Below are 144,179 nucleotides of genomic sequence, written 5' to 3'. Positions count from 1 at the left end.
TTCCAGTCAAAATGCAAAAGAGGAACTTCTTGCCTCGGAAGTAAATGTCGTATCGACAGATAAAGGCAAAGAAAACAAGCAACCAGGGGGCAAGAAGAAAGGCAAAGGGAAGAAGAAGAAACATGAAGAATCGTCGCCTGAAAAATCTTCTGCGAACCCTTCTGGAAATAAGAAACCAAATCATCCATGCTTTATATGCGATAAGGATCATTGGACATCTAATTGTCCATATAAAGCTGAGCTTAAAAAATTCTTCAAGAATACAAAGACCTCAACAGTATTAACTGATCTGTTTCCAAATCCAGGAACAAATCTGGTTGACAATGGAAATGATTCCCTGTCTCAAGTGCTGATGTTGTCGGTTTCCAAATAGCAAAATGATGCTTTGATATCGACAAGGAACAAAGATTATGGGAATCCACAGCTATCGAACAACAAGGATAAAGATCAACCTAGTAGTTCGACAACAACTTAAACAGAAGTTGCGCCACCCATCATCCCTGAACTGACAATAAAACCGCCAAAGGGAGCAGTACACAAGTCGACATTTAATCCTCACGCTAGAACAGAACAACATTATAATATAGTGGAAGATTTTGCCCAATCGCCATCCGCTATGTCGACGCTTGAGGTACTACAAAATTTCCCATCCCAAAAGCAAGCTTTATTATCTGCCATCGGTGGAATAGACCCAAAGGATTCCAATCTTGTATCCTTTGATCATAAAGGATACGATCCTCAGTTACCAGCTCAACTAGCTTTACTCATTCAAGTGAAACCCTCAACAAAACTATTCATCGAACAATTATTGATGTGGGGGCATCTACATGTATTATGTCGATGAGTTGCTAGAAAACTTTAGGATCTCCAAAATTGTCAAGATCTTCGACGACATTAAAAGCATTTGACGGACGAGCATATACCCCATATGGTATTCTAAGTAACTTGAAGGTTGAACTAGGAGGGAAAACAGTAGCAATACATGTTGAGGTAATCGACGGAAATCTCGATTACAACATCCTACTGGGAAGACCATGGATATATGCTATGGCTACTGTTGTGTCAACCTATTTTAGGAAGATTGCATTTCCCTTTCAAGGAGGGATTACAATCGTCGATCAACAAAACTTCCTCCCCAATGGTTCTCAAGTTACAGGAAGCATTCCAATGATACATGGAAGTCCCCATTCGCTTCAAAATATCGGAGTAGGCCTACTAAAAGACCCTATATTAATGGGAACTTTTTCCCTTCCACCTCCAATCAATTTGGCGGAAGTAGTGTCGGTAGGAACCTGCAATATGATATATTCAAAAAGATCTCAGGAAACGATATCGACATGGATCATGCGCAGGTTTTGCCTCCAAGCCCAACAGAAATATTGTAGCAATCAATGTTCCTAGCATGGGAGGCAAACCCAAATCAATTCTCATCAAGCGTTTGGATAGATAGGTCTAAGGAATATGGCACCCCTTCAGATCCTTGGTCAAGAGTGCATGTCACTGACGAAGGAATTGTTCAATCAATGGTAATTGAAGGGGCACCATGGGAAGATTACCACCGTCGTTCCCTTCTTCCGGATTGTGAATAAAAAACTCCTGATGACCTTTATCATCCTTCAGTTTTTGATTTTCTATCAAATACTGTAAACACGGTGGGTTCAGAGTGAAACTTGTCCAACATTGAAGAGACTATCGCCATAAATATCTCGAACAAAATAGATGTTGTAGAGAATATTTATGTTGGCAAATGTTGTTCTCCTTCAGAACTGGAAATATATAGCGCTCTTTTTCACGAGTTCAGAAGATGTCTTTGCTTGGTCATATAATGAAATGCCAGGCATTGACTCGAGTATCATTGAACACGAAATCAAGATGTATCCAGATGTCAAACCAGTATGACAACGACTACGGTAGGTGCACCCCAAGAAAGCCGCTACCATTAAGGTAGAAGTTGAAAAACTTCTCCATGCTAGTTTCATTTACCCGGTTCCTCTAACTGATTGGGTATCGAATATTGTCCCTGTTATGAAAAAACAAGGAACGATTAGAGTGTGTGTCGATTATAGGGATGTAAATCAAGCTTGTCCAAAAGACAACTACCCTACACCCTTCATCGACGAGATTATTGATGAATGCACTGGATATGAAATCTTTTCATTTATGGATCGATTTTCCGGGTATAATCAAATAAATATCTGCCCACAGGACCAATCCAAGACTGCATTTATTTGTCCGTGGGGCACATTCGCATATCGAAAATTACCCTTTTGTTTAAAGAACGCAGGGGAAACACTCAGAGGGCAATGAATTACGCCTTCCATGACATCAAAAACATCGTTCAACCATACCTCGACGACCTTCCGGCTCATTCGCGAAAGCGGACTGATCATCCGCAGCATTTAAGAGCGATATTTCTACGTTGCCGACACTACAAGATACGACTCAATCCACACAAATGTGTATTTTGTGTTAGTTTTGGTCGTTTACTTGGCTTTGTAGTCTCGAAAGACGGGATTCATCTCAACCCATGTAAGGTTCAGGCAATCATAAATTTTCCTCCACCTTCGAATTTGCTTCAGATTCAGAAACTCCAAGGGAAAGCAAACTTTCTGAGGAGATTCATTCTGAATTACGCCGAACTTGCTAAAGGTTATACGCATCTTTTGAAAAAGGAAGTACCCTTTGTCTGGGATTAGGTTGCACAAGCTTCCTTTGATGCTTTAAAAGAATCCCTAATGAAAGCATCATTAATGTATGCTCCTGATTATCAAAAAGGCTTTAACCTGTATCTGGCTGCAGCGGATACAACCATCGCAATGGTTTTAGTTCAAGAAGACAATGGAATTGAACATCCTATATATTATTTAAGTAAGAACTTAAATGACACAGAAAACAAATATTCTTATGTTGAAAAGCTAGCGCTCGCAGCTGTTCAAGCGATACAGAGATTTTGACACTATGTCCTCTTTCGAAAAACTACCATTCTGTCATATTGCAACCCCATGACTTATATATTGTCGCGACAGTTGCTGGGAGGGAAATATTCAAAATGGATAGCAATTCTACAATATTTTGATCTGGAATTTGTAAAATCCAAGTCAAAAAAAGCTCTGGTTTTCGCAGAATTATTATGCGATCTCCCATCATCGTCCAACGATGAAACATCAGAAGAAACTATCGTGGATGAAAATTTGTTTCTGATATCTTCAAGCAATCTGTGGTATGGGGATATAATCATTTATCTCCAAACCCAAAAATATAGGCCAAATACCTCTCGCTCCGAGCAAAAACGTATTCAATACCAATCAAAAGACTACATGATCGTCGGTGATACACTTTACCATCATGGTGTCAATACAGTTCTAAGGAGGTGCCTCACCCATGAGGAGGCCGAAAAAGTCCTGAACGATTGCCATTCAGGCACGTGTGGGGGGCATCAATCCGGTTATGCTACAACACAAAAAAATTTACGAGCAGGATACTACTGGTCAACAATCTTCAAAGATTGCATAACCGCAGTGAGAAGTTGCCATGCTTGTCAAATTTTCGATAGCAAAACCAGAAGACCACCCGCACCTCTGCAGCCAATAGTTGTTGTTGGGCCATTCGACAAATGGGGAATCGATTTCATGACATGTAACCCCACCTCGACCCGGGGGCATGGGTATATCATAGTCGCAGTTGACTATTTTCCCAAATGGGCCGAGGCAATGCCTACATTAGATAATACTGGTGAAACAGCTGCCCTCTTCTTTTTCAATCATGTAGTCGCCAGATTCGGTGTCCCATAGGCTATAGTCACAGATCATGGATCGCATTTTCCCAATCCTATGATGGTCGAATTAGCTGCCAAATTAGGGTTGTTTCACGACAACTCTACTCCATATTACCCGCAAGCCAACGGACAAGTTGAAGCAATCAAAAAAGTCCTGAAGCGCATGCTGCAAAGGATGATTGGAGTTAAAAAAAGAAGTTGGCACCTAATCCTGTACTGTTATGAAATCAGCTCAAGAAAAGATAGAAAAGATAGATCAACTCCTTAGAATTCAGCCTCTTCGAGGGGGCAACCTCCTTTACATTACATAAATGAATAATTCTTGGATGATACAAATGAAAAAACCTCCTTTCTATATATAGGAGTCTATGGAGTCACAATATAATCCAGCCGACCTAACAATGATAATATAAAGCCACAAAAATAACAATAGAGGGATTCTATGGGCACATTAATAACAATATGGGGGTAATGGGGGCACAACAATATAAATAAGGGGTATAACTACAATAGTAATGGGGTAATCACTAGTATTATAGGGACCCAATATGCCCCTCTCCTTCGAAAAAGTGTTGTCCTCAATGCTTGAGTAGTTTTGGATACTTCTGCATAAAATTCTCATCCTCCCATGTGGAATCTTCAGCGGATAAGTTCTTCCACTTGATAAGGTACTCTGAAATTGATCGATTTCGTAGCTTTCGAGTTCTTGTTTCTCTAACTGCTTCTGGTTCCAATATAATTTTTCCTTGCTCGTCAAGTTCTGGAAATATTGTTTGAACTGGGAGCTTGTCGCCTATAACCTTCTTTAAGCATGAAACATGGAAAACTGGGTGCAATCGAGAAGCTGCAGGAAGCTCTAATTTGTATGCCATAGTACCAATCTTTTGCAACACCTTGTATGGACCATAATACTTTGGTGATAATTTATTATCCTTCTTAGCTTGCTTGAGGGACATTTGCTTATATGGTCATAGCCGTAGGAATACCCAATCACCTACATCAAAACTTCTTTCACTGAGATGTTGATCTGCCTGTTGTTTCATTCTATTCTATGACAACACGAGGTTATCTTTTAAGAGTTGGAGGACTTATTGTTGATGTTCGATGTGATGTTTCATTGCCTGAACCTTAGAATTTTCTCTTAAATATGATGTGATGGATGGTGGTTGATACCCATAAAGTGCCATAAATGGGGTCATTTTTGTTGTTGTATGAAAGGAAGTGTTATACCACCATTCAGCCAGAGGCAACCATTTGACCCATTGTGCCTGTTTATCAGATACAAAGCAACGAAGATATCCTTCCAAACATTTGTTTACTATCTCAGTTTGCCCATCAGATTGAGGATGATAAGATGAGCTATGAGCTAACTGAGTACCAAGACAAGAAAATAATTGTGTCCAAAAATTTCCAGTGAAAATGGGATCTCTGTCACTTACAATAATCTTTTGGTTTCCATGTAGCTTTTGAATTGTTTCCATAAATGCAGTAGAAACTGTACTGGCTTTAAATGGATGTGATAATGCAAAAAAGTGTGCATACTTGGTAAGTCTGCCAACTACCACCATGATGACACTCTTTCCCTCAGACTTGGGTAAACCTGTGATAAAATCCATTGATACCTCCTCCCAACGTTGGCTTGGAATGCATAAAGGTTGTAATAGACCTGGTGTCTTAATTGTTTCAACTTTATTTTGTTGGCAAACCAAACATTCTGCCACAAACTTTTGAATATCTGATTTAAGGCCATCCCAAAAAAATTCCTTCTTAACCCTGTGGTAAGTTTTTAAAAATCCTGAGTGCCCTCCTAAGGGAGAAGTGTGCAATTCCATAAGAATCTTTTGTTTTAGCTGGGAATTCTTACAGAGGTATAAGCGATCTTTGTACCATAACGAATCATTTTTCCAGCTAAATGTATCAGACGTACTAGAATCTTGTTGTAGCTTTCGAATAAGTGCCCACACTTCTTCGTCATTCTTCCATTCCTCCCTTGCTTCATTTATCCAATCTGGTTGGATGACAGAAATAGCGCACAACAATGCTTCCACATCCTCATCCTTCCTTGAGAGTGCATCTGCCACCACATTTTGCTTCCCTTTTTTGTAGATGATTTCAAAGTCATAACCCAACATCTTTGTGACCCACTTTTGTTGCTCTTCAGAGGATAATCTTTGTTCTAAAAAGTATTTAAGGCTATCATGATCTGTTTTTACCTTGAAGTGTCTTCCCATTAGGTAGAGTCGCCATTTCTTAAGTGCATGGAGTATTGCCAACATTTCCTTCTCATAAATAGCTTCGCTTAGAAACTTTCCCTTGATTGGACGACTTTCAAAAGCAATGGGTCTTTCATCTTGCATTAGAACAACACCAATTCCATTTCCTGAAGCATCACACTCCACAATAAAGGTTTTTGTGAAGTCCGGTGTAGCTAAGACCGGTGCTTGGCACATTTCCTCTTTAAGATGTTCAAAGGCCTTTGTTGCTTCCGGAGTCCATGAAAATGCATCTTTCTTCAATAATGTCGTTAGAGGTGCCGCTATTCTCCCATAATTCTTAACAAACTTGCAATAATACCCTGTCAACCCAAGAAATCCGCGCAAATGCTTTATGGATGTGGGGATTTTCCATTCCTTAATGGCTTTAATTTTGGTAGGGTCTACCTTAACTCCTTCATGAGATACAATATGACCCAAATATTCCACCTCCTGGACTCCAAAGAAACATTTGGATCTTTTGGCTTATAATTGTTTCTCTTCCAATAGTTGTAACACCCTGTCAACATGTTCAACATGATCCTTCCAAGACTTGTTGTAGATAAGTATATCATCAAAAAATACTAACACAAATTTTCTAAGGAATGGTTTGAAAATTGAATTCATCAAACCTTGAAATGTTGAAGGTGCATTGGTAAGGCCAAAAGGCATGACCAAAAATTCATAATGACCCTCATGAGTTCTAAATGTCGTTTTCGGAATGTCTTCAATCTTCATTCTGATTTGATGATATCCTGAACGAAGATCCAACTTGGTGAAGTAAATTGATCCATGCAATTCATCCAGTAATTCATCAATGACAGGAATGGGGAACTTATCTTTAATAGTGAGCTTGTTGAGCTCCCTATAATCCGGACACATGCGCCATGATCCATCCTTCTTGTGCACCAATACTACTGGAGCAGAGAAAGAACTTTGACTCGGTTGAATTATACCAACCTCTAGCATTTCTGCAACCATACGTTCAATTTCACTTTTTTGGACATAGGGATATCTGTACGGCCTGATGTTTGGAGGAACACTTCCTGGAATCAGATGAATAGCATGATCATGATCACGCATAGGTGGGAGACCTTTGGGAGTCTCAAATACCTTGGAATGATTGTCCAAGACTTTTTGGAGATCTGGAGAAATAGATGATTCTAATGTGGAAACATCTAGCGAACATAATTGTGCAATTACACCCCTTTGCTCCTTTTTTAGAAGCTTTGTCATACCATTAGAGCTGATTATCTTTCCTGGTTTCCCTGCAATACCCCTTAATTCAACTTCCTTTCCTTCCACAAAAAATTTTATGAAAAGTTCTTGAAAATTAAAAGCTATTGTACCCAAGGATTGTAGCCATTGGACTCCTAGTACAACATCAGCACCTCCCATTGGAATGGAAAGCATTGGGCTAGTCAATACATATTCTCCCATGGATAGCTTGATATTATGGCACTTTCCAGAGCAATTTATTGTTCCTCCATTTGCAATCATCACTTGACACTTTGGTGCTGGATATAGGAAGCAATTCAATTCTTTTGCTACCTTACAATGAATAAAATTGTGGGTGCTTCCTGAATCAATCAACACTATTACCTTTTTCTTCTTGATTTGTCCTTCTATCTTGATGGTTTGAGGAGTGGTAATTCCCTCCAATGCATTACAAGATATGGTCAGATTTATTTGTTCTTCATATAGGCTTTGTTCCTGGAACATATCCTGTTCTTTTGACCTTTCTTGCTCCTTTTCTTCTTCCTCTTCACAATCTATGTAGAATAATTTCTTCTCAGCACACTTATGACCTTTAGTGTATTTTCTATCACAAATATAACAAAGCCCTTTTGCTCTTTTTTCTTCCAATTGTTGTGGTGTCAACCTTCTAGGTTGTGGAAGACTAGGGGCAACAACACTTCCGTCTTTATAGTTGTGAGTGGTATGCTTCCTGGTTGCCATAATTTTGCTTTCCATTTTTCTTGCTAACCTGAATGCCTTCTCTAATGAATCAGGTTCCCAAAGTCGAACATCATGTTGGATATTATCCTTTAAAGACCCTATGAACACATCAATCCTATGCTGCTCTGGAATATCTTTTACCCTTATGTTCAATTTTTGGAACTCCTCAATGTGCTCCATTATTGAACCCTTTTGTTTGAGACTTATCAATTGGCTAAAAAAAGTGTTGCTTTTTGTATCCTCATAATGTGCTATCAATTCTTCCGTAAAAATTGCCCAAGTGATAAATTGTTTATGAGAGCAAAGCCATTGATACCATACAAATTGATTTGGTTCCAAATATAAAGTTGCCATACGTACCTTTTGTGTGTTTTGCACATTATTGAGATCGAAGAACTGCTCCATCTGTAATATCCATGTGGCAGGATCCTTGCCATCAAAATTCCTCATATCGATTTTTGGAATATGGTGGGTCTTCGATCCAACATTAGAGTCTATGGAATCATGATTAACATTTCTTTTGTTCACATCATGAGTTTCCTTTACAACCTTTTCACCATTAGTAAGTATTTCTTGTAGAAAATTTGTCAAATCTGTCTTCAAATCTGCCATGTCTGTCTTCAAATCTGTCCTCAAATCTATCTTCAGATCATCCATCTTAGCTTCCATGCCCTCTATCTTAGATTCCACGCCATTTATCTTAGCATATGTTAGCTTTTGTGAGTGTGACATTTGTTGCACTTGTTCTTGTAATTTTGATATATCATGTAGCATTTCTTCCTCTTCTTCATGAGTCATGCTAGAGCTTTCAGGTTCCTTACTAGGTGTTTGCATTTTCTTTCCTCGGGGCATTAGTTACTGATAATAATGCTTTACTATGCCCTTTGAATTCCTTCAAACCAAGCTTATGCAAAAATAAAAAAATAAAAACTACACACCTTTTTTTACTTTGTAGAAGCCTGATATTGAATCTGATGTATCTCTGTAATTTCGAATCATCCAGTTCTGAAATTGTGATCTGTAGTATCCCTCTATGTCCTCTTTCCAATGCCACTAGTTTGAACAAAATTGGATTCTCCAAGAAAGAGTTATGCCCAATCTCCCGCAGTGACCGGATTATAGACTAGTTCAGTAGAGCGAATTTGTATGAAGTGCCACGTGTCATTGTTTCAACCTTTGACTCTGAAAAATATATAAACGAAAACTACAGTCCATCCTCTTTCTGTACCTTCTTACGAAATTTCAATCCGATGCTCAGAAAGAAAGTTATGACGATTTTCCCCAGGTCACCTGTTTTGAGTGTAATTCAGGAGTCTGCAAAAAGACCAACCTCCTAAGATCATATCTCCAAAAATATCACGCGAAAAGCTCTGAAATTCAGACCCAAGGTTCAGCGCGACTTATTCTCAAATGGGGTTTTTTTGCGACTTCTGAAACGTCACAGAAAAAACGTTATAGCGACAATGCCACGATGACCTGTTTGGAGCAGCAAAACCCTAGAATCCAAAGCTCTGATACCAAATGTTATGAAACCAGCTCAAGAAAAGATAGAAAAGATAGATCAATGCCTTAGAATTCAGCCTCTTCGAGGGGGAAACCTCCTTTACATTACATAAATGAACAATTCTTGGATGATACAAATGACAAAACCTCCTTTCTATATATAGGAGTCTATGGAGTCACAATATAATCTAGCCAACCTAACAATAATAATATAAAGCCACAAAAATAACAATAGAGGGATTCTATGGGCACATTAATAACAATATGGGGGTAATGGGGGCACAACAATATAAATAAGGGGTATAACTACAATAGTAATCGGGTAATCACTAGTATTATAGGGACCCAACATGTACTTAGCCTTGTGGGCTTACCGAACATCGGTAAGGAATGCAATCGGGTTTATGTCTTTCCAACTAGTATATGGCCTGGAAGTAGTCTTACCAATCTAGTGTGAAATCTCATCCCTCAAACTCGCAATTGACCTTCTCCCTGGGACTTCAAAAGAGGAGGCTAGTTTCGTGGAACTAATCCAATTGGATGAAACCCATCATGATGCCGCTTTGGCCAACGAAGCCCATAAGAAACGAGTCAAGGCACAGTTTGACAAGAATGTCAAACCCCGTGTCTTCTCAGAAGGTGACTTGGTCTTGCTTTATGACCAAGAATCTGATAGATTGGGGGAAGGTAAATTCAAGTCTTTATGGATGGGCCCCTATGTTGTTAAGCGAGTGTTAGCAAAAGGAGCCTACGAGTTAATGGATTATGACGGGATTCCACTGGCACAACCTCGTAATGGGTTGTACCTCAAGCGTTACTATGCGTGATTCAATATAGTAACCTATATGATTTTGTTATGTTTTTGTTTTCGCTAAAGTATTTGATTTGGTCAAGTAATCCACTTTTTACATTTATTGAAGATGTCAAACCTATTGGAGTCATGTGTTGGATATGCCGACGAAGCGAGTCGTAGTTTGCGGAACCTATCTTCCGCGACTTGGGCCATTTTTGATCCAAGCGACGAGTTAGTAACTTTCAGAGGGGTATGTATTGGTCGATCAACGAATAACATCACTGAATATAGCGCGTTGATAGAACTTCTCTCTGATGCCATCACACATAATATACGCCGACTGATTATCAGGCTAGACTCACAACTCTTCATACTACAACTCACTAGTATCTACTCTGTCCGAAATCCAGCTATTTATCGGATGTTCCTAAGGGTTAAGATTTTGGAAAGGCAATTTGATTTTATTCAATATCAACATATTTCTAGAACCTTAAACACATTAACTGACTCATTGGAAAATTATGTGTTAGATAGACATTTGCAACATTTATAAAAAGAAGCATACCATGAATATTTGCATTTGGATCATGTAACTTAACGAAAATAAAACTTCGAAAATAAAAAACATATATATAACTGTTTATGGTTTACACATAATGTTCTGTAACCAAGACAAAATTGGTCAAATGACCCAAAACTCAAAATGCTAGGGGGCACCCTAGTCTAATGGTGCTCGTGATAGCAAGTCACAGCCTGTGATCATGAGTAAGAGCTGAGTCCATCGTCTTGGCACACCAGTAGTATGTCGCTGTAACCTCAACGGCAGCTTGTCAGTCCTCACATCTGGAATACCGAGACTGAGGCCCTAGACCTGGTCCTGTAATGCTGTGAGAGTCTCAGCCACATTGAGGTCGTGAAGGATAGCCCTTCCAACAACCTCTCCTGCTGGGGTGGCAGCTGGCACTCTTAGGCGTACTACTGGCCGAACGGGACCGACATCTGCGTGAACACATGATTTTGATTAGTCTTGATAGAATAAAGCACAAGGACATTATAAAAGAAAAAACGATAAACAGGAATATGGTCAAAGAATTTACCAATGGCACCCCACTGTTCGCCAGCTGGCAGTACTAAATCTGGCTCACCCGGGAAGTCCATACCAGCATATGGATACTCAAAATAAACCATTTCCTGACGATCGAACCACCCGAAGAAGGTATCAGAAAAGGAAATCTGAGACTGACCAGCATCCCTAGACATATGGTCGACCCATCTCTGTATATGTGGTTCAGTCGGTGAAGGTAAATCGAGTTCAATATACTGCGGTTGCATCAGTGGTATCTTTTCTAAGGCAAAGGCTATCAAGATAGAACCATACCCAAAGTTCTTCAACCTCCCACTCTTCACCTTCGTCAACTGTTCTTTCATCACAAGAAGTACTGTGTCGCACCAGTTGAACACCTTCGGTTGGAGACATTCCAAGGAATAATGCATATAAGATCGGTTGGCTACATGAAGAGCCGTACCACCAGCCATCCTACCAAAAGTAAATAGAATAGTCATGAGGGACCTGTCAGTGACATCACGGATGATGATCTGCCGTCTTTACTCGGCTGAGATCCCTCTCTGCAATACCAGCGAATGATTATGGATATCAAGGAGGTTGCACAGATTCCTACAGTGGATAATTTTGCACCAAAGTATCTAGATAAGCTGCCCTAAGATATCATACTCGACAGGAGGACCAGAACTTCACAACAGGGAGATGTGGAGTATATCTCTCTTGGCTTCAAAGGAATGTATCTAGGCAAATCTCAATGGATGGAGAAGGAAAAAGTGAGGGAGCAATTTTCTCACTTTCCAATTGAATCAAAAGTATTTTGGTTGTCCAAAAGCTCTTAGTGGGGAGGATTGATCCAGGTGGATATTTAGAAAAGTACCAGTGGCATGGTAAAAGGCTGAAAACTCAAAGTGGAAGAATTTGGATAAACTTAGCATCGGATTGAAGTGCTCACCATCCTTATTCCAACAGTGCGAACGTCACTCAAAACTGAGTACAAATGACAAAGTTAGAGCAAGTCAAAGTTGTGTTTGACTTGTCCAGGTAGTAGGGAGAACATGTCATGGAAAAGTTTCAGCAAATGAGGGAGTGCCAAATGGCAGGTTTCCACTTGGCCCCTCATATTTCATATCGGTGAAAAGGAGGAGTGGCTTAAGGAGAATCGACCCCTGGCATTGTCGGTTCCGACTATGATATCACATATTGCAGGATGGAGGAGGAACAAAGAGGTTAAGAATCGGCCCTGGTGAAGACCCATTTGTGATGCAATATTATTGCACATCGCAATCACAGAACATAGAATGCACCGATTGTGATTTCTCGATAGGTGCCGATGCTGATATTTTGATGGGGGTTGGACCCAAAATTCTATATATTGTGATTTATAAATCTCGGCAGGTCTACCATATTCCTGAGCACTGGAGCTGGGTTGATACGTCAATGGATTCCATGTCGACTACAATTTTCGAGGAGGATCCAGACGCGATATTTTGTATGGTGTGTTCTATAAATCCAACGGGTCTGTATATCACAGGATGCTGGTGTCTTGGCTTGGACTATCCGTTGATAAGTTGGTGTTGGACACCTAATCCTAAAGGGTTAGCGTGGAAGTTGAATGGACAAAGTAGTCCAAGAGACCTTGGGATCTGAATCCCAAGAGTCACCTATTGTACTATAAATGTACATCTATTGTTAATAAAAATTGTACTCAATGATTTATCTTTCCATCTGTCTCGCTGTCCATGTGAGTTTAACATGGTATCAGAGCCACTTGTTTTTCTGTGGCCTGTTATGTGCATGTCAGTCCTGGCCCTCTGCCATATTCTTTTCCAGCACTCCTGACATGCTGCCGCTGCCTTATAACGCCTCTGTCATCAACGCCTCTGTCCTGACACTGCGCCCTCTGCCCTGTCTGAATGTGCGTTTTGGAAATCTGAATATGCGTTTTGGAATGTGCGTTTTTATTGAATGCACCTGAGCGTTGATACGTTTTTTATATTGCATGCACCATCCTTCTGCTCAACAGGTTCACCAGCAAAAGCACAAGCTTCTGTATAACTTCCAAGTCTTTGCCTCTGTAATCTTTAAGTTTCTTTACTAGAATTCTCCCATGGCTTCACCCATATTTTGGCCGCACAGAGCCTGGTTTCACTGCCGTCCATTGTCTCTACTCTGAGGTAGTACAGCAGGCCTGAGACGACCTGCTCCTGGGCTTTCACCACCTTGGAAAACGAAATACTGGCATTCTGTTGCCTGTTGTATTCATCGACAGCAAAGCGTCCGAGGTCTTGAATCTCTTTCTTGTGTTCAAACCCGGAATGTCGAAGATCTTTTTAGTCCTTGCCTGACCGCCGGCTAAGCCTTGCGGAGAGCCATTCTTATTGAGTACCCTAGGCCCTGAGCCACCCTGCTGCTGTTCGCTTCGTGGCACTGCTATATTCGCTTCGACCGCTCTTCCTGCGATGACATGTTTCTCCAACAAGACTCTGTCGGCAACATTGGGATCCGCGAAGACCACAAAGCCGAAGCCGCGAGCAGTCCCTGTGTTTCGATCCCGCATTATCACGCTGTCAACGACCTCGCCGTAGTGCTTGAAGTAGTCTCTCTTCGCCATTGTCATCGACGAAGCAGTGTCGCTGTGGGAGAGGTATAGAACATGTTTGACAAGGTTCAAATGCCTCCGTCGGTGCTCATTTAATACACGCGGAACTGGAAGCCTGAGCTATGTTTAATGGTCGAATTCTTAGGGTGACTCTGCAACATGAATTTAATTGCCGTCACGATCACAGTTTTCCTTTGTTCAAACCTTGAAGTCGAAGAGTTGAAACAATGGTTTGCAAATTTGAATCTTTGTGTTCAAATACTGGTGCGTTGGTTCATATATATCTGATGTGAATGTATTCTTGATTGTTGGTGTATTGACAATTTTGATTGTATCACTGTGTTGCATAATACTGCGTTACCGTAACTGTTGCTTGGTTAACGCCTCTCCTTCCACGCAATTAATACTCCCGAATCCTGACGTTTGTCTGTCATACCATCAACTCTCCGCCTTCCCATACCACTGGTCCTCTCCATTGGTTGCTGCATCCTGAATACTCGTGGATCCCTATTGCGTTCATACATCATACCGATTCATCTGTACACTCGACTCTGGTCCTCCCGTTTGGTGGTGCCACCATACCTCCCTCCGTTGCATATGTTAAACGCTGGTATACAAAATATACAACATCGGTCCATAATATAAACTATATAACGCGGTCTACCATCATACCACGTTGCCTTTCGAACACTGTTGACAAAGTAAATTGAACAGGCTGGTCTGGCACATTACATATCGGAACAGGTCGTTTCTGTACAGAACCGATCACGGAACCAGTCCAAGGGTCAATGCGCCCCTTTTTAGTGTCAAACCGTCGGCCTAACCAGGTGGTTCTGGTTTCTTCATTTCTAAAACACTGGTATTAAGAGAGGCAGCGGTATTAAGAGGCACGTTGGTGCAGTTTTTTGAGTCATTGTTTGGTGAAGTTTTTGAACGCTGTCCATATTTATTTCCGAGTTGTCTATGCACTGTTCAGCACCAATAACTTTGCGGGAATAGAAACGCCGGAATCTACTTTAGTCAAATAGAAAGCGCCAGGCCGCAGCAAACTGAGCTGTGAAGTTGAAACGAAGTCCTTTGCTTCGTACAGAGTTTCCATCCGCTTCAAGTTTTCCACGAAATCTTCAGAAAGAAACTCGTTACCAGAATCAAGTTTGTCTATGCATTGTTCAAATTTTATGTGTTCAAATTTTATATGTGCTTAACATTTGAATCGCCTCAAATCATAGCTGTTTAAAGCCTGAAGCCGTTGAAGTTGTGGAGACCCACATAAAACCATATAATGATAACGAGACAATTACTCTATTGGGTACTGCTCTCTGTCTCAGTCTTGAGACTATAAAAGGCGGAACTTCCAAGTTTTTACAGGATTTCAAGGAAAATAAGTCTGGTCCTGACAACAATTTGATTGGTCAATTTGGTGTAGGATTCAATACTACTTCTGTCGTTGCTGACAAGATTGCTGTCTCAACAAAAAGCCCGAAGTCTGATAAGCAGCGTGTGTGGGAAGGAAACCATCAACTGGCTCGTGTTTGGGTTTTGAAATTCATACACTGTTCACCGCACCACATTTTTGACAAGATATGTATTTCCTCCATTAGAAAGGCCGAGTGCATACTTTGGTGGTTGATAAATTATTGTTGGAAAGTCGAATGCTTTGTATTTTGCACAAGTCCATATTATCTTTGCTGTAGCAGACTCTTTTAGAGATGCCAAGTTGAATTGGTTAAAATGATTTTGGTGATTGAAGTCGAAGAGTTCTTGCCTGTTTATTTTCAGAAACTTTGTTTCAGTTCTGTGGCTTTAATTTGAGAAGACAGTTGGTTCCAGACCTAAAGCAATCTTTCTAAAGTTGGTTCATGACCTGCATAGGCCAACTTTGTATTTTCTACAGCGACTTCCATAAAGAATGATCTAGCCCCAAGGCTACAAACTTGTATTTTCTGTGGTTACACTTATCTACAGCCACTGTTCTTCCTAACATTTGCTGAATTTAAAGAACAGAATCTCTGAAAGTCTGGTGATATTTGTATAATTTTGACAGTTTCAAGATATCTCTGGTTGATTTTTCCCTTTAAGCTATACGGCTCTCTTGTGCAACTTGAAGATATTTAGCAGCTTACATTTTTCTGTGGGATTTGGAGATTTTTAAGGTGTAGAAAAATGGCTAAGCTTGAAAGAATATTAGAATTATTGAGAACTCTAATCATGTCCACTACTAATAGCACAGTCAAAATTAACAAAGCCTCTCTTTCAGACATTCAAACATGTCTGCAATATGCACAAGAAAAGATAGAGTTTTTGCAGCTTGAGACAAAGCTACAGCAGGAAGAATTACACAAATGGAGTCATCATTCTGAACCTGTTTCTGTTCAGAACAATGAAGCAGACTCCCATAAACAACAAGTTAATATTGTTCAAGTTCATTCAGTGCCCAATAAAGCAGCAGCTGTACATGCAGATGCAGAAACCAAGACTGCACTTCCCAAGCCCATCATCAGACCTTGGGAACAACTTGTCCACAACAAGCACAGAACCGGTCTTGGATATGACAAGGACTTGTCCTTTCATATTCCAGACTATGCCAAGCCCATTCAGTTTCAGAGTGTTGGTTTCATTAATGACGGTTCACCTGCTCCTAATGACAGTTCAGCTTCACCTGTTCTAGACTCTACCCCTCTTCCACAGCAACAACAACAACAGATCGTGAAATGCCAACACTGTGATCGAGTTGGCCATTTGAAAGATCACTGTTTTGATCTTCATCCATGTAAGCACTGTCATAAAACCAGCCATTCTTCACACAGATGCTTCAAAAACAAACGTCCTGCAAGAACAAAGATTCATCTTGGATGGATCGCTTCTTGGCAATGGGCATCAACAACCAATAAGATATTCCAAACACATGTCAGTTTTGTTCCAGAATATTAAACAGTCTTGCAGTTGAGTTTTCTCCATCTTCTCACCTTGTATCTGACAGGGGGGAAAATGATGGTCATCTACAAGCTTCAAAGTCACATCAAGCGAGCCTGAGCCACAACCTGCCACACCAGTTTCAGAGTTGCAGCCAGAGACATAGATGCCCGTGATCACAGATTGAGAACACTTCCTCTAGCAGAAGACACCAGCTTCTTGCCAGTTTTGGAAGAGTTCCAGGAATTGCATTAAGCATTCCAGAGTTGTTGGTTATCCTTAAACCATCACAGGTTGAGACTTCCCTTTTCAGGTTGAAGTTTTACCTTTTATGCAGGGTGAGACCTCCCTTTTATGGTTGAAGGTTTCCCTCTTTAAAACAATATGATCACTTCCTCTAGCAGAAAGCTTCAGTTTCTTGCCAGTTTTGGAAGAGTTCCGGGAACTGCACTAAGCGTTCCAGTGTTGGTGGTCATCCTTAAACCACCGCCCTTTTTTATCAACATTTCATAGAGCACATTCAGCCTAGTGCTGCCATGCATTTTTTGCACATTTTGTATTACAGCTCTCTTCTTGGACTCATACATAACCCTTCGGATTAAGGGGGGGAATGTTGGACACCTAATCCTAAAGGGTTAGCGTGGAAGTTGAATGGACAAAGTAGTCCAAGAGACCTTGGGATCTGAATCCCAAGAGTCACCTATTGTACTATAAATGTACATCTATTGTTAATAAAAATTGTACTCAATGATTTATCTTTCCATCTGTCTCACTGTCCATGTGAGTTTAACAGTTGGAAATGCTGAAAAGCATGCTGGCGAGACTCATGCATAGTTGAGATGGGTTTTCCTTGTTGGATAAGGCTCTTCTCTATTACAGTAAGATTGTTGCCGTGAATCCTTATGGTCCGATTCCACCTCCTAACTTGGGTCTTATATTAGAAATGCCCTGATTTTGAGGGATACCACCATGTTTATATGTATGACTATTTGTGTTAGGAGAAAGTGGAGAGGACTGGATGAATACTCAAATTCTATTGCACACACTAGACCCTTAACCTAGCAGCGTGCCGAAACCTTGCCTTGAGTAGCAGGGAGGTTCCGAGAAGGTTGCAGAAGGCCCAATTATCCAAATTGGGAGTTTGGATAGCCGTTTTTGCACTATTTTTTGCCAGGATTTCAATGGTACTTTCTGTTTCTGAAGTTGGTCTCTCCATTCTCTACCCATATTTTGGCTTGGAGGTATCATGGTTGTCATTTATTTTTTCTTGTACTTTTTATCTCTTTTATCCCACTAATAGAAAGAAGGCCTCCCCACTATTGAGCAGGGTCTGGAGACGTAGTATGAATTGGACGAACTCCATAATCAAATCATTGTGTCATGTTTTTTGTGTTCTTCTAATTATTTCCGCATTGTTTATGTGCTTTTAAAATCCACATTTAATTAACTCTGCTATATGTAATTCTAATGCATCTGTAATTAAAATATCTTGGATCAACAAGTCTTTACGAAATAATTTATGCATAATATATCTTTAGATAGAGGCCATTTCTAGCCTTTTCTAAAGAAACACCATCATAATCGACCAGCTCATAGGCCCCTTCTTCTAATACACATTTTACAATGTAAGGGCGATGCCACATAGGCTCAAATTTACCTGCACCTAGTTTGTCATGAGCTTGATCGTAGACCAAGACTAGGTCACCTTTTTCATAAGAAAAAGGAGTCATGTTTTGATCAAATTGAGCCTTAACTCATTTTTTATGAGCCTTGATAGCTAGTGTTGCCTCACAGAGAGTTTCATCTAGATGTGCTACGTGCAAAAAATTCTCTTCCTCTGTAAAGGTAGATGGTAATAACTTGATGCCTAGCTTCAAAGATGGAATTTCCCATTCAATCAGTAAAACTTTCTCCAAAATGTAGACAAGTTGGAAGGGAGTGAAACCCGTAGATGTTTTCACAGTAGAAAAGTATGCCCACAAGGGTGAAAAAGGCATGGCATGCCAGTTTCCTTTATGAATGCCAACTATCTGTTTAATCATTTTCGTTAAAAAAAATTAATAGCTTTGAATCAACCATTTTCTTGTGGACAATAAGGAGTAGAGCTATCATGGTGCAAGATGAGTTGTGTAGATAGTTCATTCATCATAAAATTTTGAGAATGTCTACCATAGTACATAAAAATGGCTTGTGGGAAATCGAACTGAGAAATCACATGATTGAAAATGAAAACTGTTGTAGTTTCATTGTCCTCCTTGTATGTAGGCATCGCCTCGGCCCATTTCGTAAAATAATAAATTGCAAGGATAATACACCCATGCCCCCAACCAAGTGAGGGTTACATGTGACGAAATATATGCCCCATTTTGAAAAAGAACTGACAAATATAATAGGGTGAAGAGGAGTTCAGGGAATTCACATCTTGCGATCATAAACCTGGAAAGTATGGCATTTTTTTGACTGTGATTATGAAATCTTTAAACATGGAAGGAAAAAAGTAGCTAGCATGCAATATATTTTGGAGAGTGGAATACCTAGACATATTACCACCACACACTCCAAAATGGAAATAGTTTAGTCATTTTCAGCCTCTTGATAAGTTAAGAAATGTTGAAAGATAGAGTCAGCACTGCGATGATAAAGAGTATCACCAACAATATTATATTACTAGGATTGGTAGCAGATGCAACGATGATGTGTTTTATATAAATTATGCCTAAAAGTTTGGGTTTGAAGGTATGTGATGATATCTCCATACCAAGGATTAGAAGTATTGATCAGAAAGAGAGATTCATCTACCAGAGAATATCTTACCATTGTTTCTGTGTCAATATAGAGAATGTCACGTAATAATTCAATGAAAACTAATGATTTCTTTGATTTATATCGTTCAAATTCCAAATCGAATTCCTATAAGATGACTATCAATTTGGAATACTTGCCCCTTCGCAATTGTTTGGTAAGAATATACATCATAGCGTTGCAATCCGGAATGATTATTGTTTTTCGCAAGAGTATATAGTGACAAAAATGTTGAATAGCTTTAACGACTGCCAAAGCTAATTTCTCCACATGTGAATACTTGATCTCAATTTTGGTGAGATTTCTACGTAGGTAATAGATTACATGTTGGTTGTTAGATTCCACTTCCTGAACTAATACCATGCTAATGGTGGCATCTGACGTACCTAGATATAGAAACTAATCACGATGATAATCAGGCGTATGCAATAACGGTGCATGGGTCAATACGGGTTTCAATGCATCAAAATCCTTTTCAACAAGCTCGTCCGAAATGAAACAAATTCCTTTTTTAAAAATTTGAGTAAAACCTTTGGTTAGTTCAACATAGGTAGGTATGAATCTACGTAAAAAAAATTCTTTCCACAACAAAATTTGGAGTTGATGAAGATTAGAAGGAGAAGGAAAGTTTAGGATTGCCTCTACCTTAAAAGGATCAACACAAATTCCTTCTTTCGAAACAAAAAATCTTAGTAGTCTACTAGATTGTACGTAAAAAATGCATTTGTTTGGGTTCAAATGAATATTGTAGTGCCTACATATAATGAATATTTCTCTGAAACGCGTTGGATGGTCATGTCGTCTCTGTGAGTGAGCTAGTAGGTCATCTAGGTAGGGCTAAACAATATGTTTGATATCATGAAACGCATAAGACATTTCTCTTTGAAAAGTTGCTCCAACATTCTTCAAACAAAATGGGATTTTGCGATAAGAAAAAGTTTCCCATGGACAAATGAATGCAGTCTTATGTTTATCAGTAGGGAGTATGTTTATTTGGTTGTAATTGAAAAATCCATCCATGAAAGAGAAAATCTCATTTTCGGTACAATCCTTAACAATTTGATTGATATAGGGTGTTGGATAATTGTCCTTTGTACAAGCTTTGTTAATATCCCTGTAATCGAAGCATACTCTAATGGTTCCTTATTTCTTATTGACTGGTACAATATTGGATACCCATTGAGTCAAAGGGATGGGGTAAATAATTCATGCATTTAATAGGTTTTCAACTTCAACCTTTATAGTAGCAGCTTTTCCCAGATGAATTGGACGCAATATCTGTCTAACAGGTTTTGCATCTAGATAAGTCTTAATTTCATGCACTACAATACTAGGATCGATTCCCGAAATTTCTTCATAAGACCAAGCAAAAAAGTCACGAAATTCTTAGAATAGGGCTTTATATGTTTGAGTTTCTTCAAAATAAAAAGAAGCACCTATATGAATATTTTTAGTAATTCTTGGCTTCACTAAGGGCTGATATGTTTCCTAAATTCTTTTCAGATTCAGAATGAAGGATAGACATCGGGGATTTAGGATCATTTACAATCTCAGATTAAAACATAAATGAAAAATACTTCTAAATTCTGTCAAGGCAGGGTAAGAAAGATGAGCAATGATGGTAATCATCCCATGGAATTTCATCCAAAGTCATTACCTCCATGATGAACTCATCAGTCATAAACTCTTTATTAAAAGGATAAGGTACTGATATTGGTTCTAAACGAGACAAATGAGAATAATCATCGATAATCATATTCATTCGATAATTTTTAGATGGTGAGAATTTGGAAAAGGATTGAACTGCCTAATAGGCCAATTCAAAAGGGCTAAGAGGCATCTGACCATTGTACAAGGCTAATTTTGACTTTGAAGGAACTTTCCAAGGATTGGAAGATTCAAAAGTGTTTGATGTAATCATATTCACTTAGGAAACATTATGAGGAATATTTAGCCGAGGGAATGTGAAAGTTCCCATAAGAGACAAGTCTTTTAGAGGAGCAACACCAACATCCTCATATGCAGTAATCGATTTTCCAACAAAAGGAACACAACTAGTAGAGTTAGGGTCTGAAGTGTAATAAGATATCTCATCTACTTTCATAATTTTTTCTTTATGACAAAACATTATCATTCGAAAAAATGATGAGACCATGGAAGCCATGGCATAAGTCCAACTTCATCCTAGTAAAAGGTTATTATCAAGTTGAGCGTCAATGAACTTAACTTCAATTGCAACAATTTTACCTTCTAATTCTATACGCAAGTCATTCAAAAGTCCATAAGGTCAAAAACCTCTTCCATCAAAATATTTCAAAGTCGTGGGAGATTGATTGATTCCTCAAGAACACAAAGCTCTCCAAAAAGAAATAGACATAATGCATGTAGACACTGCTTCGTTAATTACCATTCGAAAAACTCATTTGGTTTTGACAAAAACTGGTATCTGGAAGGCTGGTTGATGTGGGAGTCTGGGTACATGATTTTTAAGATAAAAAATGATTAGATTAGATTCCTGGGGATCAAGTTATCCTATGGACAATAACAACAATTTCCTTTGTGTTGGACAAGTTTACGACACTTTGAGAGACAACATTATTGAAGGTGGCATAGCTAGATCTTCAATAATGTTGTAATTCTAAGCAGCTCTAGCATGAGGATTGAAATTTGATTCTAGAAGAACACCCTTAGGAGTTGGTCAAATCACCATATAAGGATTAGGTTTTTCAATTTGTAAAGTTTCAGAAGGAGGAGGAATTGATCTGGAAGAATGACCAAGTGAACTGGAATCATTTCCATCTACACTAGGATTTTTAGACCCATAGTCTTTAGACCTCGTAGCCACCATAGCCACCATATCTTTTGAAGACATCATCACGATGTCTTCCAATGTGGTAGAAGAATATGGGCTATGGGAAACTTGCTATAAAATTATATATTAGAGAGAAATGGAACACATAAAATATTGTAGAAATATAAACACAGAAAATGCATAAATCAAGAGAGACACAGATATACGTGGTTCACCCAATTTGGGCTACTTCCACAAAGAGATAACTAGTCATTCTTTTTATAGTATACAACAAAATGAAGAGATACAACCTATAGAAGATCCACTATAAATCCATCTTTGCTCTCACATAATCTCCTCTCTCTTTCTCACTCAGAATACACATATACACATCTGCAATAATATTCCATCATATATAACGAGGGGTTTCCTTCTAGGGGAAAAACCTAAATTAAACATAACTTCTACTGTCAGATCATTTGCCTAATGAACGGTCCAGATTGACTATGAAATTACAATATTTTACAAGGAAATTTTACATCTATTTTTAGCTTCACGGGTGCTACCCACAAACCCCTGCTAGTGACCTGCTGTCCCCTGACCCCCCAGCAGGCAAGGGATTTTCCCCCCCACGTGGAGGGATGTACAGTGTTCGTGTGGTATAATTTTGGCTGAAACAAATACCTTTGAATAAATAACATAATCATGCTCCACACCCAACAATCTCCCACTTGGAGATTGATGATAGCAACTCCACCGCTACTTCATTTGTTGGAATATGAATCCACTTTGTACCCAAATGTTTCTCATCTTCATCATCATACTTGAAGACAAATTGAAACTGAGCAGAACCTTGGTTTCTACCTGGCTACAACTTTTGTTAACATATTTGCAGGATTTTGGCTAGTGTGTATCTTTTCGAGCTTCAATTGTCCATCTTCGAACATTGATGGTATGAAATGGTACTTGAGCTATATGTGTTTAGTCTTGGAATGAAATATAGAGTTCTTTGCAAGATGAATGACACTTTGGCTGTCACCGTATAACATGCCCAACTCCTTCTTACCTAATTCATCCAGAAACCTTTGTAGCCAAATCATTTCTTTACTAGCCTCTATAGTAGTAACATACTAGTCTTCTGCTGTTGAGAGTGAAACAACACTGCCATTTTGAAATTCAACTGATAATTGTTCCACCTATAGTAAACACGTACCATGTGGTGCTCCTCCTTTTATCTCTGTCACCTACCATATATGCATCAACATATCCCTATAAAGAAATGTTTGAACCACCAAAGCACAATGTCTGATATTTGGTACCTCTCAAATACCCGAGAATCCACTTCATTGCCATCCAATGGTTTTTTCCTAGATTTTTCATGTACCTTCTTACAACTCCCACCGCATGTAAAATATCAGGCCTTGTGCAGACCATTTCATACATTAAGCTTCCAACTGTTGATGCATATGGAACTTTAGACATATAATCCATATCTTTCTAAGTCTTGGGACACATCTCCTTACTTAGTTTGAGATGTCTAGCCAAAGGTGTAGTAACTTTGCATTCTAAACATTATATCTTTCTAATGCCTTTTGTGTGTACTCACTCTGAGACAATGTTAATTTGTGGTTTTTCATGTCTCTAGTTACTCTCATACCAAGGATTTGTTTTACAACACCCAAATCCTTCATTGAAAAGGAATTTGCTAGTTTTTTGTTGAGCACATTTATTTCTTGCATGTTAGACCCTGCAACAAGCATGTCTTCTACAAACAATAATAATATAATATAACTACCATCATTTTTCCTCTTGAAATAAAAGCAATGATCAGAGTGACATCTAGTATAACCTTGTTCAGACATGAACCTGTCAAATTTTAGATACCACTACCTTCGAGCATGTCTTAAGCCATACAAGATTTTCTTCAACCTGCACACTAGTCTCTACTTCCCTTTGTCCTCATATCCTTGTGGTTGCTTCATATATATCTCTTCCTCCAAACCCCATGGAGATAGGTTGTGTTTACATCTAACTACTCCAGATACAAATCTTCTGCTCCTACTAGACTTAAAATATTTCTGATTGAAGTCATTTTAACAACAGGAGAAAATATCTCATCAAAGTCTATACCATTCTTCTATCCAAACCCCTTCACCACAAGTCTAGCTTTATACCTTTTCCTACCTCCATATTCTTCCTTCAATTTGTAAACCCATTTATTCTGCAATGTTTTTTTACGTGCAGGCAATTTGAAGAATTCCCAAGTCTAGTTATGTACCAAGGAGTCCATCCCTTCTTTCATGGATAGCTCCCACTTCTTCCCGGTTTGTACTTGCACTACATCTTCATAACATTTGGTTCACCAGAATCTGTAAACAATAGATAATATAATGAAGGAGAGTATTGTTCAGGGGGTCTACTTATCCTGGTATATCTTCTAACACCACTTTCAGGTGTTTGAGGTGCCTATTGTTGTTTTGGTTGTTTTTGTTGTTCTGGTTGTTGATCATTATTTAGTTTTTTTGTGATCTCATCAAGCACTGTGTATTTTCTGTTTTCTTTTTCTTGTTTCTTTTACTGCATCTGATCCTTATAGAAAACATTCTCACTGAATATGTCATCTATAATCCTAATGATTTTTCGATTTTCATAATCATATAAGCGATAACCAAAATCGTTCACACCATATCCAATAAAGGTACATTTATTTTATTTTGCCTCAAGCTTTGTTCTATTTTCTTTATTAAAGTGGATAAAGGCTTCACAACCAAAAGTCCTTAAAAATGAGTAGTTTGCCTTTTTACATGTCCATGCCTCCTTTAGAATACCTCCATCCAAGGAACTTGAAGGCCCTCTCCTTAGTAGATAAACAAAAATATCTACAACATCTGGCCAAAATTGTAAAGGTAATCCTGCATGCAATCTCATGCACCTTGCATGCTCCATGATTTTCTTGTTCATCCTCTCTAACACACCATGTTCTTGTGGTGTTCTTGGAACTGTCTTCTTTCTACGAATTCCATGCTCTGAATAGTACTCATCAAAATCTTTGTTGTAATGTTCACCTCCATTGTCTATTCTGAGACACTTTAACCTTTTTCCTCTCTCATTTTCAACCATAGATTTCCATTTCTTGAAAGTATCAAATACATAGATTTATTTCGAATACAACAAATCCAGGTTTTTCTGGTTGCATCATCAATAAAAGTAACATAATAATGAGAGTGACTGAGAGATGATACTTGAGCAGGTCCCCATACATCTTTATGCACAAGCTCTAATTTTTTCGCTCTTCTTTTCTTTCCCAACTCTGAGGAATCTGACTCTCTTTTGTTTTCAATAAACACAATTCTCACATAATTCCAAATCAATATGCTCCAAACCTGGCAACAAATTTCTTGAGTGAAGAATCTTCATCCCCTTCTCACTCATGTGCCCGAGCCTATGATGCCACGATGTTGTATCTTCTCATATAGAGGTTAAATAATTAACAAAATTAGAAATACCATTGCATATATACAATGTACCAACCTTTTCTCCTTTTTCTATTATTAAGGCTCCTTAAGTGACCTTCCAGGTTTTATTTGTGAAAGTAGTTACACAACCTTCACCTCCCAACTTCCTTGTTGACATTACATTTTTCTTCAGATCTAGAACATGACTTACCTCCTTCAATAGCCATTGGTTTCCATTATGTTGTTTGATGAAAACTTTACCCATTCCAATGATTTTACAAGGTTTATCATCACCAAACGAACCTGTCCAATATTTACTTGAACATAATCATGAAATTTTTTCCTATTAGGTGTGGCATGGAATGATACCCCTGAATCTACCACCCAGGAATCAATAATATTTTATAATGAAAGAGTCAAAGCATATTGCAATACATCACCTGTCACATTTGCTTCATCATTATTTTCTTGCTGCGTGTCTCCTTCTTTTATCGTCCGAGACTTATAACCTTTCTTCTGGTGTCCTCTCTTCCCGCATTTCCAACACACTATCCCATATCTAGACTTGGATCTGCCTTTCCTTGACTTACTGCGATATCTTGGGCTCTTTCCTCTTTCTATTTTTCTTCCCCTAGTCTCTACAGTCAAAGCATCACCTAATGTCTCACTAGAATTTTTCCATTTCATTTCCTCACTATGAATTACATCCACAACATCATCAAACTTTAAAGTACTAGATCCAGAGACAAAGTTACTAATGGCCATAACTAAACCATTCCAACATTCTAGCAATGAGCACAGAAATAACAGAGCCCTAACTTCATCATCAAAATTTACCCCTACAGAACTTAACTGGCTCATAACCGTATTAAATTCATGTAAATGATTAGCAATAAATCCACCTTCTGACATTTTCATATTAAATAAATGCTTCATAAGAAATACCTTATTTTAGGTCGAGGGTTTTTCATATAGTTTGGAAAATGCCGAAATTAAACCCTCTGTTGTAGTTTCCTTTGAAATATAAAGCCTACTGATGCTGCTAGGCACAACCATATTGTTCCAAGTGCCTTTCTGTCGAGAATATCCCATTTTGTGTATGTCATAGTTGTCAACTTATTTGTCTTTCTGCTCAATGGTAGGTACATATCTTTCTGATACAAATAATCTTCCATCTGCATCTTCCACAGCTGGTAGTTTTGGCCATTAAATTTTTCGACCCTAAACCTACCATCTTCTGCCATTACTCCAACTTGAACCAGGAACCCTTCTCTCCTCGATTTTATCAACCAAATAGACCTTTGGATCTCATACTAGTTGTTAGAAAATTATATATCACAGTGTAATGGAACACATAAAATTTTGCAGAAATAGAAACACAGAAAACACATAAAGCAGGAGAGGCAAAGATATACGTGGTTCACCCAAATTGTGCTACGTCCATGAAGAAACATCCAGTCCTTCCTTTTATATTATCTAGTAAAATGAGGAGATACAACCTACAACAGATCCGTTGTAATTCCCTCTTCACTCTCACGCGATCTCCTCTCTCTTTCTTGCTCAAAATACACATATAAACAGCCGTAATAAAATTCTCTCATATATAGTGTGGGGTTTCCTTCTAGTGAAAAAATCCTCAAATAAGCATAAATTATACCGTGAGATTATCTGCCTAACGAACAGTCCATATTGACTACGAAATTAAAATATTTTACAAGGAAATTTTACATCTATTTTTAGCTTTGGGGGCGCTGCCCCCAAACCCCCATCGGGGACTCGCTAGCTCCCAGACCCCCCATCCGGGGGGGACTAACCCCCCTGCACCCCAAGCGTGGAGGGGTGTACAGTGTTCTTGGGGTATACATCCGGCTAAAACAAAAGACCTCTGGATAAAGAAGATAATCAGGATCCACACCCAACAAAACCATCATATTGTCTTGAGAAGGAAATGGATCCTTCAAAACAAGGGGAGTAGATGAAACTTTAAAATATTTAGAAACTTCAGCGTGATGAGGGAATTCCTTGGTGTAATGATGATCATCACAAATTAAATAAGGATAGTGAGGTTTCTTCTTTTTGTTGGATGGTTCATTCTTTTTTGATTTCTCCCTGGGAGCAGTGTTTTGCTTTGTTTTTCCTTTTCCTTCTTTTTTACCTCCAGATTTCTTGTTCTTACCAGTAGATGAATCTAAGACATTTATGTCAAAAGTAATTTAATGAGAAGGATTTTCCTCGGGTGAATCTCGTAAGGCCAAAATCTAAGTCTTCTTAGAATTTTTCTTTTTAGTGTTAGATTGTTGGCTAACAGAACCAATCACACCATCTGTGGAGTGTGTCTTGTAAGAGTTTGGTTAGTTTGACCTAGACGAGGAAAATATGGAAAATTTTCATACAAAGTGTCAGATTGAGTATAAATAAGATCTAAGCATTGGGCACAAGCGTTAAATTGATCTTCAATTACAACGCCACCTTTGGCAACATCTTCAGTAATTACAGCCAAAATTGATTTTATAAAGCATTCGGCTAAAATTTGATCTCAGATATAGACTTTAACTAAATCATGTCTTCGTCTCCATTCATGAATATTTTCTAAAATATGAGTAGACATAGACTATTTTATAGAAGATTAAAGTTCAGTATCATTATCATATCATATGGGTAACTAAAAATGCATCAAAAAAGAAATGACAAGGGCATTGAAAGTACTAAAAGAAGATCGTCGTAATTCAACATACTACTTGGTTTCTGAATTGTTTAAGATCTACAAGAAAATTCGTAACCTAATGGAATCATTGATTAACGAGTTTGATGCACATGAAATATGATAAGTCATAACATGATTTGATGGGTCCTCTCCTGATTTACCTTCAAATTTCGGAATGTCTTTGGGCAATTCATGGGGATTGTCGACCAAAAAGGTAAATAGAAAATGGGATCATTTGTTAACCGAGATAGATCCATAAAATCCAAAATTGCAATAAATGGTACTTGATGGTTAGGATCCTACTGCGATTATTGATAACATTCAGGGACAAGTCTTGTTCTTGGGGGGGGGGGGGGGGGGATACCTAAGATCTCCTAGAGTAGTTGGAATTTTCATACCTCCAAGATATCTAGGATGAACCATACCAAATTGCAGTTGAGTTGATACTTGAAAAGTATGAACCGGTATGGTTGATTCTGGAAAGGAGGATTCTGACCCATTTGACCTTGGATAAGCTATCCCTATAGGGTTGACTCTACACAAGTTGATCTTGGAATAATTGACTTTGAAAAGGTTATCCTTGTAAAGGCTTCCCTTGAAAAATTTGACTCTGGAGTTGATGCTGAAAATCATGTCCCTAAAATGACATCTACATATATGGTATACTAGGCTATAGCACAGGCATTTGGGGTATAGACTGAATCATATAAATAGTTTTATAAGGAGATGCATGAGAAATAGCCTGAGTAGTTGGTTACACAGTTACTTGAGAAGTAATTAGAACAATTACTTGTGATACTCCTGGGATAGGAGTTTGTGGATAGCTTGAAACTTGAATTTCAATAGAAATTTGTACAATAGATTGAAGCGGAGTTTGTGGAGAACTTGGGATAGGCTACTAGAGTGATTGATGAACTGGTGTTTATGGGTTACTATCGATAGGTTGTTGGACTTGGATAAGAATACCTTCAACAAGAATTTGTTGAATATGTTGTCCAACAAGTTGAACAGGTTCATAATTTGGCACTTTAGGAACAACTTTCATTGGTTTTTGATTATATGAAGGATTTCAGATTGTGTTCATCCTAGGATATGGATTGCCGATAACTGGTTGACATAAAATAGGTGGACCTAAACTGGCTTGAGTTATCTAACCATAAGTTGTATAATTTCTGGTAGGAGGTTGCCCTCCAACCATAGCATAAGATCCAACAAAAGGTTGTCCACCAAGAGGAGGATATGATGGTTTCCCCCCAGGCAGGTAATAACTTCCTATTGTGTTAACTTGAGGATTACCTACATTGTCGAAAATCATATTTACATATTGATCATATGTCAAGCCCTGGAGAGTAGAATCAGTTAATCCAATTGACATAGTTGAACGTTGAATTGAAGGAGAAGCTTCTGAATAAGTCCAAGAAAGAGACTAATATCCAGGATGGACTGATGGGCCACCATATAAAGTTTATTTTGAAGAAGTAAAAAACATACAAGTATTTGATGACATAGCTCCAGAAATCATTCTAGACATATCAACGCTTCACACAATGGAAAAAGGAGTATTTTGTTGTGGAATGCGTTAACCTAAAAATTTCGATTGCTACTTCTATGTTTATGAAGAAAACAACAAAAGAAACATAAACAAACTAACTAGACACGTTCCCCAGCGGAGTCGCCATTTTGTTGTTGGGAAAAGTATCTACTCAGAATGCCCCTATCCCACTCTAAGGTGTGACAGTGCCTTAGCAACAAACAAGGAAAACTACTTTCGTATTCTTCTTTATGAAATGTAAACGAAGAGGAAGGATAAACTAACCTGTGTCTTGCGCTAGTTTGTTGATCCAATCGCTCTCCTCTTCGACAGCTTCCAACTACCTGCTCCCTTAGTTGCCCAGCTTCACCAAGTTCCTGCAAGATCACAGAAGAGGAAAACTACACAAAGACATAGCTTTACATTCATAAATAGCTTAGGATCAGATTTAAGCTAAACATGCAAATATAACAAAACATCATTGATACACAAGCATGTAGGAGAAACTCAAATAGTTTTATTGATATAATAAGAAGATCCAGGAGGAGATACAACCAAGTGAGTCCCGATCCAGCATCTACCTCCCAGCAAAGGAATCCCTTCCTCACCTCCAACAAAGCATAAATCACCCAATGCAGTAATCTCAATCTCAAAACCAACAACAATTCTCTGCAAAGTACAAAATTCCAGCCTCTAGATCTCTGGGATGAGGGATCCATATATAGATGTAAGCAGAGAGGATGAGTCAGCTTATCTTTTGACTTGTGGCTTCTCTCTGTTAGTTCTTGCTTCCACTTGGAGGTTGAGAGCCTCTTACTCATCCTTGGTCGAACTCAGTGAGGCAAGTGTCATTGAGGAAGATTATGGAAGCTTCCATTGTCTGTCCACCTCGCAGAATGACACTGCCATTTGGCATTTCCCGCTCAGCGCCCCCTGGTAGTGCATTTAGGTGCGTTGCAACACACCTAGCTAGTGTACTTGGGTGCTATGCAACGCAGGTAGCTAGTGGAGCAGCTGAAATGATCCTGATTTGACTGGTTCTGAGTAGTTTCTGGTGGAGAAATTCTGGGAGAAGCTGTAATTGGTTGACCTTGTTCCTTTAGGGACAGGAACAACACTTTTAGGGACATTGGATCCCTTGGTTTATGGACATTTCATGCTTAGAGCTGTAAGGCACAAAAATGTCTATAACACCCACCAATCTAGATCCCTGCAATATCGACAAAATACCGAAAGAAACCTTCTCTGGTACCAAATGATTTGTAAACTACCATGGATATTCTACTGGACAGTTCGTCATAATAGATTTGATAATAATATATTAAAATTATGATTTTTTACACTATTACAATTTTATTAACTTCTAGATTTATAAATTTAACTGTAATTAGTCCATGAATATGAATGGAAATTTTGTAGAAAAGTAGAAAATGATAAAATAATCTCTAACGCACACATAAGACACAATATATGCTATGGGAAACCCTTTTGGGAGAAACATGAGCTAGAAGGTGAGGTTGATTTGCTCTCTTTCTCTGACTGGAAATATGGTTTCACGTACAAAGAAGTAATCCTTGTCACCCATGGGTTGCTACAGTGCATAAAACCTCTCTATGTGCTCTACCTCCTATCTATCCTACCTATCTTTTCTCAACTATGGAACAAAATGCACTCGAAATAATGGAATGCATCTTCCTCCTAGTTGCCTAGTTTTAACACAACTTGATAGCCTACTAGTGGTTAAGTTTGACTACATAAAATCTTAAATAGAGTTAAAATATAGACTCTTCTAGAGTATTTTACATCAAAAACATGTCACTATCCCCTTTTCCATGAATAATGTGGGCTAGCATGACATCCTTCTGAATTATAGGTGTGAAAATAGGAAGGTCAAGTTTTGAGTGGCATAAATTTTGCATACCGACTCTGATTGGTGCACTTCTTGCACTGTTAGAAAGATATTTGTGTGTAGAATAGCATGAAAGAATGATTTGCTAAAGATGAAAAGTTTTACCTTCAAAAAATGTCATTTTATGCCTCAAAATGCTCCCGAAAGGTTTCAGACAATGTTTTGCCAAACTAGGTGTCACTGGTAAAAATGGTCCCATGAGTTGATTCCTCCATTTTTTCTAATCTTAATGCATTGAGACAGATGAAAAATAATATAATGATCCAATCTGGATCACACATCCCCATTTTGGGAGGTTTTTGTTCCCAAAATATTTTACTAAATGAGGTGTGGAAATATTTCCTTCAGCTTCTCTCTAGTGTACCATTTAGATTTGCTTGGAAGTTGTCCCCTCAAACCACCCTGCCAAAGGTCATCTTGCCACTATCTTGTAGTTCTAGACCTCTTTTACAAAATTGTATCTTCCCTTAACTCTTCCTGAGCATCTGGTGCCAAATCCTCCATAGAAGGTAGGACATGTTCCTCTTCATGATCTAGCATGGAAGGTTAATAGAGTTTCAAATTCTCCACATTCACAGCTGACTAAATGCACATATATGGTGGTAAACTAAGTCGATAGCAATTATCACCCACCTTTTCTAGTATCACAAAGGGACCATAGCTCAGAGCCTTGATTTCCTTACCAGGCCCCTATAGCCTCTCTTTGTTCAATTGTAACCATACTATGTCTCACACCTTGAATGATTTATTTGTTCTGTATTGATCATGTCTGGCCTTATACTTCCCTTGCGACTTTTGTAGTGAGTCTTGTACCTACATATGTAGCTGCAATCAATCTCCTTTAGGAACACATAACTTATCCATCTTGTAGAGTAACTCATCTTGGAGATGGTAGTCAACGGTGTTGTCGCCATCGTGAACATGGCTCTGGCTCTATAAATGCTAATACACCTCCTTGAAGTCCTAATCCTTTGAATATGTCTCTCTGAATGCATCATGGGTGAATGGCACCATGTGAAAGAAGCCCTAAATCTATAATATTTGATGTGGGTGGCCTCGAAAGACTTTTAGCCAACTTGTTAGTGTTTCCCTTCTTATACTTGATGACCCAATTAAATTGTTGTAAAAACCTTATCCACTTGCAATGCCTAGTCTGCTGTAGCTTACTCTGCGTATGAAAATACTATAATGACTGGTAATATGTGTGGAGTATTTTATCCTTTCCCATTAAATAGTGCTTCCACTTCTTCACAACTTTCATAATGGCATAGAGCTACTTGTCATAGGTAGGGTATTTAAGAACTATCCCATGAAATACATCATAATGGTAGCTCCCACTCGAATTTTCCTCCACTTCAAAGGGTCAATGCGAGTTTCGTAATGGAAGAAATGATGCTTGAATGATATTCTTCTTTACCTCGTCGAAATCCTTTTTCTCATTGGAAACTCTTACCACTTGTTTTTATGGCGTGGAGAGGTGTTGCTACTGCTGAAAATGAGGCAATGGATTTCTTCAAGTACTGTGTTGCCCCAATGAAAATATCGACCTCAAAACCATTAGTAGGCATCAGTCATTTCTTGATGTCCTCCATCTTGGAAGGATCTAACTTTAGCTCTCCTCGACCAATCAGATAGCCCAAATACACCAAGGAAGGCTACCCAAACTTGCACTTCTTGATATTTTCTAGCAGCTAGTGCTTCTTCAATGTTTCCAACACCTACATCAAATGTGAAATATGCTCCTCCCAGGTAGCATTGTTTCCTAGTATATCATCCAAATAGACAATAAAAAATGAATCTATAAAAGGGCACAATACATCATTCATTAATGTCATAAATGTATTTGGTGCACTACATAGGCCAAATGGCATAACTAACCACTCATGCAAACCTTGCTTGGTTTTGAAGGAGGTCTTCCATGTATATTGTTCTTTGACTCGATCCTCCTGATATCAAGACTTCAAGTCCAGCTTGGTGAAGAACTTTTCTTGTTGAGTCTGGTCAACTAGATCATTTGTCTTGGGTAGGGGTATCTATTCTTGAGCGTGATTTTATTCAATTCCTTGTAATCTATACACATCCACCAAGTCTCATGCTTCTTTGGCACAATGTTTATGGGTGGACCACATGGTGATCCACTCGTTCGAATGACGCCCTGTTCCAGCAATCACTACAAATGTTTCTTCAACTCACTTGCTTCTATCAGAGACTACCTATACAACCTAATATTTGGCTATGAGGAGTCTGACAATAGTTAGTTCTCATGTTCGAATTCTCTCTTAGGTGGTAACCCATTAGGCTCTCAGAATACATCCTTGTATGCCTATAAAAAATCTTGCAATTGTTGTTTAGGTTTCTTAGTACACCACTCCAAGGATGCCTTGCCTCTTATTGACTCATATTTAGACTAAATTTCTCTTAAAAATAATAAAACATACTTCTTACTGGAACTGATCAATTTCTTGGATTGGTTAGTGCGTACCAGAGAAATCTTCAACTTTACTTTGTGCGCATAGATGATGAACGATTTTCCATCCTTGACGAGCCGATATTGGTTGGCTCTCCTCATGAATATTGCATCACACGTGTACATGTATGGAATCCCAAACACAACTCCACATACATCTAGGGGAACCACATCTAGATCTACTTCATCAATAAAATCAGTACTGATAGCAAATCTAATTTTACACTATTTTGTTACCTTCATCTCTGGATCCTTATTTACCCATCCCATGTGTATGTGGGTTTGGATGACCACGAAATTCTAGCACCAACTTCTTCACCAGCTTTGCTACAATGACATTCCCCTACAATACTGAGTCAAATAGAGCATCAATCTTTATCTTCTTGACCTGTATCTTTATTTGGAAGAGTTTGGTCATTTCTTTATCTTCCTATTGTTGAAGGCTACTCAGATTCACCTACTTCTTCACTGGCATATAAATGATATTCTCATCGATGTTCATGATTCTTTCAACTTGGTTCCTTGAATCTATGGCCATGAAATTCTTCTTCATATTATTTTTCTTCTTGTTCTTTGGGTTTAGCCCTGGATGCAACTTCAAGCACTTATCCTCTGTATGGCCATCAATGTTGTAGTGGTTGGTAAGATATTTTCACCAATGCGTTGTGGTTGTCGTCTTTTTAACTTTTTCCCATTTTTTCTTCTTCCCCTCCTTAGAAGCTTCCTGTTGCTCCTTCTTCTTTGATCCACTTGATTACACTCTTTCCAAACCTATGTTCTCGAGTTATTATGTTGTACACAGACCGATTTAGGCTTGAACAACATCACTCACCCATGTAAATGACAGTGAAGAAAAGCTAAATACTTGAGGAGTACATATCGGTTCTTTGGAGAGATACCCAACATTATATCCATGTTTCTGAATTTCGTGGTGTACTCCTACACGCCTTGGCCTGACTTTTGTCTGAAGTAATGCCACCAAATCCACTGGTCATACAGATACCAAATGGGATAAAAATATAAGGTAATTATGGTTTTGAAATCCTCCCACTTAGTCACTAGAGGTTCTCCCTCCATCCTCAGGGTTTTCATGTTGCTCTCCCACCAAGTTAGTGCATGGCCCTCTAATTTCAGTTACGTGAATGAGATATTTTGTCCTTCATCGATCTGATTGATGCTGAAATAAAATTCTAGTTATTGTAACTAGTGGTTCAACTTCAGAGCATCGATATCATCATGGTATGGCTTGATATCGAATTTTGTGTCCATTTTAAATAGGGACTGTGATTGGTTCACGAGACTCGAACCAGGTTGATCTTTTTCGGGTTGTTTATTTGATTGGTTCTCTTTTTCTTCTTGATCTTTGATCCCAATTTTGATTTTTCCTCTACATTCAAATCCACATCTTCTCCAAACATCCCCAGCTTGATTATCATGACCACCCTAAGGAGGCTTACATTGCGGTTGATATCTGTGACTTGTTGTTCCAACCACGTGAACCTCTCTTTTGTCGGATCACGAGGTTTGTTTATATATTCATCAGCCATTATTAGGCTTCTACAAATTTCAGTCCCACTAATCTAGATCCCTGCAATCTCCAAAAACTACCCAAAGAAAACTTCTTTTATACCAAATGATCCATAAACCGTCATTGATATTCTACTAAGTAGCTTGTCAAAACAGATATGATAATGACATGTTAAATTTTTTAATTTTTACACTATTATAGTTTTATTAACTTCTATACCTATAAATTTAGTTGTAATTAGTGTATGCATGCAAATGGAAATTACACAGAAAAGAAGAGAATGAAAAAATGAAATCACCCACACACAAAAGACGCAGACTATGCTCCGGGAAACCCTTTCGGGAGAAAACCCAACTGGAAAGTGAGCTCACTTCTCTCTCTTTCTCTATCTAGAAATATGCCTATAGGTACAAATAAGTAATGCATGTGGCCTTGTTGTGGTGAAATCACAAACCCCCCATTTTAACTTATTATTTTATAATAATAATGAGGGCCCTTTTCGTAAATTTTCGCTAAACCAAATTTTAATATTTTCTTTTGATTAGGTGTTTGAAAGTTTTGCGAGATTTTTGTTTTCTTCAAATTTCTATTATGATTGGTTCATTGTGTTCGATCTTTCGCTATCTTTCCATTGGTTCTCATTTGAGCTCATTTAGATGCATGGTTTACAAATGGTGTTTATCAAAAGTTCGGTAATTTTACTACTAAGCTAAAATATATAATTTTAATTTTTATAAATTAATTATAAATACTTATTTTATATTAATTTTTATTATTATTTTCGTAACTTTTATTTATTATCAGGTCCGAAATCTTAAGCTATAATATCCCTTTAAGCTCACCTCATCACTCCCCATTTTTGAAGAACTCCTGAAATTCTCATCTCCGTCCTTATCTCTCCTTCCTTCCTCACTTCAAAACATCATAATCATTCACTCCTTTAATTTTAATTTTGAAACCCTTCAATACTCCTTATTCATTACCCTCCTTATCGGCCTCTATTACAAATCCCTTCTAAAAACTCTCGATGGCTATTTAAACGTTTGAGCAAAACGTTTAAATGAATGGCTTCGTATCATATTAGCTTTGTTATATATTAAGTCTTAAATAAAATATAACATTTTAAATAATTTGTTGTAATATAATTATTTAATTCTAATTTTACTTAAGTTAAATATTGATTAAATTTTAGTTTAACTTTTCTATATAATTTAATTGATTTGTAAATCAATTAATTTAATTTACTTATTATAATCTAATTTAATTGTTTTAATAAATTTTTTTATATTTAATTAATATAATAATATTAATTTAATTAATTTTAATTTGTTAATTATTTAAAATTTTAACTTGGTTTAGAATAGAGTTTTTAATTAAAATTTTCTAATTTTCACCTAGCTATGCATATATTTAGAATTCTCGCAAATTTAATTACTTAACTTTGGAGAGGCATATCTCAAGATTTACTTGACCAAATGAAGCTCAAAATACCTTGTTGGAAAGTCGAGACTGAGGAGAATAATCTGGGAATGTTAATTTAGCAGAGTTAACTATTTAATGACCAAAAAAATCAGCTAAGACAAAGTGATGAATTTGAAACAATAATTGGTTTTTCCAAAATTGATTTGGGAAAATTTCATTGGATTTGAGAAAACCGTTGTCACTAATTCATCCTCCAACATTTATGAAAAGCTAACGAGATCCATTTGAAGTAATCACATCTTAGAATTTCTTTGGATTTTAATTTATTTTTAATCTAGACATTGGTTGAAATAATAGTTGTTTGATATTTATTTGGTGAAATAAATTTGTTTTAATTTATGATTTTGATTGGTTTCTAGAAGGAGATATGCCTAATGGGATCAAGCACAACATATTTCGAGGAATGAGAAGTGACCAACAAGGAAGAGGATGGAGGATTGGAAGCAACAACTTCAACAATTCTTCATTTTCAGTTTTCATTATTGTAATTAAATGGAAATTTTGAGAATGAGGAAAAGAGGCTCTTCTCTACAATTAGAGACTATGAAAGAACTATCGTAATAGGAGATTATAGCTTTAGGTGAGGGGAATAATTCGTATATGAGGTTTGGGGAAAACTCTATGATTTTTCTTGTTGTGCATTTGCACTTTTGTAGTGTACTATGAGTTGAATTGTGGAGAGACAAATTATTTTTATTTCTTAAAGAGAAGGTTGTTTTGCACTACTGTTAGTAATTTCTCCAAAGAGCTGAAGTTTATCAAGGACTGAAAATTCTTGTAACGATATATTGGTATGCTTTTAATTAATTTTTATTTCATCAACAATATTGTCTGGGATGTAAATTAATCATTTTGTTATCAGAATTTCTGCAATTGATTTTAATTGTTATTCTAAATAGTGTATTACATTATGATATTGACCACTACTATCATATTGATTGTTTTATGCTATTGAGGTTCTGTAAGAGCTATCGTTGAGGAGCAGAACATAATTAAAATAAAAAAAAATTCGTTGAAGTAGTAAATATGAATGTACTAAGCAATAACTATTTATTTTTTAAATACATTCTAGTTTTGTTTTCTCGTTCATTAATTGAGTGAACTACTTCTTTAATTAATGAAAATTATATAATGAATTCAATCATATAAATAGTCCTCTTTCCTTGGTTAGTTAGTACATATTCTCTTGAGTTGAGAGAATGTTATCCTCTCTCAATTTTAAATAGGATTAGTATTACTTACATATTACCATAGATCTACATTTAAATTTAATTCCGCATTCTACAAGTCCCCTCAAATAGGGGCAGAACTTAGTTGTGGTTTTGTTGAGCTATAGAGATAGCTTAAGGATCAATTTCTTGTAAGATCTCTGTAAGAGGGAATATATGGTTTTTCCCTTTGTATTGGAAAATAATAGATATATAAGCTAATGACGACAGAGAGAGAGTAACTCGACCCAATTGCACCAGTTGGAACCACTACATCAAAGGGATAAGAGCTTAGTTAGGGCCTTGACCAGGTGGTCCCCCTTACATGTTGATAAGGTCATTTTTTACCATTAACATTTCTGGCACTAGAAGGAGGGCCTGATGACTTGTTGCCTTTTGGAGTTTTTGTATTTTAAAGTTTTATTTATCACAATGGCTCCTCCCAAATTTTCCATTTGGAGTTATATCTCAGGACGTGCATCCACCAACACTCCACCGGAAATAGTAAAGAACCTGTGAAAGGTAAAACTTAGTGGTAAGAATAATGCTTTTGCATTTGATAATGCCTTATATTTTATTCAAAGTTTTGCAAATTCTACTTTTCATGATATTGATGAAGGTATTTTATGCATAATTTATACTCTTACATTGTCGGGAAAAGCCAAAAAATGGTCTCAATCCTTTCCAGTTGCCTCTATTCATAGTTGGGATCAATTTATTGCAAATTTCCTTTATGAATTTGACAGGTATAATTATGAACAAGAATGTGATGAATATGACGGTTTACGAAAGTTTGAAAAAGAATCTTTCTTATATTTTACCATTATATTTCAATTAAATTGCTTACGATTCAAAGTTGAAGATAAGCCTTTAGATATTGAATTGATGGAATGTTTTGAATATGTTTGTTCCATTTCTTGCATTTCTTATCCATATAAGACAATTTCGAGATTTTATCAATCTTCTTCATCTTCTATTAACATGACCGAAAATTCTAATATGGAAGTGCATACTAATGATGATGAAGTTAGCTCGACCATGTATGATAAATTCCTTCACTTACTTCGCACCTCTTATAGCAGTAATGATGTTCATGATAATCTCCCACACGTTAGTGAATCACTATCACAAATCTTGGAAGATTTTGATAATCAATTCCAAGAAGATAACAATATTAAACTTGAAAAACTAGCTAGCCCAAAATATGAAAATCAACATGACATGAATTCAGAAAATTAGTTAATAAATCAGTAAGCACAAGTGGAAATTAAGGATTACAATAATGTGAAATTCGCTATAGAAATTTGTGAATGTGATCATGATGTTCAAATACAAAATTCAACGCATCCAAGCAACATTTTTCAGGAAAGCATAAGTAGCTAAATAAATGATCAAGAATCTGAAATTTGTAATGGAGTAAACACACAAGAATCTACAAACACAGATATTTTTAGATTCATTTCTTCGAACTCTCATTTCTCCCTTTATCGTGAAATTTTTGCTAATAGAAATTCATATTCCTTTTTCATTAATGTTATTCCACAACACAAAAAGACTGATATAAACAATTTGGCAAATGGTTTTTATCAAGGTAGAGAGAAAATTATTGATCATTTTTCTGACATAGATGAAAATGTGCTCAATACTCCTTGTTTTGATGCATCGTATGGGAATGAAGAGAATTCTAGTGAATGTCGTGAAGTCATTTATGATGGTGACTTTGACATCGATGTTGATTTATCTTACTCTTCATTAAATCCTCGTGATCAAAGTCAAATCCTATTTGAGAATGAAGAAAACTCTAATTCAGAAATTGTTCCAATAAATTCTTATTTTCAAACAATTAATCATTTTCATGATTTCAACATTCAAGGATCCACCCCAATTTTTTATCGTTATGATGATCAATTTATCAATCCTATTCATAGTCGTGAATCTTTCCCTCTTTCACAAGTTTATGCTCATGACTTTTCTAATTGTACTATCTTTACTAGTTCTTGGGTGAAGGAAATTGTTTCAAGTTAGTCCCAATTGTGTTGTAACATTAATTGTAACAATAGTGTAAATTATGAGTTGATTTCATTATTTTTTCTTCATCTATTTTGGTTTGTTTCAGATTTGTTTTCATCTTGTATTTTCCAGTTCTTAGATTTTATTTACTAGAATATTGAATGATTAAGTGTTAAAGAATTTCAATATACGTGGCTAGAGTATGAAAATGAATCACAAGAGGTAAATTATGTCCATAAACATTTTTGATCTTCCGATTCCATTTGATGGTCATATCTTATCATCTTAATGCTCCTTCTAGAGTGCATATTAAACATGAATCAACGCTTGTGAGTACATTGATCCAACATGTCCAGACATCTAACCTAATTAATGATCTTTCAATAGATTCATCAAGCTCCCATCTGAATTTAATTGATAGATTTGAAGGTTGTTTGGAAGCTTCAATTCTACCGAAGATCACTAATGACTTGTTTTATGTACATAACACTAATGGTTGTTCAACCTCTCTTTCATTTAACCTCTTCCATTCTCTACTAAACGTTCATCCATATTTTTATGATCCCATAAAAATTTGGTTCGAGGAAACTGTCCAAGAGAATATGCTTGTAAATAAACTACTTTTAATAAACATGTTAGCAATTAGTGTGCATACTACATTAATATTTATTTCTATTGGTTTATTTATAATTGTGTTTTTGTTACTGATGTGTGGCATGTACATACATGAAGGAAATAAAATGAGAGAATGGTTACATTGGAAGTATGATTTCACCTAATTTCAGTTTGATTTTTAGATTAGGAATAGAGATAGATTAATTTAGATTTAGATTCCTTTCCTATTTCTATTTATTTCATTCTTACATATTTTTAATAAACATGTAATGAGCCTATGATGCTTCTTTGTTATTTACTCCATTCGCTAACAAATAGTGTTCGGAAAGTATGATTGCTTAAATTATGCTTACGCTGCACTTTCTTATTATTCTTGGTGAAGCTTCGTCACATTTTTGAAATTTGCAAAGAAAATCAGAAATAGTGAAGTTCCAAAAAATATTTGCAATGAAGTGCTCTTGAGAAATATAATTTTCAATTCACAAGAATTTCTATATTATCAATTTTACCACTCTTGTCCCTCAATGTTTTTGTTTTTGTTTTTTGTTTTTTGTTTTTGTTTTTGTTTTTGTTTTTGTTTTTTTTGTTTTTGTTTTTGTTTTTTGTTTTTGTTTTTGTTTTGTTTTTGTTTTTTTTGTTTTGTATTTTTTTTTTTTGTATTTGTTTTTTGGTTTTTGTTTTTTTGCTTTGTTTTGTTTTTTTTTTTTTTTTTTTTTTTTGTTTTGTTTTTTTTTTTTTTGTTTTTTTTTGTTTTTGTTTTGTTTTTGTTTTTGTTTTTTTTTTTTTTTTTTTTTTTTTTTTTTTTGTTTGTTTGTTTGTTTGTTCGGTTTTTTTTTTTGTTTGTTTGTTTTTTTTTTTGTTTTGTTTTTGTTTTTGTTTTTTGTTTTGTTTGTTTTTGTTTTTGTTTTTTTATTTTATTTTTGTTTTTGTTTTTTTTGTTTTTGTTGTTTTGTTTTGTTTTGTTTTTGTTTTTGTTTTTGTTTTGTTTTTTTTTTTTCCCGTTGTTGGACACCTAATCCTAATGGGTTAGTGTGGAAGCCGAATGGACAAAAGCAGTCCAAGAGACCTTGGGATCTGAAACCCAAGAGTCACAACATTGTATTATAAATGTACATCTCCTGTTAATAAAAAATGTACTCACTGATTTATCTTTCTTATTCTTTGCTGTCCATGTGTGTTTAACATGGTATCAGAGGTGGTTCGTTCATAACCTTCTCAATATTATGTAAGCCACTTGTTTTTTGTGGCCTGTGTAAACCAACGCTTCTATGTCTTAATGAGTTTTTTATGGTCCATCTCTGCAAATTAGTCGGAAGTCGTTGAACTCATATATGTTTGGAAGTTTTTATGGTATATAAAAATCATTAAGTGGTGTATTGTGTACAGTGCATGTTTCCTGCGCTTCTGTTGTGCTGTCATCCTGACATTAAAATGCTTGAAGGCTGTCCTATTCCTAAACGTTCACCTGAGCGCTGTCATAACCTGAGCGCTGCCCTGACATATTCATTCGAATGCGCTCAGACTCCAAAACCGGTTCATATTCTCTGCAAACTGGGCTCTGTCCATATTTAATGCATCTGTCCTCAAACGCCTCTGTCGTTCTGTCCACTGAGCGCTGCTTCCCCTCTGTCCTGATGATGGTCTGTCCGAGCTCATTTCGCTCTCTGCGCTGCAAATCTCATTAAAACGCTTCTGCCATTATTCTCTGTGGTATAAGTTCATCGAATCACTCTGGTGCATTAAACAGTCTTGAAACTTTGTTGGTGAGTTTCTCATGAATATTCCCGATAAAGCGCTGAAAAAAAATTCAAAATGAATGAAGATTGTGCGTTGGTATGGACGGTTACACAGATTCATATCATATGTTTCGAGTTCCTTTTTTTAATAGCGCTACATTGAACGCCGACAGAGAACCGTTGTGAACGCTGCTTGAATTGAAATTTGGAGAGAGATGATGCACGATTAAGCGCTTTTTGTGACTCTCCGACTGATACACGAACACGGGAATCGCTTCTATAGCCGACTTGCTGAGGCCGACTCTTTGGAGCCTCAGGGGATCCTGCTGTTCAACAAATTCAAGACGGCGGCGTCGGGAAGAACCCCTGCGCCACAAGAAGTAGCGCGCGTAGATCAAGAAACCGAAAGCGAAGAAAACGAGCGCGAACAGAAGTAGAATGGCGACGATCATGATTTTGCTGCCAATGGCCATCGCCTTTGAGGAATTAGCTGCATTATCCCCGTAATAGTTATCGTTCCTGTTGAAGTTATCGTAAGGATCCTTGGCCGTATGCGAACTGGACATTACAAGCGTTCTCGGTGATTGCTGTGATTCTGTAATGCTCGAGTCGACTCAGAGGCCGCCTTATATGCAAAAGAAAGGCATCGGCCGTCAATAGGTTGAAAGGCAGAGGGAAATTCCAAGAAGGCGGCTGTGAGCCGCGTGCCCTAACTGTTCTTTTTCTTTGATCCCCGCTGCCCTCTGATCATGTGAGGTATACCCCAGAGCAACTCGAAGATTTGCTGGCTGATCTGTTCACTGAGAAACCAACAAGAATGTCAAATTGAGCCGGAAAATATCATTCGCGGCGCTCTTTTGCGGCTCGCGCAACGTTGGCCGTGTTCTGCAGGCCGAGATCTCCTGTGTAAGGTATTCTTTGCTCGATTTGATCCTGGATTACTCCAATATTTTCAAGGACGGCGTGGTTCCGCATCTGTTGGTCGTTCGTCTTGTAGAGTTGTGAGCATTGTTATGTATACTCCAGAATTTCATCGGATTTGCAGAGAGTCCAGTCGAAAGGGTTTGTTGAACTTAATTTTTTTATGCTTTTGATTTTATTTATGCGATGAATGTGGGGGATCTTCGAGATTCGCCGATAAATATGGAGCTGCAGTGTGATCGGAACTGGATTCGGGAGGGAAACATTTGAAAGATTCATGTTTTGAAGACAGACAGAAAGCTGGCAAGACCATGTATTCTAAAAGCAATGCTGATTTGTCCAGATGCAGGAGTGTAAAAAAAAAAGCCCCATGAAACTCCACTAAGCCTTTCACATGTGGTGCCTCACATAATGTTTGAATCTCATTTAATAGCTGGTGCCGTTTTTCCTTCTCAAAAGTATTTATTTTCTTCAGTACTAAAATCCGATGTGTTGGTATATGAATAGCCCTTTGGACAACACTGCTTGCACCACGTCCAATGACACCAAATATGCACATCTCATACGAAGCACACTGATATGTTTTCTCATTCGTATCATATTCATCAATACCTGCTGAGGTGCGCTTTTGTAAGCCAAGTTCATTAATATCACGAATTACTCAGCAAGTGTAAAGTTCCACCCGCTGTTACCTTATATGAAGTACAGGAATCAACAGAGATGTCAGGACGGAAACTCTGCCCGGAGTTGAACAGTGGCATAGATGCATCAAAATATGCATAGGCTATTCTCCATCTTCATGAGGGTTGCAACACAAACTTCAGTGATGTATTGATCTGTTTGGAGTTATTAGTTCATCAGTCTCTAATAATCTCTTGAGCAAATCTTCACTGAAATATTAGCTGTTCATCTGCTTCCAATCTCTGTTATTATTTGAGTTGATATATCAGAGGTATATGTAATCCATTCCTGTAGTTGAAGTTCGAATTTCAAAGAAGGAAGAAGTCATTTAGTTGTGCATCCATACAAAGCGTATCTTGGTATACCTGAGCATTTTAAGGGTGAAACATATCTATTGTATCTGTGTTGGAAGGACTTTGAGCCTCTCATTCTTGCTGGACACAAATCTGTTAGTGATTGGCTAAATTCTTAGCTGGAATTAGTTGTGTGCCTTTTTCAAACTAATATTCAAATCTTCAATAGCTGGGGTTTGTCTAGACTTGCTGAGTGTTCATTTCTTTGTTGAGACAATGGCTAGATTTCATGATGTATTAGAGTTACTGAATACACTAATACACTCCACTATTGGTGGGAAGGTAAATGTTAGCAAAGACACTCTTTGTGACATTCAGACCTGCCTGCATTATGCACAAGAAAAGATCGACTTTTTGCAGCTTGAATCACAGCTACAGCAAGAAGAGCTACACCATTCTGAACCTGTTTCTGTTCAGAACATTGAGACAACCACCCATCAGCAGCATGTTAATAATGGTACAGTTCATTCAAATAAAGCAGTAGTTGTATACGCAGATGCAGAAACTCAGTCTGCACTTCCCAAGCCCATCATCAGACCTTGGGAACAGCTTGTCCACAACAAGCACAGAACTGGTCTTGGATATGACAAGGACTTGTCCTTTCATATTCCAGACTATGCCAAGCCCATTCAGTTTCAGAGTGCTGGATTCATTGATGACAGTTCACCTGCTTCTCATGACAGTTCACCTCCAGCTGTTCCAGATTCTGCCCCTCTTCCACAGCAACAACAACAACAACAAAAACAACAGATCGTGAAATGCCAACACTGTGATCGGGTTGGTCATTTGAAAGATCACTGTTTTGATCTTCATCCATGTAAGCATTGTCATAAAACCAGCCATTCTTCACACAGATGCTTCAGAAATAAGCGTTCTGCAAGAACAAAGATTCATCTTGGATGGATCGCTTCTTGGCAATGGGCATCAACAGCCAAGAAGATATTCCAAACACATGTTAGAACTTGTTCCAGAGTATTGAACAGTCTTGCAGTTGAGTTTTCTCCATCTTCTCACCTTGTACCTGACAGGGGGGGAAATGATGGTCATCTACAAGCTTCAAAGTCACATCAAGCGAGCCTGAGCCACAACCTGCCACACCAGTTTCAGAGTTGTAGCCAGCGACAAAGATGCCCCTGAACATGCCTTCAGTTGGCAATCTGGGACACTTCCTCTAGCAGAAGACTCCAGCTTCTTGCCAGTTTTGGAAGAGTTCCAGGAATCAGAGAGTTGTTGGTCATCCTTAAACCATCACAGATTAAGGACACTTCCTCTAGCAGAAGACACCAGCTTCTTGCCAGTTTTGGAAGAGTTCCAGGAATTGCATTAAGCATTCCAGAGTTGTTGGTCATCCTTAAACCATCACAGATTAAGAACACTTCCTCTAGCAGAAGACTCCAGCTTCTTGCCAGTTTTGGAAGAGTTCCGGGAACTGCACTAAGTGTTCCAGTGTTGGTGGTCATCCTTAAACCACCGCCCTTTTTTACCAACATTTCATAGAGCACATTCAGCCTAGTGCTGCCATGCATTTTTTGCACATTTTGTATTACAGCTCTCTTCTTGGACTCATACATAACCCTTCGGATTAAGGGGGGAATGTTGGACACCTAATCCTAATGGGTTAGTGTGGAAGCCGAATGGACAAAAGTAGTCCAAGAGACCTTGGGATCTGAAACCCAAGAGTCACAACATTGTATTATAAATGTACATCTCCTGTTAATAAAAAATGTACTCACTGATTTATCTTTCCTATTCTTTGTTGTCCATGTGTGTTTAACACCCGTAAAGAAAATTCATAATTTCAAAGGAGAAATTACATGTTGTGGATGCCTGAGGGCATATGCTGTAAACGTGGATGTTTGTCCACTGTCCAAAACTAGTATATACAATAAAACCCAAAGGGTGTACTGTGCTGGTTCAAATACCACAAATAAAGTTCAAAATTTACCCACACGGGTGTAGATGTCCATATTTACAATCTGATATATACAGAGCAAAATTTCATATAAAGTTCAAAATCATGGTGCTGTTAATTTAGAGGTTGTTGCCTCTATGTAGTCCCCCATCTATATATGGCCTGTGAAAATAGTGATAGATTCTTGCAGGTGTATGTTCGACGATCATCCACTCTCCTAGAGGGCGATGCGTCGCTTCTTTCGATAGCCTGTCAACATTTTCATTTCTTTCCCTGTAGAAGTGAGAAACAGAAATCTGATCAAAGAATGTTTTAAGAAAAACAATTTCTTCCATAATATTTCTCAAAGAGTAAGCAGAACAAATAGCTGAGTTGTTAAACCAATTAGTCACAATCTTTGAATCTCCATAAATTTGTATATTTCGGCAATGTTTCAGCATGGCAAAGTATAACAGATGGCGTAAAGAGATCAATTCAGCATGGTTGTTTTTGCCTGGTCCCAGACCCATACAAATCTGGAAGTAGTGTTCTTCAGATAGGTAGAAAATATGCCACCTCCACAGCCATGCTCTTGTGCAGCACCGTGAAAATAGGCCCAAGGTATTGATCTGTTTATCTGTTCCTACCAAATGATTCTAGGTCTCTTTTGGCTATCATCATTTTGAAGTTCATCAAATGCAGCACAGATTTGCAGAGGGAGCAAGTTCTAGTTTACCGATTTATCTTCAAAGATTTTGATATTTCGCTTGAGCCATATGTACCAAGAAACAAGTAATGGAAGGTTTCTAGTTTTCTCCACAGCCAAAGTACTCCACCAGATGTCCCAAGTCGTTATAATATTGGCCCCTTGCCAGTTCATAGTCATATTTAGTGTTTGAAGGACTTGTGACCAAATGCTCCTGGTGGTCGGACAAGTGAGGAAAAGATGCTGGGTCAATTCTTCTTCTTGGAGACATAGGACACATTGGGTAGGACCCAAAAAAGCCCTCCTTTTCAGATAGGATCCAGTGGGGATCTTATTTTCTAATATGTTCCACATCAACAGTCTGGTACGTAGAGGATCTTTTAATTTCCATAAGGTGACCCACCAGCTTCTTAAGACCTCTGGTTTCATATCTGCAATGATTATGTCATAGCCCTATTTAGATGAGTATTGTCCAGATTTTGAGTGTGCCCAAATAAGTTCATCCTCTGCATTCTTTAATCTGACATGCGATTTTATGAGTGTGTGTGAATAGATTTGCCATGTTCTACTCCATTCATTTGGTATGTGCCAGTTCTTCTCGGTCAACCAAGCATGTGTATGAAAAGTTGTATTCTGTTTATCCCCAATCTGTCCAAGAAACTTAATGCCCCTGCTGTTTGGGTGAGTTATCAGTCCAACTGGTAGTTGATGTGAATTTCCACTGCCCACCCATGCGTCAATTCCAATTCGGACTGAGGCTCCATTGCTTATTTTCCATAGTAAGCCATCCTTGATAATGGGAGTTGAATTGAGTATGGCCCTCCAAATCAACGAAATGCCTTTCTTGTTCCAAGTTGGACTTCTAATCCAATCTATGATAGTAGACGACTAGATATATTTGTGTATAATAACCTCAACCCAAAGACTTTTTTGCTTTAATAATAACCAGCTCTGTTTTTCTGCCAAGGCTTGAGCAAAGGCTGGTAGTAATTTAAGTCCCCATCCTCTCCACTTCTTTGGAGTAGCAATTTTGGTCCATTTAACCTAGGAAAATGGTTTTCCCTCCTTTCTTCCATTCTAGAGGAATTTGCAACAGATATGTTGAATTCTTTGAAGGACCCCTCTTGGAATCCAGGCGAGTGACATACAGTAAACCGGGGTGGCTTCGAGGACTGATTTGATAAGGATTAGTTTGCTAGCCCTAGAGAGGAACCTGTGACACCAACACCTAATTCTCTTCTCCACTTTTGTGATGAGCCAGGTCCAATTTGTAATTTTGTATCCATCTGGTTTTAGTCTGAACCCCAGATATTTGAGCCCCTCCATCAAATCAGTAGCTTGAAATGGAAATTTTTGTATGGCTAGCTGAGATTCCTGTGGAGTACATTCAGATAGGGAAATTGTGGATTTATCTCTATTTATCTCCATTCCCGTGGCACTGCAGAATAGATTTAGAATCTCATTCAAAGTAGTGGTGTCCAGGACACTCCCATTCAAGAAAATCAAAATGTCATCTACAAATAGTAGATGTGTCAGGTAGTATTGTTCCATGATTTTTAGTCCTCGGAGGCCTCCTCTTCTTTTTTCTGAAGAAATGAACCTGCTCAATCCTTCCATGACTAATAAGAAAAGTAGTGGTGATAAAGGGCATCCCTGCCTTATCCCTCTATCTATATAAAAGGATGGAGTAGTAGATCCATTAATGAGAATGTCAAAAGAAACAGTGGAGATGCACCCCGTGATCTAGTTGATGAGAGCAGGGGGAAACCCCAAATGATTGATAATCATCTTGATGTAAAGCCAATTCACTGTCAAAATCCTTTGATAGATCTATTTTCAGAGTAAGTCCCTTGAGATTTTTGTGTTTAATGGAATGAAGGGCTTCCTGGGCTGTGCCAATGGCATCCTGAATATGTCTATGGTGGAGGAAAGCAAATTGCTCCTAAGAAATATGGTTAGATAATATGGGCTTGATGCGGTTGGATATGATTTTAAAAATGATTTTGTACAGACAGTTGCAAAGGGATATGAGTCTAAAATGATTAAAAGAGGCGGGTGAATCAGTCTTAGGAATCAAGGCCAAGTAAGTGAAGTTAATGGGGGGATGGATGTGTCCAGTAATTCTGCTTTCTTTAATGACCACCAGCAGATCCTCTCCCAGCAACTCCAGGAAAGCCAAGTAGAACTCCACTGGCCAGCCATCCAGGCTAGGACTCTTGTTCTTCTTGAACCATTTAAGAGTTCCTTCCAGTTCCTCCATGGTAATCGGTTGTATCAAATCCTCAACAGCATCCGGATCCACAAATCTTGGAAAATGACCTACCAAGTTTATGATGTCTGGTAGATTGATGGCTACCGGCGCTGTAAATTGTCTTTTGAAATGGGTATTCCCCAACCTGGCTAATTGAGGGTGTGTAGAGGCCCAATCATCTGGCTCACAGGGCAACTGCCAAATAGTGTTGGTTGCCTTTCTACCATTTGCAAAGTTGTGGAAGAATTTAGTATTTCCATCTCCCGCTTGTAGCTAGGTGGCTCTACTTTTCAACCTCCATTGTTCTTCCTTTTCAAGTAGCATCTTTATCTTTTGGTTCTCTAGATTAATCAGATGTAGTTTTATATCATCCGATAAGAAGCCAAGCCCTTGTTCATCCGTGAGCTGAGAAATCTGTAGTTCAATGTCTTTAAGTTGCTATTCATATCTCAATTTCTTCCTCCTTGACCATTCCTCTATCATAGTCTTGAGTGTTTTAAGTCGAATAAAGAAATCCGTAGCCATTCTCTTCTCCCTGAGAGGGGGTTGTGCTCTCCAGAACTTAGTCACCAGGTTGATGAAGTCAGGATCTTTTAGGTATCCAGTAAAGAATTTGAACGGGGCACGAGGCTTTTTGGAGGGTCTAGAGATTTGAAGAAATATGGGGAGGTGATCAGAAAATCATCCATTACCAACCCATTGTCTGTAGAGGGGAATGATACGGAGGATATCTTCATGGATCAAGAACCGATCCAATCTCCGACCTAGTTCAACATCCCCCGTCCTCCTGTTATGCCAAGTGGGCAATTTCTTGTTCATAGGAACATCTACTAGTTTGTAAGTATCTAGTAGAGTGCTCATTTGATCCGAAATAGGGTCGATCTTGGAATGATGTTCCTAGGATTCTTCCATTCCCAAAGAAAATTTTAAATCCCCCCCTATAATGGTGGTGCCTGAAACAAGATTGTGTTCCAACAAATTGTGCCAAAATTCCATTATGTTCCGATTAGGGGCATAAATGTTAATCACTTTTAACTAGTAACCAAGATCACCCACAAAAATGTCCATTCTGATGAAACCCAATCCACCCCAGGTGGATATATGCTTTACAACTTTAGGGTTTATAGCTATAGCTAGACCTTCGGATCTACCGATGGCGTCCATGCCCTGAAAAACCAGCCCGACAGGATAGAGTGGAGGGTTCTGGTAATGGTGTCAGAAGTGCCAAGGATTTCTTGTAGGAAGAGGATGTCACAATTGGAACCAAATAAAAGCCTCTTGAGAGCCAATCTCTTTTTGGGGTTGGATAATCCCCTGCAGTTGTAGGAGAGCCAAATCATGGGGAGACCAGGGCAGAGGGCTCAATTGCTCTAAGCACCCTTTCAATGGTGGATTGACGCCCCCTCGCAAAATCTGCCACCGCCGACTTGATGGCAGTTTTGATCATGGATGGGCGCCCTCTAGTAGGTTTAGATTTCTTGGATCGTCTGGGGGAAAGGCCCAAACCTAAATGCGGAGTCTTAGGTCGAGCTCTAGATCGGAGGTTGTAGGGATGGGATCCCATCCTAGAAGGGGAGGAAGTGTGAGTAGGGGAAGTGGAAAAATCCTTGAGGGAAGTAGGTGTAGTGGAGAAAGTGAGGGGGGGAGGAAAGATGGAGCAAGGGATGGAGGGGAAAGAGCAATGAGTAGAGGAGGGGGGATGCAAAGATGTATGCAGAGCAGTAAACATAACATCTAAAAAAAGTACAGAGGTTATGGGGAAAGATCCATTACCCGAGAGAGAAGGAGCTTCTGCAACTGATTTGGAGCGAGTCCGAGGAGGTGAGATTGGAGATTTTCGCCCCTTTTTTTCCTTTTGTGTAGTGCCCTTCGCCACCTCAGATGGTGCCTCTCCTTGTTTCTGTTCTCCCTTGTTCAGCTCTTTAGAGGTCTGTTGCTTTGTCCCCCGCGAGTTTTTTGTAGTCATCGAAGATAGCAGTGGGCAATCCTTGTATAAGTGACCCACTTTGTGGCACCTCCTACAACAAAATGGGACTCCTTCATAGTCCAGAAGTTGTTTGCATGAGAAGTGTCTCCTGCGTAGAGTGATTTTTTCTTCCAGCCCTGCCCTGGTGTCAAGATGTACCAAAATCCTCGCCATAGTCATAATGCCAGTCTTTTTCGTAGGACTGGTCATGCTCAAGGTAAGTCCCCAGTGCATCTCCAATATGTTTAAACACCAGAGGAGTCCAAAACTGCTTTGGAAAACCGGGTAGTCTGACCCAAATAGGCCATGCTCCAAGTTGTTCACGCTTCGAATCGAAAAGTGGATCCCATCTCTTCAACAGTACTGGAGCTAGCTCAATATGCCAGTAGTGTGATAATATCCATTCCGTGTACTCCTCCCTATGAAAGTGGAGGGCAAACCATCCTCTGGCCAAAACCATAATTACTGGAAGTTCTTTTAGCAGAGAACCCCATATCTCCATGGTCCATTGACGCAGACGCTCCATAGTGTAGTTCCTACCTCTTACATGACTAACCAGAACTTTCCTCGCCGTGTCCATAGCATCCGCCATGGGAACGTCTTCACCAAAAGTCAGATTAATATCAGTGTCCATCACTCTGAGGCATCGGCCCTTTTTCAGCTTGTCCATGCGCCGGCCCATAGGATAATCTTTGAGCAAATTTCTGCACGGTTCCGAGGAGTTGTGGTGGGCCGATAAAGCTGGTCGAGGATTTGGAATAGGAGAGCTGAAGCATCTAGAGCAAATCGGGGAATGTGGGTTGAAACTGCACGAGCCCGGATGTATGAATGATTGTGCAGGCCGAAGAGGATTGGAAGGGCCAGCCTGAGCCAAGGAAATGAGGGAGGGTTCATAGGCAAGGAATGCTGCGGAGGATAAGGTAGGGGATGCTGCGGGGTATATGGCAGGGGGGAGTCAAAGGTTGGAGGTGCCTGAAGACTGGTGCCAAGGAGATTCACAGTGGCCGGAGAGGGGGGGGACATTCCAGGCTAGGTAAGTCCTCAACGTTGATAGCAGGATGTTGCCATTTTCCGGTGGAGGGCGGGTGTAGCGGCGTCTGAACAGCAGCTGTCGTCCGAAGCGGTTTATTCTGCAAAGGGCCCATAACTGGGGCAGTTTGATGTGCCCAAATCTCCTGTTCTGGCATGGGGTCCTCCTCGTAATCCATGAGGTCCTCTTCAACCATAGTAACCGACATTAATACCTGACCATCGTATGACCAGGGGAATGCAGGCTGCTGTGTAAAAACAGAGTTGCAGAGAAAACAACGGGCGATAATCCACAAAACAACTATAATATATCCACCGACATGCCCATTGTTAGAGGTCAAAAAACATAAAAAATCCCTAACCCACGGTCAGACCCACGTGGAAATCCATCCTGCAAAATCCAAACTCTTCGCTGGTGGAAAAATATCGAAACAGTTGCGTGTCCCTCAATGTTATTATGAAGTAAATGCAAATTAATAGTTCATTACTTAATGGTTAATTTAGATTAAATAAGTAGATGATTTTGAACATATGAAAAATTGAAGATAATACATGGGAGAATGTCAAGATAAATAAGGTACTCCTACCATCAGACTCTTCCAGGTATGCATAAACATGTTCATCTTCATTTGATTGTTAGTTTTCTCTTTTTCATAGTTTACCTCTTATTTTGGTTTGCTTCGTTTTGCAGGTCTTCACTAGCTTGATTTTGGAGAATATTTAATTAGCTTTAAGATAAGGCGAGAAAATAATCTTTTCTAATATGCAAGATGTTTTGGGAAGTGTTTTCTTTCTCATCAGAATATTTGTTATTCTATATTGGTTCTTTTCTTTATTTTTCCTTTTTTTGAAAATTTGCAATATGCATCAATAATCATGTTCTTGCTTTCATTGACGCAGGTGAAATGAAACGATTGGATCCTTCTTGTTCATATTTGTCTTGGGCCAACAACTTCTTTCATTTTAAATTTTAAATAAAAGGAGGCCCATAAGCGAAGGAAAACTGAAAAATCTTTCAACAAGTTCTCATGTATTTTATTTTGTTAAAATTTCAGATTGTTATATGTTGTTCGAATTACTTCATCCCAAATAAATTCTACATTTAGTAATGCATCCCATTATTAACAATGTTTTCAATCATAAACAATAATTAAATATTAAAAAATATATGAAATGACAAAGGATACAATAACACAGTCACAAGAGACACTATATTGGTCAAAGGCCAAGGAAAAACCCCACTATAGGGGAAAACCATTTCAAATCTTATTTTTATTAGATTGTCATAGAATGTTTTAGTAGAGAGTACAATGAACACAATAAATAATCATCGAGCAAAGATTTACCCAATACAAATTATAACTAGACTTCAAGAATTATGATATGGCATAGAGAAACCTCCCATCCTTCATACATATGGGGTCAATTGTTAAACCCTAGCTAAGGACCCTAGTCACACTCATGAAGATAATCTATGAGCGACTAGGTCTTCTTGGTCGCTCCTTGATACATGAAAGACGAGTGCTCTTTTCTATTATCTACATCATTAGGAATAATCCCTTAACCTTATGCTACTATAAGGAATTGATTCCCAATTGTACTCTACCATAGGTAGACATGTATGTGTCTCTTGTTACTTAGTTATCCCCTCCATTGCATTCTCCAAACATGCTACCTCATACGATGTGGGTCTGACCTCCTTATTTCCTAAACCCACTAATTTTCTAGTACTCAGGGTTGCTTCATGTGCCTTAGAGTGTATTTCTACCAAGGATAACGCACACTAATACATTGCTACCACAAATACTGCCTCAAATAATTTGTTTCCCCAAGTAGTGCCTCAAAGGAAATTCTCTTCCATTTCTAATCTCTAAGAATGAAATCACTGCCACAAATAGGTCATTTCCACAGTTAACATCTTAGAGGAAATTCACTGTGAAATCACCTCCTTAGAGGAATTAGTAGTTTCCATATAATTCACATGTGTAATCGATAAAGAAACCAAAGCTTATTTCTCTCATCAGACTTATTGCTCCACCAAGCAATAGAAAAACATATCCTCTCATGGATATGTGTTTTAAACATATATCCCAAACATGGAAGAATGGTATCCTGTACTGTAGATACAAAATGGAACATCATGGCCAAAATGGCACATCATGGCTAAGACACATAATAGGTCACTCATTGACTAGTTCCACCCTCATAGCTACTAGGACCATCTCCCAAAACAATAATACTCGTCTTATTACAACCTTTATTTATCTTTGGGAGACCAAAAAATGGAACTAAATTAATATATTTTTTTTCAACAATTAACACACTTAAAAAATAATATTTTATAACTCAAGCCAAGGAGACGCATGAAAAATTAAGTTATATTCCATTAGGGTCATGTACCCTTCAGGGGCCTTAACCTCTTTGCAATGGTTCCCTACAAAAATTATAGGATTCAAAGCATGACATTTAATCAAATGCCTAAACTAAATTCCAGTCATGATAGATAAATATTTCATCAAGAGACGATCTCACTGTGACTAACTTGGGTGATGATGCAGATTATAATATATAGAGAACTAGGTAGAACAAGGTTCTCTAAGGAAAAAACTTGTGTAGAATCATTGGGTGTAGGGTCAATAGGTGCAGGGTTGACAAGTGGAGCAAAAATGGATAAAGAAATGACAATTGTCATGGGGAAGGATAGTTTTGTTGAAATATGACAACAAAATGTAATTATGGGTAAAATTTGTTAATTAATGTTAGTTAGTTTTTATAACAAGGTTTATAACGAGAAGGAGTTATGTAATGAAGGAAAATCCCATATTAGTTGGGATATCCTGAGAGGCTTGTATGATGGAGAATCATATTTTATTAATAGATTTCCAACCCCTTCTGCCATGCATGTTTCCTTGACACCCTGTCAAGGATTTACCACGTAAAATAATTTGTGTTCTTGCTATGTGTTTGTTTCAGTTTCCCATTTAGTTATTTTTCTTCCGTGTAATATTTCTTCTTTTTGTGTATTCCTAAAAACCTTAGAAGTGGTATCAAATCCTGAGGATCAGATCTTGAGGAATGCACTGTGTGTTGAACTTGAGGGATGCATTGTGTGTTGGTTGCAAGCTACCGCTGTTAAGGAAAAGGAGAATTGCTACCATGTTGAGAAAGCTTCGCTTACAACCAAGACTATCTGTTGAGACCTTTCTCTGAATGTATGCCTAGATTTTTGAAGAAGAGCCCAAGCTAGATCTTTCCCATTTGTGAAGAGGGTACGTTGAATATTAGAATGCAATTTTTTGTCTGCCGTCATGGAATTCCCCTTCCTCTCGATTAAGAAAACAACGAGGAAAGGGAAGTGTCTGACATCTTCAACCTACTGCCAGAGGGAGGAGCCCGAGCTGGTGTATCTACCAGTTTGCCAAAATTGTATGACCATGTCCACTGTTTGGAGGGAGGAAGAAATATGTAGTGCTGGAAAGAGGAGGACCAATTTGCTAGTTTGCCAAAATCGTATTACCATGTTCTTCGTTTAGAGGGATGACCCTTTCCGTTGTTTGGAGGGAGGAAGAAAGCTGTAGTGTTGAAAAGAGAAAGATTAGTCTACCAGTTTGCCAAAATCATATTACCTTGTCCTCTATTTGGAGGGAGGAATAAAGTCATTGTATTAGTTGCAGTGCTGGAAAGAGCAGGCCCAGTCAGTTGAATGAAAATCGAGTACATTTTTTGAGAATATATATCTTTAAAGGAATACATTATTAATATTCAAGTTTTTTTAGGAAATCAGAATCATTTTATTGAAGAGGGTTTACAAAATTATTTTATTGAAGAGGATTAGAATTATTTTATTGAAAAGGGCTTCTATGTGAAATTGTCTGGTGATACTGAAATTGGAATAAGTTTTTTTATTTGTGAAATTTCTAGAAGTTTCAGGGGCAATTTCAGTTTGTTTGTTTGTTTGTTTGTTTTTTTTGTTTTGTTTTGTTTTTTTGTTTTGTTTTGTTTTGTTTTGTTTTTTGTTTTGTTTTTTTGTTTTGTTTTGTTTTGTTTTTTTGTTTTGTTTTGTTTTGTTTTTGTTTTTTTTTTGTTTTTTTGTTTTTTGTTTTTGTTTTGTTTGTTTTGTTTTGTTTGTTTTGTTTGTTTGTTTGTTTGTTTGTTTGTTTGTTTTTGTTTTTGTTTTTGTTTTTGTTTTTTTTTTTGTTTTTTTTTTTCTTCGAGTATTGAATGAAGAAGCATAAACAAAATTCCGAAATTCATGGAAATGGACTCTAGAATTTTTTGAAGCAACAAAAATTTAAGTAGCACTTTTTTGTTTAGTTTTCTAAAAAATTTAACAAAAAAGGGGGAAAGCCAAGAAACCATAAATCTGAAAACCACAGCTAGAAGAAGAGAAATCATTTTTTTTAAATACAAAACCCTAGAAGGAAGGATTTGTAGGAAGGAAATGGCTAAAATGGTGAATGTAAAGTTTGAGGTGGATAAATTCACCAACAAGAACAACTTTTCTCTATGGAAATTGAAAGTTAGGGATTTGCTTGTGCAACCCTTAATTAGATGGGGTGAAGAAGAAACATGCTAGTATGATAGATTTGGAGGGGGGGACTTGGATGCCCGAGCACTCAGTACCATCAGGTTATGCCCTTTGGATGAATTTTTGTCCAATATAGTTGAAGAAACTTCAGTAGTAGGTTTCTAGGGAAAATTGGAAATGTTATATATGACAAAATCATTAACCAACATAATTTATCCAAAAATACAATTGTATAGTCTTTAGATGAAGGAGGGTACAAAAATTGCAGAATATCTAAATGTTTTTAATACACTTATTTTCCAATTGTTAGATATGGAAGTCAAATTTCGGGAAGAAGACAAATTTATCACCTTGTTGTGTTCCCTCCCTGAGTCATGGGACCACTTCATTACCTCTATCAGTTTGAGCACAACTGGTTCCTTGGAATTTGATTTAGTTGTGGGAGCTTTATTAGCTGAAAAAGTAATGAAGAAGTCCAATGTTCAAAACCTCTACATCATAAGCCATGGTATCCGGAGGATGGTCAAAAGAAAGAGGGGATAAAACAATGGGCTCTCCCAGGTCTAAATCAAAGGGTAAAAGGTTATGCCCGTTGGATGAATTTTTGTCCAATATAGTTGAAGAAACTTCAGTAGTAGGTTTCTAGGGAAAATTTGAAATGTTATATATGAAAAAATCATTAACCAACATAATTTATCCAAAAATACAATTGTATAGTCTTTAGATGAAGGAGGGTACAAAAATTGCAGAATATCTAAATGTTTTTAATACGCTTATTTTCCAATTGTTAGATATGGAAGTCAAATTTAGGGAAGAAGACAAATTTATCACCTTGTTGTGTTCCCTCCCTGAGTCATGGGACCACTTCATTACCTCTATCAGTTTGAGCACAACTGGTTCCTTGGAATTTGATTTAGTTGTGGGAGCTTTATTAGCTGAAAAAGTAATGAAGAAGTCCAATGTCCAAAACCTCTACATCATAAGCCATGGTATTCGGAGGATGGTCAAAAGAAAGAGGGGATAAAACAATGGGCTCTCCCAGGTCTAAATCAAAGGGTAAAAAGTGTAAGGCCAAATTCTCGTACTGCAACAAAATTGGACACGTCAGGAAAGACTATTAGAAATGAACGGAGTTTGAAAACCCAAAGAAGGAAGCAAATCAAGTTTATTCAGGTATGATTGATGAAGTTTTATCTGCTGATGAAATAGGTATTGTAGATGAAACTTTACCTGTATATAATGTCTCTCAGAATTTTGAAAATTGGTTGTTAAACTTTGGTGCTTCTCATCACATGGGTTCGCACAGAAATTGGTTTACTACATATGAAGCAGTTAATGGTAGCTTTGTGTTTATGGGAAATAATGTATCTTGTTAGACTATTGGGATGGGAAATATGAGGATTAAAATGTACGATAACACAGTTATAACATTAACTAATTTTACACATGTACATGAATTGAAGAAAAATTTGATTTCTTCGGGAGTGTTGGACTTGGATGATTATAAGTTTACAAGATAGAATGGACTACTCAAAGTCTCAAAACGTGCCCTAGTTGTTATGAAGGTAGAAAAGGTAAAAAAAATTTACGGACTCAAAGGAAGTACTCAGGTTATCGAGGCAATAATTGTGTTAGAGAAAGAAGAAGAAGGTACTCGCTTATGGCATCGAAGATTGGGTCACATGAGCGAGAAAGGTCTTTAGGTATTGATGAACCAAAAATTACTTCCTGATTTGAAATCCTTGAAGCTCGATTTTTATAAACATTATGTGTATGCGAAACAATGTAAATACAGGTTTAAAACTGGATATCATAATAGTAAATAAATTTTGGACTATATTCATTCTAATATGCGGGGACCATCTCCTATTGTATCCTATGGAGGTCCTTTATATTTCTTAACATTTATTGATGATTTCTCCCGGAAGGTTTGGGTCTTTATGTAAAAAAATAAAGTTGATGTATTAAATGTTTTTAGACAATTTAAAGCAATGGTGGAAAAGAGAATAGGAAAACCAATTAAATGTTTAAGAACTAACAATGCTGGTGAATTTACTTCTCTAGAATTTCAACAGTACTGTAAGGATGAAGGAATTGTTAGACATAAAATTGTTGTCTATACTCCTCACCAAAATGGCGTTGCTGAACATATGAATAGATGCTTATCAAAAGAGCTAGAAGCATGATCAACAATGCTAACCCACAAAAGGATTTGCGGGCAGAAGAAGTATCCATTGCTTGTTATTTAGTTAACAAATCACCTTCAGTTGTAATTAATTGTAAAGCTCCAGAAGAAGTTCGGTCAAGTCAGTCTTTTGATTATTCTCAATTAAGGATTTTTGGTTGTGATTCCTATGCTCTTATCCCTAAAAATCAGCATTCAAAATTATATTCAAAACTGATACACGTTATGGCATCCTACTCCATGGAAAATAGTCATTAGTAGAGATGTAAAATTTGATGAATCTTCTCTTTTAAAATCAAATGTTGGAAAAATTGAACAGGAACATGTATCACCAAGTCAACAAATTTAGTTCGAGACTAGATATTTTTCAAAAATTCGAAAGGAAGGAGAGGCTTCCGAAGAAAAATGTGAAGAAGATGCCAAGGAAACTGTTAAAGTTTCAGAACAAGTTCAGCTACTAGTCACTCTAAGAAGGTCTATAAGGGAAAGAAAAATGCCCAAAAGGTATGAAGATTTTGCTTCATATTTTGCATTGATTACAGAATATGGGGAACCTTATTGTTATTAGGAAGCAATGGATGATGTAGATAGAGGCAAATGGAAAAAGGTTGTGGGAGAAGAAATTGATTCCTTAACCAAGAACAATATGTGGGATGTTGTAGAACTTCCTGAAGGGAGAAGTGTTGTTGGATGCAAATGGGTCTTCATATTGGAACATAAAGTTGATGAAAGTATCGAAAGGTATAGGGCGAGGTTGGTAGCAAAAGGGTATTCTCAGGTTGAAGGTATTGATTTTCATGAGATTTTTTCACCAGTCGTAAAACTTCTTTCTATTCGTATTGTGTTGGAACTAATTGCATTACTTGACCTTGAGTTAGAACTGTTAGATGTTAAAACAACTTTTCCACATGGTGATTCGGATGAAGAGAGATATATGGAACAACCAGAAGATTTTGTAAAATATCACAACATAAGATTACTTTGCAAGCTCAGGAATCATTGTATGGCTGGAGGTTGTCTCCCAAGCAATGGTATAAGAAGTTTGACTCCTTCATGCTGAGCCAAAACTTTATTAGAAGTGAGTATGGTCATTGTGTATACTTCAAGAGTTTCAGTCGCATATTCATTATATTAGTTTTGTATGTTGATGATATGTGTATTGTAAGCCAAAGAATGGAAGAGATCAACAGGTTAAAGGCTAAGTTGTCCAGGGCCTTTGATATGAAGGATCTTGGAGCAGAAAAACATATCTTAGGCATGGATATACAAATAAATAGGAAAAATGGAAAGATTTGGTTAGCATAGCAAAAGTAGGTCGAAAGAGTACTTGAAAAGTTCGGTATGGACAATGTGAAACCTGTTAATCTTCCATTAGCTTCCCATTTTAAACTTTCTTTGCTTTTGAATCCTAGAACTGATGAAGAAAATAAGTATATGTCTCGTGTACCATATGAAAATGTTGTAGGCAACTTAATGTATGCGATGATATCTACACGACCTGACATTTCACATGGAGTTGGAGTTGTCAGAAGGTTCATGGAAAATCCAGGTGAGGAACATTCGCAAGCAATGGAATGGGTGCTTTTGTATTAAGAGGCACAAGTGACCATTTCATCATATTTAATGGTAGTGAAGGATCACTCTGCAGATATGTGGATGTTGATTATGCTGGTGATTTTAACAATGGGAGGTCTACTATAGGTTATTTCTTTACTCTTGCGGGTGGAGCAATTAGCTAGATGTCAAAGTTTCAAGAAGAAGTTTCTTTGTCCACTACCGAAGTAGAATATATAGCTACTTTAGATGCCAGTAAAGAAGCAATCTGGTTAAAGCGTCTACTTGATGAGATTGGAAGGACGCAAGAGAAAGTGGATGTATTTTGTGACAGTCAGGTGTTATTCATTGGCTACAAATCCATCTTATCACAACAAAAACAAGAATATTTATGTAAGGTATCATTTTCTGAGACATGTGATCGATGGTTGAAAAGTAGCTCTCAAGAAGGTCCATACATGGGAGAATTGTGCCGACATATTCATGAAGCTAGTTACAATAGAGAAGTTGCAATGGTGTTTGGCTTCTCTTGGCTTGTAGAAGAGATGATGAATGTGCATGGGCAATGGATTAGGAAAATTGTTGTGAAGGTGGAGTTTGTTGAAATATGACAACAAAATGTAATTATGGGTAAAAATTGTTAATTTCCATTAGTTAGTTTTTATAACGAGATTCACAACGAGAGGCATTTATGTAATGGAGGAAAAGCCCATATTAATTATGATAGCCCAAGAATCTTGTATGATAGAGAATCATCCTTGATTAATAGGATTTCCAATCCCTTACCTCGTGGATGTTTCCTTGATACCCTCTAAGGTTTTACCACGTAAAATAATTTGTGTTCTTGCTATGTGTTTGCTTCAGTTTCCCATTCAGTTACAATAGAGAAGTTGCAATGGTTTTTGGCTTCTCTTGGCTTGCAAAAGAGATGATGAATGGGCATGGGCCAGGGATTAGGAAAATTTTTGTCAACATAGAGTTTGTTGAAATATGACAACAATATGTAATTATGGGTAAAAATTGTTAATCACTGTCACTTAGTTTTTATAACGAGATTCATAATGAGAAGCATTTATGTAACAAAAGAAAAACCCATATTAATTGTGATAGCCTGAGAGTCTTGTATGATGGAGAATCATCCTTGACTAGTAGATTTCCAATCCCTTGCCTCGCGGATGTTTCGTTCATACCCTCTAAGTTTTTACCATGTAAAATAATTTGTGTTCTTGTTATGGGTTTCCTTCAGTTTCCTATTCAATTATTTTTCTTCTGTGTAATATTTCTTCTTTGTGTGTATGCCTAAAAACCCTAGATATTTAACCATAATGGATGAAGAAACGAGAGTTGTAATAGGGGGAGATGGTGCAACCACAATGGTTGAAACAAGGGGAGTTTTATTAGTGAGGTTGGTGTAACCACAATGAGTGAAACAAGGGAAGTTGTAGTAAGGGGGAGTAGTGTAGGAACGAAGTATGAAAGAAGGGAGGCTATAGCAAGGCTAACTAGGACCCGGAACCAATTAAGAAGTCAACATTTTTATTCAAACCCTCCTACAATAGCTCCGCAAATTATTCAATAATTTTCAATACGTGCTACATAGATAGGTATCGATGGAAGTTCTTGAAAAACTTGAGTTCGTATATATGCACGTTCAGTTGGAAACCTTATGTTGTGGTTCCGAGAATGCCAAGTCTAAAGGATCATGAAAGTGTGCATGTTTGTGTGTATTTTTGAGAACCTCATCATCACAATTTCATCCATCAAACTTCTTATGAACACCCCAAAAACATTCATTATGTAGACTTGATTTATAATGTTTTTAATCACTATTATTCAATAATTTATAACATAGATAACAATAAAAAATTTATAACTTCCCTATCAGTCACAAATATATAACTTCCATATTAAAGAGAAATTGAAAAATGAAATAAATATAAAAATAATAATCTTAATAAAATAAAAAAATAAAATAAAAATAAAATAAAAATTTTATGAGTAGAATAGTTATCATGTGCCTCACTGGAGTTCAATTTCCTGTCAGTGACATTGTCAGTGACAATAATGAGAAATATTATTGTATTGACCTCCACTTTCCCTTGAACCTTAAATTGAGAAAATAAATGACTTTACCTCCCAAAAAAATAGTGTGCAACCATTTAGGAAAATATCTATGATCTTTTTATTGGAAATGTAGAACTTCCTTGTGCAGTGAAAGCAAGGCATGTCAATAAATTAAGCATATTGCTGCTCACATGATGAGTTCAAACGACTTACCAGACAAACATGCAAATTCTGTACTATCATATCAAACATGGTAAACAAAAAATAATACTTATTCTTGATAAGTAAAATTTATCACCGCATAAGCTGAAGGTTCATTGTAAAGATAACGGTCCCTCTGAATTACAAGAATTTGGGGATTCGCATCACAAAAAACACTTCAACAACTTTATATACATATCTAGAGCACACAGTAGATGAACTGGAGAAAAAATCACCCTCTACCTGAAGAAATGCCCACAATCGTCTCTAAACACTACACCCATTTTCTTTGTCGAATTGGAGCAACGCCCTGTTGAATATGTAATTTCAACGCAGCCGTACCAACGCCCAAACCGCGCAGCAAAACCACAAACCACTTTGATGCATATCGGACCGCTTTTGCGTGAAGGCAGTTTCCGTATATTTGAGCCCGATACAATATAGTGCAGACGCATGGCTCTCAGCATACGTAAGCAGAAGTCACTTCTCGGGTGCTATCGTTCAGTCAAGTAAGGGCTCCCGATATTCTCCTCCGCCGTTCGATCTGCTCCATCGATCTCCGCCATCGATTGTTCCAAGTTGCATTCAAGCCAGCATTTAATACTTGCGTGGATTAAAATTTTTGAGTTTGACCGCCACTCCTGTCTGCAAAGAAATTAAGTGAAACTCTTCCAAATCGTAGAAAGTAGGTAGAAGTTTTTAAAGTTTTTTTTACGGCACGTAAAGCATTTATTTATGTTTATTGTATGTTTTGTATTAAGTTTTTTTTCATAATGAGCCAAGTGAAATATGCTCGTTGTTGTATTGGTTGCACACGGGAGAGTTGTTGCACGCAGCTCATAAAAACAGGGGAGCGCACATGAAGCATGGAATTAATTTTGCACAACAGTGCATAAAAGAAAAGCAGAGGAGCACATTTGTTTTGTAAGCATGTGTAAATTTTGTTTTTACAGTAGTATGTAAAAGAAGGTTTTTACACCAGTAAGTAAAATGTTTTCACAACAGTGAATGTAAATGAGAATTTTATCCAGCACAGTAAATTCTCAGGTGGAGACAGAGTTTAGTTTTTGATGGCTGAATGTAATTTTTGGTGAATCCCTCTCAGTAAAAGAGGATGAATATGTATCAGGCATTTTGTTTTAATGAATATAAATCTTTTTCTGGGTGTGTAATACTCTGTCCTCAGTCATTTTTTTAAAGCTTCCATGTGCAAAAAGGATCCTGTGGAGAGAAACAGAGCATTGCCTCTGTGTGTTTAGTTTTTGTTTGTTTTTGGGATTTTACCAGAAAAATCCCCAACACGTCCATCTCTGAACTGCACACATCTTTGTTTCAGCAATTCCCATTTTCATTGTTGAAGAAGAGAAATTCCATCTATTAACCATGCACAACTTCGTTTGAGCATGTTCAAATTGGTGTTGTGGCTCTGTCATTCCTGTACCATTGTCGTGGAGAGCCCATTCAAGCATTCCAATATTGTTAAGGGGTAGTGAAGCTACTTGTCCTTTCTTTGCTCTTATGATTCCTTATTACGTCCCATAAAATCCATGAGAAGAAGGGGAGTATAGGTTCTTATCATCCAAGATCAGAATTTAAGCTGCTTGACATGAAATTGGTTCATGACTAAATGTGTCTGATCATCAGGGCTGCCATTGTAGTAGTCTTGCTTGAAAATGGAGGCCACCATGGGTATGAACTCAACTACGCCATCGAGTTTTCTTCTCGCAATGGATTTGTGGTGCTTGTCTTGGAGAAACTGTAACATTCTGACCAGATTTTCTTTCCTGTGGGCAATAATGCATGCAGCGAGAAACCCAGAGCTGAAAAGATGTTGAATCTGCAGAACATCTGAATGGGCAGGGAAATCCAGTAGAGAAACCTTAGAAATTTTGTATGTTCTTGCAACTGTATTTTCGATCAGAATGGCTATGAGAAGACCCTCCTCTCAAATTTTCACTCAAAGTTAATGCGATTCAAAATTCTCCCTTTGTGACCAATTTTCTTCTCAAAGTTAATGCCATTGAAAGCTCTCCATTTCTGCTCTAAATGCGCTGGACATTTCCTTGCAATAATATTTTGTTTTGAGCTACCTCCCAGTCAAATCAAGATTAGATCCAAAACATTGTGAACATTTCCTTACAACAATATTTTTGTTTTGCATAGCCTCTCAGTGAAATGAAGATTAGATCCAAAACATTGTCCCCATATTGAAGGTTACAAAGCTATGATACTAAATGGAAAGAAACCAAGGGGTAGGACCACTTCTAATATTAAACACCAATTAGGTAAGCGAAAACATTTCCTGGAAATTAGGTAAGCGAAAACATTTCCTGGAGAAAAAATTTGGACATTTAGTTTTCTTCCAACCCTAATACTTAATAAATAGGAATAACCAAATCCATAAATTGTTATAGTGTAACCTTACCATTTAATAAAAAAACATAACAAAATCATAAGCTATTTAGGACTTTCAAATTCCACATGTTGCCAACAGTTAATTGATCATCTATTGCTGCTTAGCATTTATTGCCTAAGAGTGATCTACATTTATTTGTGATCAATACTGGGTGATTATTCATTGCTACTACTAAAAATTTATTCCCTACTATATCTTAGACATCATTAGCTATTTTATTGTAATAAAGAAATATCTATAACACACATATCCTAGGAGATGTTACAGTGTACGATTATATATTTACATTGCCCATGAAAATATGTAACCAAGAACATATCTTAGCAAGAATTTGTCTCATTTGAATATTAATTAAATAACAATCTATCTAGCTCTAAACCACTTATGAGGGTCCCAACCTTACACCATTCATTTAAAAGAAAATTCAAGTGAAGGTTTCATTCATTGGATCATTTTCTACATTAAATATTAATTTAAATTTAAAATAAACACCTAAACAAGGTACATTTGTTTTAAGGATTGATTAATGTCATAGCAAGCCTTTCTACCTCACCAATTTTCAAGAAGGAAGGTTACAATAAGTCCCAGGACAACTCTAATTCATGGATCAATGCCTTTGTTGCTTCCAACTCAATGAAAAGAGGTTATTTTTCAATCTTTGACATGTAACCACATCTCCAATAATAATGTTTTACATTAGATTCACTTTATCCTTGCCAAAATGACATATTGGATTGATGGAGTCAATAAAGCATAGATCAAATACGGAAACTACATGAAATGTAAAGGATAAGTGTTGCTCTACATACCACAAATAAGCCCTAGCCTACTAATTTGCATTGTAAAATGTTGTCCTTAGAAAGCAAGGTATCCTAATCAAAAAAATTATATGAAGATGATCTCATATTAATCTAAGAAAGAATAGATTTATTGCATGCAAAACTAACATAATAACAATAGAAATAAGAGTAGACAAGTGCATATGCTTTCAGTCGGTGATGCGATCAACTAGGTCTGAGCTCAACTGCCGCCGCCATGGCTGCTCCAGGGGGTGCGGAGACCTCTCCCACCCCACCGATTTCCCCAGCAGAAGCATTCAGACGCATTCTAACGCAGAGAGGGAAAAAACGAAATCATCTTGAAATCCCGAAATTTATAAAAAAGCTGGAAGAAATCCCAGAAATAGCTTTGCCAGAAGACCAAACAATCAAAATCGCCCTTGCCTTGGCTGACAGAGGTTTAGTAGGGCAATTTATGGGTCGGTGGCCAACATCAAAATCTACTGATGAATGGGTGCAAAGAAACTGGAGACCCCTGCTCCCCAACAATGTGATCAGCTACGCGGTTGGAAGGGGCTTCTTCATCTTCGAATTCACTACCAAAGAAGACCGAGATCTGGTGTTCAGAAATGGTCCATACTTCATGGGAAATCAAGGTCTCTTCCTGAATAAATGGACACCCGACTTTGACCCCTCAGTTGATGTCCCAAAGGAGGTCCCTGTTTGGGTCCGGCTCCCCAACCTGCCAATACACTGCTGGAGCTATCAAGCTCTGCAAAAGATAGGAAACGGACTGGGCAGATTCATAGACAAAGCTGATAACAAGGGCCAATATACATGCGCCAGAATTTGCGTGGAAGTTGACCTAGAAGCTGGACTACCGGAAGCCATCAAGCTTTCAGTGGGAGATTGGCATCATTTCCAGAAGTTGGACTACGAGCAACTGCCATTCAAATGCAGAATCTGCCATGAGCACGGCCATTTTCAACGAAATTGCCCCAAAGCACCGTCAGGGGACAAAGAGGAAGAAGAAGGATGGAAGGAAATAAAAAAGGGAAAGGTAGTCTCAAAGCCAAACGAGAAGAAGCAATCAGTATCAAAGGGAAATCCCCAGACCAATGACAAGACAAATCCAGTCTCAAATGAAAGCCCACCCTCATTTGAAAAGGGGGAGACCTCAGAGAAAAATGAAGAAACTGAAGATCAGCCAAAGAAAAGGAAGGATACCGAAGAAGAATCAAATGCCCAACCAGCCAAGGCAGATCAAGGGGAAAAAGCAGGCAATGATGAACACATAAGTCTTGCCTCTGATTCAGGGGAAGAATCAGAAGAAAGAGACTCCGAATCAGACAACTCACAAATCACTCCTATCAAATCGACCAGGGGCCGAAAATCCAAGAAGAAACAGAGAGAGGAGAAAACCTACATGGATGTTCTCCAAGGTTCTCAGAAAAATCTAAAGGGAATGATGAACACAAGATCCGGGCGCAAGCATAACAAGGCTCCAAAAGGAGCCACTCCCCCCCACTCCAATAAATAATGAAATACGTCTCCTGGAATTGCAGAGGATTAGGTAGCAGGCTGAAAGAAGAGGCCCTGAAAGATATTGTGAGGTTGCATATGCCTGAAATCTTTCTCATCCAGGAGACAAAACTGGAGGACACTCTTCTCCTCCAATCCAGCAAAACATTTTGGCGCAAAGGCCCTGGTAGACCTGTTAGTGCTAGAGGTGCCTCTGGTGGGATTGCCTCCTTCTGGGATAGTTCCAAATACGACTTGATTCAGGAAGAAAGTTGCCAACACTGGATTTTCACTCAGCTCCTTCACAAAGATTCTGGCCAACAAGAAAAAAATTTGTTGGGATTCGCTCCAATCATTTCTTGTTTTGCACAACCCAGAAAACATCATTATTGGAGGGGATCTAAACGTTACTCTAGCTGCTGAAGAGAAAAAAGGAGGTTCCCCTTGTAAAAATTTCTGTTTTCCCACCCTGGTTTTCAGTTTCACCTTATTTCTCCCATGTAGTTAAATGCCCATTCCCATAACCATACATTTAACAGACTGAAAAAAATAAATATGGCTGAAAACACAAATTCTGGAAATTTTTCAGAATGCTGGAAATTGCAGAAATAAAAATCAGCAATTAAAAACAGCCATTAAAACACATTAAAACACTGATATTTTTGGTCAACTTGACCCTAGAAAAACCCCCTACAACTCTTGGGGAAAACCAGTTTGAGAGCTCTTCTTTATTTCTGAAAATTGCCTTTTTACAGTGTGAATTATTCAGCAAAAAATCAGCAAGCAAATTTACAACTTATCTCCTTTCCCGTGGCTCACAGCAATTTAGAAATTACAGCAAACAGGACAACAATAAATGTTGTACGACCTCCATTTTGTGTGCAGAAAAATCAGCAAACTGCTCCTCGATGTTTGTGAAAAAATCTGCCTTTCACTATGTGCTGAATCAGCTGTACAAATCTGCTCAACTGCTGCCTTGGAATGTGTGCCAAGCTGCTGTCTCCTTCTCCTTCCTGCTCAGAAATCTCTCTTGCTCTCTTGCTCTCCTTCTCCCAATCTGCTCATGAAAGAATGAATGACCTTTTCCTCCTTTTCTCCTTTAATATAACTCCAAGTGACTTTTGGGTGATCCAAGTGACTTTTGGGTGATCTCTAAATCCAATGGCTGAGATTAAATGCTCATTTAAATCTCACTTTCTATTTTTTAATTCACCCCACTTTAATAAAGACCCACTTAGTCATTTATTTCCAAAGTCACTTTTCCTTTCTAATTTTTCATTGACTTTATAAAAGTCACTTTAAAATTAGACTTAATAACTTTATCACTTAAAGTCACTTTTAAATTAGATTTAACTTTATAAAATTATAAAGTCACTTTAGGAGAAAAAATTAAATTCTTTTGGACACTTTTCCCTAGGCCAAAGATCAAAGCCTAAGGGAACCACCTGTCCTCCGGTACCAAATTTCAACACTCCCTCTTACCGAGGAAGGTGTTCCTCACCACACCCATCTTGTCTCTGAAGTAGACATGCTTGCCCCGTGGTAAGGCTTTGGTAAGGATATCTGCAACCTGCTCATCAGTGGAAATATACTCAAGCTTCACAGCTCCCTTCTGAACATAGTCTCTGATGAAATGATATCTGATCCCGATATGATTTGACCTGTCATGAAATACTGGATTCTCCGTGAGTTTAATGCAACTCTGATTATCACAGTAAATCACTGAAGGTCTCAACGGCTGACCAAATAAGCCAAACAACATCTTGCGAAGCCAGATAGCCTCACAACTAGCTAGACTGGCTGCCATATACTCTGCTTCCGCTGAACTCAGTGCTACTGACTGCTGCTTCCGGCTGAACCATGACACTACTGCTGAACCCAACCCAAAACAACACCCTGAAGTGCTCTTCCTATCAAAAGCACAACCTGCCCAATCAGAATCAGTGTATCCTGCCAATCTCACTCCATCTCCCTGCCTGTAGTCCAGACCATAATCCACTGTCCCCTGCAAGTACCGCAAAATGTGTTTTGCAGCCACCCAGTGAACCTTCCTAGGCTCACACATAAACTGACTCATCGTGTTGACTGCAAAACAGATATCTGGTCTAGTGTTGACCAAATACATCAAGGAACTAATCAGCTGCCTGTACAATGTGGGATCCACCAACTCGGAATCCGAAGCATGAAGCTTCTTCCAGTTGGTGATCATCAGTGTCGACATGGGTCTACAATCCTCCATGTGGAATCTGCTAAGGATGTCCACAATATACTTCCCCTGCCCCAGGAAGAAATGCCCCTCCTCCTGCCACACCTCCAAACCCAAAAAGTAATGCATCAAGCCGATGTCCTTCATCTCAAACTCCGCCGCAAGATCTCTCTTGCAGTGCTCTATGAGTCTCTCTGCACCTGTAATGATCAAGTCATCCACATACAGCACCAGAATGAGAGGCTCCTCACCAATCACAATAAAGTAAAGGTTCGGATCTGCCTCACTCTTTGTGAAACCCATCCCCTGCAAGTATGCATCTATCTGCACACATGGGACTCCTTCCCATGCACCTCAAAGCCCTGTGGCTGCTCAATGTACACCTCCTCCTGTATGAAGCCATTGAGAAATGCGGTCTTCACATCCATCTGGTGGATCTTCCAACCCATCTCTGCTGCTATCGATATAATGGAGCGGATCAAAGTATATCGAGCCACGGGAGCGAAGGTCTCCTCATAATCAACTCCCTCTACCTGGGAGAACCCTCTAGCCAAAAACCTCGCTTTGAATTTCTCAATGCTGCCATCTGCAGCATGCTTTACCTTGTAAAGCCATCTGGAAGTAACCACGGATTTGCCCTCAGGCCTCGGCACCACCTCCCAAACATCATTCTTCATGATAGAAGAATACTCCTCCTGCATGGCCTCTCTCCAGACCTGCTGGCTAGCTACCTCCTCATAGCTAGAAGGCTCAGAGTCAAGGATGCTGGTAACCATCGCCATATAGCTACAGAACCTCTCAGGTGGTCTACTCTCTCTGACCGGCCTCTTCGGCTCAGCAACAGATGTGGCATCTCTCAAGGTGTCCTGAAGCCACTTGGGCTTCCTCTTCCCTGAGCATGCTTCTCCCATAGGAGAATGAAACTCCTCCTCCTCATCACCATCAGTAGCCTGAACTCCTGACTGTCTGTCTGCTGTCCTCCTGCATGCACCTGAACTTGTAGAAGCTGAGGTACCGTGTGAACTGTCCATCAGTGGACTCCCTAGTGAACTACTTTGTGAACTGCTCTGCATGCTGCTCGGAGCACCACCCCTCTGGCTCGGCGAGCCACTGCTCACTGATGGACCTGACATCCTCATAGATGTACCTCCGGATCCTCCTGATCCCTGCCCACTGGATCCTTGCGACTGACTCAACTGCTGCTGAGGGTCTGGCTGATCCAGATACTCTAACTCCCGTGACCTCCTAAAGGCCCTGTCCTCCTCGAACTTCACATCCCGTCTGACAACAACTCTCCTCTGTGCAGGAATGTAAATCCGAAAGGCCTTTGAGGTCTCACTGTAGCCCACAAAGATACCCTTCTCTGCGGTGGGCTCTAGTTTGGTCCTCTCCTCCTTGGGTATATAGGAGTATGTAATGCATCCAAAGATATGAAGATGACCAAGATCATGTTTCTTCCCAAAGAAAGCCTCCTCAGGAGTCATGTGCCCCAAGGCACGATGCAGACTCCTGTTCTGCAAGTAAACAGCTGTGTTGCAGGCCTCTGCCCAAAAGAACAATGGCAACCCCTGATCATGTATCATGGCTTTGGCAGCCCCTATGATGGATCTGTTCTTCCTCTCTGCAACTCCGTTCTCCTGGGGGCTGTAAGGAACAGTAAACTCCCTCCTAATGCCTGCCTCCGCACAATAGTCAACAAACTCTCCAAGGGTGTACTCTCCTCCATTGTCTGACCTCAAGGACTTGATCTTTCGACCTGTCTGAGTCTCCACAAGAGCTCTGAACTCCTGAAACCGCTTGAAGACCTCACTCTTGGTCTTCAAAAAATAAATCCAGGTCCTCCTGGAGTGATCATCAATGAATAACGCATAGTACTCATATCCACTCAAGGAAACATGAGACATCCGACCGCTCACATCGGAATGAATCAAATCAAGTATCCCGGTCGCTCTGCTGTTACTGCTGGGAAAAGGGGATTTGGCAAACTTGCCCATCACACAACCTCTACAAGTATCAAAGTGATCAGTACTGAAATCTGGCACACCTGTAGTGATCTCCCGCAATGTCCTCAAGGCTCCATGATACATGTGTCCCATCCTGCGGTGCCAAATCTCACACAGCTCAGAACTGCTAGCTCTGCTGTCGGTACTACTGCTCAATGCCAAAAGGGGCTGGAATGCAAAGTTGTACACCTTTGCATGGCGTACACCTATCACTCTAGCTGAATCAGCTGGAGCGTCCCTGGGATACATCAACACGTGTCCTCCCCTGAACAGTACCTCATATCCTCTGTCCTCCAAAGCTGAGACGGATATAAGGTTCTTCCTCATCCCTGTCACATAAAGAACCTCTGACACCTTCAAGGGAGGTTTGGACTCCCTCTGAAATGTCATTGTCCCCACCCCGACTGCTCTAACAACTCTGTCATCACCGAGTACTACCTCAATATCAGTGCCACTCTCTGAAAGCTCTGAGAAATACTCCCGAACTCCTGTCATGTGACGTGAAACCCCACTGTCCACATACCAGATACCTGAAGATGCTCTGCTAATCGAGGGAAAAGCATGCTCCCTCTGAACCTGTGTGACAGGTGATCCTGTACTAGAGGACTCACACATAGTGAACGCAAACTCTCGGTCAAAACGACCAGCAAAGTCCTCAATCTCTGCTGAAGTTGCCATGTCTTGGTTCTTCCCCTTCTTCTTCTTCTTCTCCGGACACACAACTGCATAGTGTCCCATCTTTCGACAATTCCAACACTTCACCTTGGAATAGTCCTTCTGTGAGTTACCCTGTTTACCTTTACCTTTGCCTTTGCCCCCACCACTGCTTGTGGAAGCCTGCTTCTTCCCTTTGCCTTTCTTGCCTCCTGCCACCAGTGCTACGTCCTCATCCTGCTCAACTGGCTTGGCTGCCCCAAGCTGTCCTTTCCTGATCTTTGTCTGAATACAATCATCCCAAAACCTCTCCCATGTGGGAAGGGTCTCACGTGCACAAACCCCATCAGCAAAGTTCAACCATGAATGGGGGAGGCCATTCACTGCAATACGCACCAACTCAGTGGATGGAATGGCCTCTCCAATCGCTGCCAACTCATCTCTCACATTGGTAATCTTTGTGAGATATCCAGCTGCACTATCATTCCCCATCTTAATGTTCTTCAGCTTCTCTTTCAGGACCATCTTCCGGTTCTCATTGGTACTTTTGTAGAGATTGGACAATGTTGTCCACATCTCATGGGCATTTCTCTTTCCTCTCACATGAGGAATGCAATGGTCTTTGATTCCGTCTAGAATCAGCGTCTTACCCTTATTGTTCTTCTTTTTATACTCAGTCAACTGAGTAACATCAGTGGGCACAACAACAGGGTTCTGTGCGGTATGCACCATGATATCCCAGACTTCTGCCTCCTCAAAGATACTCTGCATTCTCTCCTTCCAAAAGCTGTAATTTATATGTCCATCCAGCCTATCCTCCACCCTCAATCCCAATGACATCCTGCTGTCCTAAAACTGAAAAATAGCACTGCTGTAGTAAAGATAAAACTGCTGTTTATGAAAAAATCAGCTTGCTGGAATTTTCTGAGTGAAAAATCAGCAACTGTAATTTTTCCTTTTGCTGTCCCAAACTGCCCTTCAGCACTCAAGCTCTGATACCATGTAAAAATTTCTGTTTTCCCACCCTGGTTTTCAGTTTCACCTTATTTCTCCCATGTAGTTAAATGCCCATTTCCATAACCATACATTTAACAGACTGAAAAAAATAAATATGGTTGAAAACAGAAATTCTGGAAATTTTTCAGAATGCTGGAAATTGCAGAAATAAAAATCAGCAATTAAAAACAGCCATTAAAACACATTAAAACACTGATATTTTTGGTCAACTTGACCCTGGAAAAACCCCCTACAACTCTTGGGGAAAACCAGTTTGAGAGCTCTTCTTTATTTCTGAAAATTGCCTTTTTACAGTGAGAATTATTCAGCAAAAAATCAGCAAGCAAATTTACAACTTATCTACTTTCCCATGCCTCACAACAATCTGGAAATTACAGCAAACAGGACAGCAATAAATGCTGTACGACCTTCGTTTTGTGTGCAGAAAAATCAGCAAACTGCTCCTCGATGTTTGTGCAAAAATCTGCCTTTCACTATGTGCTGAATCAGCTGTACAAATCTGCTCAACTGCTGCCTTGGAATGTGTGCCAAGCTGCTGTCTCCTTCTCCTTCCTACTCAGAAATCTCTCTTGCTCTCTTGCTCTCCTTCTCCCAATCTCCTCATGAAAGAATGAATGACCTTTTCCTCCTTTTCCTCCTTTAATATAACTCCAAGTGACTTTTGGGTGATCCAAGTGACTTTTGGGTGATCTCTAAATCCAATGGCTGAGATTAAATGCTCATTTAAATCTCACTTTCTATTTTTTAATTCACCCCACTTTAATAAAGACCCACTTAGTCATTTATTTCCAAAGTCACTTTTCCTTTCTAATTTTTCATTGACTTTATAAAAGTCACTTTAAAATTAGACTTAATAACTTTATCACTTAAAGTCACTTTTAAATTAGATTTAACTTTATAAAATTATAAAGTCACTTTAGGAGAAAAAATTAAATTCTTTTGGACACTTTTCCCTAGGCCAAAGATCAAAGCCTAAGGGAACCACCTGTCCTCCGGTACCAAATTTCAACACCCCTGTAATGGATCCGGCTAGAGAATGGGTAGAAGATATCATGATTGGCTCGGATTTGGAGGACATCAAACCATTAGCTGGGAAATACACTTGGTCTAATAAAAGACTAGGCCCCAACCATATAGCTGCTAGATTGGACAGATTCCTTGTCCAAGCCTCCTTTCTAACTAACGGGCTTATGGCTTCATCCAAAATTCTGCCCAACTGCACTTCCGATCATAAACCCATAAGTCTCGAGCTCTCCATGAATGTTTCTCTGGGCCCAATTCCATTTAGATTTAGCCCATTGTGGATTCAGCAAGAGGGTTTCAATGAGGTGGTTTCTGAAGTATGGAATCGGAAAATACAGGGATCCCCCTTCTTCGTGTGGGAAGAAAAGTTGCGGGCTCTTAAGAGAAGACTCAAGGAGTGGGCTAAAACTTTGAAAACACCTGCTGCCAAGAGAAAAGAGTCTGTAGAAAACCTTGTTGTTCACCAATCATCAATGGAGGATTCAGTTATTACCCAAAGTCTACTCCAAAAAGAAGTTGAGCTGCAAAAAGCCCTTCATAAAGCTAGTAGGGACGAAGAAGAGTATTGGAGACAAAAATCTAGAAATTTATGGTTACAGGCCGGCGACAAAAATACTAGTTTTTTCCACAGGCATGCCAATGTGAGAAAGCAATTCAAAAATGTTTCAGAAATCCGATTCCAAGAGGTCGTGGTTAATGATTTTGAAGGTATCAAGAGAGCAGCATTCTCCTTCTTTAAAGATCTCTACTCAGCGCCAGAGGACCATCCTATAGATCCTCAAGCCTATCCGTATAATCTGATCCCTCATTGTGTGAAAGACTCTGTCAATAATATGCTGACTGCTCCGATCAGCATGGATGAACTCAAGAAAGCCGTGGATGGCATAGAACCGGACAAAGCGCCAGGGCCTGATGGGTTCACTGCTAGGTTCTTTCAAACCTGCTGGTCAACTATCAAAAAAGACCTTCTGAGAATGGCCAGGAAGTCCCAACTCTGCGCAAAGATAGGAGGCAGTACCAATTCAGCCTTCCTTGCTTTGATTCCGAAAGAGAAAGGAGCCTCAGATTTCAGTAGATTTCAACCCATTTCATTGTGCAACACTAGCTATAAACTGATTACCAAAATAATTTCCAACCGACTCAAGAATATTTTGCCGGACATCATACCGGAGAACCAAGGAGGCTTCATCAAAGGAAGAAAGATCCTGGATAATATAGTGCTGGTTCAAGAGGCAGTTCATTCAAGTGGCCAAAGAAAAGAGAAAGGAATGGTAATAAAACTAGATTTGGCTAATGCCTTCGACAGGGTGAGGCACGACTTTCTGTTTGCTGTTATGATGAAAATGGGCTTCTCAATAAACTTCATAAACTGGGTGAAAGCATGCATTGCCTCTCCTTGGATTGCACCGTTGGTTAATGGTCGATCGACTGAATTCTTTACAGCTTCCAGGGGAGTAAGACAAGGATGTCCAATGTCCCCTCTGCTCTATGCTATTCAAGCCTCAGTTCTTAGTTTCCAGCTTGATTCCTGCCAGCAAGTCCAAACTCTGCCAGGCCTTAGAATGGTGCATAATGTCAAAGATATAAACCATGCCCAATTTGCCGACGATACTCTGCTGCTAGGTGGAGCGAGCATTAATTCGGCCAGATCTTTCAAAAAGGATCTGGACATCTACAAGGAAGCATCCGGCAGTAAAATAAACTACTCAAAAAGCACAATCTATGGCTGGAACTGCTCAGCCAAAAATCTCGCTGACATAGCTAGGCTTCTGGAAATGAAAATCTGTCAGGACTGGGAATCATTCAAATATCTTGGGATCCCAATTTTCAGAACCAACCCTAAAGTCGCCCATTGGATGCCCCTGTTGGACAAGCTAAAGCTCAGAATACAAGCCTGGGGAGCCTCCTGGCTGAACACTGCTGGGAAAACAATTCTTATAAAATCTGTCCTAACAAGCATGCCTCTCTATCAGCACTCCATTCTCCTTGCCCCCAAAACCTTTCTCAGTAAAATGGAAGGATTGCTGAGGCGGTTCCTGTGGGAAGGGGGGAAAAACAATGAAAGAAGACTTCATTTAGTAAATTGGGATACCATTAAGAAACCATTCATAGAAGGAGGTCTGCAAATGAGAGATTTGGCTGCTCAAAATCTAGCTCTAGGCTCAAAAATTTTGTGGAATATTGTGGCAGGGAAAATAAGCTGGAGCAAAAAAGTTCTGTGGAAGAAATACTTTCAAGGTCAACGACTGAGATGTCTGGAACTTCCCCCAAAAAACTCCAAAGGTTCCCCTATATCCAAGCTTTGTATCGCAGCTCTGGAGAACTTCAATCCCAATCTCTACTGGATCCCAGGCAATGGGAAGAAAATTAGAATTTGGAAAGATCAGATTCTTGGAGACCAGCCACTACACCAGATAGAAGGCCTAGCAAATATTAAACTGTGGCTGCACTCCAACAATAAGGAAACCCTTTGGGACATATCCAACTGGACGGAGGATGTTGACAGAAGATGGGACAACTGGAATCTAGGAGAGGTTCCACATCATTTGCATTCAGAAGCTTCTTTACTGTTAGACAAACTGCAAGGGAAATCTCCTCTGTCAGCAACAGCCAAGGACAAAAGAGGGTGGGGCTCCCATACTGGTATCTTCTCGGTAGCTGAAGGATACAAAAGATTGATTGCTGTTCCGAATGTTCCTCCAGACCCAACGCAATGGAAATTCATATGGAGCTTCCCTTCTCTCCCAAAAATCGACTTCTTCAGCTGGACGCTTGCCCATAACAGTGTTCTGACAGGAGACAACCTGAGAAAACGGGGAATGGAAGGGCCAACCAGATGCCCATTATGTATATCAGAGGAAGAATCAGCTGATCACCTGTTGTTGCTGTGCCCATTTGCCAAGACAGTTTGGAAGGGGGTTCTGAGTTCAAGAATGAACAAGTTTGAGCTGCCAAGTAATGTGTCAAATCTGCTCCATGAGTGGGCCAAGCTATCACCCTTTTGCCTCAATAAAAAAAATCTGCTAAAGACTGCATGGATGTGGACACCCAAATTCATATGCTGGAAGTTATGGCTGGAAAGGAATAACAGAATTTTTAGAGGAGAATTTTGCACAGCAAACAGCGTAATTTCCAAAATCAAAGCTATATTGGGAGAAACGTTGGAAGCTAAGCCAGCCTTAAGGAATGAAGCGAAGCTTGACAGTGAGGAGGAGCTCTGGCTGAAAGATATTGTCCCAAAAAATCAATCCATCTCTATTAACCCAGCCCCTTGCCACGCTATGTGGGAAATTCGCCTAGAAGAACAGGAATTTCTAAAGTGGAGATCGGCCCTTGATGACCACTGTCTATTCTTCGACGGGGCCTCTAAGGGCAACCCTGGCGCTGCGGGTGGAGGCGGAGTTCTTCTGAAACCTGATGGCACTTCTTTACTCAGGTTTCATTGGGGTCTAGGAATCGAATCAAACAATAGAGCAGAGGCTCTAGCTTTGTGGCAGGGGCTGACTCTTGCTCTTAAATGGAATATTCAATCACTGACGGTCTTTGGAGATTCTAGGCTTATCATTCAAGCAATGAATTCACAGTCAAATCCTTTGCAGATCCATTTAGACCATATTCTCAAGAAAATTAGACCCATGTTGGCTAAGTTTCGGAAAATTTCCTTCTACCACATCCTGAGGCAGCTAAACTCTGAGGCAGATTCGGAAGCCAACCTTGGCTCAGCAAAAAGCCAAAGAACCCTTTCAGTCAATTCGATTGATTCTCTCTGTATCATCCCTTAACAGGTTTTACCAGGAAATTGATATTTGATGTATATGGGATCAACTACTATGAAATCAATCTAGGATTCCCATCAGGCTTTGTTGTTCCAGTTACCTTATCTCAACTAGCTCCAAGGGCAGGCATTCATGATAAGTTATTATTTTGGAATCCCTGTATCTGGCAGTCTCTTATGCTCTGTTTCCAACAGAACCTTGAACTGTCTTGGACGTTGTGTGACTGTTTGGTTGAATACACGGTACAGGTGAGCTCCTGGAAGAATTAAAAGAGTCTTTTTCTGGTTTCCCAATCCCTTGTTGGAAGAAAGCCAAGAACGGCAGCAAATTTCGGATCCCTCCTCTGTTTGTCAATTCTCAAGCTTGTTGAATCGGTCAGTAACTCATTCCTTTCCAGAATTTGGATTAACTTCAGAAAGAAGATCCTGTGATAGTTTGTCCCAACTCCATCGGTTCCACCGTCCGGTCTACTGCAAAGGGAAGTTCGAACCAAGTATTAGAGCAAGCTGATCTAAACTACGAGCCTATTAAAGCATCAGATTAAATAAGTCAGACACAGCAGGTTGTTTGCCCAAGGAAATTGCATTACAACTCTTCAAAAACGTCCTGAGGCATACATGTGATTGATGATTAGAGAGGGAAGTCGACATTTCAACTGCCAGATTGAAGAAACTCAGATCCAAGCGGTCTTACACGTAGTCGAGTTAGTGGTCAGCATCTCACATTTCAGGTTTAAGCAAGCCATCTTTTGCAATCTCCCAGGAGCAACAGGAAAAAACCATTGATTGTGTGGACAATCGCTCCCTTAAGAATGTCCAGATCCTCTGGCAGAGACTCTGCGCTTTTCCCTAAAAGAAGTTTAAGAATCAAAGCTTGTCCATGGATTCACCATGTAACAAAATGTCTGAGGATCAAGAAATTTGAGGAACTATTTCAATGTATCCAGCATGCGGTAGTTGTTTTGCCGCCAATCAATAAAAAACATAATCGTTAAAGTAAAAAAAAACAATAGAAATAAGAGTAATAACGTCATCATATTACTCTATCCATACGAAGCACATTATAAGGAAATCACATCAACAATCTAACAATTTCTTACAATACAAATCAACATGTGAAAGAATAAATGTGCAGTGAAATCCTCATATAAAAGTTAATATTCCTCCATAAAGCTCCAAAAGTGTGTGAAAATGAAGTGTAACGAGAGAGCTCCTAAATATTTAAACTCTTAACAACCATTACAATGGAAATCAGACTCTTCTTTACACAATTTATCTCCCTTCTCATTCACTAAAAAACAATCTCTTTTTTACTAACTGGATGAAAAGCCAAGAAAATAATATAATAATGGAGTAGTTAGATAAGTTTTTAATCTATGATTAATTATGTCACCACCATATGTATACACAGTAGTATCCAAGAGTGCTTTCCCTCATCCCAAAATAGGAAAGAGACCATAATAAAAGTCAGTTGTACGAGTAAAATCAAGTATGTTAACTAGGTCAACATATAAAAAATCCACAACATTTCACCTTCCAAGAGTGGATGCACATAAAACATAGATAAATAATGTTCAAACCTAGAAGATATGCTCAAGTTTCCATCTACAAAATCTCACAAAGTGGACCCTCCAATTTGCACAAGAGATAAAACAATAAAATAATCTTCCAAAGAGAATGCTCCATATCAACCTCTATGAATAGAAAATAGTACACATATGCCTGTAAACAATCCACATATGTGAATTCCAAGTCAACCAAAGCCATGGAAAAGATGCCAAATAAATGGAGTATTTCTCAATAAATAAAATAGTCAAAACCAAAAATAAGAAGTAGACCATCACCACACAGACAAATCCATTGAGCTAATGGTAATTTAGAGTTTGACCATGCCCAAACTCCATTAAATAATAAAACATATACCTCCAAAAATATCAAGAAGTATCTCCATAAATGTAGTCCACAAGAATATGTTCCAAATATAATAAAGTGTGTAAACATTTTCTATTTTCTTTTATTTTTATTTTATATTTTTTCAAATTTTGATTTTAATGCATATTCACTGTTATTAATTTTGTTTACAACTTGACATCGAAATAGAATAATGAAAATATTAAAATCAGTTCCACATAGGTTAATAGAAATATCTCCCGTGTTACACAGAGATCACTTTCATCTAAGATGTCCTTGGCTTCCTTGGATGCAATCGCAGAGATTATTTTTACCCTAAGTATATTCCTTTGGGCAGCTGCTTTTCGGGCAGGTTTACAATAACCACCAACCATTGCAGTCTTGAGATTACTTTGACCCTAATCTTATTCCTTTGGGAAGCTGCATTTCAACAGGTTTATAATAAATAACCACTAACCGATAACCACTATTCCAAGATATACATGGTTACATCTGTCATTACTATTGTTTCCGTTTTTAAGAGGCCAAATAAGAACTACTTGACTCTAAGTGTTAATAGTAATATAACTTATGATATACATTTTTGTATCTGGAACCGCAGATAGATGGTGTAGTGTGCTGGCTTTAAATGGACGCCCGTTTGCCCTTTTGGCCGGTTTTAGCCATAAAATACAGTTGATTTCTAAATAAACACATCATTTTTGACTGGATAATTATTTAGAAAAACATCAAAATAACGGGCAGATTAAAAAAAATAGAAGTTTCAAATTTTATGTATATATTTTATATATTATTTAAGTCAGTCTGGCATGGGAATCACATTTAATGCCATTTTTCAAAATCTCTATGGGTTGTGGTTTTTTTAATACATATTGCTGGAATTTTGAATGAAATTTATTGTCCGGAATCTCTATGGAGTGTCGTGTTGATGGCTCACATCATTGTTCTTGTTTCCTTTTTCTTTTCTTCTGGCTGTGGTTTTTTTTATACCCTACTACAACTGTTGTGTGCATTGGTTTATTTGGGTGGAAACCCTAGAGTGGATCTTGGGGTTTCATTCATGAACAATCTGGTTTTTGTTAATAGTTTTTGGCATCAGTGCATTTTTTTCATGTTGTTACCATTGGGAGAACTTGAGGGAGCCAATATACGGATAATAATTTTCCTGATCCAACTGTTACCCCAGTTCAAGATTTGCCATTGCATGTAAATCTTTTTGTCATCGAAGGATGCTATTAAGCAAGTAATGCTTCTATTTCCTTTTGTTGGCTACGAATTAGAACTCTATATAACATGTATATCCAAATTGTTTTCGACCATGTATGAAAATAAAAAAAAATTTAAATGCCTTTTTTCTAATCACAATGACGAACTCTACTAGTTTAGATAACCAGAGACAAGATACCAAAGTTTATTGCATGTCCCTCTCCCAATAGATTTTCTCCATCACCCCAAACAAACTAGTTCAAGGCCAACCCACAAATTCTTATGCATTTTCGGTATTATTTTATATTCAATTCATTCCAAGGGAGGTGTTGTTCTGCACAATCCATTCTGAATTCAAAAGATGTAAGTTAAATTTACCTATATTTACCACATTTTCACTAGAGTTTCCCTTTTTCACTAGATTTATGGAACATGGTAATGAATATTTCTAAAATTGGGGTTTCCTATTATTTTGTTATAAGTTAGTTTTGATCTGAACTTGAAGTGAAGATTTTATTGATTTAGAATTGGATTGGATAGAACTAATCCACATCATCTTTAGTTCTACTTTATCATTTCTGTAAGACTTCAAAATATTTTTCCTGACACATTAATATTGATATGTGGCTGTTAGATGAATTTACATCAAATATTCCTCAATCTCCAAATCTCCTAATAAAATCTCCAAATCTAAAAATTAAATCTCCAAATCTTGGTTCTATCGGGAGAAAAGACCTTATTCAATGTCCATTATTTATATCAAATATTTATCAATCTCCAAATCTCCAAATAAAATCTCCAAATCTAAAAATTAAATCTCCAAATATTGGTTCTATACGGAGAAAAAACCTTATTTAGTATCCATTATATCAGTTTCCCCAAATAAATTTAACTCGCAAGAAATCTAGGTTGTTCCGACTAGTCCAAGCAACCAGGTGTTCTTATCCAAATCTTGATTGTGTTGGAGTGTTCTTAACCCAAGTGCCTAATACGTCCAATCTGGCATAGAATGACATAAAGTGGAGAAGATCTTTTTTAATTATCAATCTTAAATATTAAGGGAAGCTGGTAGCTAAAATAGTGTGAAATGATGGCCCAGCCCTTCGGTGACGTGACACTCCGCCACGTGGTCACTCCTCAGGTCCTTAGCGGTCACTTGTGATGTTAAAAGATCAACACTCCATAGATCTGCTCTGCCCCAATCTGCAACTCATCAATACACCTCCCTGCCGGTTAATTAGGGCCAGCTGCCGGTTTGTTCGGTCAATGGTTTTCCTGCCTTGGTTAAACCCTAAAGGGTTGTGCCCGGTTCATTTGTCACTTTGTTACCTTGCCGTTTCTCCCTCCGCGTTCCTCTGCTGTTTTCTCTTGAGCTCGAGCCTGGTTCGTTCCTCCGCCCGTTCGATGGCCTCCTTCTCTGTCGATGTCCACATAACCTGGTGAAATGCTGTTCCTCTGCCTTCGTTGCTGTTTGCTGTGGTGTTTGGGTCTATATGGCCGACTTGTTCTTAACTGTGGTTGTGGTAAGGGTTATATCTTCTCGTAAGTTCTCTGCCGTGAGATTTCTTTCGTGTCCCGTTCCTGAACTGTGGTCTTGAATAGCTACTGGTCTTCTTGGCGCTGTTGTTCCACCGAGGTTCGGGCCGCCGTCAAAGGTAAGTTAACAGTCTATGTTTTACTCCGCTCTGTATTCTTGTTGCAACCACTTACAGGTTCTGTGCCTTTGCAGCTATGGCAATGGGTTTGGTCTCCGCGGTCCTCTGTCGACCTGTTGGTAAGTTCTGGGTTTCTATTTGGCTTGCAATTTCATGATACTTAATCCTCTGTATTTGAAGGTGTCTCCGGTTTCAGTTTCGACTAACCTCCCTTTACTCTGCGTGCAGGTTGATTTGGTGTTCCCTCACGAGTGTTTCCGGTTCGTGCTGTCTTCAACTCCCTTCGACCCTGGTCCTCTGCTCAATACGGGTATTTCTGGTTTCTTTGTTTGTAACTTTCTGTCACTGTACTTTGGCAACGGATTTTGGTCTTCGACCTTGGTGAAATGTGAGACAACTTATGACAGCGAGGGTTTGTAGTTACTCGCCCTTATGATGGTGAGGGTTTGTACATGGAACTGTATCGTTTGTTAATATGAAACTCTTTTCGGTTCTAAATGTGACTGTTGTGCTATGACTTTAATATAATTTAATTGAACAGAGTGTGTTACATACGATACCTTTCGCTTGTAAGTTGTTCATTTGCTGGAATTGTGCGACCGCGTTACTCCTTGTGCTTGGCGTGCTGGTTCTGTGCGTTATGGTTTGTACTTCTGGTTACACTTGTTGCCTGTAACTTTCTTTATTGCTCACATTCCTGTTACAGCTAGTTTCTTCCTGTCCAAACTCGATCTTTAAAACCCAGTACATGTACAGTAGATATATGAATGCTTTCTATGGGAAATATTAGTAACATAATACTTCTGTCATGAATAAAAACACACAGTAAATATTTGAATGTCTTCTGTGGGAAAGATTAGAAATAGAGTATCTCTGTCATAAATAAAAAGTTCTGTTACAGAGGGTTTGTATTGTCTTGCTATCTCTTATTCTTTTCTTTATGAGGGGGAAAAAAGTCCCTGTTACATTCGTTCTTTTCCTTTTTAAACTACATAAAACATAACTGCCTACTGAACTGAATTCTGTAACTGTCACTTGTCTTCTTTAAACAAAAAGTTAACTAAACAGTTTTTGTTTTCCTAAGCTAACAACTAGTAACTTAAATTGTTCTGAAATAAAAAGAAACAAACATTAATTAACAAAAGACAACAGCCAATTTTGATGACCTGTCCATCCACTCCTGGAGTCTTGTCGTGTTCCTGTTTTACCGTGAGTCAGTCAGCGATCTTCTGTCTCCTTGGAGCTGGATGCTCCTGCATCAGGCTCCCGGGGTGGCAAAAAGTCATGGCTCCGTTCCATGAGGTCGTCAACAGAATAGCCCGCTTTAGTTATCTGCGTTGCGTTGAGCCAAGAACTGTCCTCTATTGGACGGTTCCGCCACTTGACCAAATATCGCAGATACTCCTTCCTGCGTGTGCGTCTAGCTACCTGTGTATCCAGAATCCTTTCGATCTCAAGGGGTGGTGCCTTTGGCAATTGTCTCGTCCAAGAATCTTCTTCATAGCTATTTTTCTGTGGCACTGTGGTTGCTGCATCATTCTCTGAATCGGCGACATAGGGAAACAGATCTGCCACGTTAAAAATGGGAGAAATTCCAATCTCAGGTGGCAACTATATTTCATAAGCGTTCGCAGAAAATTTGCGGATGATTTTGTAGGGGCCGATCTTCTTGAATTTTAGTTTGTTGTACTCCCGCTTCGGGAATCTCTCCTTACGTAAATACGCAAGGACTTCATCCCCAACGTTAAACTGAACTTCCCGACGCTTTGTGTCAGCTCGCTGCTTATACTTCTGACTGCTGTCCTGCAACTTCAGCTTGACCTGTTCGTGCAAATTGCTCATCGCTTGAGCGAATTCTTCCCCATCAGCGCTCCGTTTCTCGAGTTTCCCCAAATCCCGTAATTCATGCACTCCTCGCGGATGCATGCCGTACAAAATCTGGAACGGACTGTAACCGGTGCTGCGGTTAGGTGAATCGTTGTACGCGAACTCTGCTTGAGCAAGTACACGGTCCCATGTCCGGGAATTTTCTCCTGTCAAACTTCGAAGTAAGTTCCCTAGGCTTCTGTTTACTACTTCCGTTTGACCATCAGTCTGCGGATGATAAGCGGAGCTGAACTGCAATTGAGTATTCAACTTTTTCCACAGAGTTCTCCAAAAGTGACCAGTAAACTTTACATCCCGATCAAAGATGATGGATTTCGGGAGTCCATGCAACCGAACGATTTCAGTAAAGAATAGGTGGGCTATATAAGTGGCATCGCTGGTTTTCCTGCAAGGTACAAAATCTGCCATTTTTGAAAATCGGTCAACTACAACCATGACTGAATCGAAGCCCCGCTGTGTCTTTGGCAAACCCAGAACGAAATCCATGCTCACTGAATCCCATGGTCGACTCGGGATCGGCAATGGCAAATAAAGACCAGTGTTTTGACTATGACCCTTTGCTAGCTGACAAACTCTGCATCTACTCACGTACCTCTGCACATCTCGCTGCAGTTTCGGCCAGAAATAGAAGTGTTGTACCTGAGCAATCGTCTTGTCGATACGAAAGTGTCCAGCCAGTCCTCCACTGTGTTTCTCCTGTATTATATTTTCCCGCATAGAACAGTTGGGTATACACAGTTGTCCTCCTTTAAACAGCAGCCCTTCTTGTAGATTATAGTCTAGCCACATGCTGTTATTCCTTAACAGAGGGTTTTGGCAAGCTTCATATGCCTCCCCAAATTCGGTATCAGTTTGATACAACTCCTTCAAATGCTCAAAACCCAAGACTTGCATTGTGCTTTCCTGCAGAAGCAACGTTCTTCTGCTCAGTGCATCTACCACCTTATTCGCTTGGCCACTAATGTGCTTTAGTACGAATGTAAAATTCTGCAGATACTCCACCCAAGCTGCATGTTTGTGGTTCAATTTATGCTGTTGCATAATGTACTGCAAGGCAGAATTATCTGTAAATAAAACAAACTCATTTCCCAGCAAATAATGCCGCCAATGCTTCAAAGCTTGTATGATTGCGTAAAATTCTTTGTCGTAGGTTGAGTATTTCTGCCTACTCTCGTTTAGCTTTTCACTGAAGAAAGCGACCGGTCTGTCCTCCTGACTAAGGACTGCCCCAATGGCTGTCCCACTGGCATCACAACGAACTTGAAAAAGTTTGTTGAAATCTGGCAGTCTCAATATAGGTCTTTCAGTAATCTTTTTTTTTAAAGTTTGAAAACTACTTTCTGCCGCTTCAGTCCAGTGAAAAGGCTGATTTACCTTCTTGATCGTGTCCAACATAGGTGCGCAAATCTCGCTGAAATTCCTGATAAATTTCCTGTAAAAACTGGCTAGCCCATGGAAACTCCGGACTTCAAATAAACTCTTCGGAGAAGGCCAGCTAACTATAGCTGCCACCTTTTCCGGATCCATTTTTAATTCATTTTCTGCAATGACAAACCCCAAATACACTAGTTCTCGCTGAAAAAAGGTACACTTTTTCAGATTAATCAGCAGCTTGTTTTGCTGCAGCTTCCTCAACACACTCTGCAAATGCCTGAAATGCTCCTCTTTAGTCCTGCTAAAAATCAAAATATCGTCCAAGTAAACTATCACGAACTTCCCATTAAATTCCTTCAATACCTCATTCATCAAGCACATGAATGTGCTGGGAGCGTTGCTCAACCCAAATGGCATCACCAGCCACTCATATAAGCCTTCGTTTGTCTTGAAAGCTGTCTTCCACTCGTCGCCTTCTCGAATTCGAATCTGGTGATATCCACTCTTCAGGTCAATTTTCGAGAAATAGGCTGCCCCGCTCAAACAATCCATCATATCGTCCATCCTTGGCAAGGGAAACCTGTACCTGACAGTAATCTTGTTTATGGCTCTGGAGTCTGTGCACATTCGCCATTCTCCTCCCTTCTTTGGAGCCAAAACGGTCGGTACTGCACAAGGGCTCATACTTTCTCGAATCAACCCTTTATCAAGTAATTCCTGAACTTGCTTCCTAATTTCCTCATGGTCTTTGGGACTCATACGGTAAGCAGCCTTATTTGGCAAGCTTGCCCCTGGTATAAAGTCAATACAGTGACTAATACCCCTCCTTGGTGGTAATTCATTGGGAAGGTCATCCACCACAATGTCCCCAAATTCTTGCAGCAACTGCTGAACTTCCTTAGGCAAGTCTGATAGCTGTGTGTGTAATACTACTGCCTTCGGTCTCCTTATGACAACAAAATTGATTTCGCTGTCCTCAATCTGTTTCACAAACTCCTTTCCGCCCAACAGCAATGCCTTCACTCCACTGGCTTCTGCTGTATTTTCCTCCTTGATGGGTACAAGCGTGTGCTTGATCCCATCTTTAACAAACTTATAGCAATTCGTTTTCCCGTCATGAACTGCACTTCTATCAAACTGCCAAGGTCGTCCCAACAGTAGGTGACAGACATCCATTGGCATGACATCACAAAGGATCTTATCCTTGTACTTACCAATCTGAAATTCTACCTCACATTGTTCGTCGACTAACAGCTGATGTCCTTTCTGCAGCCATGACACTTTGTAGGGCGTACGGTGCTTCAATTTCTTCAATCCCAACTTTTCTACCATCTCCACAGCCACAAGATTGTCCGTACTCCCACTATCAATGATCAGTTTGCAGCACTTGCCCCGCGACTTGCAGACAGTGCGGAACAAAGCTTTTCGTTGATTTGGTTCTGCAACCTCCTTTGCTGGTTTCAATAGCACTTTATTCAACACCAAAGCTTCACCTGTCTCTGGTGCATTTTCTGCTTCCTGAGGTGTTGCCTCAGCATCCTCTGGCTGAACAACATAAGTTCCTCTTCCGCCTGCTGGTTCAGCTTCAGGACATTCATACGACTTGTGTCCCCATTTGTGGCAGCGATAGCACTGGACAGCTCCCCTACCCTGACCATTTCCTCGCCCCCGCTGAGGTGGTCGTCCTCCTCTAGTGCTATTGTCTTTTTCTGTTGCTCCAGCAGATTTAGAGCTGCTGCTTTCTTCACTTGGACCTGTACCTCGGCCTCTTCCAAACACTTTACCCTTCCCCCTGCCAGTTCAACCTCCTCTCCTGGCATTCTGCTTCCGGTTAATTTTTTCTTCTGCCTTCAGCGCAAACTGATAGGCTTCTTCCAATGTCCGGGGTGAAAGGATACCAATTTCATCCAAGATTTCCCCCCTTAAGCCATTCACAAATCTGGCTGTTTTCTCCGGGGTGTCTTCCACATATCCTGCCCGCAAATTTAACTTGTAGAACTCCTCTGTAAATTCTTTTACAGTCATTCCCCTCTGCTTCAAGTTCTGTACCTGCCTGTACAACATAATCTGATAATCCTTCGGCAGGAATTTCTCTTTCAGTTTGGCCTCCATTCTAGACCATTTCTTTATAGGCTGTTTGTTAAGCCTCCTCCGTTCCGCCTGAACGCTGTCCCACCACAAGGACGCAATTCCCTTCAGTTTGGTGGCAGCGAACTTCACCTGTTTATCATCACTGGTTTCCTCGAATTCGAAATATTTGTTGACTTCACTTAGCCAATCCAACAACACGTCTGCGGACAGACTTCCGTCATAAGTTGACAGCTCATGTTTTGGCTTATGACTTGACAGCAAAACCGACTTCAACAGTCTAAATTCTGGTGTCACCCCCTCTAATTCTTCCTCTGGTTCTGCCTCATCTTCATCACTGTTATCTGTCGGGTTTCTTCTTCCCCCAGCTTCTATTGCTTCTAAACGTTCTCGCAAGACACGGATCTCCTCACGGAGTCCCTCTTCTGCTACCCTCCGGACTCTTCCTCTTCCCCTTCCTCTTCTGCCAACCTCCATTTTCTTTTACTCAAAACCTGCTCTGATACCACTTTTGATGGCCCAGCCCTTCGGTGACGTGACACTCCGCCACGTGGTCACTCCTCAGGTCCTTAGCGGTCACTTGTGATGTTAAAAGATCAACACTCCGTAGATCTGCTCTGCCCCAATCTGCAACTCATCAATACACCTCCCTGCCGGTTAATTAGGGCCAGCTGCCGGTTTGTTCGGTCAATGGTTTTCCCGCCTTGGTTAAACCCTAAAGGGTTGTGCCCGGTTCATTTGTCACTTTGTTACCTTGCCGTTTCTCCCTCCGCGTTCCTCTGTTGTTTGCTCTTGAGCTCGAGCCTGGTTCGTTCCTCCGCCCGTTCGATGGCCTCCTTCTCTGTCGATGTCCACAGAACCTGGTGAAATGCTGTTCCTCTGCCTTCGTTGTTGTTTGCTGTGGTGTTTGGGTCTGTATGGCCGACTTGTTCTTAACTGTGGTTGTGGTAAGGGTTTTATCTTCTCGTAAGTTCTCTGCCGTGAGATTTCTTTCGTTTCCCGTTCCTGAACTGTGGTCTTGAACAGATACTGGTCTTCTTGGCGCTGTTGCTCCACCGAGGTTCGGGCCGCCGTCAAAGGTAAGTTAACAGTCTATGTTTTACTCCGCTCTGTATTCTTGTTGCAACCACTTACAGGTTCTGTGCCTTTGCAGCTATGGCAATGGGTTTGGTCTCCGCGGTCCTCTGTCGACCTGTTGGTAAGTTCTGGGTTTCTATTTGGCTTGCAATTTCATGATACTTAATCCTCTGTATTTGAAGGTGTCTCCGGTTCCAGTTTCGACTAACCTCCCTTTACTCTGCGTGCAGGTTGATTTGGTGTTCCCTCACGAGGGTTTCCGGTTCGTGCTGTCTTCAACTCCCTTCGACCCTGGTCCTCTGCTCAATACGGGTATTTCCGGTTTCTTTGTTTGTAACTTTCTGTCACTGTTCTTTGGCAACGGATTTTGGTCTTCGACCTTGGTGAAATGTGAGACAACTTATGACAGCGAGGGTTTGTAGTTACTCGCCCTTATGATGGTGAGGGTTTGTACATGGAACTGTATCGTTTATTAATATGAAACTCTTTTCGGTTCTGAATGTGATTGCTGTGCTATGACTTTAATATAATTTAATTTAACAGAGTGTGTTACATACGATACCTTTCGCTTGTAAGTTGTTTGTTTGCTGGAATTATGCGACCGCGTTACTCCTTGTGCTTGGCGTGCTGGTTCTGTGCGATATGGTTTGTACTTCTGGTTATACTTGTTGCCTGTAACTTTCTTTATTGCTCACATTCCTGTTACAGCTAGTTTCTTCCTGTCCAAACTCGATCTTTAAAACACAGTACATGTACAGTAGATATATGAATGCTTTCTATGGGAAATATTAGTAACAGAATACTTCTGTCATGAATAAAAACACACAGTAAATATTCGAATGTCTTCTGTGGGAAAGATTAGAAATAGAGTATCTCTGTCATAAATAAAAAGTTCTGTTACAGAGGGTTTGTATTGTCTTGCTATCTCTTATTCTTTTCTTTATGAGGGGGAAAAAAGTCCCCGTTACATTCGTTCTTTTCCTTTTTAAACTACATAAAACATAAGTGCCTACTGAACTGAATTCTGTAACTGTCACTTGTTTCTTTAAACAAAAAGTTAACTAAACAGTTTTTTGTTTTCCTAAGCTAACAACTAGTAACTTAAATTGTTCTGAAATAAAAAGAAACAAACATTAATTAACAAAAGACAACAGCCAATTTTGATGACCTGTCCATCCACTCCTGGAGTCTTGTCGTGTTCCTGTTTTACCGTGAGTCAGTCAGCGATCTTCTGTCTCCTTGGAGCTGGATGCTCCTGCATCATGAAATCTGGACTATTTGTTGGAAAGCTACAAGGATAAATGTAGTTCATGATGGATGCCAGCCAACATACTCACTAAGTTAGTGAAACCATCCTGCATCTTGTTTCCAGATTACTTTTCGACAGAGTAAAAATAAATATTAAAAGTCACATGAAGAAGGTGGTTTAAAGGTAAAATAGTCCAAAAAAACATTCTTTGATGGGCAGGGGACCCATCAAATTTAACCGTAATATGTATTGTGTAGTATGGTATTTTTTTTAGCTTTACCAGAAGTATTGCTGTTTGTTCGAGCACACTCTATCTGGGTTGAAAACAAGCCCTATCAAAACCAAACACAGCATTAAATATACATGGGTTAGAAACGCATGGATCCTAAATTTGATATATGATTTCTCCAGCAAAGGATTTTTCTTACATTGGTGCAAATCTGCGCTCATTGTTTACCTGAATGCCATCGCTGGAACTGAAGCAACGGTACCATGGCTATATAGACTAAATAGCCATTTTGAAAGCGCTTGAATCAAAAGGAGCACACGCAAATATAGAGTTATGCGGTACCACAGAGGACATCGTATTTTGGTCGACCCATAAACGAGTTTATACAAAAGTAAGAACATTTTATGTTACAGACCTTGGAGTCTAGAGTTGTTTGATATCCGAAACACTCTTTCTTTAGGAAGAATACCAATTATGGAAACCTGCAGTGGGCTTTTTAACAAAGCAACTATGCCATATAATAGAAATCACCAAACGTCAATTTTGATGTAGTAACTCTCAAAACACAGATCTAAACCTATAGATGTGTTATTCATTGAGGAGTAATTGTTTTTTTCTAATCATTTTATTGATACCAAAAGAATTGGTAAAAAGTTGGAGAGACTGCATTGTCTCTATACACCTAAGCTTCATGCAACGTCTCACTGATATGCTAGGGGATCAACTTTTCCCTGATGGACGGATGGTTAATTCCGGTGATGGACGGATGGTTAATTCCGGAAGTGTAAAACTTTTTGAATACTTTCTCATAAACTATAGATAATAAATTGGTGAATTATTTTAATCAAGTAGTCTAAGTAATGAGTTAACCTCAACCTTAGCTCAAATTATAATATTACCATTAAAAAAGATTCCATAAAAAATGCACATTCTTGTTTATGACTTTAACCCTAACCTTAGAAATTGAATATACATTTTCCCCATGAGGATAAAAAACATTTCCAAATGTAAATAACATTTTCATTTTGCCACACTTTTTCCCTTAATTTTTTGATCTAATTGGTTTCTTGTTTAACTCATTTAGAGTATTTAGTAAAACTACTTAAAGGACATGATTTAATTTTCCAAGCTCTTAACATTGGCTTCTTTGTTTGAAGCTTTACTTATTCTACATAATGGTGGTTCAACTTCAAATTTTCCATGATAAGGGGAGCCTATTTTTCCCTGGTAGTTTATGAATATTTTTCTTTTAAACACTACAGTAGTTTTAGTGGGGCTGAAGAATAATTAGAGGGTCCTAATTTTAGAGAGCAAAGTGTGAATTGCCCATGGAGTAGTGGGGCTTAAGAATAATTAGAGGGTCCTAATTTTAGAGAGCAAAGTGTGAATTGCCCATGGAGTTGATATTCAATTCGTGGTTAGTGATATTGATATCTTTTAGTTGCAAGATATTAAATTGTTTTTATACTTAAGTTAGTCATTCATATTATAAAGCTAGGTTATACTGATTTTTTATCACTATGTTGAAGTTGGCCATTCATATTATAAAGCTAGGTTATACTGATTTTTTATCACTATGTTGAAGGTAAAGGTGGGGTTGGCATACCATATTATCCAGAAGAATAGCATATTGTTCAACATAAGATTAAAACCTTATACATGAAATTGTATCATATGGGCCCTATTTTATTTTGAAGGCCATCTCCTAGGCATAGCCAACATTTATGCTCCATATGATGTAGACAAAAGTGTATCCTTATGGGAGTGGTTGTTGGAAAGGATGCCTTAAAAAGCGTGTTGGTTGTTTTGTAGTGATCTCAATGATGGCAAAGATTCCAAAAGGAAAGGAGCGGTTGTTGACTACATGCATGTCACGAGGAGAGAAGTCAACTACTTTATTCAAAATAGAATGACACTTGACTTAATCAAAGGTATCCTTCACCTTGCCCTCATGACACTATGGAGGTATCATCCTTCACCTTGGCCGTCATGACACTATGGAGGTATCACAATATATTTTTCAAAATCTTTGAGTAAAAGATTGTTATTAGAATGCAAATAAACATGAAAAAGTAAATCTTAAAGTTAACAAGAAAGTATTTAAACATAAATACCTTAGTAATCACCATCATAATCATTCATAAACCTGAAATTAAAAACACTTCAATAAATGAAAAATAGTATTAAAATTGAAAAAATGATTTATAAAATGTCTCATGAACTTTATCCATCCAAAATTGGCTCAACTATGCATTTTAAAAAAAAATGGCTCATCATGCCTAGGATATATAATCAAAGTGTGTGCAAAAACATAGAAAAATGTTATTGAGTATCATAGATACAAAATAGAACCCCATGGCCAAAATGACACATCATATCTAAAGGTACATAATAGGTCACTCACTACTCCCACTGTGACAACTACCAAGTGTATCTCACAACGAAATGATCGTCCTCTTATTCCCAACAAAAGCTCAAGTCTTCTTACATATCTGAGATATTTGTCTTTATTTGTCTTTCTAGAGACTGCAAAAAAAAACAAAATTCATATAATTAAATTCATATAAGTTTTTCCACAATGAATTAATGCACTTACACAATGATAATTTATAACTCAAGTCAAGAAAACTCACCAAAGATGAAAGTATATATCATTTGTGTCTTGCTTTCTTCTGTGGCCTTGAACTATATGCAGTGCTTCCCTACAATAGTTACAAGAATCAAAATGAGAAATGTAATCAATTTCCATAATATATATTCCATTCATGATAGAAAAAAATAAATTATTAGCAAATGATCCCCTACAATAGTTACAAGAATAAAAACGAGAAATGTAATCAATTTCCATAATATATATTCCATTCATGATAGAAAAAAATAAATTATTAGCAAATGATCTCACTGGTAATGGAGATTGACTAGAACGAGGAGTGCTTGGTTGGACAAGACTCTATAAGGAAACAATTGGTGTAGGGTCAATAGCCACAACAACACTGGATGAAACAAGGGGATTTGTAGTACAGGGGGTTGGTCCAACAATAATGGATGAAACAAGGGGATTTGTATGAGAGGGGATTGGTACAACCATCCTTGATGAAACAAGGGGATTTATAGTGGGGGGGTTGGTGCAATTGCAATGGATGAATGAAGCTGAGTTATAGGAGTGGGCACTGATGTATCTATAGAGGAAGAAACAAGGGGAACGATAGCAGATTCAATTAGGACTTGGAACAACAAAAAGTTGGGTACTGATGTATCTATAGACGAAGAAACAAGGGGAACTATAGCAGATTCAATTAGGACTTGGAACAACAAAAAGAGAATTCAACACTGGCACTCTTAAAATTTGTCTTCAAATCATTGAATAAATTGCAAAACACCCTACATGGTTAAGTAACAATGGAATTTCTTGAAAACCCTTAGATTGTATCTATGCACATTGAGTTAACAACTTTGTGTAGTGGTTATAAGAATGCTTATCAAATCATGAATGTACTTATACTTGTCAATGTGTAATACTGGGGAACTCATTATCACAATTTTATCCATCAACTTCTTAAAAAGACTCCAAAAATTTCTATCATATAAACTTAAATTAAAATATTTCAATTATTATAATTTAATTATTCTATAAAATCTATATCAATGACAAATCTATAACCTCTATATAATTTATTTTTATATAAATAAATTATACGTTTTTTTTCAGTTTTCGTTGTAATTTTTATATCTAAATTATTTAATGAAAAAAGTGATGATTTCTTTAACTTAAATATGTTAAGCGAATAAATTAAACAGAGTGCTCCTCACATGATGAGTTGAAACGACTTGGCTGGAATAAATTCCTGACAAAAGAAAAAATATAAACATGGAAATTTTGTATGGAATCATATAACGAGGTGGAGGAATTGTCTGGACAGTTAAAAGTGACTGAATTTGGATAAAAAAATTAAAAAAATCTTGTAAATGCATTGTTTAAAAACATTTACAACGAAGTTTAAAAACATTTACAAGATTTAAATGCATTTACAAAACTTTTTTAAAAACCTTTGAAGTTTAAAAAGTATAATTTAGATTTACAAAAATCCTTGTCAAATTTTCTCTAAATTTCCAAAACTTTCCAAGAAACTCGTTAACCTGATTAGGCTAAGCGATTAAGTACCATCAAATACAAATACAGTAAACAGAAAATAATTCAAATATAAAATAAACATGGAAACTCCGTACCATCAAATACAAATACAGTAAACAGAAGATAATTCAAATTATTCCCTCTCAGTAAAATTTATCGCGGCCTATGCCGAAATTCCAATGTAAAGAGAACAATATCATGACAAAAAGCACTTTAACATTTTCTTATACGTCTGGGTTTTCATATACATCTGGAGTACATGGTACAAATAACTAGAAAAATGGGGTCCTTACCAGTCTAAATTCATTATGTTTAAGAAAATTCATGGCGTATAGTTTTGTCCGAGGAATGCTGTAGTATGTAAAATATGTTGTAATATATAAAATATTATTTTAACTAAATAATTGTAAATTTAAAATAATTTATTTGGAATTTGAAAGTGTAAATGGTATTGTAAATTTTTTATAATTTTAGAAATAATATAATTGAGAACTAATATAGAGATGTATTGATTTAAGAATGAAATTATATATATATATATATATATATATATATATATATATATATAAAGTTGGTGATAGGTTGTTTTATTAACATATTTTTTATATGAAAGTTATTTGTAATTTGTAGATAAGTGATCTAAGGTTCAAATATCTGATCATATTATCTTTTTATAGATGATATTAGTGATTTTGACATCTTAACCAATAACTAATCCTACCAGTGAGAGATAAACTAAAAAATAAAACATATAACCATGAAATAATGAGAAAAATAAGATTTTATTCAATTTATTTTTAATCATTATAAAAGTTATAAAGATGATGAATAACTTTTTTCTAAATTTTTTAACTTGAACAAAGTAACTCATATATGGTTGTCAATTTGAGTAAAGGAGCCTTCAACCAAAGAATAAGAATACTAATCCAATAGGTTCGAGAAGATTCTAAGGAGAAAGACATAGTTCACTAATTGATTGAGGATATGGAGCTTGGAAATAAGGACTTTATTCCCTTATGTTGGTTTGGAAGATACAATTAAAAACTATGTTTTTTTATTAAGTAAATTATGTTTTCCAAATTTATTAGAATATTAGATATTTATTTCACAATGTATAATTATAAGGATTTTTAACTATTTAAGAAATATATAAACTCTCATTTTTACATATATTAAGTAGGCAGAAGTTTCCTTTAATACACTAGGTTTTCAATTTTACTTTTAAAAATATATAAAGATTTTTCAATTAAAATATTATAAAATGGTTAAAGGATTTTAGTTTGAGTGGTTTGATGAAAAAATATTTTTAGCAAATGAAATAAATAACAAACCATTACATAATGATTTTATAGAGAAAACACTTCTAATAAAAAACAAAAAACAAAAAAAGACACACACTTTAGAACATACCCCATTCATTATTTAGTGACTAAATGGTTATAGTAGGTTATAGAGTGTCTACTCTTTCAACAACATTATTTAGCAACAACATAATGCTTGTAAATAAATTTTGTGAGCATAAGGATGAGTCAAATCTCACACACTTGTTTTCCTCAATAAACAGGAATTACAAAACCATAAACCATTTATAGTTTTATAGTTCCACAAGATAAAAACTACAAGTCTACTACTTAATGTTTGTTTCATGCTAGAAATCTACATTTATTCTAATCCACTACTGAAAAATTATTCCATGGTACTACTTAATATTTATTCTCTACTACAACTTAGTAATCATTAGTTTCTCTACTACATAAATACAAGGTTTATGACCAACATATCACAACATTCTCCCCCTTGTCATACACCTTCTCAAACTATAACATATATTGAATGGAACTTGAGCTAAATTCTAGGGACCATAAGGTCCATATACTCACATCACCACTTGAATTCACAAGTGCTCATTGATTTTGACAATGCAGTTGCAACATTCCAATAGTGTGAGATTTATACAATGTCACATTTCTATCATCTACCATGTCCTTTGATGAAATTGTATTGGTTATCTATATTTTTTTCCTCACATGATAATTCATTTTTTAGCAAAAGGAACAAAATTGTTACCACACATTAAACCAAATAACAACTATATCACCTAGCCTTACTTATGAACATTCTAAACATGATTTCATAAGCCAAATGACCTCCTTAGAGGCATGAGTAATTGCCATGTAATCTAAATTTGTAGTTGATGAAGAAAATTGATTATTTTTTGATCCAAATTATTGCCTCACCAAACAATCAAAGTAAATACTCACTCATAAATATTTATACCACATATATATCCCAAGCATTGAAGAATGGTATTTAGTACCCTAGATACAAAATAACATGTCATGGAAAAATAGCACACCATGAAAAAGTTACATAAAATGCCACTCGTTTATTGCTTCAATCGTCAGAGCTACAAGGTGCATCCCCAAGGATCCCCAAGAAAATCAACCACTCTTTACTCCAAAAAAAAACTCAAATCTTCTTACATATTTAAGTTATTTGTTTTTCTAGAGAACAAAAAAGGAGGGGTGGTAATTTTTAGTGGATATGAACATTGTTAAAATTCCTAGAATTTAGTGAAAGGTATAACTTTTATAAAAAGTATGATTTATATATTAGGAAGACTCTTACATAGAATAAACTATAATATAGAAAGTAATTAATCATTCATTCACATATATATATATATATATATATATATATATATATATATATATATATATATATATATATATATATATATTCAATTAGTTGACTTTTTTTTCCAAATTGAATTTACAAAAGAAAATTTACTTACTCATTCCAAAATAAATAAATCAAACCAAAATTTAACTTTACCAAAAAAAAATTGTAAACGAAACTTAGTTTTCCATTTATTAATTCATTTAAAAAAAAATAAAATAAAATTTCCATTTCAAGTTATGAATCATCAATAATTTCTTTTATTTATTTGATTACATATAATTCCATTTATTTGATTAGATATAATTCCACTGAAAATTCAAAAAGGCACTCTACCAATTGAAAGTCAACCTTGTATTTGGTTCACCAATTATAAGATCAATGTATATGGCCACTACCATGGGAAATTTAGTCAACCTATTTGGCTCACCAAATATAATATAGATGTATATGGCAACTACCATGAGAAAGTTTGAATTTTGGAATGAATCTACACAAATGGAAGTCATTAACTTTGAGAATATTAACTTGATTATGCGTGTGCAATGAACCAATATAGTTTAAAGTAATATACTTTCATTACTAAAAGGTAGTGTTTACTAATGTTTATACGTTGAAAGGAAGCATGAGGAATATAGTTTTTAGGAAGCAGGAGGAATATACCATTTACACTAATTATTGAGAGAGAAGAATGTGGTGAAAATTTAAATTAATAGTTGCAAATGAAATGTAAAAAACAAATGAAATAAATAGAGAAATATTATACAATGTTTTCATAGAGAAATACCTTCGAAAGAGGAAAAAAATGCACACTTTAAAGCATGCCCAATTCATTATTTAGCCACTAAATGGCTATAATGTGATACAGGTTACTTTGCTCTTACCAACATTTTTAGCAACAACATAAGGATTATGAAGAATTTTTTTTTCAACATAATAATAAGTGAAAACTCACACACTTTGTTTTCCTCAAGCCCTACCACTCAATAAATAATAATTACAAAACCATAAACCATTTATGGTTTTCTAATTCAAGATGATGGAAGCTAGTACAGTTTATTTGGCCAACTAATGCTACTTAATATTCATTTCTTGCTAACAATCTACATTTATTCCCCATCATTAAACAATTATTCCCTATTACTAATCAGCAATTTTTACATGCTACAACTTAGTAATCATTAATTTATCTTCTACAAAAGTACAAGGCGTGTGACACATGTCACAACCTAATCCCATTTTTTATATACCTTTCATGAGGATAAGGGAGAATGGATGAAACTATGAGATAATTTCTAGGGGGACAACGTTTGGATTCACATCAACATTTGAATTTACATGTACACATTGATTTCATCAATGCATATGCAAAATTCTATAAAGTGCCAACTTTATATAATATCACATTTTTATCCTATACCATGTACCTCATGAAATGGTGTTGGATAGCCATATGCTTTTTTCTTTGCACGGAAATTCAAATTCTTAGAAGAAGAAATGCACTTTTACCGGCACATTAAACCACATAACAACTCTATGACCTAGCCCCACTTCTAATGATGTTTTTAAGCCAAATGACCTCCTTAAAGACATGAGTAGAAACCATAAAATATACATGTGTATTCAACAAAAAAAACATATTTTATTGCTTGTTGATCCAAATCATTGCTCCACCAAACAATCAAAACACATATTTGTTCATAGATATCCGTACTACACATATATCCCAAACATGGAAGGATGGCATTCAGTACCTTAGATATAAAATTACACCTCATGGGAAAAAGTGGAACATCATGGCTAAGATACATAATAGGTCACTCATTGATTGATTCTGCCCTCATAGCTACTAGGTGCCAAGAAAATTATCCTCCTCTCGCTCCTAATAAATATTTAAATATTGCTACATAATGGAGATACTTATCCCTTGAGAGACTAAAAAAAGGAAAAAACATTCATATAATATTTTTCCACAATAAATTAACACGCTTACAAAATGATATTTTATAATTCAAGCCAAGAAAACTTACTATAGATGAAGCTAGATGTTGTGAGGTTCTTGCACCCTCTCGCTTCCTTAACCTCTTTTCAATGTTTTCCTCCTACAATTACAATAATCAAAGCATGAAATTTAATAAAAAATCCTAAAATAAATTCCATTCATGATAGATAAATATTTCATTAACACATTATCTCACCTTGGCTAACTTAGGTGATGATGGAGATTGACTAGTAGACTGTGCACTCGACTTGATAATTTGCTCTGAGGCAACAACTGGTGTAGGGTCATTAGGTATATTGTCAAAAAGTGCAGGGTCAACAAGTGCAGCCAAAATGGATGAAATCATGTGAGTTGTAGTGGGGGAGGTTGGTTCAACCAAAGTTGATGAAAGTGGAGTTGTAGTGGGGGAGGTTGGTTCAACCAAAGTGGATGAGACAAGGGGAGTTGTAGTGGGGGGGCTGGTGCAACCAAAGTGGATGAGACAAGGGGAGTTGTAGTAGGGGGCGCTGGTGCAACCATAGTGGATGAGACAAGGGCAGTTGTAGCACAAGGGGCTGGTGCAACCCTAGTGGATGAAACAAGGGGAGTTGTGGTATTGGAGATTCGTGCAACCACATTGGATGAAATAAGGGGAGTTGTGGTAGGGGGAGTTGGTGCAACCACAATGGATGAAACAAGGGGAGGTGTAATAGGGTGGATTGGTACAATCATATTGGATGCAAGAAGAGGAGTTGTTGCAAGGGATTTTGGTGTAGCTAGTGATAATGAAAAATGAGGCTTAACCTGTACCTGAAACCAATCCAAGAAAAAGTCAGCATTAACACTCAAACACTCCTACCATGGGTCCTCAAATTATTCAATAAAGTGTGAAAAAGGCTACATAGTTAAAATTAAAATTGTTAGTTGTTATCGTCCAAACATTTCAACCATTTATATTTATGTTGCTTCAGCTTTTGCCTTCTGCTTTTTCATATTAAATTTTGATTTCCATGTTATTTAAGAAAAATACTAAGATGTCGCAAATGTTGAGCTTCCTTGTGCAGGGAAAGGAAGGCAGCTAATAAATTAAACAGATTGCTGCTTTGCTTCAGCTTTTGCCTTCTCCTTTTTCATATTAAATTTTGATTTCCATGTTATTTAAGAAAAAAAATTAAGAGGTCGCAAATGTTGAGCTTCCTTGTGCAGGGAAAGGAAGGAAGGCCAATAAATTAAACAGATTGTTGCTCTCACGATGTGTTCAAATGACTTACTGGCAAACATGAGATTCCATTCTATCAAATACAGTAAACAAAAAATAATAATTAAAAATTTTCTTGACAGTTAAAAATTATCACTGCCTATGCTGAAAGGTCATTGTAAAGAGAACAGTCGGTGTGCATTGCAAGAAAAATGCTCTTCAAAAATTTCATATACATCTGGAGCAGACAGTGCAAAGAACTATAGAAAAATGAGTTTCTTACCGGTTTAAATTCAATGTGCTGAGAAAATTCATGGCATATATTCTCGCAGTAAGAAGTATCATACTGAACCGGCCAGTAAGTCAAACAAATGAAGCCGCTCAAGAGCCATCTCAATGTCTGCCCTTCTAAATCTCTGTTCACCCTCCACGTGAAGGAATGCCCACAATGATCTGTGAACGCTACACCCACTTTCTTTGTCAAAGAGGAGCAATTCTCATGTCTGAACCATGCATGGCTTCGTTTGAACCTGTTCAAATTTTTGCTGTCCATATTTGGCTCTGTCATGGACACAATCTTCTGTCCTGTACCGTTATCGTGGAGAGCCCATCCAAGCTTTCCAGTACTATTTGCTTTTTCCTCTGACTGGTAAAATTTCCAGCTGCAGTTCCGGATTCCCATGGATTGCTCAGACTGATATCTAATGGTTCCGGGATCTTTGCACGATTTAGTCCGCGAAAAATTTAGGATATTGGATTGGTCAAGTAAGGGAGAAATTGATAGGAAGATCTGTGACGGAAAATGGCGTTCGCTTTTTAACCCTAACTCTTTCAGTTCTTTCTCTCTCTCTGGGTACTGATGAAATGAAAATGGAGTAATGTCGCACTCCACATTATGGATGTGAATCTCCACATCTATCCAATCTGGAAATATTTCAACGGTGTATCGGAGCTGAATAACGGCCTGCAGATGATTTAGGGTTAAGGCATAGTGAAGCAACTTGTCCTTTGTCTGGTCGCAGAACTCCTTGTTACATCCAAGACCCATGAGAAGAAGGGGAGTGTAGGTTCTTATCATCCAAGACCCAGGATCAGATTTTAAGCTCTTTGAGAATGAAAATGGTTTCATCACTGCACGTGCCTCATCGTCACGGTTGCCATCATAATAGTCTTGTGTGAAAGTGGATGCCACCATGAGCATGAGCTCATCTACGCCATCGTTGCCCATGGCTGTCAGAAAATCGATTTTGCTTCCCATAATGGCTCTGTCCAGCTCTTCTTCGGGAAACTGTAACATTCCGACCAAATTTTCTTTCCTGTGGGCGATGGTGCATGCGGCTAGAAACGCAGAGCTGAAAAGACGTTGAATCTGCAGAACGACTGAATGGGTGAGGAGTTCAAGTATAGAAACCCTGGAAATCCTATATGTATCTGAAAATATATATTCTATCATAATCGCTAAGAAGTGGAGGGGCTTGATGTTGCAATGATCCCAATTTGCGAGAGGCATACTTCCCAGACTGTAGATTAGTCCAAAGGGAGAATTAATGTTTTCGTAGAATGACATCTCCACTTGAAAGTAGAGCAGCCCTGATTCATCAACTCTTTTCATAACAAATTTATCAATTTTGATTTTCTTGTTGTGGGGAAGCGAACTTGTGAGTGTCAGGTAGGGGGAATCGGCGAAATCTAGAGAAGAAATGTCCACGTCTGACTGAGATTCCTCCCAAGCCGACGTTGGTGGAAGATTAGAAATCCAATCATAAAATGTTGGAGGCATCGTCCTTTGAACCTGCATGCAGGCATCAGCTCTGTCAGTAAGGCATGCAGTAAGAAATTAGAAATCATTTGAAATCTGTACGTAAATGATCTCGAAATTATAACATAATTTAAATGGTCTATAAGTAATGCAGGAATTATAACTTAATTCGGAAGGTAATGCAGAATTCAGAACCAAATGGAACGCATTGTTCTGTTTTACCGGGATGCCGTTCTTTAGGTTTTGAGTTTGGTATATTTTAATATAAAATTATTTTTGTTTAGTTTCTAATTATTCTAGATTTTTAATAATTTTTTACATATAAGAAATTGTCTATTTTACTGCACTTGATAACATTACCAAAATGTAATTCTATGATGTTTCACATAGTTGAAAATTTCTAAGTAAAATATTTTAAAATGCATATAGAGGTGAGAGAGATAGAGAGTTTTGGGGATTAGGGCTCGGCAGGAGGATATCCGAGGCTACCAAAATAGAATTGAAGTTTTCTGTGGCTGAATACGTGTTGAACGCTGATGGTGATGGAAGTCGAACGTTTAGGATCATGCAGGAATGTTACACCTTATTTAGAGAAAAGATTATTTTTTTAAATTGAAGAAAATATGTTTGGAGTAGCTCTCAGAGGTATATAGTTTTGAGAAGAAAATGTGCCTGGAGCAGCTCTCAGGAGTAAGAGGTATAAACATAGAGGTACATAGTTTTCATAAGAAAATATACTTGGAGCAGCTCTCAAAATACATAGTCTTAAGAGAGATTAGACCCCAGACCTGGGAAACCAAATATCTATAAGTAACCATTTGATTGTGGTTATGAAAGTCGAACCTGAATGTTTAGGAACTGCAGCAGTATTACACTTTTAAAGAAAAGATGATTTGTTTTAATGGAAGAAAATGTGTTGGAGCAGCTCTCAGAGGTATAGTTTTGAGAAAAAATGTGCCTGTAGCAGCTCCAGGAGTCAGAGGTACAAACATAGCTCAAAAATACATAGTTTTGAGAGAGATCTGGGAAACCAAATCTATATGTGTTATAGTTTGACAAGCCTGAAAAGGGGTTCGTGCCAGTGGGAAGGAGCAGGAACCACAATGGAGAAATCATATTGGGGCTGAACACCAGCTCATTTGATCAACGAAATCATCCAGAAATTTAAACTTAAATAAAAAAGAAAACTTAGTAAGAATATTCTAGCCAAAACCCTGGACCCCCTGGACTCTGGAGCCAGACAGTTATAAGTTATTCAAAACCTGAACTTACTATTCAAACCTGAACCAGGGGTTGTAGCTGGTCCGTTTAAGTGTTCAACGTTCTATCGGCCTTCATTGTTTTAATTATAAGTTCGAAAGGCCCGAATAGCGTAACATCCACTGCGAAAGAGCCAATTTCACAGTGGATCCTTTGCCAGCATTTTTCGAGGGAAACCCGAACTCATCTCGATCCTGACCAATTGAATTTTGCAGAAGAGAAATGAGGGCATGGTTTGGGGCTAAATGATTTTAACCTAAAGGAACCCAACGATAACGGGGAGAAAGCTAAGCTATTGGTTCCGAAGCGCTACACATGAGCTGTGGACAAAGGGACAGAGTAGGCATGATGTACATATTATCACAAGGGCCCGAGACTGAACGATGTTTCCCCTTCGACTGCTACAGAATTTGGCGATAGCACTATGGCGCATTTGGAAATGAGTATTACGGTGTAAAACCAGTGATTGAGGCCCACAGTGGACGAGAGAAAAGAATAAAAGCAACCGTAGCATGGCTAAATAAGCTGAAAATCCATTTGGATGAAAGCGCTTGAATCAAAAGGCCGACACGCAAATATGGGGGTTATGTGTCACCATAGAGGACAGCGTATTTTCGTCAAGCCATGCATGAGTTTATAGAAAAGAAAGAAAATTTTGCTCTACATACCTTGGAGCGTAGAGGCGGTTGATCTCTGAAACGATCTTTCTTTGAAAGAATACCAATTATAGAAATCTGCAGCGTAGAGGCGGTTGATCTCTGAAACGATGTTTCTTTGAAAGAATACCAATTATAGAAATCTGCAGTGCGCTTTCTCACAAAGCTGCTATGACATGCAATTGAAATCACCAAATGTCGATAGTAGCGGTTAAGCACAAATATGGTAGCTGTTAAACACAAATCTGCGAGAAAGATTGAAAAGAAATTGAGCAGCAATCTCCTTTTTAACTTTAAAATATCTGAGTTGAGTTTAGAATCTAAAATCTAAACTTACATGGAGTCGATTATTTATATCTCTGTAATTGCTTTCTATTTTGATCCCATAAGAATTGGTAGACTTGTGGCTTGCAAGGTTGGGGTAGAGTGGGAGCCATGCACTTCCTTTTTACTCCGGCGGGTAATGGAATTTCCCACAATTATGTTAGTGCGCTTAATTTCCAATCTGGATGGGTTATAATATTAGTTAGCAAACACTTTCCAGGGAGTAACATATTCGTACTAAAATCTAGTGAAATCGGTACGCGGATGTTAATCCGGAGATCCCTTGTCCTATAAATAAGGGAATTTAAAAAGGGAATTTAAATAAGGGAATTTAAGACACGACACCAATATATTGTGGAATTTGGTCATAAGTTCTCGTGATAAATCGTACTTGTTGGTTCCAAACGTGTCGGCCAAAAATTTTCTCATGTGATTTCTACCGAAAGACTTTGTTTAACAAATTATTATTGTTGTTTAGTTAATCCGGAGATCCCTTGTTCCATAAATAAAGGAATCACACCAATATAATGCGGAACTTGGTCATAAACTTAAATAAATTATTATTGTTGTTTTTATTTTTTTATATAAGAAAAAAAGAAAATTGTTTTAACGTATTTTTTTATGCAACACATTACTTCTTGATAAACCCCTAGCTAAAAACCTAATTGAGTTGGACTTCCTTGTGTATTGGACGAAAGACAAATCTACCCATTATGGGATCGTGATCCCTTGTTCCATTATTCTTTTTATTTTTTTGTAATTAAGCTGAGTTGGACCTACCTATCTATTGGATGAAAAGGAAATCCCTTGATGTCAGACTTGGTCATAACCTTAAAAAAAATATTATTATTATTATTATTATATAGCTAGGTTGAATTGGGGATACCCATAATGGGATCCCTTTAAGTTGTTTAATCCGGAGAATCTAAGTGCAAGGGCTTTTGAGAGTGCTAATTTCATTTATTCATTCAAAAATGTATATTAAACAACAAAAAAATCTCAATCTTGCTAGATACTAGGGAAAAGGACCATTTCACATATATATATATAAACACTCATTATTAATATGCATCTCATTTAATTTGTTATTTTTAAAATTTATTTTAAATAATAAATTAGAATTAAATGTGCCACTTGTCATACTCATTTGTAGAACACACAAAGCTTCTTAAACTTTAAATTAAATTATTATTATTGATTTTGTTTCTTTTTAAATACTATAATTTAATCAACCATAATTCCGTAAGTGGAAAACTTTTTGAATACCTCTCCATAAACTATAAAGTATAAATTAGATAACAACTTTAATTAAAAAGCCTAAAAAATGAACTAATAATTACTTTAAATAATAATATTTGCTCAAAAATATATACATTCATAATTAATTTGTGTATAGCTTCAAGCCTATAAATTAAATATGCATTTTCGCATCTCAACATTTTATAAAATTATTATTTCTAGTGTTTTCAACCTATATTTTTCAACATTATTTCCTCTCACTAAAATGAAAAACATTGAGAAATATAAATAACATCTTCTTAAGAACCTAATCCCTCATTTATTCCTTTCCTCATGTGTTTTTCCTTAAAATAATCTATAGTCTCTTATTTGAACCCAATAAGAATATTTAACACATTATTTTCTTTGTTGCCACTACTAATATAAAGATATGGGCTCCATTTTCTAATTGAATAATCCAATTCTTACCTCATCTTTCCTTAAGAATGTCTCAACAATAAATCAATAGAAGAGAGGTTGATCTTGGAATCATAAATATATCAATGTGTTTGTTAAGAATGTTTCAACAATAAAGTAATGGAAGAAAGGTTAACTTTGGAATAATAAATATGTCAATTTGTTTGTTATTTTTATGTGGAGATAGAATAATGAAAATTGTTAAAAGTTTTAATGTGAGATTTTTCATTCAAGTTTTATTTGTTTTATCTCATGGTTGTTAAATTTCAAAATTTTCTACCTAGTTATGATCTTAGTTTTCTCTTTCATAATTTATGAATATTTTTCCTTCAAACACTATGGTTTGCAGTTAAAATTTTAAGACTAATTCTGGATTTTTATTCATGAATATATAGACATATTATGTGCAGTGGGAATATGGTCCTCATTTGAGAGTGTAGAGTGTGAATCATCAACAAGAAAACAAGTGATCCTAGAGTATTATTGTATTTTAGTTTTTATAGAGAGGAATCAGTAACTAATCACTTCAATTTTGACTACCACTATAACCCCTAGAGTAGTTCCAACAACTCGCAAGGTGACACTTAGTAAGAAATTTGCAACTTGGTAAGAGTTGAGGCATCCCACATGGGGTGTCTATTCTTCTAACTTTATTAGAATAAGCCAATATGCCACTCTACAAGAGCAAAAACTTGGGTGACGAGTATCATAAGAAATTTTCCAAACCACATGAGTTAGACAATCATTGGAAAAGGTTTAATTCTCGTGCGAGACACTTACCCTGGTAGACTTGGGGAAAGCCATAGAGAAACCTTGAATTACTAGTCAAAGTCATAGTTGTACCTATAGAAATTATATTGATGGCTTGTAGAAATATAAGTAGATTGAATCCCACCCCCAAATCTTTCACTTAAAAGAAAGGTATGCATTTGATTAAACAAGTGATACAAGTTATAAAAATACAAACCCAATATAAAAGGAACTCGCTCACACTAATAACATTTAAATCAACAAAGAAAAGATGCAGTGAAGTAAATGTGATAATAAAAATAAATAAAAATATAATGATATCAAATATTCATTAAATATTCATATTTTTTTAATACATATATATTTATATTTTTTTAAGACATATATAAAACATAGTGATTTCATAGTGTTATTTTGTAAATTTAAATAAATCAAAATTATTAATTTATAAATTATATTTTAAAGAATATAAATTATAATTTTATTATGGCTGATGAAATGTTTTTTTTCATAATATTAAAATTAATTTTAATTATAAAACTTAATTAATAATAATTATAAATAAACATTTCATAATAATATTTTTTATTAATTAAATATTATATAATATTAATTAATCAATAATATAATTATTTTAAAACTTATTATAGTGATTAGGTTTGTTTGGATAGAGACTTTCAAGAAGACACTAAAATGAGTAAATATTCTAAGTGATATAGTTTTCATCATGTTTTAAATAATTTTCCAATATATATGGCATGAGAAATGACTCTCTCAATATATCAAGAATTTGTGATCAAGTGGAAAAGTGATTCCAAAACTATATATTGTAATAATTATTGAAGGAGGGAAAAGACCATATATTGCCCCTTTGCTAAATAAAAATGTAAAATACAATTAAAAGCAGTGTTCATATTTTTAATTTTTTTGGATCATATTTATATTTTATATTATTTTCCATGTTTCTTTTCAAAATGAATGAAATTAAAATTAGTGTTATTACTTTTAACATTTATTTTGACCATATTAATAAAGAGAAATTAAATTATCGAATGGAGTTTCAAAGGTTAGTCATGTTGGTTAGATTAGGGATATTCTATTATTAATAAACATGTCAAGGGCCTTTCTCTAAATATTTCCACATTTCAGTTGCCCATTTCACTTCTCATGAGCATCATTATGCGCAGATTGTGGCCCTTATATCTGTCCTATTTTGATGATCTTGAATCAAAAGTGAAAATTGATATGTTTAAGAGTCAAAATAAATATGTTTAAGATTTCTTAATTGTATTAATAAGGTATACAATTTTCATAAGTAAATATTAATAATTTGTTTAAGTAAAAATGTGTTTGTTTGTTTTTTGTTTTTTTTTTTTTTTTTAATATAGGTAACTAATATATTTTATTATATGATTTATAAATATTATATTATGTTGATTTTTATTGGTTCATTAAAATTTGGAGTTTTGTTGTTATTTTAAATTGCATATATTTCGGATAATCTCAAGTTTTAGGAATATTTTTTCTTTTCTTTTCCGTATATCTAAACTTCGTGAATGCATATGTCATATTAATAATTTGTTTAAGGAAAAATGTTTATTTTTTTTTAAATCTTTGATATAGGTAACTAAGATATTTTATTTATATAATTTATTGATAATTTTTTATGTTGATTTTTATTGGCATTTTATTTATATAATTTATAGATAATTTATTATGTTGATTTTTATTGGCCCATTAAAATTTGGAGTCTTATTAGAAATCTCCCATGTCCTTAAATTGCATACTTCAGATAATCTCAAGTTTTAGGAATATTTCTTCTTTTCTTTTTAGCATATCCAATGTTCGTGAATACATATTTCATATTTAATTATTTTTTCATATCCAAAGTATTTAATTATATCCCTACCCATATTCGAGCATGTTGCCACTTCCATTTCCCTGATGCCACATGTTCTCCACATCTTTTCTCCTACTTCATAGCTTTCCCTTTAATCCATTGCTTCACAAATACACTACTTCATCATCAATTATATTAATAATTCATCAATGTATAATAATATTATAGCATAAAACAAAGGAGCGCACCAAAGAATGAAGGATGAATTCACCCTATTAACTTATTCCAGGGAGGAAGAATTGTCTAGTAAATGTTTCTATATAATTTTTATTGAAGAACTAGTACAAATTCAAATGAGAAGATCTTTTAGACAATATTTTAGTTAAGAAGCCACAACCCTTCCTCGTTCTTTTGTATTTATTGATTGCAAGAAATTAGAGAAAACACAAATTTTGGTTAAATCGAGTCGTTGATTAGCATCCATCTATAAATATAATACAACTCAAATGTCAATTAATTTCATACGAGAGATATAAGAGAACTTATTTCTTGAATTTATGTTGATTGAAAAGTGTAGTGAAAAAAGGAAACAAATTGTTGATTTTTCATATTTGAAATAATAAAACCCAACTATTAAATTCAATCTCTAGATTTATCAGACCCGAATGCAGGTGAAATCAATGTGTCATAATGTTTCACAGGACAGATGGAGGCGCTTGGTACTTCCAGATGCAGACCCGCGCGATTCTCCAGAAGCTTATTTGGTTTATGGGTGTGACATTCAAGCGGCTCACTCGGTTCTTGAGGGATCATTTGCAGAGCAAAAGATTTGGCACGCTCTCTGCATTTACTACTCGTCCCATCCAAGGTATGGCTTTGGTTATTTTATCCATGGCGTTCAGGGATTTCATTACCACTGTAAGCGCCCTGCCTTCGTGTCTCTGGTTAAAGCCAGAAGTGGGTTTCGGAGGCTGGCTGTTCTCTGCAAACAACGGTGAGTTTTCTTTGTGTATTCCGTTTCTTGTTCACCTCTGGCTTGGGAAAGTGTGGAGTTTAGATAGCGGTCTGGTCTCTGGAAACTTTGGAAAGCTTTCAACTTCCCTTGCTACTTTTCCTACGTCGCTCTCCCTGCATTTACAGTCTTGCCGTCTGTGTCTTAAGTTGGTTTTTGTGTTGTGTAACCTCTCTCTGGGTTCTGCTTTCGGTTTTCTGGATTGTTTCATCACCCTCCGGTCTTGGCCTCTGCGGACTCTCCTCATCATGGTGCACCACAGCAAGAGGAGTCTTTCCGAGGGAAGTCGCGGAGGGCATGGAAAACGACCGACTTCTAGCTCTGTGGATCCTGCTCACAATCCAATTCCGTATCATGGGTTCCAAACAACTCATTTCACTTTTCAGAGCAATTTGAATAGACCTGTAATCACTGCCAATATCACCATTATCTTCTCTAAAGAAGAAGCTCCGCCTCCAATTCGGGTGCGCCTGATGTCTGAGCCTTCTCAGGAAGCTTTCAAAAGAGCCAGTAGTCAGAGCAACAGACAGGTTACTGCAGAGGAAAGTCTAGTGAAAGATCAGGGGGAGAGACTTGAAAGGAGCGAGGCTCCCAGTGCCTCTCGGCCTCTGGAAACCGCTGTCTCGAGGATTCAAGAAGAGATGGATAGTGACACACGTCCCCTGATGAGGCATCTAGGCGATGAAGATGTTGGACATGAGGATGCATGGAAGGATAACGCCTGTTTGGTGGTGGAGGAACCTCAGCATGAGGACGCTGCATTTTGAGGCCATCTGGGCCCTTCCCTTTTTTGTTTTAGGATGACTAACATGATCAAGCTCAAGCGGTTTTGGACGCAGCTCGGGTCGGAAATCTTCAGACAGGCGGACTTAATTTTCTCTATGTTGCTTAGTAATGTAAAACTCTTCTGGAATTTTGAGCATTGTAATGGTCTCTGGAATTTTGAGCAATGTAATGGTCTCGTGCTCTGGTCATATGCTCTAGACAGACGGTTTTCACCTCGTCCTCATGTTTCCTTGGTTGATTCCTGGTGGCTATATCTGCTCTCTTGCTTATGTATCTGGTTTTTACCTCACAAGGGATAGTTTATGTTGTTCTGAGTGCTCTCGGAGGATGATTCCCGAGGCTTCGCCCCCTTGTATTTTTACTTTGTTTTACAGTTAATAGAATTAGCATTTGCTGAGAAAAAAAAAGTCTCTAGATTTATCAGATTTGAAAAAACATAACCTAATTGTTGAATTTCAGTTATGAACATGTTGTTAGCAGAGCCCCAAAACACGTGTTCCTTCACTTTCTATGTTTCAATACAACCATTTGTCAAGTAGGGAATGAACCTAGATCATTTTTGTGTGAGGCACCCTAACATCCCACTGGTCCACAAACTGACCCAAATATAAAAGTATTTAATAGAAATACCACAACAAAGATAAGAAACAATAGAACTATTAGTGAAAACCATTTCACATGTGAGTCAACATTGATGCATGGATTGGCATTGACATAGTGATGCATGGGTTGGTATCGACATAGTTTTGAGATGACGATTGATTAAAGGGAATCAACTTATTAAATGGTCAGGGACGATTTAATAAATGAATTTGCACTTTTCGAGGCAATAAAATAAAAATAATATGTTAATCACTACGGTGAAAAGACTTAAAATATATCATCCATCTAGCCATGGTATAACATCTGGTTGGAGTGTTTGTTGTAGTAATGACCTAGGTTGTTTCAATGGGCGGAAAAACAACATGCATATTGAGTGAAACCCTAGTTTTTCAAATGAACTTGTTGGTAAGATATGGAAGTAGCGAATTAAATTATAAGGAAACCTTTAATGTTCTTGTAAGACAAAATAGCTAGGGAAGTCACGGAAAAGGGTTTTCATAGGATTTAATGAGTTATTAAAGTTTGGAGGATAGTGGAGCATTTAAAACTTCAAGGTTTTGCAGGAAAAAATTTCCTTCAAATCCTTTGATAAACTTGTTGAGATTAGATGAAATACAAATAACTATGTGACATCTCATGGAAACAAAATATTGCCGTGAATTTTAAAGATGGAGAAATAAAATATGAATATAAGCACATGAAAGTGAGAAGCCTTGGAACTTATAAATACCATTAGAGTTATGCTACAGAATGGTCAGCGACAACAAAGCCAATTAATTTACCTTCAAGCGGCGATTCAACCCAACGAATGATAATGTGCTTGAGTTCTTTGGTTGGGGAGAATATTTCTTGATATTGTTGTCAAATGGTGCAATGGAATTTGTTTATGTGTGTGACCCAAGATCTTTTACTTATAGATACATCATAATTACATGAAACAAATATTATAAACCATGGAGCTTAAAATCACATAAAACAATGTGGGAATAACATGATAAGAAAGAAACCATGACACAAAGATTTGACTATGGAGTTTGTCCAATTTGGACTACGTCTCTGGGCCTTGCTCAATAGTGGGGAGGCCTTCTTTCATTAAGTGGCATAAAAAGGGATAAAAGTACAAGAAACATTCAACTACAATCCTTATACCTCCAAGCTGGAAGATGGACGAATAATGGAGAGCTCGTCTTCATAAATAGTCAGTATCACCGAAATCCTGGTAGGAAGTCATGCAAAAATGCCTATCCGAACACCCAATTTGGATAATTGGGCTTTCTACACCCTCTCGGAATCTCTCTCCTGCTCAAGTTGAGGTCCTGACCTGCTCCTAGGTCAGGTTACTATTGTTCATGATGTTTTATGAACTATTCTGCTAATCCTCTCCCTTTCTCCAATGCAGAATCAGATAATCCTTTATATATGATGGCGATAAATCTCTCAATTCCAAGGCAGTTCTAAATGAATGACAAGTTTAGCAGGTGGGTCAATTTTCTTTAATATCGAGGGTCTCGGTTCCACATAATATGTGGTAAAAAACCTTATAAATATGAAAAAAATATTAACCATGCATTTAACCTGACGACATTTTACTATTGGCATTTTTCCCATTGGTGTTTCCAATCGGCGGACACACTAAAAGCCCATACATCAGGCACCCTGCGATAATGTTATGAAACCAGCTAAAGAAAAGATAGAAAAGATAGATCAACGCCTTAGAATTCAGCCTCTTCGAGGGGGCAACCTCCTTTACATTACATAAATGAACAATTCTTTGATGATTCAAATGACAAAACCTCCTTTATATATATAGGAGTCTAAGGAGTCACAATATAATCCAGCCGACGTAACAATAATATAAAGCCACAAAAATAACAATAGAGGGATTCTATGGGCACATTAATAACAATATGGGGGCAATGGGGGCATAACAATATAAATAAGGGGTATAACTACAATAATAATGGGGTAATCACTAGTATTATAGGGACCCAACATGCCCCTTGCCTTCAAAACAGTGTTGTACTCAACGCTTGAGTAGTTCTAGATACTTCTGCATAAAATTCTCATCCTCCCATGTGGAATCTTCAGCAGATAAATTCTTCCACTTGATAAGGTACTATGAAATTGATCGATTTCGTAGCTATCGAGTTCTTGTTTCTATAACTGCTTCCAGTTCCAATATAATTTTTCCTTCCTCGTCAAGTTCTGGCAATATTGTTTGAACTGGGAGCTTCTCGCCTATAACCTTCTTTAAGAATGAAACATGGAAAACTGGGTGCAATCGAGAAGCTGCAGGAAGCTCCAATTTGTATGCCATAGTACCAATCTTTTGCAACACCTTGTACGTACCATAATATTTTGGTGATAATTTATTATCCTTCTTAGCTTTCTTGAGGGAAATTTGCTTATATGGTTGTAGCCATAGGAATACCCAATCACCTACATCAAAACTTCTTTCACTGCGATGTTTATCTGCCTGTTGTTTCATTCTATTCTGTGCCAACACAAGGTTATCCTTTAAGAGTTGGAGGACTTGTTGTTGATGTTCGATGTGATGTTCCACTGCCTGAACCTTAGAATTTTCTCTTAAATATGATGTGATGGATGGTGGTTGATACCCATAAAGTGCCATAAATGGGGTCATTTTTGTTGCTGTATGAAAGGAAGTGTTATACCACCATTCAGCCAGAGGCAACCATTTGACCCATTGTGTCTGTTTATCAGATACAAAGCAACGAAGATATCCTTCCAAACATTTGTTTACTATCTCAGTTTGCCCATCAGATTGAGGATGATAAGATGAGCTATGAGCTAACTGAGTACCAAGACAAGAAAATAATTTTGTCCAAAAATTTCCAGTGAAAATGGGATCTCTGTCACTTACAATAATCTTTGGGTTTCCATGTAGCTTTTGAATTGTTTCCATAAATGCAGTAGAAACTATACTGGCTTTAAATGGATGTGATAATGCACAAAAGTGTGCATACTTGGTAAGTCTGTCAACTACCACCATAATGACACTCTTTCCCTCAGACTTGGGTAAACCTGTGATACAATCCATTGATACCTCCTCCCAACGTTGGCTTGGAATGGATAAAGGTTGTAATAGACCCGGTGTCTTAATTGTTTCAACTTTATTTTGTTGGCAAACCAAACATTCTGCCACAAACTTTTGAATATCTGATTTAAGGCCATCCCAAAAAAATTCCTTCTTAACCCTGTGGTAAGTTTTTAAAAATCCTGAGTGCCCTCCTAAGGGAGAAGTGTGCAATTCCATAAGAATATTTTGTTTTAGCTGGGAATTCTTACAGAGGTATAAGCGATCTTTGTACCATAACGAATCATTTTTCCAGCTAAATGTATCAGAAGTACTGGAATCTTGTTGTAGCTTTCGAATAAGTGCCCACACTTCTTCGTCATTCTTCCATTCCTCCCTTGCTTCGTTTATCCAATCTGGTTGGATGATAGAAATAGCGCACAACAATGCTTCCACATCCTCATCCTTTCTTGAGAGTGCATCTGCCACCACATTTTGCTTCCCTTTTTTGTAGATGATTTCAAAGTCATAACCCAACATCTTTGTGACCCACTTTTGTTGCTCTTCAGAGGATAATCTTTGTTCTAAAAAGTATTTAAGGCTATCATGATCCGTTTTTACCTTGAAGTGTCTTCCCATTAGGTAGGGTCGCCATTTCTTAAGTGCATGGAGTATTGCCAACATTTCCTTCTCATAAATAGCTTTGCTTAAAAACTTTCCCTTGATTGGATGACTTTCAAAAGCAATGGGTCTTTCATCTTGCATTAGAACAACACCAATTCCATTTCCTGAAGCATCACATTCCACAATAAAGGTTTTTGTGAAGTCCGGTGTAGCTAAGACCGGTGCTTGGCACATTGCCTCTTTAAGATGTTCAAAGGCCTTTGTTGCTTTCGGAGTCCATGAAAATGCATCTTTCTTCAATAATGTCATTAGAGGTGCTGCTATTCTCCCATAATTCTTAACAAACTTGCGATAATACCCTGTCAACCCAAGAAATTTGTGCAGATGCTTTATGGATGTGGGGATTTTCATTCCTTAATGGCTTTAATTTTGCTAGGGTCTACCTTAACTCCTTCATGAGATACAATATGACCCAAATATTCCACCTCCTGGACTCCAAAGAAACATTTGGATCTTTTTGCATATAATTGTTTCTCCTCCAATAGTTGTAGCACCATGTCAACATGTTCAACATGATCCTTCCAAGACTTGCTGTAGATAAGTATATCATCAAAAAATACTAACACAAATTTTCTAAGGAATGGTTTGAAAATTGAATTCATCAAACCTTGAGATGTTGAAGGTGCATTAGTAAGGCCAAGAGGCATGACCAAAAATTCATAATGACCCTCATGAGTTCTAAATGCTGTTTTCGGAATGTCTTCAATCTTCATTCTGATTTGATGATATCCTGAACGAAGATCCAACTTGGTGAAGTAAATTGATCCATGCAATTCATCCAGTAATTCATCAATGACATGAATGGGGAACTTATCTTTAATAGTGAGCTTGTTGAGCTCCCTATAATCCGGACACATGCGCCATGATCCATCCTCCTTGTGCACCAATACTACTGGAGCAGAGAAAGAACTTTGACTCGGTTGAATTATACCAGCCTCTAGCATTTCTGCAACCATACGTTCAATTTCACTTTTTTGGACATAGGGATATCTGTACGGCCTGATGTTTGGAGGAACACTTCCTGGAATCAGATGAATAGCATGATCATGATCACACATAGGTGGGAGACCTTTGGGAGTCTCAAATACCTTGGAATGATTGTCCAAGACTTTTTGGAGATCTGGAGAAATAGATGATTCTAATGTGGAAACATCTAGCGAACATAATTGTGCAATTACACCCCTTTGCTCATTTTTTAGAAGCTTTGTCATACCATTAGAGCTGATTATTTTTCCTGGTTTCCCTGCAATACCCCTTAATTCAACTTCCTTTCCTTCTGTAGAAAATTTGATGAAAAGTTCTTGAAAATTAAAAGCTATTGTACCCAAGGATTGTAGCCATTGGACTCCTAGTACAACATCAACACCTCCCATTGGAATGGAAAGCATTGGGCTAGTCAATACATATTATCCCATGGATAGCTTGATATTATGGCACTTTCCAGAGCAATTTATTGTTCCTCCATTTGCAATCATCACTTGACACTATGGTGCTGGATATAGGAAGCAATTCAATTCTTTTGCTACCCTACAGTGAATAAAATTGTGGGTGCTTCCTGAATCAATCAACACTATTACCTTTTTCTTCTTGATTTGTCCTTCTATCTTGATGGTTTGAGTGGTAATTCCCGCCAATGCATTACAAGATATGATCAGATTTATTTGTTCTTCATCTAGGCTTTGTTCCTGGAGCATATCCTCTTCTTTTGACCTTTCTTTCTCCTTTTCTTCTTCCTCTTCACAATCTATGTAGAATAATTTCATCTCAACACACTTATGACCTTTAGTGTATTTGCTATCACAACTATAACAAAGCCCTTTTGCTCTTTTTTCTTCCAATTGTTGAGGTGTCAACCTTATAGGTTGTGGAAGACTAGGGGCAACTGCACTTCTGTCTTTATAGTTGTGAGTGGCATGCTTCCTGGTTGCCATAATTTTGCTTTCCATTTTTCTTGCTAACCTGAATTCCTTCTCTAATGAATCAGGTTCCCAAAGGCGAACATCATGTTGGATATTATCCTTTAAAGACCCTATGAACACATCAATCCTATGCTCCTCTGGAATATCTTTTGTACCCTTATGTTTAATTTTTGGAACTCCTCAATGTGCTCCATTATTGAACCCTTTTGTTTGATACTTATCAATTGGCTAAAAAAAGTGTTGCTTTTTGTATCCTCATAATGTGCTATCAATTATTCCGTAAAAATTGCCCAAGTGATAAATTTTTTACGAGAGCAAAGCCATTGATACCATACAAACTGATTTGGTTCCAAATATAAAGTTGCCATACGTACCTTTTGTGTGTTTTGCACATTATTGAGATCGAAGAACTGCTCCATCTGTAAAATCCATGTGGCGGGATCCTTGCCATCAAACTTCCTCATATCAATTTTTGGAATATGGTGGGTCTTCCATCCAACATTAGAGTCTATGGAATCATGATTAAAATTTCTTTTGTTCACATCATGAGTTTCCTTTACAACCTTTTCACCATTAGTAAGTATTTCTTGTAGAAAATTTGTCAAATCTGTCTTCAAATCTGCCATGTTTGTCTTCAAATCTGTCCTCAAATCTGTCTTCAAATCATCCATCTTAGCTTCCATGCCCTTTATCTTATATTCCACGCCATTTATCTTAGATTCCACGCCATTTATCTTAGCTTCTGTTAGCTTTTGTGAGCGAGACATTTGTTGCACTTGTTCTTGTAATTTTGATATATCATGTAGCATTTCTTCCTCTTCTTCATGAGTCATGCTAGAGCTTTCAGGTTCCTTACTAGGTGTTTGCATTTTCTTTCCTCGAGGCATCAGTTACCGATAATAATGCTTTACTATTCCCTTTGAATTCCTTCAAACCAAGCTTATGCAAAAATTTAAAAAAAAACTACACACCTTTTTTCACTTTGTAGAAGCCTGATATTGAATCTGATGTATCTCTGTAATTTCAGATCATATAGTTTTGAAATTTTGACTTGTAGTAGCCTTCTGAGTCCTATTTCCAATGCCACAAGTTTTATCCAAATTGGTTTCTCCAAGGAAGAGTCATACGAAATCTCCCACAGTGACTTGCTTATAGACTAGTTCAGTAGAGCAAACTTGTACGACATGCCACGAGTCATTGTTTCGACCTATGGATCTAAAAAATACATAAAAGAAACTACAGTCCGTCCTCTTTCTGTACCTTCTTACGAAATTTCAATCCGATCCTTAGAGAGAAAGTTATGACGATTTTCCCCAAGTCACCTGTTTTGAATGTAATTCAGGAGTCTTCAAAAAGACCAACTTCCTCAAATCATATCTCCGACAATATCACGCAAAAAGCTCTGAAATTCGGACCCAAGGTTCAGCACGATTTCTTCTCAAATGGGTTTTTTTGGTGACTTCTGAAACGTCACAGAAAAACATTTGTAGAGAAAATGCCACGATGACCTATTTGGAGCAGCGAAACCCTAGAATCCAAATCTCTGATACCAAATGTTATGAAACCAGCTTAAGAAAAGATAGAAAAGATAGATCAATGCCTTAGAATTAAGCCTCTTTGAGGGGGCAACCTCCTTTACATTACATAAATGAACAATTCTTTGATGATTCAAATGACAAAACCTCCTTTCTACATATAGGAGTCTAAGGAGTCACAATATAATCCAGCCGACGTAACAATAATAATATAAAGCCACCAAAATAACAATAGAGGGATTCTATGGGCACATTAATAACAATATGGGGGCAATGGGGGCACAACAATATAAATAAGGGGTATAACTACAATAGTAATGGGGTAATCACTAGTATTATAGGGGCCCAACAGATAACCACAGACCCGATGAACTATTAATCGTGAGATATAATATATTGGGTTCGAGAGTCCATATTGCAAATCGCAATCGGCGGAAACCAAAAGTAGTACAACATGTAATTGCATCCACTTTGTGAAACACGATTGAGATATCGCAATTCTCAAATATCAACATAATTATGCAATTGTGATATATCGCATCGCAATGAAGGCTTTCTTAGGCCGATTTTATTTAAGCTGCCACCTCTTCCTTCTTCGATCTGCAATATCTAGAATCAGTGGCAGCCTACCACTTGGCGCTTTCCCATTCGCTGAGAGTATCTGCCACGTCATCTCCTCCTGCCACATGTACAAGTAAAACATAAACTTTAACTTGCTCTAACTTCTTCATATGAACTCGGATTTGAGTGTCATTGGCATTGCTAGAATCAGGATGACAAGCACTTCGATCTGATTCTAGGTTTATCCAAATTCTGCCACTTTGAATTTTTGAGCCTTTTACCATGCCACTCGTACTTTTTAAAGATCCACCTGGATCAGTGTGCACAACCATGGTCGTAAGCTTATAATCCAATTGATTAATGTGATAAGATGGAAAAAACCATTAACTCATGGCAACTTAGATCACCATGGATCCATAAAATTTGTGAAACCGTGGATGTAGTCAGGTTGACAACAACAATTCAATGAAGGAGATCTAACCAACAAGTTGCTCGACTCTTCCTGATCTCCCAATATAGGAAAATGCATTAAAATGATCTCTAATGATTTTATGATTACACTTGGACCTAGAACATGGTGTTTGATTGATAATTAATCCCTTCCCTAGTACTCCAAAACTAGAACCTCAAAAGAATATTGACAAATGTTGGGTTTTACTGCATGTTAGGCCATGAGAAATATAAAAGACTACATATTAATATGTTGTGTAACATTTTATCCTAAACTAATTAAACTAAATAATATAAATCCACTGATTAATTAACTTCTAGTTGTGACAAACTCTGAGCATGCATTAAGCTATAAGTTATGTGACATACTACATGTGTAGCTTAATATCAATGATTCCTTTTGTAAGGGGGGAAAAGGTGGAGTGGATTTATACTATCGATCTATATGGGTTAAAATGCTCATCATATCTAATATACAAGATCTTTTGATCCTAGTTATTTGTGACAATATTTTCAAATGAATTCCTTGGGATAAACAAACACCACCATAAGGTTCCTAATTTTTTCTGATGTAATTGTATATGTAATGGTTCTTTCCTATGGTGTCATTCATGCCTTCATTCATATTCATTTTGATTAGGGTCAAATAATATTTTCTGAAATATTTTAAGACAACCGAGGGAATCAGGTTATACACAACACATAGAGAAGACTAGTGATATCTCATCGAGAGTAATTGGCTCAAGGTTGTTGTTACTATCATCATAGTTAAGCCGTGTCAATGGCCCTTTATCTTTCATATTCGCTACAACATTTCTCTTCTATATAGGGGTGGTGTTATGAATTCCTATTTCCCTAGTTGACGTGGGTGTATAAGGGTTGAAGAGGGAAGGTAAAAGATATATCTAGAAGATTTTGAAAAGGTAATTCACAGGGAAGGCCCAATGGGTTGGATGACATGCATATAGATTGGATTTTTGGTAAGTTCATCATGTTTGGTTCAATTATTTCCATTATGTAAATTTATCTACAATGATCCTTGGAAGAAGTGATGTTAATGGCATCAAAACAATTATAAAATAGGCCCATATTGGTCATACCTTGTGCTTCCATTGGCGAGGCCTTGGATTTGTAGTTCGGAATATTTTTGTTAGTCTATAGGAAGAGAGGATTTGAGCTATCTTGTTCAACTACTTTGAATTCTTGATTAAATTGAATCATTATTTGTGTTCTAGTAAAAGTAATGGTCCATCATAAGTTACTAGAAAATTGTAGGATAAAGGTTGCATAATATTTTGTTTGTTATCACAACATAATAGTAATTTATCTCTAAAAATATATTTCCTTATTGGGTATTATCTCCCTTAGTTAATGTTTGAATTTTTTGAGGCATTGGGTATGCTAAGAGAAGTGTAGAAATAACCATTGATGTCAATATGTGTTCACACTCATAATTAAATCCATAGTAGGAGTGTGCCACCACAATGTCATTGAAGTATTGAGTTATGTACTTTTCTTAGTGCATTGGTCAATGTTAGTAAAACACGCCACCATTCACATGAATTATCTCAGTTTAATACTATAAATACCCATCTATAGGTCATCTTCTTTTTATTCCTATTCAATATTTGTGTGAATCCATTAGGCACCCATTATTTTCCGCAACGATCTCAGGTACTTATGCTTAATTCACCCTCACACCCATTATTATTTTTTCTCAATTTTTTATGCTAGTAGATTATTTTTTCTTATTAATTTAGAGAGTAATCAATGAAGAAGTTAGGTGATGCTTATGTTTGTTACTATTTATATCAATAGGATTTTCAACTTAAGGAATTTATAACAATTTATTTTCTTGGTGTTTTATCACAAACAATTAGTAGTAAATCTAAGATGCCTTGAATAACTAAAATTGTGTTCATGGAAAATTTCAATTGCTAGTAGAAAAATAGAAATTAGTGACTAAAAAAACTAATAAAAATCACATATAAATGATTATGTTTGGTCATGTGACCATTAGTGCTTGATATATAGTATCTTATCCTTGTGACCAATTTAGCCATATTCGACTTAGTTGCTAATTTGATGTCTCAATTTTAACGTCTACTAGTATATTTAGTCATGAATTTGGTCATTGAATTAGTCATTGATTGCTCAAAAATGATATATTACAAAGTAATAGAACACATAAAATATTGCAAAAACACAAACAAAGAAAATGCATAAGACAAGAGAGAGACACTGATATAAGTGGTTCACCTAATTGGGCTACGTTCATAGAGAAACAACCAATCCTTCCTTTTATATTATCTAGCAAAATGAAGAGATACAACCTACAACCGATCAGCTGTAATTTCCTCTTCGCTCTCACAAAGTCTCCTCTCTCTTTCTCTCTCAGAATACACATATATTCAGACACAATACAATTCCCTCATATGTAGTGAGGGGTTGCCTTCTAGGGAAAAAACCCTAAATTAGACATAACTTCTACCGTCAGATCATCTGCTTAATGAACAACCCACATTGACTATGAAATTACAATATTTTACAAGGCAAATTTACATCTATTTTTAGCTTCCGGGATACTGCTCCTGAACCCCCACCAGGGGGGTCATAAAAATCATCGTCACCCCCTTGGCGGTGAACAAACATGCAATGTTGCCGCTCCATTACTAAATGGGGTCCAATGCGACGATACGTTTGAATAAAGAAGATAATCAAGCTCCACACCCAACGCTGATTTAGTCACTCATTGCCACTTTTAATGGAAAAAACACAACCAAATATATTACTACGTGATTACCCAATGAAACCAATTAATGACCAAAGAAATATGACCAAAATGTTAGTCGTGAGAGAAGATACTAGAAATTAGCCACTAAGAGTCCTTTACATGCAAATTTATGTCATCATTTGCAACTAATTAGTGACCAAATAAATATGACCAAAATGTTGGACGTGAGATAAAATATTGTAAATTAGCCACTAATAGTTGTTTATATGCAAATTGTAGTCATCTTTCATATTCACAAATTTATCATTTCCAATAGCCATTTATCTAATTTTTGTGGTTTCATATCATTCTATAAATGACTAATTTAGTAGTGTATTTCATTTCATTCCATTTGCTTTCATTAGTAATCATTATAAACAACTAATTTAGTCATTGTATATTCATTTTCTTTGTGTTCATTATTAATCTACATAAATGAATTAGTATGATTTTATGACTATATTAAAAAAACACCATACAATATTCGTGCTCATTTAATATGAAAACACATGTGAATCATGCAAATTCTCATAAGTTGATTACAACACTAAAAAATATCAAGTACAAACACAAATAATTTATGTTTTACAACATTTATATATTTTATTTTTATTTTTTAATGTAATTTGACTGAGTCAAAATGTTTACATTACATTACAACATTTATACCATATTTATTTGAAGAGTGCCTCTCGATGCAAATATTGTTAAAAAATATATATTTTATTTTTATTTTTAATATTACAACATTTTTTCTTTTTTCTTTTTTCATATTATAATGATTTTATTTTAAAATATAATTCAATTAAATTAATAATGTCCTTCTAATAATTTTTTTTAATTAATTAATTTATTTATTTTTTATATATTAAATATAAAATAAAAAAAATAAATCAACCTTTAAAATATAAAATGTATTTTATGACTTTAGTTTTATGATGCCCCCAATTTTCCGCCTTCTTTAAAAACCCATAGTTTCCAACTACTCTGCGAAGGAGACTCCTTCAATCCTTACTCACCATCGCTTTATGGGATTACAAAACCCTTTATATAAATTACAGTTGAAGGATTTAGATAATAGTGGGAGGAGCTGAAGGGTATCAACCCTTCCTATATATCCAAGTCTCATAGCCTCAGCCCTTAGCTTTTTAAATAGGTGCACATACGTTTATCTAAGACCTTTTCCTTTATCTAACAGCCACCAGAGCCAAGATAATGCCACAACTTCAATATGATGAGACTGATGATGTTATCAATTCCCAACACTCTAGCCTGATGTTTTCTCCTCTTTCACTGCCTTTGAACCTTTCCTTATAACCTTATGCTCCATCATCCTGGTCAAGTCCCTTTCATACCCAACACAATTAAAATAGGTTCTAGACTTCTGGGCCTCTCGGCTTCTGGGTGTGGAACCCATTGACCTTAAGACTTCAAGCTTTGAAAACCTCTACGCTTGTTATCCTTCTAGCTGGCCCACTTATCCACCTGTCAACCACTTGTAATGAACCTTCACCTTTTGTTCCCACTTGCACTCCCAACATCCAATTTAATTCGCTTTCAGGTTTGATATTACAGGGTAAGGCGAAAGTTACTTGTCTCCTACAGCTTCCATCAGCAGTTGAATCCCTAGTGTTCGATGATTTTTAAAAATAGAAATTCATAAACCTCACAAGAATTCTTATCTCTAGTAATATAAGTTATGCTTTTCATCAATTGATAGTCCCGAGTTTCGTTAATTAATGATTTTCGCCGAAAAATGAAAATTGACTAAGTGTTGGGCTCCTCTACGTTTGACTCCACCTCTAACTTAGTTTTGTAGCTTCTAGCTCCTCTGTGTCTCCTTTATGTATTCCTCCATTATCATTTCTCTATCTACTTCCTCTACTATATTTTTGCATTCTTACATATCTTATACACTTCTAGTGTGCCCTCTCTTATGCCTATATTGTAAAACTATAATAAATTCATTAGTCAATATTACTCTTCCTTGCTGATTCTAGTTAACTCATGATCATTGATCATACAGTTGACCAATGATGAACAACCTCACTCCCATTATAAAAAATTTATATCACTTCAAATGTATTGAATCCTTTGATCCTATGCAATATCCATGCTTCCTGTGCACTACTTTGATACTGGAACAATTAGAATATGTATATGTATATATATATATATATATATATATATATATATATATATATATATATATATATATCTTTGTGTGTGTGTTGATCCCTCATGAGCTTTGATCATACCCGCAATGCATCTAATAACAAAATCACAAGAATCATCTCATACAATAACATGATTTACTTAAACTGATTAAACTCTATTAAAGTGCAAACGATATTTACAAAAGGCCCTCTAAGCGAGATTTACAGTAAAATCCCTTTCAGCCTTGTGGCCTTACTTTCCCTGAAATTTACTCTCGACACTATCTCTTTCTCACACATACCCCTCTACATAATCCTATTTTAGCTACATATTTATACATAAGGATTCTAAACTATATTATGGTTTAGATCCATAAAATCCTCACCTAAAACCCCTATTCTAGGATTCCTAGGTCCATAAATATTTCAACAATCTAACTTCCCTCATTTCTCTCTAACTCTCTCAAATATTCTCGAGATTTTTCTTCTAAAAGAGAGATATAGTTACAATATTCCTCATTCTCATCACTTAATATGTACATTCCTCATGAAAACATACAATTAAATAAATCATTACACTCAATTAGGGAACCAACTCCCTTGGTAAATGGAAACCCCTAGTTCTAGTCAAAATGGATTTTGACTTGGAAGTGGGATGCTCCTACATCCTCTTATATATTTAAACTAGATCCTTTCTGCAAAAAATAAAATACATGATAATGCCAAAAACAACCAATTAAATAAAACATATAATAATAATAATAATAATAATAAAATGATTAATTGATCCCTTCTCATCCATCAATGAATAAAACTAAGTATTTCTTCTAGACTGGGAAACTTGAGGGATTTAGTTGGAAACATGGATATTAGGACTATGTTTAAGGGAGGGAGATTGTAGCATCAAATTCTGGAAATTATGATGTAATACAAATCCCATCTCTACCTCATAACTATGGCTTCTCATTTATGACATTCTCCATATATTTTTGGGTGCAAATTGAACTATGAACAAACCCTTGGAACATAAGTAGAGATCACAGTTGGGTGTTTAAGAAGAAAATACCCATTGATCTAAGTCTTCCGACCTTGCCGAGAAGCCATTAAACCTACATATTAATTCCTTATATTGTAGATCAGTAAAAATAGATTTTTCCTATGAGGGTTTAACATCCATTACTGATGCTTTTCCACTTGTTTAACTATATAAGGTCTTGGAAAATTTTGGATCCAAAATATAGGAGAGGCATATTTTCCTTTCTCTACATCCTTGAACAAGATTGTTCCATTAGATATTTTGATACTTGGAACCCTACCACTTAGTCGCATATTTAATATATGGTGGAGTTACTCTTTACACCATAATATTTCAACTATATGGCCTCTTGTAGTAATTTTCAATAAAAAATCAAGCTTTGCAAAAACACTAGTATACCTAGGTTATTTTGAATGATCTTCTTAAAATATTCCAATAGATTTGAACCCTGAACCATATGAGGATTGATTTTCCACTTAGGTTTTTAACAAAAATATGGAAATTATTCTCTGGATCCAATTTCTCATTCAGAGGTATTTTGATCTAGGGAGGATTAATTCAATGACCTTTGTAATATTTTATAGTCTTAAAGTTAATGGCAACACCCATACGTTACCCAGGAGAGAATGAAAATCTATCCATTAGAAGTGGGTATTACAAAAACCCCATTGATTCATAAAAACTTATATTAATAATATTTGTTGCCTAATCTACTTTGAATCAGTCTCAATGGAGCTCCATCGACCTTGGATCCACCATATCCATGCAAGCAGGAAAATTCCAATCTATTAAATTGTAAAGAGAAAAATATTTAGGGTATGTGAAAACCATTAGGGACCCTACTGGTCATACTCACATTGGCCACACGAAAATAAAGGGGCTTTTCTCATACTCCTTCTTATGACAAACCTAAACAATAAAAAACTTCATAGATCCTTCTTGTCCCTTTTTCCCATAGAAATGTGAATCTGGTAAAATCTCCCATAAAAATAAAGAAGACTTTCATGTACAATGCCATCAGATATGTGTAACACCCCCCCATGTCCACCCAAGAAACTGTCTAGCTGGGTTAAACATGCGACGAGAGAGGCTACTATAAGGGATTCAACTTCCTTAGTGACCTTAATGAAATGGAACTGACAGAACATATCAATTGTTGAATTGATACTTCTGTGATCCATAATAGTTATAAGAAGAGCTTCGGCTTAAATCACATATAGAAAGACCTTTGTCGACGCGTTTCGAGACAGCAAGTGTGGCTCATCGTCAGGACAAGTTGAAGAAATAGATCCAGCTTTGCGTGTTAAATAGTATGAGCAGGGCCTCCAACAGCTATCTAGATTAATGGCTAGCTTTGACTTAGGGACAGTAAAAAGGTCAAATTGATTATTTCAAGGAAGACAGTAATGACCATACCTATATATAAATATATAATTATATAAATGAAATAATTTAAGAAGGGGTTTACTTTAATAATTAGATAAAATGTATAATTTAATAATTTTTTTTTTTTTAAATGGATAAACGAAGCAAGGGAGGAATGGAAGAATGACGAAGAAGTGTGGGCACTTATTCAAAAGCTACAACAAGATTCCATTACTTCTGATACATTTAGCTGGCAAATTGATTCGTTATGGTACAAAGATCGCTTATACCTCTGTAAGAATTCCCAGCTAAAACAAAAGATTCTTATCGAATTGCACACTTCTACCTTAGGAGGGCACTCAGGATTTTTAAAAACTTACCACAGGGTTAAGAAGGAATTTTTTTGGGATGGCCTTAAATCAGATATTCAAAAGTTTGTGGCGGAATGTTTGGTTTTCCAGCAAAATAAAGTTGAAACAATTAAGACACCGGGTCTATTACAACCTTTATCCATTCCAAGCCAACGTTGGGAGGAGGTTTCAATGGATTTTATCAAAGGTTTACCCAAGTCTGAGGGAAAGAGTGTCGTCATGGTGGTAGTTGACACACTTACCAAGTATGCACACTTTTGTGCATTATCACATCCATTTAAAGCCAGTATAGTTTCTACTGCATTTATGGAAACAGTTCAAAAGCTACATGGAAACCCAAAGATTATTGTAAGTGACAGAGATCCCATTTTCACTGGAAATTTTTGGACAAAATTATTTTCTTGTCTTGGTACTCAGTTAGCTCATAGCTCATCTTATCATCCTCAATCTGATGGGAAAACTGAGATAGTAAACAAATGTTTGGAAGGATATCTTCGTTGCTTTGTATCTGATAAACAGACACAATGGGTCAAATGGTTGCCTCTCGCTGAATGGTGGTATAACACTTCCTTCCATACAGCAACAAAAATGACCCCATTTATGGCACTTTATGGGTATCAACCACCATCCATCACATCATATTTAAGAGAAAATTCTAAGGTTCAGGCAGTGGAACATCACATCGAACATCAACAACAAGTCCTCCAACTCTTAAAGGATAACCTCGTGCTGGCACAAAATAGAATGAAACAATAGGCAGATCAACATCGCAGTGAAAGAAGTTTTGGTGTAGGTGATTGGGTATTCCTACGGCTACAACCATATAAGAAAATGTCCCTCAAGCAAGCTAAGAAGGATAATAAATTATCACCAAAGTATTATGGTAGGTACAAGGTGTTGCAAAAGATTGGTACTATGGCATACAAATTAGAGCTTCCTACAGCTTCTCGATTGCACCCAGTTTTCCATGTTTCATGTTTAAAGAAGGTTATAGGTGACAAGCTCCCAATTCAAACAATATTGCCAGAACTTGACGAGGAAGGAAAAATTATATTAGAACTGGAAGCAGTCACAGAAACAAGAACTCGACAGCTACAAAATCGATGAATTTCAGAGTATCTTATCAAGTGGAAGAACTTATCCGCTGAAGATTCCACATGGGAGGATGAGAATTTTATGCAGAAGTATCCAGAACTACTCAAGCGTTGAGGACAACACTTTTTTGAAGGAGAGGGGCATGTTGGGTCCCTATAATACTAGTGATTACCCCATTACTATTGTAGTTATACCCCTTATTTATATTGTTGTGCCCCTATTACCCCCATATTGTTATTTCTGTGCCCCATAGAATCCATCTATTGTTATTTTTGTGGATTTATATTATTATTATTAGGTCGGCTGGATTATATTGTGACTGCTTAGACTCCTATATATAGAAAGGAGGTTTTGTCATTTGTATCATCCAAGAATTGTTCATTTATGTAATGTAAAGGAGGTTGCCCCCTCGAAGAGGCTGAATTCTAAGGCGTGGATCTTTCTTTTCTATTTTCAAATCATCCATCTTATCTTCCAAGCCATTTATCTTAGATTCCATGCCATTTATCTTAGATTCCATGCCACTTATCTTAGCTTCTGTTAGCTTTTGTGAGCGTGACATGTGTTGCACTTGTTCTTGTAATTTTGATATATCATGTAGCATTTCTTCCTCTTCTTCATGAGTCATGCTAGAGATTTCAAGTTCCTTACTAGGTGTTTGCATTTTCTTTTCTCAGGGCATCAGTTACCGATAATAATGCTTTACTATGCCCTTTGAATTCCGTTAAACCAAGCTTACACAAAAATTAAAAAAAAAACTACACACCTTTTTTTCACTTTATAGAAGCCTGATATTGAATCTGATGTATCTCTGTAATTTCGGATCATCCAGTTCTGAAATTGTGACCTGTAGTAGCCTTCTGTGTCCTCTTTCCAATTCCATAAGTCTGACCCAAAATGGATTCTCCAAGGAAGCGTTATGTGAAATCTCCCACAGTGACTTGCTTTTAGACTAGTTCAGTAGAGCAAAATTGTACGACGTGCCAAGAGTCACTGTTTCAACCTTTGAATCTGAAACACACATACAAGAAACTAAAGTCCATCCTCTTTCTGCACCTTCTTACGAAATTTCAATCCGATCCCCAGAGAGAAAGTTATGACAATTTTCCCTAGGTCACCTGTTTTGAATGTAATTCAGGAGTCTACAACAAGACCAACTTCCTCAGATCATATCTCCACAAATATCGCGCTAAAAGCTCTGAAATTCGGACCCAAGGTTCAGCGTGATTTCTTCTCAAATGGGTTTTTTTTGCGACTTCTGAAACATTACAGAAAATAAGTTATAGCAAAAATTCCACGATGACCTGTTTGGAGCAGCGAAACCCTAGAATCCAAAGCTCTGATACCAACTGTTATTAAACCAGCTCACAAAAAGATAGAAAAGAGAGATCCACACCTTAGAATTCAGCCTCTTCGAGGGGGCAACCTCCTTTACATTACATAAATGAACAATTCTTGGATGATACAAATGACAAAACCTCCTTTCTATATATAGGAGTCTAAGCAGTCACAATATAATCCAGCCGACCTAACAATAATAATATAAAGCCACAAAAATAACAATAGAGGGATTCTATGGGGCACAGAAATAACAATATGGGGGTAATAGGGGCACAACAATATAAATAAGGGGTATAACTACAATAGTAATGGGGTAATCACTAGTATTATAGGGACCCAACATGCCCCTCTCCTTCAAAAAAGTGTTGTACCATTTAAAAAAATAAAAATAAAAAATTAATTATTAAATTATACATTTTAACTAATTATTAAAGTAAACCCCTTCTTAAATTATTTCATTTATATAATTATATATTTATATATAGGTATGGTCATTACTATCTTCCTTGAAATAATCAATTTGACATTTTGACTGTCCCTAAGTCAAAGCTAGCTGTTAATCTAGATAGCTGTTGGAGGCCCTGCTCATACTATTTAACACGCAAAGCTGGATCTGTTTTTTCAACTTGTCCTGACGATGAGCCACACTTGCTGGCTCGAAACGCGTCGACAAAGGTCTTTCTATATGTGATTTACGCTGAAGCTCTTCTTATAAGAACATGTCAAATAAACCCATCCACATTAGCAACACCACCCTTAAGAGACATGTTAGAAACTCATACATCTTGTCCCTGAGGCCCAAGGATGATTTAAGCAATTTAACCGCTGGTTTCTCTTAGGCTTTATGCAAGACAACAACCAGAAGCCTTAGTCACTTTGATAGGCATGTGTGACAATGTCCTTGGAATTTTTCCAGTAGACCTGTACTAGCGTCCCCAATATTTGAGCCACTTTTCTAGCCCACAATCCCAACCTATGCCCATAATTTTTTATAACCTTCATAATCAATAAAAGACGTGATGAAATATAAACAGATAAAAAATCAACCTCAAGACTAGGCCTGAGCATCCCCAACCGGGACTAACATTCTGTCAAACACTTGGCATCAATGCAACCTATAGGTCTAGGATACAAGGCAGAGCATAAATCACTTAAATAACTTATGAAACATAACCAGAAGGATCACCTCCTTGTCCATTGAGCTATTATATCATCAATCAGGTCTTGCTCCCATCCATTTAACAATTACAGGTAAATGCATGAAATAACCATGATATGAACCAGTTATTTAACCATGCATATTACCCTCATAAAACCATATAAATATCAGAGATGTGATAGCCATTAAATTCACATATAAACCAGTGAAAATGTAAGAGAACTTAGATTTTATTAATTATACTCAAGTTTGACTAGGTTTGGGACTTCCACGTACCACTGGACCATATACATGGCTAAACCAAATATTTCTTTCAGCCAGGCAACACCATGCCATATTGCAAGCATGAATGTGGGATCTCATAACACAACCCATCCATGAAAAACCAAGGGAATCGAGAGGTTAAACCACCTCCACCCTCATCAAACTGTGATCACACCAAAACCGATGCTCCAATCACAATTGAACCAAACTTGGAATTTCATCTGGAATCCATCACTAGCCTTGAGAAATTTTTCATCCCCTTGTCTCTTAGAACTTACATCAATCTAATCCTAGATCAGTAGGCCATAAAATGAAACTAATCTCTCAGTATTTACCACAATCCAAACATGGATCACTAGGTCCTAAATGGAGGCTTTTCCCTCAGGATTTACCATGTATCCCACCAAAAATAGTCAAGGGATTCATAGGCATTTGGGAATGAAATGAGAGACCACCTCCACCTTGGATTACATAATCCATCTGGAAAACCAAAGCTTAAAACTGAGATAAAAATCCCAACATAACATGGAATCTGGAAAGAGGAAAGGCTAGGTTGAAAATCACTTTCAGAACCTGATAAAACCATGACATAGATAACAAGAGAACCATACAACAACATGAAAATCCATGCATGTCTAAACCATCTAGGAAATCACATATGAAAAAGGTCACTTGCAAGTATTCTTGTTGAAGTTGCTTGATCCTTATCTCCTTTCCTTGATCCTTTCTTTCCTTCCTTTCACTTTCTTGATCCAAATCTAGAGTGCCAAGTGACCAAGAGTAAGAGAGAGAGTGAATAATAAGAGAGCTCTGAACTTGAACTGAGAAAAGGTTACCAAGTGATCTTTAAAAGCCTTTTTATTAATGAGGCCTCTATTTTCTTCATTTTCCATTATTTTCCTTTCATTCTTCCTCACATGCAACCTGTGACCTTATACCTTATTTTTTTTGTTGAAGCAGGAGTCGTACCTTCTAATTCATTAACTCAGAAAAGAAATTACATAAAATACACTAGTCCACGAGGAAATGTGGACCAAGGAAAAACTATTCAGCTTAGGTCCCCTCAAAAGACAGACCATGTTGAGGCCATATGATCTCCCCCCAGAAAACCTACGGACGAGATTCAACTCGGGCCGGCAACAAGCACACACTTTAAAATTAGAATCGGACCCGAAGAGGAAAAAGGAACCAATCTAAAAGGATTTTGGGTCCGAATGGGGGAATATCCCACGAACTTGTAGAACGTGTGAGAATCATGGATTCCCACCATGAAACGAAACGAGCATGGAATATATTCCTCATCCAGACTTGCATCCTTAATCTCAACTGTCAAATTTCCACGCCCAATCCAACGGAAGTGGAAGATTTTGCAGTGCGTAGTAGCACGAAACTTAATGACCTGGACCCACCTACATGCTCGATCGTTCCTGATCGTAGATCTGCCTTGCTTAATCTGACGGCTGAGGATCACATCGCACGGGTCTATAGCACTGAACAACAGCGCGCAATGAGGGCGGTAATTAATCCTTCCCCTTGGCCACGTGTAGCTTGATGAGTGGAATCTCTTCCATTTCGGAAAAACTGCTTCCCACTTGAAAGGCCTGCGATGAACCATATACCACCACGAGAGCGGTTTTACGTCCATAGAAAGAAAACCGGGTGTGTTAAGGCCACCAAGAAATCCAGGATTCCAGCCCCTCGCACCCTTCCCTCTACTCCTGTACTTGAAGCAATGTAAGAAGATACTCCATCCATCCGGCCCACCCTCTGATAAACAGATTTTGTCGAGCAGCTTCCACTTGGAGCCTCCGTGTTTGTACTTACCAAGGTTGTGGAGGCCGACAGTGGCTTGCATCCCACAAAAGACCAGTCTGTGAAAAAAACAACAATTCATAATGAATGCAAGTCATCTAGACCCCGCCTCCATGGCTCTGTTTTGAAACACCATCTTGTCTTCATCCGCCTTGTTGTGACAATGTGCCTTTAATCTATTCTGAGGCATCTCTTGCCAACCCATCACGACCCTACTTTCAAAATAGATCACTCCTTGATTGGCCAGAATATCTGCCAATTTATTGTCCGTTCTTTGCACATGGTTAAAACTTACTATACGAAGGCACTGGAGGTGAAGCTGAATCCGTTGAAAGACCTGGATCAGCCTCCAACGTTTTGAGACTTTTTTCGGTGCCATGCCACAACTTATTCTTTTGATTGAGTTAATGATTAACTCAGAATCATCTTCGACATTCACATTTTGGGGGTTATCCTGCTCCATGAAATATAAACATTGCTCCAGAGCCATTAATTCCGCCATATTTTTAGTGGCTCTTCCTAAATGGCAATGGAAGATGAAAAGAATACTTCCATCTTCATCCCTTAACACCCCTACAAAGCCAACAGTAACAGGGTTTCCTTTTGAAGCCCCATCAATGATGTATTTCAATAAACCCTGAGGTGGAGGATGCCAGAAATCCTGTTCAGTATCCATTTTCATTACCTTCCTATCTAGGCCCTGAGGAATAAGCCCTGACATACCCAGCTGATGGAGAATCCACATATTAGCTTTTGAAGGAGGATTCTTAGGGGGATTTCACATCGTGGTGCCAATTGTCTCCTTAAGTTGTTTTAAGATCTGCTCAAAAAGGCGTCGGGAGGGACTCTTTGCATTTTGGAAGATTCTATTGTTCCTTTCTTTCCAGACATTCCATATAATGAAGCTTGGTGTAAGAGCCCAAGCTGAGCCAAGAATTTCATAATCAGAAAAGTTTCATCTCCAATTATTTAGGGTATTGATAATACTCCCTTTGTCCCTGTTGGTCTGTTGGAAAATGGTGGCAAAAATATCCCACAACCTGGAGGTGAAAATGCAACTATTGAGAAGGTGCTCCATTGTTTCCTCTTGGGCTTCACAAAGCTGGCATCTAGAAGGCCCCAGAACACCCCTCTTCTAAATGTTATCCCAAGTCAAAATTTTCTTATGATGAACCAGCCATATGAATAATTTAATCTTCATCCAACCTTGATGCCTCCCTAGGTTCTGCCAAATCCTATCCGGAACATGGGAATCTAGATCAAGAAGAATGTGTTTTGCCTCCTTAAGATTAAAGGTACCCTCATTATTGTTGCCCCATCTAAGTTGGTCATGCCCCCCATCATTAAAATCTTCCTTTGTTCCAACATTTTCATAAGTGCCTCTGCTTTTGCTTTCAAGGGGCTGTCATCCCTGTACTCAATATTCCTCCAGGTTCTCCATTTTCCTGTACTATTGGTTTGATCCCAAAAATATTTTACTTTAGATAACCCTTTGGTGTTTGTCTCTTTCTTGAGGTCCAAAAAGTCCTCTTTTAACAATATAGGTTCTTGCTACCATTTATCCTCCCAAAATAAAGCTAGATCTCCCTCTCTAATTTCCCAGAAGTTGTTGTTTTTTACTAGGCCTCTGTTCTCCTAAGCCTTATTCTAGATGTGTGAGCCCTTTATACTTCCAAACATCCTTATGTGATCATTGTTTTGCCAAGTGTTGGCATATTTTTCTTTCTAGATACTAGTCCGCTGAACCTTTGGGTCTTTTACCCACCGCCACCATAATTTTTCCCCTAAAACCTTGCTTAGAATCTCTGGATCATCCAATCCAAGACCCCCATCGTTTTTGGGTTTGCAGATTTTTTTCCAAGCTACCAAGGCCCATTTCCTTCTTTCCTCCCCCTTACCCCAAAGAAAGTCTCTTTGGATGGTTCTGAATTGTTGCAAGGCTCCCTTTGGTGTTGGGAATGCTGATAGCATGAAAACTGGGATTGATTGAAGAACAACCTTTGTAATCCCCAACCTACCAACGAAGTTTAAATATCTAATAGTCCATTTCCCCGATTTTATCGTGAATTTTATTAATCACTGGCTCCCAAATGCTCTTGTGCAAAGGTTTAGCAATTAGAGGAACTCCAAAAAATTTTGAGGGGAGGACATCCCTTTGAAAGCCCAGAATTCTAGAGATATTCCTCTGAATAACAATATTGGTATTAAAGAAAAAAATCTTAGATTTGGAGAGATTAACTTCCATACCTATAGCCATGGCAAAGTCACTCAGGATTTGTTTATACGCAAGAGCTTCTTTGACCGTAGGGATTCCCTGTAAGATGGTATCATCAACAAATTGTTGATCAGTCAAGGCCTGTCCATTCTTAGAAAGTTGGAGACCCTTAATCTTACCAACTTCTTTTGCATGCTTGATAGACCGACCAAGTCCTTCCATCATGAGGATGAAGAGAAAGGGAGAGAGCGGGTCTCCCTGCCTGAGGCCTCTTGAAGGAATAAAAGTCTCGGTGGGAGAACCATTAACCAATATTGAAAAGCTGGAAGAAGTTACTAGGGCCATGACCCATCTAACCTAGTTATGATCAAACCCAAAAGCAATAAGAACCTTCCTGATATAGATCCAATTCAACTTATCATAAGATTTGTCTAGGTCCAATTGCATGATCATTCCAACCTTCCTATTTCTAGTCAATGAGTGCACCACCTCATGTGCTTGAATGATGTTATTAAGAATTTGTCTGCCTTCCACATAACCAGATTGTTCCACAGAAACTAGTGTGGGAAGAACAGGTTTGAGTCTATTGGCCACAACCTTGGATATTATCTTGTATACCATGTTGCACAAAGCTATGGGTCTAAACCTATCTGGAGTTTGAGCATTTTCCTGTTTAGGGATCAGGGAGATGAAGGAGGTATTGAGCACCTTCAAAATAGTTTTTTTCATCCTAAAATCTTCCACTACATTCAGAATGTCCTGTTAACAATATTCCAGCAAGCTTTAAAGAAATCCACATTGAAACCATCAGGGCCTGGCGCTTTACCATTTTGCATTTCTTTGATGGCCTCACTAACCTCCTCTTTAGTCACTGGCTTATTAAGGTTGAAATTATCCTCTCTAGACACCAGCCTAGGTATCTGTCTTGTTAAGTCCCTGATGAAATTCCCTCTATCTAAAATGGTTTCCTTTGCTATACCTCGAAAGTGCTGAACTAACACAGCTTCTATTTCCTCATGGGGAATAAGAAGATTCCCTCCTCATCCTTGATCGAAGAGATCCTATTATGTGCTCTGTTTGCCATGGTGGATCTATGGAAAAATCTAGTGTTTCTCTCTCCTTCTTTTAGCCATTGAACTCTAGATTTTTGTCTCCGAAAAATTTCCTCTTGTTTACATAAATTCTCCTAGTCTTGATGATGTTTGGTGACTTGATCACTTCTAACTTTACCAAACCCATTCGTGATAAGGGCTTGGTTGAGTTCCTGCATTTTATCTTCAACATATTTTTTTGCTTCAAAAATATTGCCAAATTCATTCTTGTTCCATTCTTTGAGCCTGAGTTTGATGTTCTTTAGTATTTTGTGTAGAAGGAACATTCTTGTACCCTGAATATGCAAATATTCCGACCACCAATTTGCAATGTTGCTAATGAAATCTGGGTGGGTGATCTAGATATTCTCAAATCTAAAAGGTTTATTCCTGGGGGTACCAATGCCTTGAACCTCCAGTTGAACCGACCAGTGATCTGAGCCTCCAAAGGGAGAACTTTCGCTATAATTTCCTTGTCAATGAGCATAAGGGCCTCTGAGATTATGAATCTGTCTAACTGTGATGCTACTTGAGACTCTCCTCCTCTTTTATTGTTCTAAGTAAAGAGACCATTACTCATATCAGTGTCAGCTAACTTCAAATTGTCTATAAAAGTTTGAAATGCTAAAGAGTCTTTGCTTAGAGTTCTAGTTCCCCCTTTTTTCTCCGAAAGTGATTTGATCATGTTGAAGTCCCCCCCCCCATGATCCATGGTATTCCTACATGTCTGTCTCTGAGATCCACGAGAGAATCTAGAAACCTGAGTTTATCATCCATTCTTTGAGGGCCATAAACATTTGTGCCCGGATAGGTCTCCCTATCTCCCACCTGTTGAATAACCACTGATAAATAATTCTTAGATGCCTCAGCATATATTATGTCAATCTTTTGGGGGTTCCAAAGAGTGAGTATGCCTCTTGTTGTATTCTTTGCTTTGACTTCTAGAAACTCAAATCGATTGAGCCATTTTCTATGTATTTCTTTTATTTTTTGAATGGAACATTTAGTTTCCTGGATGAAGATCATATCCGGAGCTACTTGTTTCATTCTATTACTAAGTAATCTTTGTTTTCTTTTACTACCTAGACCCCTGATATTCCAAGATGTGAACTTCATTATTAAAGATTTATAAAGGAGTAGATGTTTAGGTCTTTCATCTTACCTGAATTTATCATCATCTTTCCACATTCCATCAATAGCTCGTTCTATTTTTTCCTACCTCTTTTCTTTCCTAGGTTTCTAGGTGCTAATCCTGGTGTGGTTTTCATAGTTTTCACACCTTCGTTACCCTGCCTTTCATTGTTTCTTTGCCTCTCCTGCCCTTTAGCCTGAGTTTTCCATATGAACAGCTGCTATACTCTTTTGAACTCTTTTTGAGGAAATGAGTCTACCCCTCCCATGGTTCCATGTTTCAAGAACCCTTCCAGATCTAGGTGTTCTCTATCAAGAAACTCCTGTAGTTTGTGGTCTTCCATTTCCATCTCACTATGGGTCATTTCCTGGTCCATTTCTAGTAATACACCGCTCATCATAGTCTCTTTCTATTTATGAATATCCTGTCTTTGTTCACGGTCTTCTTCTTTCTCCTTCTCCACTGGACTTCCTCCCATTGCCTGATCTACTTTTTTATCACTTCTTCTTCTTCGAGTACTTGGAACTTGTTCTGACTGGCTTGTTGCCCTGCTGCTTGATGTTTCTTTGGCCCCCTTTTGCCCCCTTTCTCTCTATGTACCACTTTGTGAAAGCTTTCAGTATCTTTCATTGTGTTAGCCTTACTCTTGTTCTCTATTTTACTGAGAGGGCGGTCTCTGAATAGGTGCCTATGCTCATGGCATTTGTGACATCTGAATGGAATATGTTCATAATCTACTGTTTGCACCCATTATTCATCAAAAAATTCCAAGATTACCTCATCCAGTAGAGCTCCAGAGAGATCCATCTCCACACATATTCTTGCAAAGGAAGTGTATTTTCCCCTTATCGTGGCCTCAGAAGCTTTGAAAAAATGCCCTAATTTATTTCCTATGGCAGATAATGATTATGTTTACTAGTAATCAAGAGGTAGAGAGTAGAGTCTTACCCTGACCGGGACCAAAGTAAAATTCTCATGCTCCGGGACAAAATTCATAATCCACGGCCGCATATAGGGGCCTACTGCTACATAGAAGTAGGGCCCTCCTTCAAACACTCTGCCTTTATCTTCAATATTTGTAAAGACCACAGTAAAGAATCCCTTTGACCCAAGATGTAGGTCTATGCTTCCTTTTGGTTTCCAGTGGTATTTAATCGATGTCTGTAAAGATTTTTTAGTGGGCCATAATCCAATGAATTTACAAATGATTGCATATGTCCGCATGTGGTCCTTGTGTGTTAGGTCCCTATAATACTAGTGATTACCCCATTACTATTGTATTTGTATTACTTATTAATATTGTTGTGCCCCTATTTTCCCCATATTGTTATTACCATAGAGTCCCTCTATTGTTATTTTTGTGCCTTTATATTATTATTGTTAGGTCAATTGGGTTATATTGTTACTCCTTAGACTCCTATATATAGAAAGGAGGTTTTGTCATTTGAATCATCAAGGAATCATTCATTTGTGTAATGAAAAGGAGGTTGCCCCCTTGAAGAGGCTGAATTCTAAGGCGTTGATCTATCTTTTCTATCTTTTTGTGAGCTGGTTTCATAAAATTTGGTATCAGAGCCTTTGGATTCTAGGGTTTCGCTGCTCCAAATAGGTCATTGTGGCATTTTCGCTATAACCTTTTTCTATGATGTATCAGAAGCCAAAAGAAAAACTCATTTGAGACAAAATCACACTGAACCTCGGGTCCAAATTTCAGAGCTTTTCGTGCTATATTTGCAGAGATATGATTTGAGGAAGTTGGTCTTTTTGCAGACTCTTGAATTACATTCCAAACAGGTGACCTGTGGAAAATCGTCATAACTTTCTCTCTGAGCATCAGATTGAAATTTTGTAAGAAGGTACAGAAATAGGATGGATTGTAGTTGACAGACTTACCAAGTATGCACACTTTTGTGCATTATCACATCCATTTAAAGCCAGTACAGTTTCTACTGAATTTATGGAAACAGTTCAAAAGCTACATGGAAACCCAAAGATTATTGTAAGTGATAGAGATCCCATTTTCACTGGAAATTTTTGGACATAATTATTTTCTTGTCTTGGTACTCAGTTAGCTGATAGCTCATCTTATCAATCTCAATCTGATGGGAAAACTGAGATAGTAAACAAATGTTTGGAAGGATATCTTCGTTGCTTTGTATCTGATAAACAGACACAATGGGTCAAATGGTTGCCTCTCGCTGAATGGTGGTATAACACTTCCTTCCATACAACAACAAAAATGACCCCATTTATGGCACTTTATGGGTATCAACCACCATCCATCACATCATATTTAAGAGAAAATTCTAAGGTTCAGGCAGTGGAACATCACATCGAACATCAACAACAAGTCCTCCAACTCTTAAAGGATAACCTCGTGCTGGCACAAAATAGAATAAAACAATAGGCAGATCAACATCGTAGTGAAAGAAGTTTTGATGTAGGTGATTGGGTATTCCTACGGCTACAACCATATAAGAAAATGTCCCTCAAGCAAGCTAAGAAGGATAATAAATTATCACCAAAGTATTATGGTCTTTACAAGGTGTTGCAAAAGATTGGTACTATGGCATACAAATTAGAGCTTCCTGCAGCTTCTCGATTGCACCCAGTTTTCCGTGTTTCATGTTTAAAGAAGGTTATATGTGACAAGCTCCCAATTCAAACAATATTGCCAGAACTTGACGAGGAAGGAAAAATTATATTAGAACCGGAAGCAGTCACAGAAACAAGAACTCGACAGCTACGAAATCGATGAATTTCAGAGTATCTTATCAAGTGGAAGAACTTATCCGCTGAAGATTCCACATGGGAGGATGAGAATTTTATGCAGAAGTATCCAGAACTACTCAAGCGTTGAGGACAACACTTTTTTGAAGGAGAGGGGCATGTTGGGTCCCTATAATACTAGTGATTACCCCATTACTATTGTAGTTATACCCCTTATTTATATTGTTGTGCCCCTATTACCCCCATATTGTTATTTCTGTGCCCCATAGAATCCCTCTATTGTTATTTTTGTGGCTTTATATTATTATTGTTAGGTCGGCTGGATTATATTGTGACTGCTTAGACTCCTATATATAGAAAGGAGGTTTTGTCATTTGTATCATCCAAGAATTGTTCATTTATGTAATGTAAAGGAGGTTGCCCCCTCGAAGAGGCTGAATTCTAAGGCGTGGATCTCTCTTTTCTATTTTCAAATCATCCATCTTAGCTTCCACACCATTTATCTTAGATTCCACGCCATTTATCTTAGATTCCATGCCACTTATCTTAGCTTCTGTTAGCTTTTGTGAGCGTGACATGTGTTGCACTTGTTCTTGTAATTTTGATATATCATGTAGCATTTCTTCCTCTTCTTCATGAGTCATGCTAGAGCTTTCAGGTTCCTTACTAGGTGTTTGTATTTTCTTTTCTCAGGGCATCAGTTACCGATAATAATGCTTTACTATGCCCTTTGAATTCCGTTAAACCAAGCTTACACAAAAATTAAAAAAAAAACTACACACCTTTTTTTCACTTTATAGAAGCCTGATATTGAATCTGATGTATCTCTGTAATTTCGGATCATCCAGTTCTGAAATTGTGACCTGTAGTAGCCTTCTGTGTCCTCTTTCCAATGCCATAAGTCTGACCCAAAATGGATTCTCCAAGGAAGCGTTATGTGAAATCTCCCACAGTGACTTGCTTTTAGACTAGTTCAGTAGAGAAAACTTGTACGACGTGCCACGAGTCACTGTTTCAACCTTTGAATCTGAAACATGCATACAAGAAACTACAGTCCGTCCTATTTCTGCACCTTCTTACGAAATTTCAATCTGATCGCCAGAGAGAAAGTTATGACAATTTTCCCCAGGTCACCTGTTTTGAATGTAATTCAGGAGTCTACAAAAAGACCAATTTCCTCAGATCATATCTCCACAAATATCACGCGAAAAGCTTTGAAATTAGGACCCAAGGTTCAGCGTGAGTTCTTCTCAAATGAATTTTTTTTGCGACTTCTGAAACATTACAGAAAATAAGTTATAGCGAAAATGCCACGATGACCTGTTTGGAGCAGCGAAACCCTAGAATCCAAAGCTCTGATACCAAATGTTATTAAACCAACTCACAAAAAGATAGAAAAGAGAGATCCACACCTTATAATTCAGCCTCTTCGAGGGGGCAACCTCCTTTACATTACATAAATGAACAATTCTTGGATGATACAAATGACAAAACCACCTTTCTATATATAGGAGTCTAAGCAGTCACAATATAATCTAGCCAACCTAACAATTATAATATAAAGCCACAAAAATAACAATAGAGGGATTCTATGGGGCACAGAAATAACAATATGGGGGTAATAGGGGCACAACAATATAAATAAGGGGTATAACTACAATAGTAATGGGGTAATCACTAGTATTATAGGGACCCAACATGCCCCTCTCCTTCAAAAAAGTGTTGTACCATTTAAAAAAATAAAAATAAAAAATTAATTATTAAATTATACATTTTAACTAATTATTAAAGTAAACCCCTTCTTAAATTATTTCATTTATATAATTATATATTTATATATAGGTATGGTCATTACTATCTTCCTTGAAATAATCAATTTGACTTTTTGACTGTCCCTAAGTCAAAGCTAGCCGTTAATCTAGATAGCTGTTGGAGGCCCTGCTCATACTATTTAACACGCAAAGCTGGATCTGTTTCTTCAACTTGTCCTGACGATGAGCCACACTTGCTGGCTCGAAACGCGTCGACAAAGGTCTTTCTATATGTGATTTACGCTGAAGCTCTTCTTATAAGAACATATCAAATAAACCCATCCACATTAGCAACACCACCCTTAAGAGACATGTTAGAAACTCATACATCTTGTCCCTGAGGCCCAAGGATGATTTAAGCAATTTAACCGCTGGTTTCTCTCAGGCTGTATGCAAGACAACAACCAGAAGCCTTAGTCACTTTGATAGGCATGTGTGCCAATGTCCTTGGACTTTTTCTAGTAGACCTGTACCAGCGTCCCCAATATTTGAGCCACTTTTCTAGCCCACAATCCCAACCTATGCCCATAATTTTTTATAACCTTCTTAATCAATAAAAGACGTGATGAAATATAAACAGATAAAAAATCAACCTCAGGACTAGGCCTGAGAATCCCCAACCGGGACTAACATTCTGTCAAACACTTGGCATCAATGCAACCTATAGGTCTAGGATACAAGGCAGAGCATAAATGACTGAAATAACTTATGAAACATAACCAGAAGGATCACCTACTTGTCCATTGAGCTATTATATCATCAATCAGGTCTTGCACCCATCCATTTAACAATTACAGGTAAATGCATGAAATAACCATGATATGAACTAGTTATTTAACCATGCATATTACCCTCATAAAACCATATAAATATCAGAGATGTGATAGCCATTAAATTCACATATAAACCAGTGAAAATGTAAGAGAACTTAGATTTTATTAATTATACTCAAGTTTGACTAGGTTTGGGACTTCCACGTACCACTGGACCATATACATGGCTGAACCAAATATTTCTTTCAGCCAGGCAACACCATGCCATATTGCAAGCATGAATGTGGGATCTCATAACACAACCCATCCATGAAAAACCAAGGGAATCGAGAGGTTAAACCACCTCCACCCTCATCAAACTGTGATCACACCAAAACCGATGCTCCAATCACAATTGAACCAAACTTGGAATTTCATCTGGAATCCATCACTAGCCTTGAGAAATTTTCATCCCCTTGTCTCTTAGAACTTACATCAATCTAATCCCAGATGAGTAGGCCATAAAATGAAACTAATCTCTCAGTATTTACCACAATCCAAACATGGATCACTAGGTCCTAAATGGAGGCTTTTCCCTCAGGCTTTACCATGTATCCCACCAAAAATAGTCAAGGGATTCATAGGCATTTGGGAATGAAATGAGAGACCACCTCCACCTTGGATTACATAATCCATCTGGAAAACCAAAGCTTAAAACTG

At 37.5% G+C, this 144,179-nt stretch overlaps 3 protein-coding genes across 3 annotated transcripts; all 3 read right to left on the bottom strand.

Annotated features, from left to right (window-relative positions):
- Nucleotides 1–13,557: 13,557 nt before the first annotated feature.
- On the bottom strand, nucleotides 13,558–13,956 carry LOC149160650 (heterogeneous nuclear ribonucleoprotein 1-like). Its single transcript, XM_089434672.1, has one exon. The coding sequence runs from the start codon at nucleotides 13,954–13,956 to the stop codon at nucleotides 13,558–13,560; it is 399 nt and encodes a 132-aa protein (XP_089290798.1).
- A 71,246-nt stretch (nucleotides 13,957–85,202) lies between these two features.
- LOC149160649 (uncharacterized) lies at nucleotides 85,203–89,417 on the bottom strand. Its single transcript, XM_089434671.1, has 5 exons — nucleotides 88,658–89,417; nucleotides 88,023–88,561; nucleotides 87,553–87,902; nucleotides 87,034–87,150; nucleotides 85,203–86,721 (listed from the first exon to the last, which is right to left on the bottom strand). Exons 1-5 carry the CDS (start codon nucleotides 89,415–89,417, stop codon nucleotides 85,203–85,205), a joined length of 3,285 nt encoding a protein of 1,094 aa, XP_089290797.1.
- A 4,562-nt stretch (nucleotides 89,418–93,979) lies between these two features.
- LOC149160648 (uncharacterized) lies at nucleotides 93,980–108,014 on the bottom strand. Its single transcript, XM_089434670.1, has 5 exons — nucleotides 107,960–108,014; nucleotides 105,173–105,405; nucleotides 101,769–103,277; nucleotides 101,092–101,097; nucleotides 93,980–94,021 (listed from the first exon to the last, which is right to left on the bottom strand). The coding sequence occupies exons 1-5, from the start codon at nucleotides 108,012–108,014 to the stop codon at nucleotides 93,980–93,982; spliced, it is 1,845 nt and encodes a 614-aa protein (XP_089290796.1).
- Between the last annotated feature and the right edge of the window lie 36,165 nt (nucleotides 108,015–144,179).

This window comes from Pinus tabuliformis, chromosome 5_2 (assembly GCF_031772625.1).
Source record: "Pinus tabuliformis cultivar Carrire ecotype Pingquan chromosome 5_2, CPIR1, whole genome shotgun sequence".
NCBI lineage: Eukaryota > Viridiplantae > Streptophyta > Pinopsida > Pinales > Pinaceae > Pinus > Pinus tabuliformis.
This window is presented reverse-complemented; position numbering and strand designations above follow the sequence as displayed.

Excerpts from the sequence above, each read along its gene's own strand:
- LOC149160649 (XM_089434671.1), bottom strand. The coding sequence starts at position 89,417 with ATGGAGGTTGGCAGAAGAGGAAGGGGAAGAGGAAGAGTCCGGAGGGTA. Across the intron at positions 87,151-87,552 it reads CAGGAATTACTTGATAAAGG|GACTAAAGAGGAGCATTTCA; the intron begins GTTGATTCGAGA and ends GATTTTTAGCAG. Across the intron at positions 86,722-87,033 it reads CGAGAACTAGTGTATTTGGG|TGGGACAGCCATTGGGGCAG; the intron begins GTTTGTCATTGC and ends TTGTGATGCCAG.
- LOC149160648 (XM_089434670.1), bottom strand. The coding sequence starts at position 108,014 with ATGACTTTGACTAGTAATTCAAGGTTTCTCTATGGCTTTCCCCAAGTC. Across the intron at positions 105,406-107,959 it reads CTTTCCCCAAGTCTACCAGG|ATTTGTGTTTAACAGCTACC; the intron begins GTAAGTGTCTCG and ends TCTTTCTCGCAG. Across the intron at positions 103,278-105,172 it reads AACCGCCTCTACGCTCCAAG|GTTCAAAGGACGATGCCTCC; the intron begins GTATGTAGAGCA and ends GCCTGCATGCAG.
- LOC149160650 (XM_089434672.1), bottom strand. The coding sequence starts at position 13,956 with ATGGCGAAGAGAGACTACTTCAAGCACTACGGCGAGGTCGTTGACAGC.